General features: G+C 38.3%; 5 protein-coding genes across 5 annotated transcripts in view; 2 read left to right on the top strand and 3 right to left on the bottom strand.

Annotated features, from left to right (window-relative positions):
- The first annotated feature begins 4,604 nt into the window (after positions 1 to 4,604).
- On the top strand, positions 4,605 to 15,909 carry LOC140238059 (cys-loop ligand-gated ion channel-like). The gene is made up of 10 exons (XM_072317983.1): positions 4,605 to 4,739; positions 7,270 to 7,398; positions 7,689 to 7,895; positions 8,629 to 8,728; positions 9,834 to 9,991; positions 11,647 to 11,802; positions 12,132 to 12,308; positions 13,732 to 13,779; positions 14,125 to 14,169; positions 15,749 to 15,909. Exons 1-10 carry the CDS (start codon positions 4,605 to 4,607, stop codon positions 15,806 to 15,808), a joined length of 1,215 nt encoding a protein of 404 aa, XP_072174084.1. The 3' UTR covers positions 15,809 to 15,909.
- An 18,808-nt stretch (positions 15,910 to 34,717) lies between these two features.
- LOC140237519 (guanidinoacetate N-methyltransferase-like) lies at positions 34,718 to 52,557 on the top strand. Its single transcript, XM_072317450.1, has 4 exons — positions 34,718 to 35,432; positions 46,792 to 47,001; positions 47,336 to 47,514; positions 50,393 to 52,557. Exons 1-4 carry the CDS (start codon positions 35,246 to 35,248, stop codon positions 50,531 to 50,533), a joined length of 717 nt encoding a protein of 238 aa, XP_072173551.1. The 5' UTR covers positions 34,718 to 35,245; the 3' UTR covers positions 50,534 to 52,557.
- A 4,406-nt stretch (positions 52,558 to 56,963) lies between these two features.
- LOC140238167 (gamma-aminobutyric acid receptor subunit gamma-2-like) lies at positions 56,964 to 78,408 on the bottom strand. Its single transcript, XM_072318104.1, has 10 exons — positions 78,037 to 78,408; positions 65,528 to 65,656; positions 64,164 to 64,364; positions 63,607 to 63,706; positions 61,226 to 61,383; positions 60,266 to 60,421; positions 58,810 to 59,004; positions 58,214 to 58,261; positions 57,344 to 57,541; positions 56,964 to 57,047 (listed from the first exon to the last, which is right to left on the bottom strand). The coding sequence occupies exons 1-10, from the start codon at positions 78,406 to 78,408 to the stop codon at positions 56,964 to 56,966; spliced, it is 1,641 nt and encodes a 546-aa protein (XP_072174205.1).
- A 4,095-nt stretch (positions 78,409 to 82,503) lies between these two features.
- LOC140238168 (macrophage mannose receptor 1-like) lies at positions 82,504 to 99,248 on the bottom strand. The gene is made up of 14 exons (XM_072318105.1): positions 99,224 to 99,248; positions 98,455 to 98,648; positions 97,545 to 97,612; positions 96,277 to 96,371; positions 95,286 to 95,528; positions 94,308 to 94,456; positions 93,786 to 93,891; positions 92,651 to 92,765; positions 91,810 to 91,936; positions 90,820 to 90,994; positions 86,588 to 86,845; positions 84,856 to 85,038; positions 83,357 to 83,404; positions 82,504 to 82,778 (listed from the first exon to the last, which is right to left on the bottom strand). The coding sequence occupies exons 1-14, from the start codon at positions 99,246 to 99,248 to the stop codon at positions 82,504 to 82,506; spliced, it is 2,061 nt and encodes a 686-aa protein (XP_072174206.1).
- A 3,009-nt stretch (positions 99,249 to 102,257) lies between these two features.
- The window catches only part of LOC140238169 (C-type mannose receptor 2-like), a 50,057-nt gene continuing 8,135 nt past the window's right edge, over positions 102,258 to 144,179 (bottom strand). The window contains exons 11-23 of the mRNA XM_072318106.1: positions 143,566 to 143,604; positions 142,177 to 142,353; positions 141,539 to 141,698; positions 140,789 to 141,030; positions 139,730 to 139,889; positions 138,679 to 138,800; positions 137,797 to 137,943; positions 113,851 to 114,008; positions 113,121 to 113,270; positions 112,591 to 112,727; positions 106,348 to 106,493; positions 105,041 to 105,243; positions 102,258 to 102,575 (exon numbers count right to left, since the gene is read on the bottom strand). Of these exons, the coding sequence (XP_072174207.1) occupies positions 102,258 to 102,575; positions 105,041 to 105,243; positions 106,348 to 106,493; positions 112,591 to 112,727; positions 113,121 to 113,270; positions 113,851 to 114,008; positions 137,797 to 137,943; positions 138,679 to 138,800; positions 139,730 to 139,889; positions 140,789 to 141,030; positions 141,539 to 141,698; positions 142,177 to 142,353; positions 143,566 to 143,604 (2,159 nt within the window). The remainder of the gene's footprint in view (positions 102,576 to 105,040; positions 105,244 to 106,347; positions 106,494 to 112,590; positions 112,728 to 113,120; positions 113,271 to 113,850; positions 114,009 to 137,796; positions 137,944 to 138,678; positions 138,801 to 139,729; positions 139,890 to 140,788; positions 141,031 to 141,538; positions 141,699 to 142,176; positions 142,354 to 143,565; positions 143,605 to 144,179) is intronic.

A 144,179-nucleotide genomic window follows, 5' to 3' on the forward strand; every position in this document is an offset into this window, starting at 1 on the left:
GCGACATGGCTTTTAACATTATGGCTTCCATTGAAAGTACAAGAGAAGTGTCGGAAAATGAAGAATATCAGGGGCGGGTCCAGGAATTCTGTAAAGGGGGGGGGGGGAGGCGTGACTAATATTTCATATTTCTGGTGCCACTTCCGGGTTTCATTTCATTTTTTTTCTTTTTTTCTTTTTTTTTTTGTTTTTAACGAAAAATGAAGGGGGGGGGGGTTGCGCCCCCTCTGGATCCGCCACTGAATATGAATGACCAATTCTTGTAAGTTACGGGACCCAAGGTCTTACTAGAAGTGGAGGGAAAAAGAATACACTGATATGATAGGCAGGATATTGAAAGTACTAGAAACTACTTGTATAATGTATAAGTCTGTTCGCACGACAACCCGTGCAATATAATAATTACGAAGATAGTGCTTATTGATATATCATAATATCATCATAATCAGCACCGTAAGGTCTTTTACTGTCACTGTGGTTACCACTGCACGCGACGTTATCAGTGTTCTTAAAGTGCTAAGGTTTTGATCTTGGAATCAGCGAAAACACTTTATGCATAATCTACGCTGTCTAACAGTTTTATTGAGTGAGCTTTGAAAGTTGTAGGATGAGCATCTTATACTTCATTAGATTCATTGCACATGACATTCCAAAAAAAAAATAAATAAAAAAGAGACAAAATCACCAACACAGCTATTACAAAAGCATATTCATCAAAATGACATACTTGGGGATGGTTACGTGACATTGTTATTTGAAATTACGGCACGTCAGTCATGTATTATTGTTTGCTGTTTTCATGACTGATCTTCTCGCTCTTCTCCCATTCCATTCCGAAACACTCGGAACATGAAGCTAACTTGCGTTGTTCTCTCTGCAATATACTCCTTTTTGCGTGTAGCAGATCTCAAGGCGATTGCGAAATCTCTTTATGTTCTTCGCTAATAGAACAACAACAACCAACAGCATTAATTCATTGAAATGAGTTGCATCCCGAGCAATTACCGCGCGCATCCGAGGTACGCTGTAGGAGGAGTTTGCTCATTTCCCGTAACAGAGATTCGCACGCCCCTGTAGCGCAAGTGAGTGCGCCATACCTTCTACGCAAGATAGTCGACAAACGGTAAGGTTGATTTTTATCACTATTTCTCCATATTAAGGCAATATGATTCCCTTTCTACGGTGTTGCTCTCATATCGATCGAGTGTGATAGCATGTCTACCTGGCGCAAAGAATTACAGTGATTATGGGTTCGTGTGTGTCTGGTAGAGAAGGAAGACTGCGACTATACCCGTAGCGATGCGCTTTCTGCATAATTTCTATTTGCACAGACATCTTATAGCTTTCGTCGCACAGCAGGGACGGAGCGATACCTGAACGTTAAGAATGTTGAATGAAGGAGTGTGGTACATCCCTTAAAGGGGCATTCCGGACGATTTTCATAATTTCACATCATGTAGTACATAAATCAACGGCTTCATGTATAGATTTGTAGAATTTATTGTGGTTCTTGAGCAGAGAAACAGTACTTTCAAAAACCTTAAACAAATTACACTGAACAAAGATGATGACATAGGAGCCTCACATATCTCAGAAATGTAGCAGTGTCATTCCATTACAATACCGCATGCTTGCAAGCTCACCTGTGTGTAATCTATGCATGCCTTCTTCTTTTGTGCTGCTTCCTTGAGCCACATCTCATGCATTCTTATGGTGAGGCTGCCATGTCATCATCCTTGTTCATTGCAATTTGTTATAAACTTCGAAAACATTCTTATTTTTCATCCCAATCATTATAAATCCTGAAACTCTGTACCCAGTATAACTAATTTATATATGTTCAAATGTAAAAATTTGAAAATCATCCGGAGGTCTCCTTTAAGAATGTGTAGTTTCTGTTGTGCAGAAATACGAGTAAACTACAGCCTACAGCCGCACAATTTTACTTGTATTCCCCTTTTCGGCCTAAAGGTTGTAGTGAAAGTGAGAATTATCATTTCGACACTAATTCTTCATATTCACTCTCTGACATGCTGAAGTGATTACGCGACTGATGCAAGCCTTAAAGGAGACCGAAACTAGGCGAGGACAAAGTAACATCAACAAAACCTCTACCGTAACCTATAGCGCTTTTGAGTGTATAGCCTATGCAATAGTGTTATTTACTAATCGCTGAAGGGCAGATATTCATACCTTTTGTTCAAATCGTCAATGGTGAATAGAAACGGCAACCTGTGGTTTGCGATGGAGATAATGTCAACAAGCACGACTGGTTGATGGGGCTGTGTATAGGCTCTATAGTGCCACGTTTACGTCGCAGTGCGATTAGATGTATAACTACAATGCCAGTCATAATGTCGTGACATTGTTTTGTTCTGCCTAATCAACTTGATGTTAATATGAGTGTCCATCCTCAAAGATTGCTATAAAATCTAGATCCTGCCGCTTTTGCGATGCCTTCTGCGTTATTCATGTTGAGGATTTCACAGACGTATAAGAGAAACAGGACGGTGCACGGTCACAGAATCATTATCATGACCTGTGACATTTTGAGCGACACGTTTAAGGGAATCCCGAAGGATGATAAAAATAGCGCTCGATCGATAGCTCATGTGTATTCACTCGGCAATAAGACTTGCAAGCGTCCGTGCTTTGTCATCACGTTGTACTGCCGTTGTACAAGGATAATGAGGCTTCTCATTAGATCGTTAGATAAGAGTAAAGGTACTCATGCATCCCTCCTCATCTTTCAACTCACTCTCTCATGCACTCTTTTTCCCTCTCACTTTCTGTTTCTGTACATAAAGTGTTCATATCATAACGCATCTCATTGCACATGCAGCATATTTTGAAATAATACACTCATGTATCATGTAATATTGATCTATTATATCTATCCATCCGTCTGTTTGCCTGTCTGCTGTCTGTCTATCTGTCTTTGATATCTGTCTCCATATTATATCAATAATGTGTAAATATGACAGGTCGATTACTGTGGATAATCTTGATTATTGTTAACCTGCATCACTTGTAAGACCACCAAAAACTCGCCAGGCAAGGATCTTCAATTAAGAACATATTCTGAAAGGGCAGACTTTTTAAGCTTTAAGATGATGTATAATGTATAACGCGCAGTTCAAATGGACTCTCCTATTAACTACCTCTATAAAACATTAGACAGAATGCACGCACTCTGGAAAAGTGTGTACATTGTATACTGACGAGTAGTCCTACTGACAAAAGAGGCTCTGAAGTATAGGGTCTAGAGTCAAGCGCTTTGATAATCTGATCGCTAGCTGGCGGCGTGCAATGAGTGGGACTAAAAAGAGGATGTTAAATTTTATAGCAACAAAGAAGAGATTATCAGATTAAGTTGAAATTAATCATGCTCTATTAACGCATTCTGTTCAAGTCTAATATCAACTTTCAAAGCAGTAGCATCATTTTTCCAAAAAAGTTATTAGAGTTGAAATCGAAGACAGTGTAAAGTGTTTTCAAAAATCGAAAAGGGGACCCTAATCACACTATCCTACAAACAGTGTTGTAGAAAAACTGCTTAGAACACAATTTCCCGTGTGTTTTATGATTCCCAACCTTAGCATACTGTATCGAGACTTAATTGCTCATTCAGAAACTATGAACAACTCAAAATTGACTGATGGGTTGATCCGTTTCACCTATTTTCAGTTCTCACACAAAATCAATGCGTGCAACATTTTGTTGTGTTTTTATAATGCACGGTAACATTTGGGGGGTGCTGTTCGTTATTCCGAAGGTTTGTTCTTCCGAAGGTTCGTTAATCTGAAACACACAAATTCCCTATACCTAGAGGTTCGTTAATCCGAAAATGAAAAAGGGTTCGTTAATCCGAAGGTTTGTTATTCCGAAGATTTGTTAATCCGAAAATGAAATTCGGAAAAACGAACCTTCGGAATAACGAATCTTCGGACTGAAGAGCCTTCGGAATAACGAACCTTCGGAATAACGAGCTGTAACCACATTTGGGACACCTTTACATTAAGTTAATCGGGAACCTCTAATTACCCCAAGCCTTGGTTTCGACTTCATGTATACACCGTCGCTTTGGTGATTCAACATTGATTGCGGAAGTGAAAGGGGAGGGGAAGGGGGAGAGGAGGAGGAGGGGAAGGGAGGGATAGAGTTGGACGGCATAGAATAGTTAAAGACATACTCGCAGTAATCAGTGGTTCCTTGATTGTCGGACGCTCGTTAGGGAGTACATTATCTCAAAGCACATGCTGTTGTTTTCTTCAACCTAAGAGACAATGCAGAATTTTAAAGGAAGTGAAGATAAAGATTTCATTCAAAACTTTCGACTTCAAATGTTTGTAAACGTTCACAGAAGTATTGGAAGACTGGCACAGAAATCATCAAGAACAAACTGAATGTTATGGAAAACGATTGCAAATCTAGACAACTTTCATGCCTTTGCTGTCATGGAAATCATCCGAATCTTGTCTGGCGCTAGTACGTAACATTAATTTTCCAAGAATTCTCAATATACCTGTCAAGGTGAGGGTAACTCTGTACTCTCAACTGATTCATTAATTGACTTATCATTCCAGTGCGATCTATAAAACAAAATGGCGTCGGCATCCAGTCTGCAGGAAGTGAAGGCAACCATGGCAAACATGGAGAAGCTCCTGCGGAAGATTGAGGAGAATGGGAGAGACCAACCGAATGAGGTGGTTCACAAGAAGAGAAACGACGGCATGAAGGTAACTCTACATTGCTTGTTTTGTCAGACGATTAGAATCGCAAAGGCATCAATGACGCTGATGATATAGTATGAGTATGATTGATTAAAACATATAGTTTCTTTGATTATCCTCTAAATAATGGAAAGGACTATTCTAGCCACATTCCTTAACCATACTACTCACTGTTCTTCATATTTCAATGTTGTGATTGATTATAAGGCGACGAATAAGAATCTAGACTTAAACGTTCAATCAAGTTCATTATGGTATAGTTATGTATAGTGTCATAGTACTAGTCCTTTCATGGACTTTTGTCCTGTTGCCTATTTTTAAACAATAAGGGATTCACGTACTGGTAATTATGTCAATGATTAAATACTACGTTATATATTACGTTGGCTATAGACAATTTCTCGCATTTAAAGCTTTAGAATTTTGGCTTCAGAGTCAAATGTGTTCTTATTTTTCACAAAATGCACAATAATGATCTCATTTTCTAATTGTATATAATAATCTAGAATCTTATTAGAATAGCAATCACTTGTTACATTTATCTTCTCTCAATCGATTTTTCTTTTTATAAGGATGACTAGGGGTAGTGATTCTTCTTTTGTATGTCCACTTTTCATTCACCTCATTGTTGTTGTTTTTTTTTTATTAAGCAGACATTTTAATTTCACTTCAGACGCATAGTGGATTGAATAAATTCATTCACACTTCTTATGTCAACATCTCGCCAATCTGTAACATTCCCATTTACTTGACATGGCCGTCCTTAATACGCTATTGCTATAATCAAAATTATTATGTCACGAATTAGTGATGTCGGAACTGAGTTTTGATGAAACTTGCTTGTTTGCGTTCCTCAGGATTTGTAGAAAATGGGTCGTCTGATTTTAATTCGTGAACAGAGTCAGAAAAGACAATAAGTTATTATCATGTACCCTACATACATGTTCTGTACTATTCCTTCTGATGACTGCGTAAAGGTCTGAAACCCTTCCTGCTCTTTATGAAATTGCACAGAGAAACACCTTGAAACATATCGGAATGTAGATATGGACTTAATCGTATGTCGTAGAAGCATATAGATTGACAGTTTGAAACTGATCGAATAGGACTGGGGAAAACGACACACGGCATTGTTCACTTTCGTATAGGAGGACCTGCTCAATACACCGGGTGATTTTCAAATAACATGTTTCAATGAGCAATAACTATTGTTTGTGAATCTTTTGAATTGCGTGTGGTCTCATTTTACAATCACCCGTCACGGGCAGGTACATTACATTGTAGTTGCGCTTTCGGATTGGGTGTTGGATGGATGTCGGGATTTCCCAACTTTACTTCACTTCGAAATGTCATGTTATTGGCAAAGAGGCACATAATCGTGTGCCAGGCACCCAGCCCTTTCAACACGCCCTGTGACTCATAATCCCATTCATTAAAGGTACCCATGAATTTCCCCGCATAAGAAATAATCAGAGAATAATTGTAGACTTCCCTGTGCTTCCGTACCTTTTCTACAATATTAGATGCATGATATACGTTAATATGAATATTATAGCTTTATAACTGATACCATGATGCCTGCAGTGGTACTCACGTCATACGAATCTGTCAGTAGTAACAAGGAGAAAACGGCTGTAGTAATGATAACCACGTATACAGATATACAGTATTACCTTTTTTCTTCACTTTCAAGAGGTTTTTACACCCGTCTAAGGAGATATAATTGATGAAGTCAAAACAAGTATACGGAGGTGTAAATCATCATGATTTGTTTTTGTATATATGACAGATAATAAATCCTCACTTTGTGTTTTAAAGGGATCGTACAGTACTGGCTGAGGTGAGGATGCATGTTAAGTTGTTGTTTTTTGTGTAAAACAATGAGAAACGGCTTATGAAAAATGAAAGAGTATGTATTTTCAAGAAGGATTCAACGTTTATTTGATGACTGGCCTAGAAATGACTAATATATCCACAAAGTGATCCTAATAAAATGTACAGGCCACGACTTTTATTAGGATCTCTTTGTTTTACTCAGTCATTTCAAAACCGATTTTCAACAAATAAACGTTTGATTCCCCTTAGAATTATATGCTCTTTAACATTTCGCAGAGTGGTTTCTAAATATCTCGCAAAACGTTCAAGCTGAATCCTCACCTCTACCAGTACTGTACCGGCCCCTTTAATGAACCAAATTCTTTTAAACCCAATGCCACTCTTTAACGTGATTTGTTGCTGTAATTTCAAATACTTCAGAAACGTTTTATTCAACCGTTTGCATGATTTGAAGGGATTTAGATTTTAATGCAATCCCTCCCCCCCCCAAAAAAAAAAAACAAAAACAAAAACAAAAACAACCCAAAATTAAGTATATAAAGCAAGTATCCAGACTGTCGCATGCAGTTTACTATGGGAAGTTGAAATCGCATGTGATTGTTCGTTCTATCAAAGTATCGGCATGATTATGGATGGAAGGATTAGTTTTCTAAAGTCTTTTCTGTCTTTTTTGTTCCGTTCTTGTACCTTTGATCTATAGGTTGATGCTCGAGTCCGGGTAAACATCATCACCGTCGGCGACATCGACACGTTGAAGGAGGAATTCAACTGCGAGCTCGCCCTCACCATCAAGTGGAAGGAACCAAGCATCAAGGGGCTCAAGGCTGACGTGAGTATAGAATCCCTTTACTGGCGTGACTGGAAAGAACGCAGTGCCCCAGCGGGTGTTCGCAGTGTGTTCAAAGTGTGTTCATAATAGTCGACTATGTGAAAACACTCGAATCGTCTGTATATAAATGGAAAGACATCAACGCATTTCTTTTTTTTTTCGGCAGAAATATAATTTTGTGCTAAATATCAAGAATAATAATGATTTACAATGATAAGGAATATAATGATTATTATGGGGATGAAACATATCTAACCGATGTGCCTTCTGATTGACTTGTATCCCTGCAGGAGATAGACTGGAGTGAACACTGGGACCCCCGAATCTATTTCTTCAACGCCGTCAGCATTGACAAGTACGAGGTGAAGCACCGCGTGGGACTCAAGTCGCCGTACGATGACGAGACAGACCCGATTCCCGACGCTCAGCTGTCGATCAGGATGAAAGGCACCTTCAAATCTGTCATGAGGCTGACCGACTTCCCTTTCGACTACCAGGTTGGTAGGACAATTGATACAGATACATATCACCTGCACGACTTTCACAGTTGAGTCGCTAACATTTAAGGCTTTGAATTGCTGCATCGAAGGTGACAATGTGACTGGTGTTCTAACTCTATAAACGGCGATGTTAATAATATCATACATTGAATGTTATATATATATATATTTTTAGAATATATGGAATTATATTTCTAACTTTCTCTCTCTGCCTGAATTTTTTCTATGATGGAGTCAATCAATCTGCATGGTAAAAGTTTCGTTAAAACCAGACAAACAAATCAAAGTTATGCATTTTTCTGTTTTCAGATTTTTTTTTTCAGAAAAACATTGGTACGCCAATTAACATCTAAATACAAAAGGTGACCATGATAATAGGGTGACAGGTTTCATTTTTCGCATGCATTCAAAACTGTGATAAATCTTCCTCCTTTATTCGGCTAAATTTAATGAGAAAAAAATTGTATTCTTCTCATTTTCAACCCCAGAGATGCAATGATTTGGCACTTTGTAAGACGATGACAATATATCATCGCCTTTTCCATTATAAATATTCTTTAATCCACATTCTTTGATATTTAAATATTTTTGTGGTTTGATTTACTCCTCTCCGCGTAATGGTGTTTGTCTTTGAAGCCTGGTTTATTCGAAAATAAAAAGAATGTTTGAATATTCAAATTACGAACGCCGCCATTGATTTTGCGACTGTTGTCATGTCAATGAAATGCAGAATCTGACCATCAAAATCATGTCTGACTGGCCAAAGAAAGTGATCGAGTTCAGCAAGGACATGACTCAGAAAGACAGCGTCCGAACAGATACCTTCACAGGTGAGATATGTAAGCCTAAACACCTAACATCTGTTTTACCTGATGATGTTTCATTGTTTGTGACTAATATTGTGTCATAAGTGATGGTTTACATCAATACATCATTCATGTATCAGTAGAGGATCCAGCGGAGGGCGCACCCGGCGCACGCCCCACCCCCTTTTATTTTTCGTTAAAAACAAACGAAATAAAAAGAAAAAAAAATGAAATGAAATCCGAAAGTGGCACCAGAATTCCCGGATCTACCCCTGCGTATGTCATCAATTTATAGATATAAAATCTTTTGATGGATGTTTGTAATATAATGTCCACAAATGGCGCTCTTCAATCAAATGCGAATTTAAATCGTCACTGGGTCTGTAAAGTGGAGGACATAAAAGCAGTGGATTTTCTTGTCAAATGATTTCAATCTATTTCCAACTTGCATTACATTTTCTTGAATTATTTCATTCTAATTGGAAAGCATACGATTTACATGACAACGGATTATGGTCATTGCGTGACGTTTAGTAGGCATGAAATACAAATCATGTTGTTAAAAAAAAATCAAAACTCAAAATCATATTCAACGTTATCGGTTTTGCTTGACAGCTTGCTATAAAGTCTTTAGATCGTGGTGAGGAATCAATCCAAAATTACGTTGAAAATTTCGATGTAATAGAATTTAGAAGGCAATCTTTTCTGTAATCTAAGTTTGGATTGGTCCCTCACCGCGTTTTTAGATTGATTTCCAATAAGACTAAGGAATTTAGAGAGCTACAAATTAGTGTCTTAAAAATTATACTTCACAGAACTAGTAAAAACCTATACGTTCACATGGCTGTTGTTGTTGCTGTTTTGTTCTTTTCTTTTTTCGCTACCAAAATTTCACGACCAGTTCCCCGCACGTAGACAGTAGCCCAAACTGTGTAAGTCCCCTTTTCTTTCAGCATGTTTAATGTTTAAAAATCGTTCCTTTCTTCATGCTAAAAATCTTTATTTTCTTCATTAAATTATTTGCATGCTCCGATCCCCATCCCTCTATCCCTCTATTGTCACTTATTGCCTCTATACACAACACTGTTGTCATGGTGATGATTGTCCTTATCTGCTGATGGTTGAGCAGGAGGACAAGAGTGGAGGCTGATGAAGCATGTTGATGCGGCTCCAGTGGAGGAAGAGAAGATGAGCTCAGGGGCGGTCAACACGTATCCTCTCTACAACATCACCGTGAACGTAAAGAGGATCCCAAACTACTACATGTGGAACGTCGCCTTCATCATGGTAACTTTGAAGTCAATACTAGTAATTACTCACTGCATAATGAGAGAATTAAAAAGGTGTGTGTTGGGGGTGGTTCTCAATCAATGGTGCTACTTCGAATAATGATTTACAAAGATGCTATGTATTGCTAGTCCTCATGTACATGGTTTGCGTGCTTTTGATGTATCGTATCAAAAAAATTCAAATTTATACAACAATAAACCTCATCCCAGTGCGGGACTTTGAATTTCTGCTTTGCCATTACAGACAAGTTTAGTGATACAGCAATAAGCTTTTGAATCTGTGTATTTATTCATGATTTGTCTTCCTCTATGGTTAAGAGATTAGAGCTTCGACTCCAGCAGGTGAAGAGGCTTAGGTTCTATCTGTGATATTGATAATAATTATTTTATCACCATCACCTTCAGCATTTCATCACCATTGCCCTTTTTTTCATAATCATAGCTTACCATATCTTTATTTGCATCTATGAAATAAAATATACAAACGTCTTGTATATGCATTATAATATGCTTAGGTCTTTTCCCCATACTGCCAACCAAAATATGTATAAATATGTATAGGTTTCCTAGGTTGCCACGTGTTTAAGCATCCGCTTATAGTGGCAGTCCTTCTTCTGCATATTTTTAAGGTATATTTGCAAATTTGGTGAAACAATTTGCATTTTTGTTCAAGGAACAAATATATGTATTTTTTTTTTCCAATCCAATTGTTCGTTCGTTCGTATTTTATTTTGCTTCTCAAATCACATCAAATCAAAAATGAATAACATCAATGTGACAAATTTAAACCAAACATAACCAAATAAAAAAGGAGCAATACAAAACAAAAGTGCAGTTTATACTACATGCATAACAAAAATCTTTGTAAAACATTGATAGTTACATATAACACAAATAAGGCAGTACATTTGATTAAATAGTAAGCAGGAGACCGTCAGCATAAGCAAAACTTGACTGGGCTGATGGCCTCAATGGGAAATATAACTCAGGTTTGCCTCTCACAGAAAGTACAGATCTTTTTGTTTGTTCTACATTACAATAGTATGCTTTAGAGGGAAAAAGAAGATGTGAGTGAGCGCTGTGCGAGTGCAATAGGTGAGGTGAATGTTTGTGTTGACGCAATTTATAATATAAAATTCTTCAGTATATCAGTACAATGATACTAATAATTTCAAACCAAAGTATGAACAAAATCATGTCAGTTATTATACTTTATTTTACTAAATATATTGAGTTAAAATATATTTCTTTAATCTAGCTTTAAAAGAAAACAGAGATGTTCGAATATTCAGGGAGTCGGGTAAAGCATTCCATGTATCAGGTCCGTGATTCCTCACTGACCTGTGAGCTATAAGAGATTTTGGATTATGTAGATGAAAATCTGTTGAGTGTCTTGTAGGGTACGAATGAATGTTTGCATTGTAATTGTAATCCGGATATTGATACTTTCTGGGATATTAAGATAATTTTTAGTTATGTATGAAATTATGTCGAAGAAAATCAAACAAACAAACTTTCAACAAATATACCGTGGAAATAGATTACCACACTTCCGACACTTCTAATGTCCCACCCTAGACCGGCTAGATGTGACCTCACATGGGCTTTCGAGGCATAATTCCATGTTTAATAATTCGCTTTGATTCCTACTAGTTTTTCATCACGCCGCTCGCCTTCTCATCCTTCGCCGTGGATTTGTCGGCACCTGAGGACCGGCTGGGAGTTACTCTCACCCTGCTTCTCACAGCTGTGGCTTTCAAATTCGTTGTCGCCCAGAGTCTTCCCAACACATCATACCAGACGCTACTCGTTAGTACTATAATCCATGTATCTCTGTCATTGCAATTGAACCCAAGCTAACATTTGCAAGCTGACATGGAAACAACGAGTTTAAGATAACACCAATGGTAATTTTGCTGATGACTCTGACGACACCGATGATTTTAGTCATGTAATATTGATCATCTAGAAACGGAGGTTAATATATACACACGTTTTACTACAAATTTGCGTGTTTGCATGTTCTCGGTTATTGCAGGTAGAGTTGTTTTTATCAAGGATAATTTCTTGCAAAATCTAAGAATTTAAGAATAAAATTGGTGGCATATTTGCGTGACATCACATTTGTGTCTTTCCAGGACTATTACGTCCTGTGCTGTATGGTTCTTTTGTGTGGGGTCGTCATCCAAAACGCCATCGTGTCGGTCTTCACCAACTCCGTTGACGCCATATTCTTCGACGTGGTGTCAGGCATCTTTCTGGCGGGAGCCCTAATCATATTCAACGTCGTCTTTGTTATCATTGCTTGTGTGAAGGTATGCATGTCTATCAGTTACTAACAAGGACAATGACTATATTCTACAACAACAAGTGGCACTTACTGTCAGTACCATTACTAAACAATTACTGGCAAAAATAATATAGCGGTGGTAATTATGATAGCAGCAACTAAAGTGGAAAATCGCCAGTAAATGACCTCATTTAGTAAGGGAAATTTATAAGATCTACCCTACCAATGACTCTGTCGTCATCTTTATCCTACTATACTGCCAGGTTAAACCATTACCTTGGTCTGGAGGGACACAGCCGGTAAAAATATCTTGACATCTAAGAATTTTCAATGAACTAGTCAAGAGCTTAATACGCGTAACCATTATTATAAGACATCGCAAAGGTGGTGATGTTGGACTTATCGAACAGCACTTTAAAGCATACTTGAGCGTGTTTGTCATGGGCCATCCCGCGATCCCGACACCCATGAGTCATACGGTCCATGAGTCATACAGCCCATGATCGAGCTCGACACTATAGGCAAATAAGATCCATGAGTCCGTCAATAGGCAACCAAAAAAACAAACAAACAAACAAACAAACAAAAACTGCGTACATTGTTTATCCCCATGATGTAATTTCGGTCCCATGGGCTCTTTTTTATTTTTGTTTTGCGCTAGTGTCGGACTCGAGGGTTGTGCTTGCCTATTGTCGGATTCACGGGCCTTTTTTGCCTGTGTCGGACTCGTTGGCTTTGTTCGCCTAGTGTCGGATTCATGTAGGACTTATTGGCCTATATTATTGAGCTCGTGGACTGTATGACTCATGAGCTGTATGATTCGGCGGCTCTGTGACTAGTTGGCTGTTCCATGACTCTTGGATGTCAGACTCGTGACGCACCCATTGGTCAAAACGTCAAGTTGTTGCGGGACGTGTCGGGAAGGTAGTCGTGACGAACAAGATAGAAAACCCCGAGTGAACGTAAAAATACTTCTTTTCCATTCTCTCACATTCTCTGTTGAAATGTAAGCATTGGAAGTTGCAAGACACACACACACACAAAAAAAAACACACACTGATTTGCCCTTCGCAACTTTCCTCGTCAAACACAGTTTCTTAGCATCTTGAATTTGGCTATAGAAGAATTGATCCCATCAAATAACCAACATGATTGGTTTCGGGTTGTTTTTCTCTTCCAGAATTGTAGCTTATTTTCCAAACACAAGGGAGAGATAGGAAAAAAACAAACACACACACGGTGAAACAATCACGTTTAAAATCTTGTGTATGTAGAACGTTGAGAAATTATAGATATATAATCTAACTGCTCTGCGGTTAGCTTTGTAGGTAATTCTTCTGCACAAAATAATTTGCAGCCGAGTCCTTTCTCACATTCTTTTATCTCTGATTGTTATATTATCTTGTTTCTATCAGCCACATTCAACATTTTTGTTGTTTGATTTACAGTCCTGGAGAGTAGGCAGCCACATGAAGAAAACAACAAAGAAATACAACGTAAGTATAAATTCAAAAACATTAAATTGAATCACATGAAATCGAAGTTGTTGTTTTGTCAGTATTTCATGATAATGATTCAGTGCAATACCAATATGCAAGAAACAAAATTCTTCTATGTCAGCCATGTTCCTTGTTAATGTTGCGCCTGAAACGTCCACTTTTGGGGTTCCGATCGTTTTCACTATGCTCCTATACCTATAATATTTATGAACATGATGCATTTTAGTTTTGAAGTGGAAATACTTCCCCTAATGAGCATAAGTAGAATGATGTACACAATTTCATTAGGGGATACCCATGCATTTAAACATTGAAATCTTTTTCATATCTCCATATTTGTAGGATTTGTGCAATGAAATCAAGTCAAGACAGGAAGCCAAGTCCAAGGTAAATTGCTAACCGTAGCCATTTTCCCTTCTTGATACATGTAAAGGGATATTTGGTTGGGAATAATTATGTTAACACAGAGATGGGCATTATATCTTACCAATGTACTACTACCTAGAGTAAATCTTTCATAACACTTGATATAGAATAATTATATGCAATCAATACGCAGAACAATTTGAGACGAATAGGAATCGGATGAATAGGATGCATAGATTCTAATGAACGCATTCGGGTAGTCTGCCAATGGTTTGAAGTGGATCAGTTTCAGGTCAGCCCGTGGCAAGCAAACAAGCAAGAAAAAATGGTAATAATAGTTGATATTTTTAGAGCGCCTTTTCCACAGGATACAAAGCGCCATGAAATGTCATCTCTGGTAGCCAATATGAAAAATACAAATTACCAGGCGGTGACAGTACAAGTCCAGGGCATGTTTGACAGGGATATCAGAATATAAGTAGGTCATAAAAGTCTTGTTTTCATATAAAGTGGACTTTGAGAAAGCGTGAAGCTTTGCTTAGGTTTTTGTTTTCCTTCTATTAAGAGCAGTGACGTATTATTCATAAAGAGTATACAGACAGTAGAAAAGATAATGTAGGAGTTGTCAATTCCGTAACATAACCAAAAAAAAAAAAGGAAAAAAAAAGGGTAAACACTGCTTCTCGTTGAAGAGCATAAAGGAAGGTGATATCTTAAGTCATCCCATTATTAAAGCACAGCTCTTCCTAGAGTTTGCGGCCTCAGCAAATAAAGCAATACCGGCATTTTAGTCTTCTTTTAAAGTGTACTATGACACTTTTCTTCTTTCTTTCTTTTTTCTGAAGGAAAAACAAATTATACTAGATCGTATCTTGTTTTGCATTTGCGGGTAAAGTGTTAGGAAGTGTGGTTTGTTGGTATATCAGTAATATTTCCAGTTTGTGACACTGTTAATGTAAATCTGTTTCTCCACCTTATATTCATTTCTTCTTCCTCTGCTTCCTCATCGTTGTTTGTGTTATACTTGTGATGAAACGTAGCGATGATGTCTCTGTGCTTTGCAGTCGTAATTACACTCGCTCATTATTATTTGACAACTGTATAAACATTAATTTTTGTTTGCTTCACCGTCACAATCTGTTAGTTGTGTTTGGGCAGTGCCCTGTTAACGCTAACAGAAGATGTTGCATGCAATATATCTTTTTCACTTTCGTTCAAACTTTTGAGATATTCTTGGAGTCTTATTGACAAAATAATGAGAAAAGACATATTCCTCGCACTTAAAACATTATCTTCTACTTGTTCATCACGATCGTGCGCTACATGGCAGCGCAGTGGTCAACTATTGGCGTTCACTCAAGGGGAGAATACTGGCTTTGAAAAAAAAAAAGATAAGAAAAAACCAAACAAAAACGAAACGAAATCAAAAGTTGAGTTCATCGCGCCAGAACATCATATGCAACATGAACATTCAAGTAACATATAGATAAAGGACCAGGACGAAAAAAAGCAAAGCAAAAAGGAAAAAAAAATATAGACAAAACAAAACGACACGAAGTTTGTTAGAGTGGTCTTTAAGATATGTTTTGTTCTTCCGCAGCCCAAAGAGGAAACCTCTCCAGTGCAGGAGGGACCCATAGCCACCACAGCAAACCTCTAAAATCCCGATGCACTGAATATGGGGAAACTTTGAAAGAAGCTTCGCATCAGTAATTCCCAAGACAAGTAGTAACCACCTGGATATCTCAGTTGACAATTGCCTTGGAGCCACTGTACCGCCATCTTACCGCACGCACATCGCCCATACACTAGTTTGTTTGTTGTTGTTGTTGTTGTTGTTTTTTTTTTTTTTTTTGGCGTGAATGGGCCAAGATAGAGATCAGTGGAGGCAGATCTGTCTTTTCCTTTTTTCTTTTTTTTTTCAGCGACAAACTATTCCAGTCATGGTGTGTTTTCGTATAAACCAGCATGATCTGTTGTTTTTAGTAGCTCACTAAATATTGTGCCCAAGATATAGCTGCTGGCTACGATTACTCGCAATAACCATGTGTAGCTCCTACGTAAATGCATGACAGATATTGCAATACTAGGGAACCCTTTTTAACCTTCGCGCATTAGATAACCAGTGCACGAGCATGCAACAGACGTGCGAACAAATTTACCATAATAATATGGTATGGAATATCTTTTTTTCTTGTAGCTCTATGGAGAGATACTTTATCTAGATGGTGTAGACGAAATTCTGAGAATGCATTTTTACGAAATGTTCTGCAGTGGTATTGTGATGTATTTGTATTTATTTATTTATTTTTTTTTTTTTTTGCTTGTACCATAATAAAACCCATCGCACTTTCATTAGTCATAATGCCAAAGACTTGAAAATCATGGTGAAACAGAAATGTCCATTATACATTTTTAAAAAAGGTTCACAATTGCTAAGTTTCTTGCCTGTTTTATACCGGTACTTGCCCATATCACCTAAGAACTACATATATTCACCTACAATATAGTGCATGTGTCAAGGAATTTAGACGTTGTACTACATAATGAAATATGCATTATAGTTGTTGTTTTTTTTTTCTTAAGATATTCCGAAGACACGACAAAATGAACCAGCATTGTCACTTGGGTAACAATGATAACTCACACGTAACGCACGCACGCACACACACACACACACACACACACTCACACACACACACATAAAGATCTTAACACAGAGCTCACACGCATAAAGCATATAGAGTGCGATGAAATACAATAGCTTGATATGAGATGAATATTACATGCAGATTACAAGTACCCGTTGCAGAAATTGTTAATATTTTGCAACTCTAAATGATATTAACACAATCTGATCATCAACTATGATATCAATCTGTTTGACGATGAGCCAGTATTCATGCGTCAGCGTACCACTCAGTATAACAACTAAATTGCAGACCAGCATTTTTTTTTTAAATCAACACGTAGCATATTGTAATATTCCTCGAGCACATGAATTCTGAAAGTACACATGACACGAAGCAAGCGAAATAAGAATATACAAAGAGCAACATAAAAAAATAACAAACACCTACTCATACTTGTCTAATACATAGTCCTATACGACCTTTATTAGAAATACAATTTTCTGTTTTCATTTTATTGTTTTGCTATTTGTATGAGTTTTTGCAACTACACATGTATGAACGAAGAATCATGTCTCTTAATCAGCAATTGCTGCGTTGTTTGTCTTTTAAGTCTTTTCTCTGTCTTTCAGTTGAAAGTTGATTCTATTTTGTCATATTTATCTTGTTTATGTCGTAAATTCCCGATTGTCTTTCGTTTGCTTATACCCCTTGTTTATTGATATAATTGTGTATTTTCTCCGTATGGATGTATCATGCCTAGTGTGGAAGGCTCCATTGCAAATAATTCACATGTTTTAAGAGATGAAATGCTTAGAAGATTATCAGAACGCAGAAAACATATCTGTCATTCCATGTGTGACCCAATAAAGTATCCAGCTTGTTTAATCGTCAATTCAGTTAATGAGCAAATTATGAACTTTATACGCTCTCATTTCCTAAAGAGCAATTCCGTACTAGTTAAAGTCTTATCTAAAGAGAAAGAGTACCTTTATTTTTTTTCCACTACACCAGTGAACATTTGATCAAAATTATGAAAAAAATCGAAAACCTTGGGAAACTGTGAAATGTCGCTATTTCATTTTTCACTTTCAATACTGAACAGTTTTCAAACAGTTGATGAGCTGACATGTCATCACCTTACAATTTTGTATTAATCGTGTTCACAGAAAATGACCAATATTTAATTTTTTTGTTATTATTATTATTTGAAGGATAAGATCATCATATTATTCTAAACTGAATAACCTCCAAAAAAATTAGATATGAGACTGGGGCATAATTGCGCTTGAACAAAAAACAAAACTGGAAATTTCCAAGATTTTCTGTACAAACTATCTAATGTGCATGGCAAGTTGTGAGGCGATGAAATTATCGACTAACTCATTCGCATGTTTATATTGACTGATGTTGAAAAAAAAAACTATCTTGTAAAATTAGGGCAACTTTACATTTTAATAAGTTCCCTAATTTGCATCCGATTTTTGATAAAATGTCCACTGTTGTGCTTACACACAATTTTACTCCCCATTTTCAGATTACTATAAAAATGGTTCGGAAATGACCTCTGGTTACACGGCCCGGGTTTTGAATACTGTCGTTAAAACTGTCGAAACATGATGCTAAATTTAGAAATTCATTCAGAATGTATCTTCCATGGTTTGGTGCTATGTAGCCAATACAAAGAGAGAAAAAAAATATATCATGAATGATGAAAACGATTGTGGAAAATTAATTCTGTAGTGATCTCACACCTGATCATTAGTTATTAAAGCACTTACGAATTAAATGTTGCCGTGCATTAGTGATGATTTCCTGGCTTGTTCAAGTGGCTTTTGCATGAGGAGCGATTTGTATTTCAGACTTGTCTTTGTATTTTGTTTTATTGCTTCTTTTTGTGCTAATTCGCTTATTCAGGAGAGAATACATTTTCAGCAAAAAATATATGAATACTATATTATATTCTGATGTCTGTACCGTTTATCAGAAAGGCATTCCTTCTTTCTAGTAGTTTGTAGGTAATCTTGCATGTATCCCTTTTAGTGAGGTATATATTATAGTAATATTAATAGTAATAATAACAATAAAAATAATAATGTATTTAATGACAATAGTAATAATAATAACAATAACAATAATGATAATAACAATAATAATAATAATAATATATATATATATATATATATATATATATATATATATATATATATTCATTTATATAATTATGCGTTAAACATACAAACATATAAGAGAACCAAAGCGACATGTGCGAGTTGTGCCTCAGTTTGTGCAGTGTGTTTGTCCATGTGCTCATTCATCTGGTAAATGCGCCAGACAGGATTTGAAGCACAAAGCGCGGTGCCCCTGGTGTACGCAATGTGTAAGAGTTTAGTATGCCGCCATCTCTTGGTTGGAAGATGCATGTGTATCTGTAACATTACGATCACGGCGGCCAAATTTTAGCTCTAGGCGATAAAGATCCTGAGGCCATGACAATTCAGCCCTGTTATGGAGCTGAATGTGTTATGCTGCTGCTATGCAGTGCTGTGATCATTCTCGCAACAACATTTTTCTTCCATGGAGAACTAAAAGTAATTCCACCCAATTTTTTATAACCAGGTGTCACGTAATATATTATGTGACGTTAATTTTTTTTTTAATCCAATTAACTAGAAATGTCTAACTAGAAATAGTCCCATTTATAATTACCATAAAGATCAGACAATCCCTTCGTATGTCTGGAGAAAAACCAATGACAAAATATATGTCTTGACCACACTTTGCTGGCCCCTACTTGTCGATCAAACCAGGCTGTCATCTATATAACATAGACACAGGGGTCAAACAACTTTAATGAAAACTTTTGCAATTTTATGCGACACAGAGTATAGCTCAATTTCAAATTCAAACTATATTTTCCTTTTTTCCCCAACAGAATGTACAAGAAACAATATGATAAATTTGACATGCAAGTCGTTGAGAATATACATAGCCAGACAGGGACAACAACATGTTCATGTCTACATGAGCAGTACAAAAAGAAACATACACTGTGATATATATACACTCTGCGGAAAAAAAAAAAAAGTGGAGGTACCCACTCAAAAGACTATGCTTGTATCATGTGGGTACCTCTGAGGGAAAGGGGGAAATAAAAGGGGGAGGGGTAAAAGCTTACAAAAGCAAAAGTGTGAGAAAAGGGGAACAGAAAATAGGGAGAAGAGGAAGAGAGAGAGAGAGAGAGAAAGAAAAAAAAAACTTGAGTGATGCAGTGTCGAGCTGCTTTCCAGCGGGACAGACTGTAACCGTGAGGGCACGTATGGAATACTAGTACGCAGTAAAAATGATCGATTCCTCAAGAGAACGCAATCTATAGTGAAAAAAAAAGAGGAGATAATGTCGTGCATACGAAATACATTGCAAAATTGAATTTTTTTCGGTTGCATTATAAACTTCAAAAGAAACACCTTCAATCTCAATTCAATGACGGCGCATTTTTTATGTACATAGGAAGGGACTTCCAGAATCTTGGACCTGCATCAATAAAAGTCTGCTGAGCTAGCACGGTTTTTAATAGAGGTAAATGAAATTCATTTGACTGTCTAGTTACCTCCGCCAAGGGAGGAGGTTATGTTTTCGTTACCGTTGGTTTGTTCGTTAGTTAGTTCGTTAGTTTGTCCGTGTGCAAAATAACTCAAAAAGTAGTCAACGGATTGGGATGAAACTTGCAGGAAAGGTTGAGAATGACACAAGTAACAAACGATTAACTTTTGGTAGTGATCCGAGAATTTGGGGGAATTTATGAAGGACTTTTGATATTTTGGCAGGTAGGGTCAATGCTTGGCGGAGGTCTGCGCTCTGCGAGTGCTTTTCTAGTTTCTATATAATTCATATCGATTAACATTATCATTATTATTATTAGGGAGCTTCTACATGCAAATGAAGATCAATGTTTTATTTAAATATGTTAAACTCTTCATGAAGGCAATGTTGGTTGCAAAGAGTCATTTTGTTTAAGATTTCATACATGTGTCATATGTACAATGCTTGAGTTTTGAATACTGATTGCTTGGTAGGTGGGGGAGAAGGCTGTGGGGTTAAGAAAAGATGTTTTGGATTATTGTTACTGGGGGTTTTAAGAGGTGGGCATTTGGTTCCGGGCAACTTCGTACTTTTTTGATGTTGGGTTTGTTTTTGAGACATATTTCAGATATCTTTAATAATGAGTAATATAGATGAATCTGGAAAAGATTTCTTTAGATTGTAAAATGTATTCACTTAATGTTAAGGGAATTAGAGACAGGGGGAAAAGAGATTTTTTTTGTGTGTGTGTGTGGTGTAAAGATAGAGGTGCAGATATTGTTTTTTTTTTTTACAGGAAACATTTAGTACCAGAGATATAGAGGACAGATGGAGTTCGATGTGGGAAAGTCCCTGTTATTTCAGTCATGGTTCTAATCACAGCACAGTAGAGGGGTGCTTGTGTTAATCTTCCCAAAGGTTAATATTGATGTGTTTCAGGTTTTTCGAGACAATGAAGGTAGATATATATTTATAGATTGTAAGATACAAGGTATCAGATTGGTATTAGGTAATGTTTATTTCTGTACAAGAAATTATGAAAGCGATCAATTGATATTTTGGAAAAAGGTTTGTAAAACTCTTGCTAAAATTAATAAGAAAGGGTATCCGGTGATAGTAGGCGGTGATTTTAATATGATTAGGGATATTGAATTAGATCATTTCGGTTATTCTGTGGATAGGACTCCAAAAAGAATTAATCAAGTAATTGAGGAATTTATGTCAGAAAATAATTATTTGGCTATTTGGAGAACTAGGCATCCTTTGAAAAGGCAATTTACTTATACTCAAAAAAATCCTTTTATGCAAAGTAGATTGGATTATTGGATAATATCTGAAAGTTTGGATGAAGTAAGTATAACATGTGAAATAATTCCATTTATTGCTCCGGATCTTCATGCAATATTTTTGCATTTATATAATAAAACAGGAAATAGACTAGAAAAAAGAAGAGGATCATATTGGAAATTTAATAATAGTCTTTGTGAAAATCAGATATATGTAACAGAGATAAAAAAGGAAATTATTAAATTAAAAAATGAATTAAGTATATATGGAAATACAAGACAAAAGGTTGTTATGGGATTTTATGAAGATGAAGATTCGTAGTTTTACACAAAAATTTTCTAAAAGGTTGGCAAAAGAAAAGAGAATGTTATTATAAAGAAAGCGATTGGAAAAAAGAAGTACGGGATTAAGAACAGACGCTTGTGAATGATATGAGTGAAGAGATTTTGGAAAGATTGGAAAATACGAAAAAGGAATTAAGGGAATCATATGATTATATAAATGAAGGCATATTTTAATCAGTTAATGCAAAGGAATAAAAAGAGAAGTATTATTAAGAAATTGAAGATATCGGAGGGTGTTATTTGTAGTGATGAAAAAATTATAGCTGAAGAAATCGGGAATTTTTTTATAGTAGATTGTATAGTACATTAGATAGAAAGGATATAGAAGACTGGGATGTACGTTGTTTTTTTTTTTCAAGATTTACCAAAATTAAAGGAGGAATCTCGAGAATATTGTGAAGGTTTGATAAGTAATGAAGAGTGTATAGAGATATTAAAAGAATTAAAATTAAATAAATCGCCGGGGAATGATGGTCTGACAATTTGATTTTATAATATATTTTGGCCGGAGATCGGAGGAGTAGTAAGAGAAGCCTTAAATGAGGCTTATAAATTAGGGGAAATGTCATCTTCACAGAAGCAAGCAGTTAAGTTAATTGCTAAGGATGGGAAAGATCCTTTTTTATTGAAGAATTATAGAGCAATATCTCTTCTTAATGTAGATTGTAAGATTTTAACAAAGATTTTAGCTAAACGGATAAAGGAAGTTTTGAATGAAGTTATTTTGGGAGATCAAGTAATAATAATAATAATAATACATACATACAATTTCCATAGCGCCGTTCTCCACTTTGATTAAATGCTCAAGGCGCTTTACAATAGGTACATCAAAGCAAACAGACTGAAAATACAAGTACATCACAGTAATAGAAGAAGATGAAGAAGCAGAAAAAAAAAAGACATGAAAGTCTGTCTTCAAAAGACACTGGTCTTCAAAATGCACTGCTAAACAGATAGGATTTTAAATTACTCCTGAAAGATGTTATAGAGCTTGAGTCTTTCAGCTCACGAGGAAGTGAATTCCACAGTGTTGGTCCAGCATGAGCGAAAGCACGTTCCCCCCAAGATTTCCTAGAAAACGGAATATGTAAGAGACCTGAAGTTGAGGATCGAAGAGTTCGTGAAGGTTGGTATTGACGAAACAAACAAACATTGTAATCAGGAGCTGTTCCCTCAATAACATGATAAACCAAAAGAAGTATCTTAAACCGAATACGCTCCTGTACAGGCAACCAATGAAGACTCTTCAGGATAGGTGTGATATGACTGCGTTTACTTGACAAAGAGACAATACGTGCAGCGGCATTTTGTAGCTTTTGTAATTGGGCAATTTGCGAGTTTGGTAAATTGAAAAACAAACCATTACCAAAATCAAGGCGTGAAGAAATAAGTGCATGAACAAGTTTTTCCGTGGCAGAGCGAGTCAAATACTTGCGAATAAAACCAATATTGCGCAATTATTGATAACGGACTGATTTAGAAATGTTGGTGATTTGATCGGACATAGCCATGTGAGAGTCAAACATAACACCCAGATTGCGACATGACTTTGACAGAGGAATATCATTACCTACAATCGAAATACAATTAATATCCAACTTATTCAAGTGAGATTTAGAACCAAAAAGGATAAATTCACACTTGCTGTGGTTTAGAAACAATGAGTTAGACCTCATCCAAGCATCAATATCAATGATGCAATTTTCTAGACAGCGCAGTGCATGAGATGCTTGGATTTGATGTGGTGGAAAAGATACAAAAACTTGTATGTCGTCTGCATATAGATGATACCGAACAGAATGCCTTTGAAATATTTTCCGCAGACCGATCAAATAGATAGAAAAAAGGGTGGGCCCGCCAACAGAGCCTTGAGGTACACCACAGCCTAATGGCTTTGAAGACGATGTGACACCATTCAAAAGGAACAGACTGTGAATGGTGTGATAGGTATGATTTAAACCATTCGAGAGCTTGTCCCTGGATACCCAAACTTCTAAGTGTATTGACAAGAATTCTGTGATCTACAGTGTCGAAGGCCGAAGACAGATCCAACAAAACCATTGCTGTGACGGATCCGGAATCCATTTCCCTTAAAATATAACTAGAAACATTTATCAAAAGGGTCTCCACACTATGGTGAGGGCGATAAGCCGACTGTAAAGGATCGAATAGACCATGTTCCAGCATATAGTCTGAGAGTCTCGAAAACACAACTCTCTCTAAAATCTTGAACAAAAATGAAAGATTGCATACAGGACGATAACTTGTCAATGATTCCTTATCCAGTGAAGGTTTTTTCAGCAAAGGACGGATCAGACCTTTCTTTAAAGATAAGGGTACGGTAGCTTGCTCGATACTGAGGTTAACAATTTGAGAAATAATAGGGGCAAACGTGGGTGCGCAGTCCTTTAAGAGAATGGTTGGAACCGGATCCAATGGACAGGATTTAGGAGGCAATTTACGAAGAAGGAGAAGTATTTCATCAGTAGTTGTATGTTGGAAGGTTTCCAGTGTGGAAGAGGTAACAGGTTCAGATTCAGATAGTACAACATTACAATTGAAATTATCTCGGATTTTTTCAACTTTCGAATGAAAAAACTGACTAAAAGTTTCAGCCATGGCACAGCCATCGACATGTTTAGGCAATGGAGATGACTGTTTGCGGTTCAAAAGTCGATTGGCGACGTTGAAAAGCTTCTTATGATCATCTCCGCAGTTTTCGATGAGTCTGGTGTGATAGATACGTTTGGCTCTGGACACAAGGTAGTTTACTCGGTCTCTCTGATCACAGAACAACTTTCTGTCTGTCTGCAGCTTTCCATTGATGCGCCATCTCCCCTCAAGTCGCCGCCGCTCTTTCTTTGCTTCAGAGAGTAGGTTATATTGAGGGAAGAAATATTGGGGAAGCCATATTGGGGAAGCCATTCGAATTATAGATGATATGATATTTCATACATCTTATTATAATTTACCAGGGTTTTTATTGGCTATAGATTTTGAAAAGGCTTTTGATTCTATTTCCCATCAATTTCTTCAAAAGGTTTTGCTTTCTTTCGGATTTGGCGTAGGAATTAAGGGGTGGCCCCTCCCTAACGGAACGTTTGCATATTACGATTGACATAGAATTTTGTGGAATCATTCGGAAAATAATTGTCAACCCCCAAAGTGCTCACAGAGTCTAAATCAATAGATAGAACCGACATCAACCGAGCAGGGAAAAGGTAAATTAAGCGAGGATTAGGAAACTTTTACATTCAATAGAATTGAAATCATGGATCTGATGCAAACTTAAATGAAAATTTTTTTGAATCTGTCAATCTAATGTGCCAGGAAAAGAACCGAAGTGTGGTGGGGGAGGGGGATACCCCCTCCCACGCGGGAGAGATTTTGCTATTTTAGAATTGAAATTTAACGATCTGGTGCACACTTTGAGTGAAATATTGAAAAATTACAATCCTCATAAAAGGTTGAAAGTGAGCGGCTTCATGCACATACTTACAGTATACACGCAATTTTTCACCCCCCGCGCCTTCGAATCCCCGGTCCATTTTTGTTTGTTTGTTTGTTTGTTTTTTTTTTTTTTGGGGGGGGGAGGGAGGGCGAGTGCCCCCATCGCACCCCCTCCCCCCACCCCTTGGCTACGCCGGTGCCTATAGTTGTCAAATAATTCACTCTACTTGTCAAGTATTCAGTTGAATAAAGAACTAATGTATAACTCTGAATTAGTATTGTGTATTGCCATAATTTTATTGTGGTTGTTTCAATCATGAAAATCCAAATAAGCAGAAGTCCAGTTTATGTCTAAGCCATCTCTGTTCTGTAAATGCAGTGCTGAATAATGTCTAGTCCCTGCATGCATGTGTAGCCTGAATGATCCAGGAAAGTTGTGAAAGCTCTCTAGAGAACTTTTGATTGAATTGAATTAACCGCTGAGTAAATCATATAGAAACTATTGTCACTTAATGAGATACCAAAAACTGAACCAGAGTCTCACAATAATCTATTTTGGTGGCGTTGCCCGTATTATAGACTCACAATTAGACTCCAATTAAAAAATGATTAATAAGTAAAGAGCAGATGAAATTCTCTGATTGAAATTATATCTTGAGAAATGTCACAGAAAGTAAGTTATAGTCATGATGATAAGCTGTGATATTATTATCTGCCGAAGCTCTGTTTATTTTATTCCCAAACAAAAACATTTTTCTTGTAAAGAAAATGGCAAAAAAAAAAATTAAGTGAACGTGTATTGTGTCTAAGAAACTAATGTAATTAAATTTGACATTTTAACCTACAGGATGTACCAGTAAACACATGTTTTAAACCCTTTTTTGTCAGTTCAATTTTTTTAATTGCTTAAATTTAAAATATAGTAAGCCTTACAAGAATTGTAGCATGATTTTTAATCGAGGTTATAGCATTACTACAAAAATCTAACATTTCAGCGAACATGTGAAGTTGACAAAAATGCTTGTCATTTTACTCTCATATTTTTAGAGAAAATATGATTTAACAGTGGATTATTTGACTAGTTTTCACTCCAGAAATGTATACTTTCATTCACATAAAGAAGTAATAATTTGAAGTAAGAGCGCTGAAAAGACCTATAATATAAAAATTCCTAGGTTGACACAAGCCTGCCAGACGTCTTCAGGGGGGCATTTCATGAAGGAACTTGTCGGATAAAATATCTGACAAGTCAATTATATCTGACAAGTTTTGAGAAATTCTTTCGTCTGATTGGCTGATTTCTCTGAACTTGTCGGATATAATTGACTTGTCGGACATTTTATCCGACAAGTTCCTTCATGAAATGCCCCCCTGACCACTGTACTGAGTAAGTACGCAGATCGATTTCAGTGCTTCGAACCCAGGTTCGATTATCCCCGCTCACCGCTAGAGGGCGGCTGCCACTTGCGTTTCACCAGCGGCGGCCGTGTAAAATCGGGAGAGTTTGGTCATCTTGCTTGTGTAGTGGTATAGTAAGGGTACTAGGTCTCGCGCAGGGACGTAATAATCGCGCATAGCGTAACTGCGTATAGCAAGCAATATTACGCGTAGGACTAAGCGCAAAATTTGCCGATACGCCCATGGAATAAAAATACCTGACAACCGCTAAACATGAGAAGAAAGCAGGTAAGAAATTTTGATTTCAAACAAATTTTGCACCAAATTTCCAATTTTGTGGAACAAATTTTTCACTAAATTTCAAATTTTTTACCTTATAATTTACCTACCTTAGCTTAAAAATTTTTTTTTTAAGGATGTTGTAGCCTAGACGTGTCGTCTCGCTTGTCTCGTTCGTATGATCGTAGCCGATAGAATTCGTAATTTGTTCGATCGATCGTTGATAATATTCTACGAAGGCCGAAGCACGCTACAGCCGCAGAGAGGGGCAGACACTTTCACGCATGAAACTACATAGGGCAGCTGCGCGATCTTTACATACCCCGAGAAGGTGAACGCATAAAAAAAAAGTCCGACATACAAACGGCGACAGCGCACTACTCCGTCATCGTATCATCAGGAGATTCTGGGAGGTGATTTTTCTGCATTTTCGTGATATTCATTGAGAAATTCAGGTACGATTATGGAATAACTTCTATTATAAGAGCATTTCAAATTTTCGTGCGCGATATCTAGACCCCTCAACCATACCACTGATCTCCCCTCTAACTTGATGTACGGAGCGGTCCGTTGATTGCAAGCCGCTGCGTTCTATTGTCCACCATGTTTGTTCCCCCAAGAAGAGCGCGATCTCGTTGCTGACATACTGTACATTGGACATGTTGTGACGGAGCTGCCTGCAAACTCTCGGAAATCTTCATGGAAAATAAAATATAACAACGTTGGAAAACATTCAATCTATCCCTCCCATCTCTTCTCAAATCCATATTTACATAATATTTACTCTACTTTTCTTTCTATTCTCTGTAGATCTTTTCTGTTTTCTCCCCATCATCGCATATCTCTATCTCGTGCGGTGGATTGCTCTTTTTTTCACGTAAATATACTGTTGGGGTATTTTTTTTTTTTAGTCATCTTCTCACTCTCCATCCGTCTCCCTTTCTACAGATTGATATCCCTTTCAATATCTATCTCTCTCTTCTCTCCTTATTCCATATCACTCCCTCTTCTTCCCCAGCCTCATATCTTTCTTCTCTCTCTCTCTCCCCTATCCCTCTCTCATCCACTTCAAACTCTTTCTTCCCCAATCGATCTCTACCTTTCTTCCCTCCCACCCAACCCCCACTCTCTTTCTTTCTCTGCCTCTCTCTCTCCCTAACCCTCCCTTTCCCAAAACAAACTGTTTACAGTTTCGTTTTAGTCACTCTTTTTGTAAAAGCATATTTATACATTCATCTAACTATACAATGAACTGAAGACTGACTTTTTTTTCTTTCTTAATTCAAATTTTGACTGAAACAAAATAATTTTCAAAATAAGATTTTGAAACAGAGTTTCATTTATTTCGCAATTTCCTATGAATTTTCGCCATCTTCCATAAAACAAACAGAATCTATTTCCAATCGCAACAATGATTTTCAATTAAGGACCTCTGAGAAATAAGCTTGTAAGAGCCCAGAGCATTAAAATGTGAATAAGCTCCAAATTGAATTTCTGTGTAATACTGTTCACATTTCCACTGAGGTCTTTACTTGAACAGAAGGTTAAAAATCACTTGAATTGCATGTATGTAAAATCAACATAACCATTACACCCAAAAATGACAAATCCAAGATGATAACATTTCCAACTAACACCTCCCTACCACATGAACTTTCAAAACATGAGTGTAAATCCTTAACTCCTCATTGGTACAGTGAATCTAAAGCACCCATGAATTAAGACAATGAAATGCATAAAGGTATTGTCACATTAATCATGGAACAGAACTTCCAAATTGTTCTATTCATCAATGACTAATATCCCTTATTTTTTGAAGGCACATAGATGTATTATTGCAATTTTACAGGAACCAACCTGCAGGACAATGCATGACAAACATTTTCATGCAAGGCAAGATATATGCAGAGGCAAAAAACAAGTGTTATTGCGTAAAACTGATGTATTGCATATTTATGTAAAGGATTTACATCGGAAACTAGTGGTAATGACTTGCACTGGTCAAAACTTTGCCTTCTATTGCCCTTGTACCCTTACACATATATAATATAGAAATATAGACGGCTATGAGAGTCATGGCTGATTTTATAGGCCCAAGGGGATCTCAGAACCATGCTATAAAAATCAGCCACGACTCGAATATCAAAACAGTCTATATTTCTTTTATATACCAAGCAGCAATGACATTCTACATGCTTTTAATCATAATAATGATAATAAACTAGGACACATTAACGGGATATTTTCAATGACTAATTCAAGAACGCACACATATTTGAACATATGGGACTGAGAACAAAAATGGGGCTTTTTAAAAATGTTTTATCTGTGAAAAGTAACACCTTTTCCTCTGTTCCTACGGTCATCCCGATTGGTACAACCAAATGCAGCGCATGACGGCATTTTCAACTTCTCATTACATGACACGTCCAAAATGGAGTAAAGGAAGTAAAAAATTAATTAGGAATTCACGGTACAGATCGGCGTGATTAGCGTGTACTTTTCTCCGTCTCCGGATTCGCTTTTGGGGGAACAATATGGCGACTGTACAACTTCCGGTGACTTCCGCGCGGAATAGGCCAATCACTGCACGTCCGCACATCCAGTTAGAGGGGAGATCAGCGAGTGGTATGGTAGGTGTCCAACCCACCGACCGGGTCCATAACGACCGACCGCGCATTATAATGGCATTGCGCGTACAGAAAGAAAATGTACGCATGGGACTGCGCGCAACGGTGTTCGATTCTTCACTGGGCTACGCTACCGAGTAAAATGTGGCGAAAACAAGTAAGTATTCCCTCTAAATTACCGAAATTTAGCAAAATCTAATAAGGTTTATCGTGTAACTACATATAACTAGGCGGCTAGGCCTACCTTTGCTGATTCGTTGTTAGATGTAGAGTATCCTTCCGTAATAAATTTGACGATTTTGACCGCAAAATTGTCACCGCCGCTTGTACGATCGTGCATACACGTTACACATACACATGACATAAACATTTTGTCGCCCGCTACGACCGTACGAGTTGATGCAGAAACGAGAAATGAATGTGAAAAAACAACCGACTCATCTAATTTATTTCAATTACGATGAAAAGTTTCCTAATGAAAATCAAGTCAAATTCATCAAACAGTCCTTCAAAAGTAATATCGAAGGATTCAAAATATATTCAAATATTATTGGGGAAAAAAATGACGGCTAGAAAAAAACAGCGGCCTGTCGAAAAAAACGCATTTAAGTGCCCTTTATACGTATTGTCAGGGTGGTCGGTTGAAATGAGCAGGGCAACTGAGTGCGGAAAAATGACACCCCACGCGTTCGAAGCCGCCGTCTAAGAGCGCGTGCCTCAGATCGCATTTTCACGTTTCTATTGATAGAAAAACGTTAGGTGTCCGATATTATGAACACCCAACCATACCATGAAGAGGTTATAGCATTACTACAAAAATCTAACATTTCAGCGAACATGTGAAGTTGACAAAAATGCTTGCCATTTTACCCTCATATTTTTAGAGAAAATATGATTTAATAGTGGATTATTTGACTAGTTTTCACTCCAGAAATGTATACTTTCATTCACATAAAGAAGTCATAATTTGAAGCAAGAGCGCTGAAAAGACCTATTATATAAAAATTCCTAGGTTGACACAAGCCTGCCAGACGTCTTCTGACCACTGTACTGAGTAAGTACGCAGATCGATTTCAGTGCTTCGAACCCAGGTTCGATTATCCCCGCTCACCGCTAGAGGGCAGCTGCCACTTGCGTTTCACCAGCGGCGGCCGTGTAAAATCGGGAGAGTTGGTCATCTTGTGTAGTGGTACCATAGAGCTGTATTATACGATATGTAAACACAGCTCTATGAGTGGTACACGGTTGTGTGGTACGATCCGGGGGTGGTATTCTGTAAGCGCGATCCTTATTTCGATCCTAGGAGCGCGCGTAGGACAGAAAATAGGATACCCTTAGGACAGGCAAAATCGGTATTCTGTAAGCCTGTCCTAAGCCTATCCTAGGACAGTCATTTATGAATAATGAATATTAATGACGAAAGACAGGACACGCCCGCCGCAGTATCTATAAGCCAATCATCTGGCTAATTTTACGCAATGCGCGCCCAAGATCTACGTTGCTCAAACATGCGCTTCACGCAGCTCTACTGTGCAAGGAGTTAAAAATGTATTGTCAGTCTAAGTTTACAGTTAAGAATACAATTTTGATTATCAAAGCTTTAGCACGCACTTAGCCCACCATAGTAAATGTGACCTTACGAGTTCCATTAATTTGCATTTAAAGTTTTTTGCAGAAATTAGCTCAAATTTTGAACTTTTGGAGGATTTGATTTGATTGATTTGATTTTATTGTTCCACATCTCAAAACATCAAACATGATACGATCGATTGAACATGAGATTAAACATAGCGTCGTAATTACAAAGAATACAAGAGAAGACAATTTAACAAACATCATTTATAACTTGCCAAGTAGACTTGATATCATTTTTATGGATTTGAAATTGTGCAGAAAAATAATCTTTTTTTTTTTTTTGCTTTACGTATAGCACAGAAGTTATTTCGGTAAGCTGAGTATTTGCGTTTTGCTTCTTCTGTGCCACTGGACTTATATCTATAAAACAAATTATTTTTAAGATTTATAGATCACAAAATTGATTTGGTGATCCAAGGACTTCTTGGATTTTTTTTTTTTTGTGTAATTCAATTTGATCGAAGAAATTGGGAAATGAGCATCATATGAACGCAAAACAATTTCATTGAATATATCAACAGCTATATCAGCGTCATTCGTATTATAAACAACAGACCAGTCGGTATGATCAAGACTCATTTTAAAACTTTCTTTACGTTGTTGTGACATAACTCGAAATCCCTTTTTATTATAATTTGTTTTACCTTTTTCAAAAATATCATGTAACGTCACAAATATAGGGAAGTGATCTGATATATTATCAGAAACAATGATTCTTTGATCGGCAACGTGAGATAAATTTGTAAATATGTTGTCAGTTAGTTGTATATCAGAAACCCTTGTTAGTTTCGTGATACAAGGTATAAATGAATTATACATCATTGTATCTAAGAATTCCTGACACTAGGGCTTTTCATTATAATGAAATAGATTAATATTAAAGTCTCCCATCAATATGAAATGCTAGTTCATGAGAGAGGGAGAGTCAAGTATAGTTTGCATGCAATACACCAACAAAATCTTTAAAATTACTATTTGGTGGCATGTAAATTTCTCCAACTATAAGGCTTTTCGCATTTGGTATAACAATTTCTATAAAGACACACAAGGATGTTGGGTAAACTGGGATATCATCACTGCATGCCAAACTTCGCCCTTAATTCAAAGTTATTATAAAATATATAAGATTTTCTTAAATAAATATAAAGAATAATAATAAAAATAGATGCACACACAGACACACACACACATGCGCTCACATTATTCTATGATCGATATTCTTGTAATAATAATGTCTTGCTTATAGTTACTGTTTGTCCCACTTAAAACAAACCAATGTTCCACTTATCCCAGGAAAAAAAATGATATCACAAATATACTTATAGGAATATAGCGTAGCAACCCGTTATATCATGGCTAGCATCAAAAGTCTTTTGGTCCGATACATGTGTGCCCCATTCTATCAGAAAGTTATTCGAAAAACACCATCAAATCACAATTTTTGTCCCACTTAATTCACCCCGCTAGCTCTCCCCTATATCTTTATGGTAGTATAGACTAATGATGCAGGGCAATGGTAGCAGAATAAATAAAGGAGATTACTGATAGATTAAACAAAGATATAAACATGGAGCTACTATATAGCTCCATGATATCCTTGTATACGGGTGCTGTTCGTTATTCCGAAAGGCTCGCTATTCCGAAGTTTCGTTATTCCGAAGGTTCGTTAATCTGAAACACACAAATTCTCCATACCTAGAGGTTCGTTAAACCGAAAATGAAAAAAGGTTCGTTAATCCGAAAATGAAAAAGGGTTCGTTAATCCGAAAATGAAAAAAAGGGGTCGTTAATCCGAACATTTGTGGCGTTATTTCGAAGGTTCGTTATTCCGAAGATTTGTTGATTCGAAAATGAAATTCGGAATAACAAACCTTCGGACAGGAAGAGCCTTCGGAATAACGAACCTTCGGAATAACGAGCTGTAACCGTACAAAACACGTAAGTTCGCTACATTTTGAAAAAAAAAAATGTTAACCCATGCACATGGACTGTTAGGTCACCGGGTTGCGTCACACACTATACGTACGTCTTAACAATAATGTGAGCGTATGGATCCTTGCGTTACTAGTACTTTACATGGCCGGCGGAACCGTGGGGGCCGTGGGGGCTCAGACCCCCACACTTTTTGTGCACCATACAAAGAAATACATAAGGTGTCATCACTTTGGGCCCTCACAATTTTTTTTAACCCGGAAGTACGTAAGTGGCATTTAATAGAAATAGATAGAGATCTTGAAGTGTGCGGAGCGCGGTAAGGTTATGTTTTTCCAATGTAGACTTTTTTTTTTTTTTAATTCACTTGTCAGCTGAAGAAACCATGAAATGGAAAGGGTGAGAGAAGCTGAGGACCTTTTTTTTTTTTTTTTTCTTGTTAGCTCATGAAACCAGGAAGTAGGCCCCCATGCTTTTAAAAACGTTCCGCCGGCCCTGCTTTATTCTTCACGCGACCTAGAAGCACACTGCGTACGTTTCTTTTTCTTTGGTTACTAGATCTTCATAGCAACGACTCCGAGGGTCACGCAATGTGGGCGGCGAAGGTAGGCTACTTGCACTGCGTCCGCATGACGTTCGGGCAGACGTTGAGCATAATAATAATGATAACAACAATAATGACAATAATAATAATAATAATAATAATAATAATAATAATAATAATAATAATAATAATAATAATAATAATAGTAATAATAACAACAATAATAATGATAATGATAATAATAATAATAATAATAACAATGATAATATTAATAATGATATTATTATCATGATTACAATATTAATTATAATTATAATAATAGCTTTTGTTGTTATTGTGTACATCATGTACTTTTTATTTATTTTGTGCCGAATAAAATGAAGTGTGAATTGAATTGAAAATGGCGAACAACAAACAAATAAACACATACCAGCTAGATAAAGAATACAAATTTTGTATCGAACATTATAGACTGCAGTTTTAGAATCCTCAGTATGAGAGCTACAGATAACTCTGTTATACGATTCATGTATTTATTTTCTTGTTCATGAATATACAAAATAAGAGACAGTGGGTCGTCAGTATATAGGCCTATCCAGCATTTATTCCCAATAGCCCGGCATAATCGCCAGAGAAAGATTGCCTAGAGGCTATCCTTAATTTTGCTCCTAAAGTTGATCCTACTTGAGCTTACAGAATACCACTTATCTTAAGATCTCATTTACATCTAATTACATCTAATTAACATACCAAGTTACGCCCCTATCCTAAGCTGGGAGAGAAATAAGGATCCCTGACGTCACTATCCTATTTCTCCTCCTACGCGCGGTGTTACAGAATACCAATCGCGTATTTAGGAGCGAGAGCTGTCCTAGGATCCTTACAGAATACCACCCCAGATCTTTGATTCTAGTGATCAGTATCGAGTAGTAGTCTTCGTTATCACTTACCTCTGCCCTGTGATTGTGACCTGTTCCTGATTAGTGATATCGTATGTATGTATAGGTCTACATAGTAGTGATTGTTTGTTTTGATCGTTTTGGATACTGATGAGATGACATCGGCCTTCTAACTTACTAACTAGGCCTACTAGTAGATTAGTAGTATACACGTTTACTAGCGTCAGGTTTTTCTACTCGGTTTATAGACGCAACTGAGCACATCAAGGGCAGCCTACCTGTGTGTGGGTAGGCCTACAGTGGGTACAGTCTGTGATATTCACAAATCGTCGAGTTGAAGTGCATGTGCAAACTCTGTGCGAACTGTGATTTAAGTTATCCTACCGAAGCGAAAACAATTTACAAAGCTAACAGTTACAGGTACTAAAGTCGCACAACCGGAATTCAGCGCTGTTCCCAGTCTGTAAAATTACGGGAGGCAGGAATAATGGCAGACCTCATCAACGAAAAACAAACAATATTTGACTCTGGTGAAAACTGCAAGATGAGCTGGAAAGACGCGATGGCCAACTACAATCGGTCGGACACTCATCTTGAAATCATGGGGAAGCCGGTGATGGAACGATGGGAAACACCCTACATGCACGAATTAGCCAAGGTCGCCTCTTCGAAAGGTATTGTTAGAATCTCTAACGTTAATTGCTATTTATGAAATTAAAAAAAAAAACGGGGAAAAAACTGACGCATTTTTATTTTTAGACTTTAAGTCTCACTAACTGTTAGATTTCAGTCAACATTCGATTCGACAATAATTGACAAAGTTGTATAGCCTATAAAAGGCTAGTCGGACGTAGTAGTAGAACTTCTAAAGCCACAGCGAGTCTAGCCTGTTCTTCTAGACCGTCTCGACCATTTCTAGAAAACCTCTAGTAGTAGTAGTAGGAGCCTTGTTCCTAGATATCTTACAAAGCTGTTAATAGAAAGACGGTCCTACTACTGTGTACCGTACTACTACAACTTTAGGTCCTACTACGGCTATCCCCTACTAACTAGACCTAGGCCTACTAGTTAGGGGCTCTACTAGTAGGACCCGTTGAATGTTAGACTGCTAGAGCTAGGCAGGGTAGGCCCTAGGTATCCTAAGTTAAATAGTCTAACGGTTAGATCTAATCTAACGTTAGTGCTAGTACGGTAAGTAGTATTTTCTGGTAGACGACCCAATATTAATTAGCAGTGCCTAGTGGTAGTGTCACTTTGTCTATTGCTGCTGTACTAGCCCGACCAGACGCTGTGTCGCTACGTTAATCTACGTACAGCGACTGGGCTGTGTATAGTTACTGCTGTACTAGCCTATAGTAAAAGTGTTTAGATGTTGACTGTCTACTTTGAGTTTGAATACGTAGGCCTACACGTTACTCGTGCTAGAGTTACTGCTAGTGTAGGACGTAGGCATGCTACTGTACTGGGTAGGATCTAACACTAACAGACATTAACAACACTTGACTTAGATTCTACCTCTATAGATCCTAGTTAACACTTAAAGGGATGGTACGCTAACACTATACAGTATTGGTGGAGATGAGAATTGGGCTTTTAACTTCTTGCGAGATACCAAGAAAACGCTTATGATATACATAAAGTATGGTACGTAGCCCTACTACATATCGACCACCCTTATTGAAACCGACCGCGTATAATTCGCGCACTGAACACTTACTACGCACTTCTCTGCGCGCAAAGCACATAAAAATGGATTGGCTTTGAATGTAGATGAGGATGGTGTGGGAAAACGCGATAATTCACTGTTCATTAATGGTTTTAATCAAGGACAAAATTTCGAATGAATATTTTCACCGAATCGTAATGACAGCACAATGTAATGTCTATGGAAGTTTCTAAAAGGCTTCTAAAAAGCTTCGTACATTGTACAACACGGTGTTCAATACAACTCGGTTTGCGTGCATTGTCAATGCAAAAACAGCGGTCGATCCTAATAACGCGATTTACCGCGGGGAGCTAAAACGAGGCCACGCAAGTTCGTCGGCGATATTTTTGCACTGAAACTTCGGATCGAAAAGGGAACAACGGCATTTGATAGAGCTGGATTTTCTCAATCACGTAGGTCAAATTTTTTACGTAAATTTCAGTGTTAAATATTCTTATCAAACAAATAAACATTAGGCGGTCGATTAGTAGTAGGTCCAACCATACAGAACATACCATTTTAAGAGGAATTCAAAGTTTATTTGAAGAAAATAGGGTTTGGAATTACTGAAACATCCAAAAACAAAGTAAAACAAAGCAATCGCAGTAAAGTGTGGGTCCCACACTTTACTAGAACCGCTCTTTTTTGGATATCTCAGCCATTTCAAAACCAGTTTTTATCAAATAAAAGTTGAATTCCTCATAGAATTACATGCTCTTTCATACAGGGCTGCCAACTCTCACTCATTGAGAATGAGACTCGCTCATTTTGGTCCTTCCTCACTCTAAAACTTTATTTCATTTGCATGCATTTCTATTGATCTCACTCATTTTGATTCCGAAATTATAGCATTGGCCTATGGGAGTCTCACTCTCAAGTAGTTTCCAATGTTGGCAGCCCTGTTTCATATTTCATAAGAGGTTTCTCATTATCTCACCAAAAAATGTTAGAAACCTGGGGCCCGTTGCATAAAACTTTTTTAGCAACCTTAGAAAACTTAGGTTGGGTTTTGCCCAACCTAAGTTTTCTAAGGTTGCTAACATAACATGGGCGTAAATCCCGGGGGGGATGGGGGGGATATATCCCCCCCTGAAATGGAGGAGGGGGGGATGGCCTGTACAATCATCCCCCCCTGAATTTTGAAGAAAAAAAAAATGGAGGAAGCAGAAATGTGATTGTATCAATTTTGGCATATTGCATGACGTTTGTACGCCGGCCTTCAGACAGGTAACAGAGCTGAACAGTATTCTATCTTGTAGGAAATCGAATGCATAATTTTCTCAAGCGCTCGCTCGCTTCGCTCGCTCGCGGACATGGACATACACTGTAAGGTATGGCTCAGACGTTGACAACGTCAAATAGTGTAGGCCTACATGTACATGTAAACATGCTAAGACGAGAGTAACTTGGGACCATCTGCAAAATATGTACGAAAACAAACAAACAAACAATAACAAAACTATATTGCCATAATAATTATTGAACCCCCTCCATTTCCTGAATCATTCATGAGGAACGACAGTGACTGACAATTCAGTCAAGATACATCTATGGGTATACCCAGGGAAGATCAGGGGCGTCGAAAATATCTCGGGGGGGGGGGGGCAAATCATTTATCCCCCAAGCAATTTCCGAGATGAGGACAAATTTCGAACTTTCTTAATGGAATTATTGTCCAAATACCGCCAGAACTATGCACCAAATCGTTGAATTGCAATCATAAACATGCAAAAGCTCCGCTATACTGGATCCCTTTCGATAAGTACACTGTTGAGATTGACGTATATTTCCCTAATTTGTCAAAGAGTGTGCAGCATATCTTTCACTTAACAAAAGGTCCCTCATATGCAGAGGCGTCGATTGGGGGGGGGGATGGTTCCCCCATAAAAGTGGGACAAACCAAATCGCAAAAATATAGCTAAAAACGGCAGTTTTTTGGGTGTAAAATGTCAAAATTTTAAAGCTCGCTCGCTCCGCTCGCTCGCATTTAAGCGCTAAGCCATTCCCCTGATGTTGCTACCAGTGATTGACAGCAGTTTTGCCCGGTGCGTCCCCTTTAATTTCCAAAGCGAAAAATATAGCTACAAATGGCAGTTTTGGGGACTGTAAGATGTCAAAATTTTCAAGCTCGCTCGCTTCGCACATTCGCATTTAATCATTATGCCATTCTCATGATGTTGCTGCCAGTAATTGCCAGCAGTTTTCGCCCGGTGCTCCCCCCTTAATCTCCACAACGAAAAACATAGCTACAAACGGCAGTTTTGGGACTGTAAGATGTCAAAATTTTGAAGCTCGCTTCACTCACTCGCATTTAATCATTATGCCATTCTCCTGATGTTGCTGCCAGTTACTGCCAGCAGTTTTCGCCCGGTGCTCCCCCCCCCCCCCTAATTTCCAAAGCGAAAAATATAGCTACAAACGGCAGTTTTGGGACTGTAATAAGTCAAAATTTTGAAGCTCGCTCGCTTCGCTCGCTCGCATTTAATCATTATGCCATTCTCCTGATGTTGCTGCCAGTTATTGCCAGCAGTTTTCGCCCGGTGCTCCCCCCCCCCCCTTAATTTCCAAAGCGAAAAATATAGCTACAAACGGCAGTTTTGGGACTGTAATAAGTCAAAGTTTTGAAGCTCGCTCGCTTCGCTCGCTCGCATTTAATCATTATGCCATTCAGTCCTGATGTTGCTGCCAGTAATTGCCAGCAGTTTTCGCCCGGTGCTCCCCCTTAATTTCCAAAGCGACAAAGTACAGCCACAAACGACAGTTTGGGGGACTGTAAAATGTCAAAATTTTCAAGCTCACTCGCTTCGCTCGCTCGCATTAATCGTTATGCCATTCTCCTGATGTTGCTGCCAGTACGAACTGCCAGCAGTTGCGCCCTGTGCGCCCCCTTAATTTCCAAAGCGAAAAAATACAGCCCAAAACGGCAGTTTTTTTTTTTACTGTAAAATGCCAAAATTTTCAAGCTCGCTCGCTTCGCTCGCTCGCATTTTATTGTTATGCCATTCTCTTGATGTTGCTGTCAGTAATTGCCAGCAGTTTCACTCGGTGCCCCCCCCCTTAATTTCCAAAGCTAAAAATAAAGCTACAAACGGCAGTTTTGGGACTGTAATAAGTCAAATATTTTGAAGCTCGCTCGCTCCGCTCACTCGCTCAATCATTATGCCATTCTCCTGATGTTGCTGCCAGTAATTGCCAGCAGTTTTCGCCCGGTGCTCCCCCCTTAATCTCCACAGCGAGAAACATAGCTACAAATGGCAGTTTTGGGACTGTAAGATGTCAAAATTTTGAAGCTCGCTTCACTCACTCGCATTTAATCATTATGCCATTCTCCTGATGTTGCTGCCAGTTATTGCCAGCAGTTTTCGCCCGGTGCTCCCCCCCCCCCTTAATTTCCAAAGCGAAAAATATAGCTACAAACGGCAGTTTTGGGACTGTAATAAGTCAAAATTTTGAAGCTCGCATTTAATCATTATGCCATTCTCCTGATGTTGCTGCCAGTAATTGCCAGCAGTTTTCGCCCGGTGCTCCCCCTTAATTTCCAAAGCGACAAAATACAGCCACAAACGACAGTTTGGGGGACTGTAAAATGTCAAAATTTTCAAGCTCACTCGCTTCGCTCGCTCGCATTTAATCGTTATGCCATTCTCCTGATGTTGCTGCCAGTACGAACTGCCAGCAGTTGCACCCTGTGCGCCCTTTTAATTTCCAAAGCGAAAAAATACAGCCCAAAACGGCAGTTTTTTACTGTAAAATGGCAAAATTGTCAAGCTCGCTCGCTTCGCTCGCTCGCATTTTATTGTTATGCCATTCTCTTGATGTTGCTGTCAGTAATTGCCAGCAGTTTCACCCGGTGCCCCCCCCCCCCTTAATTTCCAAAGCTGAAAATAAAGCTACAAACGGCAGTTTTGGGACTGTAATAAGTCAAAAATTTTGAAGCTCGCTCGCTCCGCTCACTCGCTCAACCATTATGCCATTCTCCTGATGTTGCTGCCAGTAATTGCCAGCAGTTTTCGCCCGGTGTGCCTCCCCTTAATTTCCAAAGCGAAAAAAATGCAGCTACAAACGACATTGTCTGGGATTGCAAAATGTCAAAATTTTAAGGCTCGCTTGCTCCGCTTGCTCCGCTTGCTCGCATTTAATCGCTATGGCATTCTCCTGATATTGCTGCCAGTGATTGACAGCAGTTGTGCCCGGTGCGTCCCCTTTAATTTCCAAAGCGAAAAATATAACTACAAATGGCAGTTTTGGGGACTGTAAGATGTCAAAATTTTCAAGCTCGCTCGCTTCGCACACTCGCATTTAATCATTATGCCATTCTCATGATGTTGCTGCCAGTAATTGCCACCAGTTTTCGCCCGGTGCTCCCCCTTAATTTTCAAAGCTAAAAATAAAGCTACAAACGGCAGTTTTGGGACTGTAAAATGTCAAAATTTTCAATCTCACTCGCTTCGCTCGCTCGCATTTAATCGTTATGCCATTCTCCTGATGTTGCTGCCAGTACGAACTGCCAGAAGTTGCGCCCTGTGCGCCCCCTTAATTTCCAAAGCGAAAAACATACAGCCCAAAACGGCAGTTTTTTTTTTTTACTGTAAAATGTCAAAATTTTCAAGCTCGCTCGCTTCGCTCGCTCCCATTTAATTGTTATGCCATTCTCTTGATGTTGCTGTCAGTAGTAATTGCCAGCAGTTTCACCCGGTGCCCCCCCCCCCTTAATTTCCAAAGCGGACAAAATACAGTCACAAACTGCAGTTTTGGGACTGTAAAATGTCACAATTTTCAAGCTCGCTTGTAACAGTTTGTCAGAAATATATCACTCTCCTCCCACTTTATATTTCATGCAAAAGAGTGAGACATCCGATCCCTGTATAGTGTGTGTGTGTGTGTGTGGGGGGGGGGGGGGGGGTTACCAAGCTTCTCTCACCCCCCGTCCCCCTCAAGGCTGCGCCGGTTCGGTTATGGGCTTGTAATCGTGGTGATGGTGACTATCGCCGATCATCCCCCCCACTCCTCAGTATGGATTTACGCCGTTGCATAAGAATGTAAAATCTGTTGCATAAAAACTCTGGTTGGGAGCTTCCAACCAGAATTTTGTGATTTCAACCGGAAAAAAATCCGGTTGGAGTTTTATGCAACGGGCCCCTGAAATTAGGTCTCGACCAAAACTGTATGATCCCTATTAAGGTTAGAATAGAAACTCTACAGTTAACTACCGAGTTCTAACTGTTAGTTTTGGTAGATCTAGTACCCGGTTGTCCGGTACACACACGAGGGATCTACTACTACTAGGTTTCTAGTAGACGAACACTAACAGTTCTTAGACCCTATATTCTGTTCCAGGTCTCTACTTTGTTCTGGAAGTCTAGACATTTAACTATGTCTAATTTGTTAGTTGGTCGGGGATGACAACATTGTAAGACTTTTCTTTATACCCCCGCCAAACGAAGTTTGAAGGGGGTATATAGGAATCAGCGGACGGTCGGGCGGTCGGTCGGGCGGTCGGTCGGTCCGTTGCAAATCTTGCGTCGCGAACTACTTCCTCAGTTTTCAACCGATTCCCATAAAACTTGGCACAGATGTGTGCCTTGGGTTGTAGATGTGCAAGACGTATTTTTTGACAGTACCCAAAAGTACGTTGCCATGGTAACGGCATATTATGGGCAAAAATGGGTACAAATCTTGCGTCGCGAACTCCTCCCACAGTTTTTGATCAATTTTTATGAAATTAGGTACAGATGTTCATCTGAATATGTTAATGTGCAAGACACATATTTCCGCAGTGGCAAAAAGTGCGTTGCCATGGTAACGGTATGTTATTGGTAAAATATAGGGCAAAATGCTTCATGGCAAAACTGCTTCGTCAGTGTTCTTCCAATTCTCATGGAATTCATATTGAATGTTTATCTTAGGATATACGTCAGCATGACACATTTCTTGACAGTGACAAAAAGTATGTTGCCATGGTAACAGCTCACATATTATGAGCCAAAATGATGGAAAATTTTGTGTTGCAAACTACTTCCTCAGTTTTTGCCCAATTTCCATGAAACTTGGTACAGATGTGTGCCTTTGGTTGTAGATGTGCAAGACGCATTTTTCGACAGTACCCGAAAGTACGTTGCCATGGTAACGGCATATTAATGGCAGAAGATCAAGGAAAGATCTTGCGGATTTAACTACTTCCTCAGTTTTTTGACCAAAGCTTATGAAATGTTGTTTGGCGGGGGTATAACCAGTCGCTGTAGCGACATTTCTAGTTTTAAGTTTCTACCGACAAAGCGACAAAAACGTTAAGTAGGGTAACGATTAAAGTGTCTAACTGCAGTGTTAGTGATTAGGCCTAACGTTAGTGTAGTGACGAGGCCGAGGGCATTCGGGGATACCTTGGTACTGTACCCTAAATGAGTGCCCCGGTAGATCTAATGGAGAAGAGTGTAGACACTAACGCAGTTAGTGGTCTATCAAAATATTCTACAACTTTTTAGACTAACGTTAGATCTAAATGATCACGGCAATTTATCGTGCTCAACATAACAGGCCATCACATTCTGGTGGATCTACTAAAATAAAACGTCTCGTCTGCAAAATGACATGTTTGCCCCCAACATTTTTATGGGGAGGAGGGAAACTGCCCCTTCACTCCCGTAGGATCGTCGCCCCTGATCATCCCTGGGTTTAAGAACCCTGACTGAGTCATCATCGTTTGCCGAATGATTCAGGAATTGGGGATGGGCGGGTTAAAATCTTCGTGGTTTTGTTTTGTTTTGTTTTTTGTTTTTGTAGGTAATTTTAGACGGTCCCGAGTGGTGCTCGGCATAGCAGGTATACTGGTACATGTATGGTATATATTTCAACATCTGAACCATTCATTTCTTAAAGTCGATATTTCTATTTACGAGCGAGCCAGTGGCATGCAGTATACCGAAATTAATACAAGTGCTTATCACATTTCTTCTTCTTTCATTTTTTTTTTTTTTTTTTTTGGGGGGGGTCAATTTCAGGGGGGATGTTTGTACAGGCTATCACCTCTCCCCTCTACTCCAAGAGCGGAGGGGGGGGGGGATGGTACATCTCCCATCTCTCTCTCTCCCCCCCCCCCCCCCCCCCCCAATTTACTGTATGCCCATGCCGGCAGGGTATTTATGCGCCTTGAGCACACTACCGAGTGTATTTGACGCAATAAAGTCGCATACTAGATTATACCATGTGAATTGTTCCCTGTTCTCTGTACTCTTTTGTCCTCTTTTATCATCTCACGGTTCCCATCATGACCCCTGAACTTGCAACCTCATTTATGTGAATTTGGTGATTGCACCACAGTTGAAAACTAGTATTGTACTTCAATGAAAGAATGGCTTGGTGACACACTGTACTGCCCTACCTTGGCAAAAGGAAGCAAGTGACAAATTGACATTTCTCGTAAAAGAGCAAAATGTGTCTGTCATTTACACTCAGTGGACTCAATGGACTATCATGATGTGTTCTCTACCATATCTCGTAATAGGATGAGTGTTTCTGCATGAAATTTGGCCTGGAAGAAGAGATCATTATGTGAATTATGAAAACATCAATAACTCAAATTCGGATGGTATGTCACTTGCTTCCTTTTACCAAAGTAGGGCAGTGTAGTATCGCTTAGCTGCACGCTAGAGTGCTATACGTGTGGAGTGAATTATGTTTACCGTCCCTTGCAATAAGTAGGCCCTACCTTTGCACTCCAGGTATGTAGAACTTTACAAATCCAATCTCTTCATCTGGGGTGAGAAAGAGACCAGTTATTTTCCCAATTTACTTTGTTGGTTTTCGGTTTTGTATGTGATTTCCATTTATGAAAAAAAGAAAAGAATTAGAGACTTACTAGCCCAGTACCTATATATCAAAGTGACTTGGAAAATTATGCCTCTAATTGCTTACTTGGATTTTATACCTATTTTTATTATGATAGAGAATATTGTACGTTTGTGAATGGAATGACGCTGGTTATGCATCTTGGTGAATGTATATTTCGCAACTTAAATTAAGTCTTCTATTGAAGAAGTGTAAAGAGAATGTTCCATAAAACGTGCTGACCAGGAAAATTGTTACAGTATATGAACACATTCATTAGATTATTTTTAGAGGGTATTGTACAGTTCACTTTCTACAGGATAACCACAAGCCATAGGTGCAAAGGAAATAATAAGCATTCTATTATGCTTTGTGATTGTTCATGAATATTCCAAGTCTTGAGATCTCGGAAATTTTACCTCCCAGTCCCAATCAATACGAATGACACGAACCCCCCGACGTTCCACACGATGTATCATTATTGCAAAAAGCTATCGCCGCGATGTTTCATTACCTTTTTTCTTTTGAGTCTCCCGCATCTTTTGACACCAAATTTGCGATGCCCGGGCGCGAGGTTCCGAACTTCAATTATGCATAAACATGTGTGCATGTCAGACCAAAAATTGCTCAAAAGCGTGAATTCGTGTCCAATTTCAATGCAAACTGTGCTTACAGGCAAATTTCATGAAAGCATGATTATTTGGGGGTTTTATTGATTAAAATCAATTAATAACATATTTTCTTGTTCGGAACAATGTCGCAGACAAATATCGAAGAAACAATGAAAAACATAAAGTCGGAAAAAACAAGGAAATACATAAGAAATTCAAAAACAAAATACAATTTTTTCTCTTACATTTGCTAAGGACACTAAAAAGAATATTTACACAAAAATGTTCCTGTTTTGAGCTTTTATTTAGTGATTTAACCCAAATAGTCTGATTTTATGCATCATTATGCATAAACTATAATAATTTAGCATAAATGATACATGTATTTTTTTTGAAAAATCAACTTCATGGTATTTTAGATTACATCATACGCAATGTGTGTGCCAATTTTCGTCGTGATTGCGCTGTCGACGAACGGGATCGGGGGGGGGGGGGGGGCTGAGAGCCCCCTCCCCCGGCTCTATCATCTACCTAAATATGGTTAACATCCACCAATCCACCGTCAGTATTGACTTTCTGTATTGCTAAACTGCAGCTATTTCTAACAAAACGCGAATAATTACCTCCGCCAAGGGGGGAGGTTATGTTTTCGTTACCGTTTCTTTGTTTGTTTGTTAGTTTGTCCGTGTGCAAAATAACTCAAAAAATAGTTAACGGGTTTGAATGAAACTTACAATAAAGGTTGAGAATGACACAAGTAACAGATGATTAAATTTGGTAGTGATCCGAGATTTTTGGGAGGGAATTTATGAAGAATTATTGATATTTTGACAGGTAGGGTCAATGAACTTGGGAGTTCAAGCTGCGCATTTTTGAGGTTTTCATACGCGCACTAAAGTGCGTGCTCCACTTTCTGCCTTCTTTTTTTTTCTTTTCATCAATCGCTTTTCATTCTTATTTTTTTTTGTTATAGTTGTTTTGTACACTTTTCAGAGCTATTTGCAATTATCATTTATTGATATTATAATGTGCTATATGTTTTTCATTGGACTCCGATACCCAGAGTTTGGGTTGTGAGCAAATAAACTTTCAACTTTCAGCTTTCAGCTAGAACCTCTTTGGGCGAGGCGCGCCGCGCAGCTGAGGGTTTATGACGTAACAAAGGCTTCTATGTTGGGAAATCGGACAATTTTCAGCATGTAGTATACCTATGGGTGGAAATCACTGATATCTATAAGAAGAGCTTTTCACAAGGTTTGGAGAGGAGAAAAATCTCTTTGGGAAGAGCAAGATCATCGGTGGAAAGTAGGTGCTTTGGTGCTGAGGTCTGCGCTCTCAGAATGCTTTTCTATTTCTACATGCATATATGAGGTAAAATGAAGTAAAAAAAAGAAAGAAAGAAAGAAAGAAGAAGTGTATCTAGAGAGTACACTCTTCTGCCAAATACTCATACACTCTACCCTAAATGAGTGTATCTTGAGATACTTCCTGCTGCCATTTTTTTTTTAACACTCCTCCCTGGTACTGATATTTGGCAAAAGAGAGTATCTTGAGATAAGCTCTTAGCTCAGTATCAAGACACTCTCATTGTGTATGGATTCATTTGGCACATCAAGGATGTATTTTGAGATTCGCCCTTCTCTCCTTTTTTTTTTTTTTTTGAGAACTCTATTTGTGTATATACTGAATAATTTTGCAACCTGTGTATCGATTCGCTTTTTGTCATATCAGAGGAGGAACTAGAGTTCTAAAAAAGGTAGGATATCGCTCTAAATATCTTGGAAACAATAGGTCGATTAAAATCTTGTCACTATCTTCTTCTTTCATTTTTCAGCAGTCCATCTTATTTTTAATTTTTGGTATTTTGTGTTTTGCAATGTCGCCTTTCAAAAGGGGGTCGTGTGCTGGAAATTGGTTTCGGATTAGCCATTGCGGCCACCAAGATTCAAGAAGCCCCGATTGACGAGCACGTCATCATCGAATGCAACGAGGGTGTGCTGGAGCGGCTGGAGGAATGGCGCAAGACGCAGCCCCGCCCGGTGACACCTCTCAAGGGATTCTGGGAGAATGTAGTGCCAACTCTCTCCGACTGCCAATTCGATGGTAAGTGCATTTTTTTAAAAACTCAGATATTAACGTGCAGTTTTAAGTTCATGCCTTTCTCTTTAATTGTCATGTTAATTGAACAGTGGCAAATTAATGATTGAAGTGATGTGTATAACACCAGAAGCGTCACTGTAGATGAGCCTAACGGTTACATTCTCTGTTTCCGAGATCAAAGCGGAATCGGCATCGACACGTTTCTGTAATACTTGGACAAGAAATACATGTAGCTTGGCTTGCTAGAAAAATTAAGCCCACATCCCCTCCTCTCTTTTCCCAGAATACAAGCAGTCCGTACAGTGACGATCTTTTGTCATTTTTGGTTTGTCACCAGGCATACTCTACGACACGTATCCGCTCTCAGAGGACACTTGGCACACCCATCAGTTTGATTTCATTGAGAACCACGCCCACCGACTCCTGAAGCCTGGAGGGGTACTCGCCTACTGCAATTTGACCTCGTGGGGCGAGCTGATGAAGACCAAGTACACAGACATCGAGGAGATGTTCAAGGTACTACATACTACGTCGAACAATTTGTTTGTTTGCTTGTTTGTTTTGTGTGACTGTTTGCTAGTTTCAATGTTGTGGTCTTGATCCATGGAGGAATACACTCACTGATTCAAAACGGGGCCGCACGAGCAAATGCTCTTATCTGCTTATGAAGATGAAACGTTCCATAGATGGGGAAAGTCTACCGCAGTATTTGGCGGCAATATCATACTGAAAGAACATCAGCTCATTTAAACAACTCATGATAGATATGGGACATGTAGCGCTGATCTTTTGTAGCGTGTAATATTATTTGTGATTGAAGAATAAGTATTCAGTAGATTAAGGATCCCTGTATCTTTCACTTCATTCGGACGTAGAAGAGGGGAGGGGTTGTTTGACGTTATGGAATCAGTGTGCAATAAATTCGATTTCTTGGGAGGAAAAATGTGGGTGTGGTGTGTGGTGGTTGTGATGTGTGTGTGTGTGTGTGTGTGTGTGTGTGCCATTGGGTATGTTTGTGGGAAGGGTGAGCACCCCACCCCCCCCCCCAAACCCGGCTCGCAGCCCCTGAGGGTCATAAAGGTCCCACCCCGGACGAGTCCCTTCCTTGGGCCGGATTCATAAAAGCTAGCAATTGCGTGTGCTAGCCTTTTACTTGAATCCGTATGTATAAAAACGAGCAATTGCTTGCGAGCAAAAGTTTTTGCTAGCAAGCACAAGCAATTCCTTGCTGCCCGCAAGCAGTTGCTTAGATTAGAGACCAGACATTTGCTTAAAAACGTATACATAAAGCAGACCTTTTGCTTATTCTTGCTAGCAATTGCTTACGATTTTCCGAGCTCTGTAAAATGAGCTTTGCCTTTTGCTTAAGTGGGACGTTCCCTTTTAAGTATCATTTTCATATTCATAAAAGAAAGACCAAACTTCTGCAGGAGTGGTACAAATCTACCAGAACTTACTCCTTAAGTGGTGTTAAGAAACTTTTTCGTTTTAACAACGGGAATGTCCAGTGGTTAGCACGCAAAATGTGATGAGAAACAGGTAAGATGTCTGACTTCGGTGGAGAGCAAGGAGACCTCTCTCCACCTGCGACCTGGCAGATCCGAGCTACTATAATAATTATAAGCAGTGATGGGAATCAGCCAGTATGTGTGTGTGCGTCTGTGTGTGCATTTACGAGTGTCATTTCATAACTTCTTTGCTAGGCTATGGTCACAACCCCCAAAATCAGCCTGCTCGGCGACCGGTCGGCGAGTTTTTAGCTAAAACCGGTCGGAGAACGACCGGTGACCGACCAGTGACCGACCAGGCGCCGCTGATTTTTAGGGCATCGGTCGGTCGCCGCTGAAGTTTTAACGCGGAATTAAAATTTCAGCGGCGACCGACCAGTTTTCACTCGCTGCCCAAAATACGCCCGGTGTCCGAGCAGGAACCGCCCAGGTACTGACCTAATCGAGCGGTCGCTGTCGAGCGATTTAGGGAACAAAAATAATAGAGAAAAAAATGACAACAGCACAGAAGAAAACCAAGAGAATAGATCGAGCGGTCGCCGTCGAGCGATTTGGGGACTAAAAATGTTAAGATAAAAATGACAGAGGCACTGAAGGAAATCAGGGCCTAGATGGAGAAGATAATCTAGCGCAATGTGGAAGAAGCAGGGGGAGGGATAAGAGGCAAGGAAACCCCACCAACATATCAGCATCTCAACATCTCGGCAACCAACATGAGGGACATTGAAGTCAGAGGCAACCACTTCGGAGCAAAAGAAAGCTGAAAGTTAGTGTCGATATGTTGACGTAGTAAAATATGGTTTGGTTACCTTATCATTCATTAAATACCTATTGAACGAAGAAGAAATGAATAACAAGAGATGGGGAAAATTAAAATATGAAATCAAATAAGAAAAGAAAATACTGTAAAATATAGAAGCAAAAAAGATATTTTGGAAAATTCTAATCTATTCTAATCTTTGTTCCATCTTGGGTGTTCCTCCCTTTTGTTTTATTTCCTAATTTCTAGTTATCTAAGGTATCACATGGCGGAGTTTTGTTCGTTGATAATTTAACTATTAGATTTTTTACCTCAAGTTTTCTCTTAATTAATTAATTAATTAATTAACACATCACAAATCACATAGGAACATTAATAAACACAGGTAGCTCGTGAGAAATTTCCGGCAGAGACCGGCGGGTGGCCGCCGGTACGCCTACGGGTCACCGGTAGATGACCTATCGATCACCCGTCGGTCGCTGAGCAATTTCGTAAAAATCGGCCGGTGGCCGGTGGGAGATCGTCCAGTTGCCGATGGGGCATCGCTCGGTGACTGCTCGGACTCTGCTCGTTGCAGATCCCCACATTTCGCCAAAATTTTACTAAAATCGATCGGTGACCGACGGGAAATCGACAGGGCGCTGCTCGGTCATCGCTAGGATTTTACAGCCTGCTCAGCATCTCCAAAAACTGCTGAGCGGTGCCAAAATTTCAGCAGCGACCGAGCAGGCTACAAATCGGTCGGTCGCCGCTCCGAGTTGTGACCGTAGCCTAGTCAGGAAAAGCACATACACGCCCTTTCAAATACATGCTGTCAAACCCGCCTTTGTTCTTGTGTTCGCAAAGGCGTGACGTCCCTTTTGTTGAAAACGCAAGCAATTGCTTGTGCGGGATAAGCAAAAGATAAAAGCACAGGCAAACGTTTATGCATATAAGATTTAAGCAATTGCTTGAGCTAGACCTTTTACTAGACGAGCTCGTGCTTTTGCTTGAAGCAATTGCTCACAAGCAATTGCTAGTTTTATGCACTCAGCCCAGTGGCTTTGAGTGAGCGCTCATTGACTGTTTGGTTGCTCTCTGCTTGCTTTGATATGGATCTGTTTTTATTGTTGTTGCTTTTTCACAGGAAACCCAAGTTCATCATCTGGTGAAAGCTGGCTTTGCTGAGGAAAATATATCCACGGCGCTCCTGCCGATAAGCCCTCCAGCTGAATGCCGCTACTACTCCCACAATTTCATGATTACGCCCACCATCGTCAAAGCATAAAACTCTCCAGGACGAGTTTTGATTGTTTCCATTATCAGGCTTCTACATATGAGGCTGATTTAGAATGTTACAAAGGTTCAGCAGTCAACTGCCTTGTGTAGTGAAGGAATGTTTCGAATTTGTGACGACTGTAATTTTGCAGAATGTACATACGAGTAAGCATTGATATTGGCCCCCGAAAAATGTATCATCGTAATCATAACCGTCATTATTATTTTATCAAAGTAGGCTGACTATTTTTGCGATAATCAGCTGATCAGTGTAACCAGTAATGTCATCGCTGATGCTTCAAAGTGTACTTTAGGCCGCTCAACAAATACGCAGCTTGGAGGGGTTCAGTTCGTTGCATTTGTTTCTTTCGTATTTTTCTTGCAACGCCAGTCATTCATAGAACTATATTTTGTATTGATTCTATGTTGAACAGCTGAAAGTAGCATACTAATTTGGAAGTTAATGAATACTGGTAGATCACCTCGCTCACTAGAGTGCACGGCTCACAGGTCCATATTGACATAACATGGAAACCACAACTACATATGTTCGTGACATCAAATGTCACACTGACATGTAAGGTAGAGCAGCTTTCTGTTACTGAGCTTCTAATAATTAGCTGATCTTGTCATGAATGTTTAGGGACAGTGTAGCTGACAAAAATTGCTCGTATGGCTGTTATGTCAAACATAATGTTTGGGCTGATAGAATTTCGAAATTTAGCAACCAGGTTTATTCACTCCAAAATTATCAAGCTGAAAGCGGTGCTCTTGACGAATAGTCTTGTAGATGAAGTGTAAGTATGGTCTCTGAAGATAGAACAAGAAAATACTTTATGATGTTATTTTTATGCCTCCGCAACGAAGTGGCCGGAGGCATTATGTTTTCGGGTCGTCCGTCCGTCCGTCCGTCCGTACGTCCGTCCGTCCCGTTTTGTTTTTGTCGATATCTCAAGAACCGTGTGGTGGTTTTGCATCAAACTTGGTACGAGGGTATATCCTTGAGGGATAATACTTTGTGTGGATTTTAGGGTCACAGGGTCAAAGGTCAAAGGGCACAGGTTATTTTGTGAAAAAATTGAAATTTCATGTTTTTCTCCATATCTCGCAAATGGTTCAAGATATCTTCATGGAACTTAGTATATATGCTTGTACCGATGGGCAGTGATTATCTAGGGAAGTTGGGGTCATGGGTCAAAGGTCAGGGGGGTCAAAGGTCAAGGTCAACTCCTCAAAATATCACTACTTTCCTTAAAATGCAATATGCCTGAAGGTTTTTGTTTTTGTTTTAACTTGATGTATGCATGTATTACCCAATATATATTCTGTGGGAAGTTTCTTGCCAAAAGGTCAAAGGTCAAAAGGTCAAAAGTCAAGTGAAAGTGCTGAATTGCAATTTTTCCTCCATATCTCAAAAGTAACTCAAGGTATCATCATGAAACTTACATATTTATGCATGTTCAACCTAACAGTGATTCTCTTTGGAACTGTGAGGTCAAAGGTCAAAGGCCAGGTTTAGATAATGCTATTTTCCCATTTGATACTGAAATCATACTTTTTCTCAATACCTTGAAAATTACTCAATGCATAAACTTATAAAAGGGTCAAAAGTCAAGTAAAAATCATCAGTTCCCCAAATACCTGCACTCTGACATTTTAATCATTCATCCAATTGAACCTAGTTCTAGGAAAGTGAACATTCAGCACATTTGTGGCAAACCTGTCATTTTAATATTTTGCCAATTGTGTGAAACTGTCATCACACATTGTCAAGACATTGTACTATAGACCTATTAGGAGAACCATGCATTATGGCGGAGGCATATCAGTCGCCGTAGCGATATATCTAGTTTACCCTGATTTAGAACATTTCAGTATATATATCGCATTGCATTCATTGATATTCGATTATTTGAGATCCATGTTTTGGTACGATTCGATGCATTTAGGCTTGTTTGCCTGTTCTCGTGTTGAGTGTATTTCATTTCTCGCTTTCTGTACTGGAAATAAAAACACAACAACGTTACAGCTCAACATAGTACAACGTTGGTTGAGAGATGAGACAAAAAAAAACAAACAAATATTATGTTTATCAATACAATGCGTTACGATAGTTTTTGATATTTCATTATTATTACCATTATCTTAATGTAACTACGTCTCATAATTCCATTATATAGTTGCTGACATTAAGGAAGAGAAATTTCGAAGAGGAAGTTAACTCAGATAATTGTTATACATGCTGGGATGACAGGATTTGTATTTTACCCAACTCATGCCAAAATATCGGAATTCTGTGAATGTTTGAAAAAAAAAAAACATTTATGTTTGAATGAGGCTTGTTATTAATTACTTTTAGATTTGACTATCGAGATTTTGATTTCAAACCCATGCCCAGTACTATTTCTGTGGTATTCGATGCTATTTGGAAGGTCAAAGAATTGATGTTTGGCGTGATATGTCACTCTATCATTATCATTAGCGTTGTTATCTAAGATATCATTTCATTTGATTTTTTTTTCATTTCATTTTATTTATTAGGCAAAATATAAAACAATATACAATTCATTACAAAGAAACAAATACAGGACTCCTAATGAGCAATAATGTGCTTGCAGGTGGAGCCCTCAAACAAAAAAGGTGAAATAAGTTCAACCAACTCTTGTGACATGGACCAATGCACACACAAGATCAGTCCAAATTGAATGTACATAATTCATCAGTTAACTAAAAGTTTGGTAGACACACACACACACACACACACACACACACATATTCACATGTCCATCCTAAGTGCACAGAGGATGAGAGATGAGAGAAAGAAAGGGAGAGGAAGAAAGGAAGTCTAAGTCAGTCGTGGATACTATCTGTCTAAATACACTCTGTTTATATAGAAATTTAAACCTGGAAAACGTATTACAGTGCTGCACTAGATTTAAGGTCACCATCAATAGAAAGGTTAACGAAAATGCAGTCAGCATTTCCGAGTGGGATATGAGTGGAATGATGAATTCATCTGGAACATGTTGTTGAATACTTCACGCACATATTTTGATATTTAAACATACACAACAAAACATTCAGTTTGACTAGATAAAAAAAAAGTTTCTGTGAATCTATGTATTTGTATGTAGGCCTACACTATAAATATATATATATATATATATTCCTAGATGGGTCATTTGGAAGACATTTCCATTTGTTTTATATGCAAATTTATTAATACATGTTCAATGGCAGTTTACGCAATGGAGACACGAAAATTGTCTCCTTAATGACCAGTTGTCTCCCTAATGAAGACACTTCCCCCCAATATGTCTCCCTAAGGTGCCAACTAGGGATATATATATATATATATATATATATATATATATATATATATACATATACATATATATACATACATATATAAAAACATATACATATACATACATACATACATACAGTACATCAGGGGCGGATCCAGGAATTCCGTAAAGGGGGGGGGGCGCAAAGAATATTTCTGGTGCTACTTCCGGGTTTCATCTCTTTTTTTTTCTTTTTATTTCTTTTGTTTTAGGAACAAATAAAGAGGGGGTTCGTGCCCGGTGAGCCCCCTCTGGATCCGCCACTGTACATACATGCATACATATATACAAGTGTGTGCGTGTGTGTGCATGTTGAAAGAGGGAGATTGTTGGAAGTTAAAAATAACAATACCAGCAAGTGCACTCATTCTATAGGCACTGGGAGAGAAGGAAAGCAAAAGATATGGGGTTGCGGAGGGAAAGAGAGAGAGAGAGAGAGAGGGGGGGGGGTAGTGCAATACAACGACATAAACATGAGACGATTCAGGCCTGTAGTATTTTCAGTGAATTTTTATCATATGGAACTACAACCACATGGCATACACAATAGTGTATCTATTACACTTTTCCGAAAATTCAAATAGCATTGATTCAAGTATATTTCATTTTAGTGACTGAATCCTTGTTACTGTGACAGTCACATTACCCGCAGTGTACCATCTTGGTTAAACACTTTCCAAGATATTCTTTCAAATGTGGGGGTACAGTTCAAGTTAAACATTCACCTTTCTTTGACAGTGGTTATCAAATTACAACTTTAAAGTTTAGATATCATAATCTGTACCACATAATGCAAGACAGCGTTTGCCCTTAAGAACCATTACACATGGTTCTAGAGAAGTTCTGATACTAATCATGTAGAAATATAGTATACTAACCTCATAAAATAAAGAAAAAACTGTGCAAGCTGGATTTCCCATTGTTGCTAAACAGCAGAGCCTTCAGATTTGATACAGTAACATTATAGGGAAGACTTGTGGCTAAAACAAAGTTGTCGAGCTGTCCCTTTCTCTACAAAATAGCATTAAATATCAACAAAACAATCATTGACAATGATCAAGCTAGGATTGTTGTCTGCGTTCAGTTGACTCGACCAAAGAAAGACGTTGAAAGAATCGGTGCAATTCTATTATAATTTTATTGCACTTTGGACCTTCGAATCAGCAATATCACTGTAAACACGGCAGCACTATTCAGAGTACCGTCATTTACCTCCAGACAAAAGAATAGATTCACAAAGAATATTTCGATTTCTTTTCCTTTCCAAAGCCGCATATCATTGGATTATGACATTTTATTACATTGTGCTGAAACGTGTTTTCATCTTTACAACAAATATGAATACCATGCACGTGTATAAAATGACGAGGCAGTCGAGTTTCAGTTCACCTGAAGGCGTCCAAAGGCTTTGTTTGTTTTCGATCTTGGATTAGAAGCGTTCTCATAAAACGTATGACAGTGAGTGTCAATTGAACGGATCAATTATCTAAAAAGCTTCGGGAGACCTTTGTACGATCTCAACGTAGTCTTGATGAAAGGTAATGAATACATCGTATTTGAGATCGCATTATTGCGTTCTCAACCGATTACTAAGTCATTACAAACCGGAAACGATTGCCCTGTATTCCAAAAGTCATTCACTCTATATTCGAAAGCCTACAAAATTAATGCTTAGCAAAATAATGGATGCTACTTTGTGGGCAGCTATAAACATTTCGGAGTCCTTTCGCATCATGACATACCTTAAGGAAACTGTACAATAATAAAGCAATCAAAATACAGTGTAACTTTGTTGCCGTTTTGAGGTTGGCTATAATCACGTTATCAGAGACGAACCTCATAACCCTTGTCTATAATACATAAAGAAGATTGCTGTCCGGTCTAGTCAAAGACATCGAGACATTGTCCGGACGGTACTACATTTTTTTTTTCCTTCTCTTCTTTTTCCTACTGGTACATTGCAATCTCCAAGCATCTATATGCAAGACAGTATTTCCAGTATCGAATAATTATTATACACAACTGCATCCTCGGCGGCAGATTCTACCGGTGCGTCGTTCAAAATAATACAGATGACGGTGAATACATGAACTGGATTGGATTGATAGCCAAGCATACAAACAGAAAACACACTGGAAAACCTGCAAGCATTTATACACATCACTCACAAACGACTATGTGCATGATATCAAACTCTTGAAAATAACTTAGCGCCGTGTGGTTGACGAATTCATTAAAAAGAAAATGTGAATAGAAATTAGCGACGAAAAAAACAAACACAAAACTGAACAATGAAAAACGTTAGACGTTTGAAATTGCACTCATTCAAATTACGTCATCAATGTTTGATTTCAGTTAATCAAAATGATCATATCCAAACTATTGTCATTCTGTCTCTGTGATGGCGCCTCCACGTTTGTTTTTGATAGTTATAGCTTGTGATTTGTGGTATAGACCTTATACCAACAATATTATATTCAGCTTTTTGACAAATTTTCTTTCACAGCCCCGGTCCATGTGACAAAAAGAAGGAGATAGAGAAGAAGGAAGAAGAGGGAGGAGGAGGAGGATAAGGAGGAAGAAGAATAAAAAACAAACAAACAAACAAAGAACGAACATGGACTGCGTCTCCATTTTATTGCACTTCGTATTATTGATGATACGCCATCTTTAACTCACACTAGGTGAAACTCAACCGAACGTTTCGACGTTAGCTTTAATGAATTTGAGTGAAAGAAAGGAAATCGATAAATTACTGTTCACTCATACTGATTTGTGTTGTTACTGTTGGAACAACTAGCACCAGAATTCATTTTCTGTTCTTTTCTTTGTTATGTGAAATCGCATTGGGACATGAATGATTAGGTTTGACAAACAATAGATCGCAAGAGCGAGGGAATACAAAAACAACTTTTACAAGTTGGACTAACATTGGCGTTTTGTACACACATTCATTGACGAAGGCAAGGTAACCTCTTGATTGCTATGTATCTCTATTATGCTTAACACAATAATTTGTCTCGGCATCCCTGCACACAATAGAGTGATGTCAACCCGCCATGAAGGAAATACTATAATATGGCGCTCTCCGTACTAGACTGCAAACGTTGCCGTGGTTTGCTTTGAACTGCTTACGGACTGTTGAGAACTTGGTTCGGCCTTCTGACCACCATCGGTCTACCAACAGGAAAATGGAGAAAAGTTGTTATTAAATTAATTAAATATAACTTTATTGCATGATAAGCTAAAGAATAAATGGATCGTCAAAAATGAAGAGTAACAATCATAGTATCTGAGAAGCATGTAACGGTGCATTTATTCCTTAGTATTTCTTAGGTTCATCATTTGTGTTACAATCTGGGAGAAAAGAGGGGATATTGTGCAAATAGTGCGAATTGTTGATTTCAATATTGAAGTAGGTGCCTATATGCTTGATAGTGCAACATTGCCTTGGAAATGTCTTATTACGATACCTTGACTCCCTGGAGCTCCACGCCATTCTTTCCGTTGGGATCCTTGCTGGACCGCTTCCAGCTCAGTCCCTTGGCCGAGGCGCCGGCCTGCACAGCTTTCTCCGTGGGAGGAATGTTTTGCTCATTACGCTTCTTCTTCTTTGCCTCGGTGCTGCGCTGGCGAGCTAGCCAGTTCTGGTTGATCTCCTCACACTTAGCCTGAAATAAAGAGAAACAGTAGCGAGAGAGCATGGGGGGGGGGGGGGGGCGAGAGGAAGGAGAGAAATAGGGTGGGTTCAATGTCAGAGGAGATGGGTTTGATTTCCCGGAATATTTCGATGGGTGGTTGACACGAGAAGACATCGTGATTATGGTATAAACCGCTTAAATTGTTGATGATAACTTAAGCATTATAGGCACTAAATTTCCGTGCTAAAGTTTGAATGTCATTATGATATCAAGCACTGGGCTACCACGTGTTTGAACAAATACTTGTAGTGGTGATCCTTCTTCTGCACAATTTCTTAGTTAACTCTTTACGTACCACGTTCTCATACCCGACTAAGACCATAGGCTTGCTAATTTGTTTTATGACATAAATTTTAAAAGTGTAATTAATCACATTTATTTTCTTTCTTTGTATCATGCACATTGTAATCCTAATCATTCTGACGTTTCATGTTATGTTACTGAAAAGAAATTTGATTAAGTATGAACATATGGTGAAGAGAAATAAAATCGAACAAACAAACCAGAGAAAAATATTGTTGCATAACATCAATTTATGAGAAACTGGCAAACTGTCAGTACAATCTTGAATACTAAAGAAGATAATCAATAATGGAGACTCATGTTTGCATGAAAAAAGGAATAAAATGTACTTGTGCTTACGTCATATTCTGCTGTTGCTTTCTTCATCCTTTTCGTAGCATTATTTTGCTGAAAATTGAAATGAGTGAATATCAACGACATTAATGGTTACAAGTTTAAGGACGAAAATGAAAAAAGAGGGGGATTACAAAGTAAGATTTGATTTGGATCATAATGTCCGTTGACTGGCAAAATAACTCCTCATTGAAGTACAATATTCGATGGAGTAACTTCATAAGTCAGTGTCCCTTTAACCATTTGAGACATAAAACATAGATTAATAAAAATGCGTTTTTATTTCATTTTGTAAGACCGTGATTACAGATGTGTGGCCTTTTTACAGCGGAAAATGATTCTGCAGCCCTGAAAATTCATCAATATCACTGTTCCACTACTTCATATAATTTTAGTGCTAGTATAACTTGCAGAACCATCGAAAGTTCACAATAGGGTTAAGATAACTTCAAATTTTCTTCATTATCATTATCATTACTATCAATATTATAAATACTAATAACATTAATTATGTATTTACTCATGCAATTTAGGGTACGTATTTCTTTCCAGATGTTTGGATTACTTGTGAAAATAATTTGGTAAGGGTGAAGAGATTATACCTTGACGAAGCTCGTGAGAATGAACCCGACTGTGATGTTGAACACCATACCAGCCAGGATGATGATTGAGATAAAGTCGAACCACTTGGCCCAGTCCTTGTCAGCATCGGGGTCGTTGAGCTCGACGACGGAGGAGAGGGCGTTCTGGCCGACGACCAGACAATGGAAGATCAGACACGAGAGTACGAACTTGTCCTGTATTGAAATTTGAATTTGAATAATGATACTGAACAATGAAAATGATTTTTTTTTCAAGTTTCTTGCATACAGGCAATGTATGGCTACTACATGCATCCTGGGACTGTTTGCAATGAGACTCTCGCATATAATTATTCAGGTAGACTGTGTGCAATGCTCGTGAATTAGTTTACATCCCAGTTATATTGGTTTGGATTCAAAGTTTTTACTTAGCATTTGAAAGTCCTATATTTATAGAAGACTTAAAAGAATGCAAATGTCAACAACAGCTTCGGAGTCCCTAGCATGCCTAGCATGCCTAGTAAAGAGCAGGCAGGACATAATTTCTCTCCGATGTGAGTCCTTGCCGAATGGATTTGTAATTCATTATCGCTTGTACGTCTTTTTTTCTTAATGAATCAAAAGTGAAGTTTTGTACGGGCTAGTTGGCAACAAAGAAAAGAATAAGACACAACAATATGGAGGTGAATTTTTCGGTTACAGTCCGTTATTCCGAAGGTTCGTTATTCCGAAGGTTCGTTATCCCGAAGGTTCGTTATTCCGAAGGTTCATTGTTCCGAAGATTCGTTATTCCGAAGGTTCGTTGTTCCGAAATGTGATAAGGTTTGTTATTCCGTAGGTTCATGCATCCGAAAATGAAATAAGGTTCGTTATTCCGAAGGTTCGTTAATCCGAAAATGAAACAAGTTAGCTCGATATTCCGAAAGTTCGTTACGGACCCTCTTTCACTGTCGGATCAACGAACCTTCGGAATAACGAACCCTATTTCATTTTCGGATTAACGAACCTTCGGAATAACGAACCCTATTTTATTTTCGGATAAAAAAGCCTTCGGAATAGCGAACCTTATTTCATTTTCGGATAAACGAACCTTCGGAATAACGAACCTTCGGAATAACGCCACAAATGTTCGTATTAACGAACCTTTTTTCATTTCGGATTAACGAACCTCTAGGTATAGGGAATTTGTGTGTTTCGGATTAACGAACCTTCGGAATAACGAACAGCACCCAATTTTTCACCCTGTGTTCAATTGGTCATTAATTCATCAGTCCCATGCAGGATTCCAGTAAAAGTCAATCAAAAATACCAGGTGTACGTCACGGAGGGGGGGGGGGGGGGAAGAGAAAGATGTATCCGGGATGAGCGGACAGGGGTATTATTGTGACATTTAGCTACCTGAATAAATATATGCGAAAAGAGACAATAGAATGGATCCTTGTTCACTTACGGAGGATAAAACCAAAGTCATACTTACTAGCAGCGTAAGATATGAGATGAGCGGAAGCGACTGGCTGACGACATACTTGAATGCCACAGCTGTCAGGAGCAGGGTGACCGTGACGCTGAGTCGATCAGCCGGGAGGGTGCGGTCCACGACGAAGGACGAAAACGTCAGGAGGACTATGAGCAGCTACAGAAGAGAGAGAGCGAGAGAGAGAAAAAAAACAAACAAACAAACAGGTGTACAATGCAGTGCACTCCGTTATAACGAACACGGTTATAACAATTTTCCGGTCACAACGAAATAAAAATTCAGGCTAGTACATTATCGGCTGTATGTATTTTCATTGTTTATTTGTTTGGTTCCAACGAAATTTCGATATAACGAAAAAAATAAATGCCGCTCCCGAGGACTTCGTCATAACGGGAGTCACCCACTGCACATGAGAAATGAATACAATCATGTCAGAAATAGACGCATTTTCAGGTCTTGACTATACGAGCTAGCTCAGCCATTCTGCTAAAACCATGGTCGGAAGAGGATCCCATTAGATAAATAGCTGCAACTTTAAGCAAATTACCCAAATCAATAAGTTGCAAGAGTTCAGCGTTTGATACGTACCGCAGATCGAATACGCCATATAGGCAAAATCATATCCACGATATCCACGGTATCCACATTAAAAATATTAATTTTCTTGATAAGGATGATGGCTGACTCTGAGAGATTATATAATTTCACCTTAATATTCTACCAATATTCACATCCTGCTGAATACTGTAAAACTTATTCGTCTCTCCAGTTACAAAAAAAGACAATAATATTTACCTGCTGTGTAAGACGTAAAAAAGTTACCATTTTGATTCATCAATGTTAATTAAAAGCAGTTCAGGATTATGAAAGATTCATGTGAGCGTGATCTAATCATTCGATTTGTGGGATACCGACACGTAGGAAACAACTCTCAACAGAACAACATTAACAACAACTCACCATTATGAGGGCAATGTTCCAGATGTAGAATCCAGGTTTTCGCTGGACGTGCGTCGTGATGTGGTAGATGGGATAGCTTCGGTGAGCGCCAACCAGCGACTTGTCTTCTTCGATAGGCTGGGCGATCACGTGTTTCCACAGCTTCCATTGTTGGTTTCCTGACAAGTTTTAGTCGGTTTAGATTAATCTATAATCTGACATGATATCCACTATAGTTCTCACCGTCACAATCCCTCTATAGTGAATCTAAACACATGCATCAAAAGGTTGCGAAGTCTGTTCTATTTGAAAATCTCATGGGGGGAGGGGGGCAATCGGATGAAATCGGAGGAGGAAATCGGGCAAACAGAAATGATACAGGTTTCACCATACACGGATTATAATTCTAGACTTTTGGTACTTTCCTACTTGACACTCTCATGAGAAGGGGGACGCAAATATCAGACAATATGATCATGTATGATAAGTCATATTATACGTTTCATACTATCAGCTTATGGGTCTGAAAAGGTTCGTGTTTTCTCTTGTATTTTTGTATTTGTTTATTTGTTAGAACTGCACAGTATGAAAATAATGTAAACTATTATATGCTATCGATCCATAATGAGAACACTCATACTCAATAATACTCATGGATCTTTATTATTTTTCTTTCACAGGTAGCTGTGCTGCTGTATACAGCTTAGTGCAGTTCAGAAGGCGAAAACAAAATAAAAGTCAAATAATGTTAAAAAAAAAACAAAGAAAATTTCCCCTAAAGATGCATACACAGATTAAATAATATCTAAACAATTACTTTGATAAGGTTCTGGAACGTACAAACCAACCGTAAACTGACGAGTTATCTTATATACTTTTTATAAGATATCTCTTGTAAATGTGAGTTTTCATAGTGAATTTATAATATGACCCAAGGTAGACAGTGCAAAGATATGTTTTCAGTATATATTCCAACAGACTGGTGCATTAATTAAAAAAAAAAATGATATCGTAGAATCACATCTATGAATAACTTCTTTTGAAAAGGTAGAAAACAGACCAGTGATCTCTCCTGCGTGAGTGGGGAAAACACTTTTCCTCCTGGGGAAAAAAAAACACACACACACAAAAAAAACACAACAACCAATCCTGCTTTTGGCTTTAGACCGTACTCCTTGCACATTGACGTCATCAGACGAAAGGCCGGAAGTAGAAGGAGATATCACTTTCAGCGAACCCTCAGTCTCTTTTTCCTCCTCAGAATTAAAGCTCAATTTCAAAATGAATGATGCGTTAAAATTCCTGGCTCGCACAAGGTCGGTCCATTTACATCAATGCGCAGTATTTTGTTTAAAGGCCATTTTAAAAAGCCTTCACAGCCAGAGGTCCGTTTCATGTAGTCATCACATAAAAGTCTTTACATAAATTTCAGAATGTCCAAAGTCGCTCATAGCTCAGAGAGACTTTCAAGGAGAAATAAAAACCATTTCATGAAGTCTATAAAGACTTTCATGAAACGGACCCCAAGATTTATCGAGATTACAGTGTACATTCAATCGAGGAGTATTTGAGAGCTTCATACTTTTGTTATAATTGATGCTATGTAGTAGCCATAAAACGTCCCCGTTCCATTGTACTATGTATAAGAACAGGCGATACAAAACCACTCCAAGTGTAGTTTTAAGAGCAAAATCATATATCACCATTGACAGTACGTCACAGCTGATGAGTCAAAGTGAAGGAGAAAACGGTAATCAATTTGAGCCTGGATATTTGCTGTGCGGATGATGACCACGAGCAGACGAGGATTATCGTTTGTCAACATGGATTTTTTTTTTTTCACGCAATACCCTTTTATATATCCTAGAAGAAAACCGAGCATGCTATCTCGATTCAATCTTATGAAAAAAGGGATAAATGCTGAGATGAATGAGTGAATCAGAGCTCTTCCTTCATGTCCTTTATTTTTTTTTTCACAATTTTATCAGACATTAAATGTCTTATGATTTGATATTTGTATTTGATAATCTTAAATTTTCTTCGCATTTTTTTTTTACTTGATCCAACCAGGTACAACGTATGTCAAGCAGATGCAAACAAGCTGTTGCATCCCACAGCATGAAACTAGTGAGAACAAATTGTAATCTCCACAAACATGGAAAATGAAAACATAACTTGGTACAAACTTGATTATTGTCACAAAGTGAATTTTGCTTGATAAAGCTCACTCAATTTTCCGAATTGTGTTAACAGATTTTTACGGGTTCAGTCAGATATTTTCATCATTGTATCGTTCGAAGAAACACTTAAAGTAAGCCCACAGTTTCAGTGACGGTCTTTATTATCATAAGCTTTTCGGTGTATAAAATGTGTTGACAATGCAATGATTGCAGTCTGCTCACCTGTAAATGTGTCAAGTCGGATGCTGTCCTTGATGTTCATATCCTTAACAAATTCGACATCTTCAACTGGCCAGTCAGACATCAGTTTGATCGTCAATTCCTTTGAAAAATAAATTCATGAATGCCAATTTGATTTGAAATCCTAAGTATATATTATAATGAAATTGTGCGTGTGTGTGTGTGCGTGTGTGTGTGTGTGTGTGTGTGTGTGTAAAACACATATATCTTTTTCAGCTAATGATGTGACGATTGCGTATGTAGAGACATATCTCACCAAAGTAAAGCTCTGCTTGTTGATAGTGGCCCCCTCTTTATTCATTTCCAGATTGACATGATTTTTAGAATTCTTGGTCTTCTTTTTATCTATTATTCTAGCATTTCTAGTAAACAAACAATGTTACGAAATGGATTCTGTTCACGTTATGAATACCACTATGAATATTCAAGTAAAATCAAATTGGATAAAAGTGAATCAAATGAAATCATATCAGACGAAATGAAATCAAGGCCAAGCATTCCTCACCCCACCATCCGCTTTTCATAATAAAAGTCTTTACCTGGTAGTCAAAGGGGAAATCCTTGAGCTCCATGCTACACTTGAAGGTGCCCTTCATCCGGATCGAAAGTCGGACGTCTGGGATGCCGCCAGCTTCGTCATCATTGTTTGGGACAATGTAATGGTTGGTCTGCATCTTGTCGATGCTGACTGCGTTGAAGAAGTAGAATCGAGGGTCCCACATTTCCTCCCATTTTACTTCCTGGAAAAGGGTGGAGCAAGAAAAATCGGGGATTTTGAGGGGAATTAAACGTTTTGTTTTGTTTTGTTTTGTTTTGCATTTTAAGAAGATAAACATTACATGTTTTTTTAGAAGATAAAAAGCAAGAAATGGATGAAAGTTGGAAACAAGAATGAGAGAAAGAGGTGATGAGTGTATTTAGAATGTTTATGATTAACCGTGCAAAGAAGTGGGAGAGGCTGAGGGCAGACCTGAAGCGACCTACACATTGTACGTGATACCTTATTTGTTTTTGTTCAGAATTACAGTTTCTCAGAGCCTTCAGCTCGCTAACTGATACATATTTCGTCGACCAAGATACTGTCTGTCTCACATCTAATACTACATTACATTCCATGGCTATCCACAGATATACATGTAAATCAACCAGTAACTTAAAGGGATTGTACAGTATTGCTGGAGAGTAGGATTGGGCTTTTAACTTTTTGTGAGATACCAAGAACCCACTTATGATAATATCATAAGTGGGTTCTTGGTATCTAAACATCCAAAAACAAAGTAAAACAAAGCGATTGTAATAAATTGTGGTTCCCATGCAAACTTTATTAGAATTGCTCTTTTTTTAGATATCTCAGCCATTTCAAAACCAATTTTCATCATATAAACGTTGAATTCCTCATAGAATTACATGCTCTTTCATATTTCATAAAAGATTTCTCATTATCTCACACACAAAAAAAAAATGTTCGAAACCTAAAATTAGGTCTCAACCATGTCAACCAAAACTGTACGATCCCTTTAAGTACTAAGGGTAATGCCATTCATATTTTTCTCGATGGCAAAGCATTATAGAGCGAACTCGTCAACAACGTAAATCCACGGCTTAGGCACTATTCAAAGCTCGAAAAACCACATCGCCGCAAGTAGTCGGTGCACTGTTCCAAGATTCTCGATACGCCTTTTAACCATTGTGATTCTGCAGATATTTTTGTTCTTTTACTGTTGCCATTACAACTCATGTTTGGCATCAACTACTAGTAATTAGATCCACATCCGAGCCAAAGGACGATTCAGCGTAGGAAGCACCTTGGATTGCCTATACTATACTGTATGACCGTCGTCGCTTAATGTCATTATACAAGGATGTCGATCGGGATGTTGAAAGCTATTGATAAATTACATACCTCTCTTTTGAGACCTTTGACCTTTGGCTCCTTCCACGTGACACTGAGGTAGATCTCGGCAGTGAACTGTTGAGTCACGGTGTCGATGTCACCGACCGTGATTATGTTGCACCTTATCCGCGCGAAAACCTGTCAAGTCGAAGTGTTACGGGGGAGGGAAAGAGAGACCCATCCCATCATTGCATGAAGTAAACAGCGTATGCACAACAGTCATGATTTGTGATCGATTCAGTTAATCCTATAGGACATTTTTATTGAATTACACGATTGGTTATTTGATGTTTTTTTAATGAATAAAATGAATAAAAGTGAAATGTATACAGGCTTAATATACGCACTAGTTTAGTAGCCGATTGTATGAAAGCCAACTAATAATAAATGAACACAATTACACTTGTGTAGTATATGGACTTGTATTCTTACTGATGCAGTGCTCAGAATCAAGCATTTTAATCGGTATGATCATAGCCGTGCTCTCTTCATTTTCATATCCATATGTACTCCTGAAATAATCATTGCAATATACCAAGTGATTACTCTCGCAACTACCCACTCCACCAGATAATACCCTGCCACATAATGCACTCTGTGCCGTTATGCATGCACCATTCATCGCATCTTTCGTATGTCATGTATTAATAGAGCCGTTAAGGATGTCACGAACTTTCATGAGGTCAGGTTTTCTTCAAGGAAATAAGTAGGCGAGGAATCAGACTTTCTTTCTCCCTCTCGGCTGAGACAAAAAAAAAAAGAAATAAGAAAAAGAAAAAGAGAGAATAAAATGACACTCAAGCAGCTTTATGGGCAGGATGTTAACGCATGCTACTGTGACGAGTATGGACATGAACGGGTGTATATTTTGCTAAATTCGAGGATTCTAATTATCGAAGAGAGACTTCCCACCGCAAGGAAAGGATAAAATCGTCTTTCGCTGATAGGACATTTAAGATTATGCAATCATGATAATCTGTTCGTAATTGGTAACCAAACATGTTTATTGACCTGAATATCGAGAGTAAACAAGGCCTATAAAAAAAAATGTATTGATAATGGTCCCTCAATTTAATAGCTCATAGTTCGATCGCTATACTACCTTTCGAAGTACATGTAGGCCTAGGCATATCTCGATTCACCATTACACACTTTGAAATGTCCTGCAAGGTAAATTACCTATTATCTGGACACTCGTTCAACTGTCTAACGTATGGCCATGAACATTTATCCCTTCTTTGGTAAACTTAGGGTGCGTTCGAGCGCTCTCCTAAAGCGAACTGTACCGTACCCACTCCAGGGGAGCGCTCGAACGCTCCTAAAGTGTACCGTGCCGTACTGTACCGAGCCATAAGTGGACCACTTCCCGATGTGCTCCAAAAGAGTACCAAAGCGTACCAAAAGTTCGCTGTAAAGCATGCGCGTATCGTGCGTATTCGTCACAATGCAAAAACATCATTCTCTATGTTCGGGACAGCTGTAAGTAGTTCAAGCGCCAGGTGGATGACATTCTTCCTAAAAAATGCGTGACCTTTTCTAAAAATATCTCGTGTGGTACGCTTTCTCGACAGAGCGCTCGAACGCTTCAAATCTGGCACAGTTCGGTACGGTACGCTTTGGTTCAGTTCGCGTTGGTTCGCTTTTGAGCGCTCGAACGCACCCTTAGGTCAAGCAAGACTTCCTTGATGGACATATTAAACACGCACGCATACACACACACACACGCCCTATAGAAAATGACGCGAGGGCACACGTATAATTATAATTCGTCTATCTATCTATCTATCTATCCATCTATCTATCTATCTATCTACCTATCTTTCTATCTATCTATCTATCTATCTATCTATTTATCTATCTATGTCTACCTATCTATTTATCTATATCTATCTATCTACCCATCTTCATACACACATGAACACATCATTATATACGATACACAAATAGAGGCCTACATAATCAACCCTCACATAACACTGCGTGTATTGAAGAATGAATCAATGAATCTGATTGAATGCATAACATTTGACTTTCAGAAAACACAGTTTGAGGCCTTTCAACGGGTCTAGGGCAATTACCCCCCGGGCAATTACCCCGGACCCTTCTCCTCGCCCTAATCCTAATCCTAATCGTGAACCTAATCTTAACCCTAACCCAAAATCCTAACCCTAAACCTAACCCTAACCCTAATCTTTACTCTAACTTTACCACTAACCATGTTAGCCACGGGGTAATTGCCTTCTTGGAGTAATTTCCCGGCTACGCTTTCAACAATTGCTGACATGAAATGTGTTATTGTTATGCATTGTCACCCCATGCACAGCCCCGCCATAAGTTACGAATTAATTCAAATCAATCATGTAAGTCGTGCAATCTTGTGGTAATAGTAATTTTACAGTCGATTGCAAATGCATCTGATATAAGTTGCAGTGTATATCAATCTCAACCCGTACCCTGATTTCATCACAAATCTGTCAAAACTGGTTGCGTTTGTTTCCAAATCAAACACAAATTGTTATTTCTATGGAATTTTCAATTAATGGTCTCAATCAGTCATTACTTACATCAAAATTATTGCTTTTGCGCGATAATCTGAATTCTAGACTAACGATTAATCTAAGTGTATTATAAGTACTTATAATCTAACATAATCTAACCTTTGATTTAGATTTTAAATCAGTGCATTATAGAGTGCATACTGCTCAATTAAAAAAATAGAACCTGGTAACGTACTTGCAAATATTACATTTTTTTTTTTTTCATTTGAGAAATCGGTATAATCTCGGCTTCGGGATCAATCGACCGACGGGGAATGTTCTGAAATTTGAAATTTAAGAAATAAAATACCTGCATTTTCAGGCTACTTAGAGGTCCAGTATTCGTTATCATCAATTTTTGATGTGACCGCTCCATGGACAATTTACAAGTGTCTTTCATTTGGCTTACAAACGCAGGGCACCTGCTCTTTATTCAGTCGTTTGGTTTGGTGACGGAATAGCAAAAACGTAACAATGCAAAGCGAAACTGGTAGATTTTCTCTTTAACCCGTTAAGGACGGACTGATTTTGCTACAACATGCATTTACCATAGACACCTGCCCGAGTTAAAAATGGGTACACAAGTGTAGTCCCTCACAAGCTGTAAGCTATGAGTACTCCTAAAAGAGTTGGCAAGTATTTGGTCAAGGATCCATACGTTATAAACTTTGATCGAATAAAGGCAGATACTGTATTGGTATCATATTGATGCAACCGGAAATGACGAAAATGAGATACATTAGGAAAACACGATATCGCTTGACAGCGAGTTTAAAATTGAATAAGAGAGGAAATTTGTTCCCCAACTTTTCATTTTAAACTCAGAGTAAATAAAGATAATATCACAAGTTATCACCATAAGGATCACGTATATCAAAATGATCGACTGGAATCAAATAAGCACACATACCATTTTTTTTTTTATTATTATTAACCATTAACGTCAGAAAAAGAAAACAGCATGGATTGTTGCTAAAAAAAAAGTCCTTCAAATTTCCCTTGTCACATTTAGGGTCTAACCCAGATGGAAATCGTCCAAGGCAAAATTAGCGGTCACATCCTTTCTAACATTGCAAATCTCTCTCTCTCTCTCTCTCTCTCTGGGTGTTTGCCAGAATAGATAGATTGCGTTCGCTCAAAAGATGAGAATGATACGTGAGAGAGATTTTTGAGAAGAAGGAGTCATTTTTGCGTCTAATTCCTAACCAGGTTAGACGCCAGTAACAAGCAAATACCAGAACGAAAATACTGGCCGATTCTTGTTCATCATTTGTCCGTGGGCCAGTAATGCATTTTCGTTTAGTATGTGAGAATACTGGACTAATTCTGACAAGCCAGATAGAATAGTGTATTGAAGTATCGAAACATGTATCATTATTTTATTTTGACATGATAAAGAAAGGAACAGAAATCAAAACTAACAATGAAATGAGATGTCGATAAACAAATACAAAGCTGACTCGAAGTGACACTAGATGGAAATGGTGACAATAATTTGCTCGTACATGAAGAGTGCCTGATTCTCAGCTATATGATAGGCACCAAAATATTCCAAAATGAAGACTACTGGATGATGGCTTGAAGTGGAAAGGTAGTTTTAGGACCCACATGCATGTATTACACAATGGGAAAATATAGGTTATACACAGGTACACGAGGACAAAAATGCACATGGAACGTGGTGAGTGCTCATCTTTCCAAAACTTACACACACAAAGGTGACGGAATGTCGTTATCATACAACGCAAATGGGATTCATTGAGGGCAACCCATGCACATCCAAGTCAAGCACCTGATAAGTTTACTGAGCTGTAAGTTGTCCCATGCCAAATGCATGTGTGTCAGGCAAGACAATTCTTGATTATTACAACTTGTGTCCTATAGGCATGATTTTCACCCCACATACTTTTCCGTATTCAGCATTTTTCATCAACAACAAATGCCGCGGCAGCTTTCACAATAGCGAGCACCATGTCTACACACACGTCACCACTTACACGTCGCCAGCCTGACAGGTTTGTGGCCACGCGCATAGTCTTCATGCATCCGACTGTGTTAGCACTGGAGAAATGTGTGCGGAAATCAGGGGTATGAGAAGTGGGATCGTTTATCACCAAGAGGGTGGAATGAGGAGTAAATCCAAGGAACTGAATCACTAGAGCCAAAAGGAGCCAACGCCTCGTCATTTCTTTAAATAATCGTTTATCATATGAATGGATTTCACTGTTGCGATCGTGTTTGTCGTGTTATGACGTGTTAGAGCAACTGTTTACGAAGGTTATGATGTGTTGATTGCATTTCTAATTTTCCCGACAAATATGGATGTACTCCTCAAGCTGCTACTGTCATGACACGTCCATTTTTTTTTTCTTTTCTTTCCTTTTCTTTTGCTGTACCATTGCTCTACTGACGATGAACTTTATATTAATGATTACTAGCGCCATTCTTTTTGTGCTATAACTGATACTTGAAAAGTAAAAAAAAAAGAAGAAATGTTAGATATAGATAGATAGATTCAGACATCATACTATAGGTGAATCGATTTATTTCTTATCTAAATCTTGATCTTAATGGTTACAGTTATCAAAAGGCCATTACCATAGACTTTTTAGGTAAGAAAGTGTCCAAAGTCACTGGTCTAATTTACTCATACACAAGCATGATTATAACAGCCTTGCCCCTATACTTGTCCAATCTTACACAATTCCTCATGGCATCGTGTCAATGAACTGGGGCAGCTTCAAACAGTCTTTGATAAACTATTAGTAAACTAGTAAAACAAGAGCACTACCCAGCCGTACAGGTAGTCCTTCTATTTCTGTACCATCATTTGAAAACTAACATTTGGAAGATTCATGGTTTATAGCTATCCCGGAGAGCCAAACGAAAGTCAAATAACTATGTCACAAAGTAAAGCATATCATTCAAATTTAGTTTTCATCATCCACGGGTATCATTGTCATTGTTTGGTAGTACTGTTGCTTCATAACTATTTTCATTTTTTGTTACTTTTAATGCATAATGTGTTTCTTCTTCGAATGAAATAATAAACGCACACTCACACACGCAAGCAAACATACGAACCGTGGTTGTTTTATCAATAATATTCCAACATTTTAGTTTGGTAAAGAGCGTTCCATATAAGATTTGTATACTCCTTGCATCTCCCGAACAAAATTACAGGAAATTACGTTTGACGTTTCGTAAACCATGAGAATCTTTGGCTGTCTTTCTGGAGTATGAAGCAACATCTTCCGTTCTCCATCTACTTCCTGTGTTGACAGGTTACCACGCAAACATAACTACATTGTACTAACAGTGACTAAAGGGAATTATTTGCGTCAAGCCGAAACTCACACGGGAAACTCACATACACTGACGTTATGATACGTGGGGAGTGGCATGTACAGAATGGAGACATGAATAGAATACAAATTTTGATATTAACAGCGTTATAGGGTGATGGATGTAAAGCAGGCATGGCACAAAAGCGAGCTACAATACCAAAAAGATATTTGCAAGCTGCATATTTTGTGGCACTTTGCAATTCATACTGTGTCAACAATTTTTTTTATTCTGTTTGTTTGTTTGCCTGTTTGTTTATTTCATTTCAATACTGTTGAAGGAAAAACCAACTGCACTATCACCCTATATAGAAAATGGTAACAATAACAGCGGTTTCTCGTAACCAGGATAAATGCTTTGGCGTTACACCTCTGCATTTACCATTGCCTTCCAATACCAGTTCAAAAAGGCAAAGTTGTTGGATCAAAACGAATGGATAAATAGGTAAAGAAAACATTTTGTGCAAGAACAGGAATCGAACCAATGATGATCCACCATTCCCGGGTGAAGATTGTTGTATTATGCATATGGATTTCAAAACCATCTATATTATAGCCAAAATGCATTGAGAGTGTTTCAGGAATAATCCCACTGTTTATATGAAATTATCATTATAAAATAAGTGAGAATTATCAATCCTAGAATCATTGTATACATATTTTACTATGAGCGATTTAGATGTATGTTGGCGTGCTTCAGTTTGAGATGTCTGGATATATTGCAACCACGGCATTAGATAGTCAGGGTATGTTATGTTTGGTTACCTGAATCAAAGATGTTCTTACACGCAAGCAATGCACCGGTAACCGATATACTTTAGAATAATTGAGGGACAAACGGAAATTCTTCAAAGCTCCCTTTTTGATTACGTATATGAGTCTATGTAGTTTTTTTGTCAATTGTTTTTTTTTTTTTGTTTTTTTTTTTGCAAAAGAGAAACACAATGACAGCATCATACTCAATAGAATATAGATGCTAGTTTCTGAAGTATATGTTTTCTTCTTAGGAGAGCAGTCAAGTAAAGATATTATCATATTATATTGAAATTTCCATAATGTTACAAAAATCTGATGCATTGTTAAAATTCCCTTAACCATGATATATATTTCCATAGCTGTAACACCATAAAGGCTTTCGATATAAATGTGAACTCTTCTAAAATATTGAGTTGTCTCATGATTGGAGTCAACAAAGATCAAACGCTCGACTTCATTCTTGGTAAGATCTTATCTCAGTAGAATTCCATCTTGTAAGATCATAACAATATTTACAATAACGTCACAGGGAAATGAAAGTCTTACAAGATTTTCCATCGCAGTATTTATTTACATCAAAGCAACTAAAACACGGAGCTTATTCACTCTGTTTAACTGGATCATAGAACCATAGAACGACAGATACACCATCTTGATTACAATACAAGTGTTATATTATGTTATGGCACTATGAAATGTATATACTCTATCCAATTAATTGTTTAAGTGGAGCCTGAATTATAAACAGTTATGGCAAAATACCACTGATACCAATTTTACTTTGCAAAGATATATTGTGTTATGTCGTTATGATGGTAGGAGAGAATAATTATTTATACCTGGTGACATGTTACCTGAATAGATCTGATCAGCCGACAAACGTAAGTTTCTATAATAGCATCATGCCATTTTGTTATGAAAGACGGTACTCCCGAAAACAACAAATAAGAGACAATAAAGAACAATATTATCAGCAAGATAGTAATGATTTCTAAATCTCATCTTGCTATTTTCAAATGCTCTTGGATCACATGAGATTGCTGGATGAGACTGCTATTCGTAAGCGCGCTGCTGTCAGGACCACTCAGTTGAGACGCAGAATGTCGATCCATCAGCGCTTCCGTTTGAAAAACATCCTCTCCCTCCCACGCGACTGGCTAGCGCAAATGTGATTGGCTGGCTGGAATTCAATTATCACCATTTCGTTGAGGGAAGAGGAGACGCTGGCATCCGTGCCTGTTTGCTTGCCACTTCTATCTATTTCACTACGTTCAAAACAATAAGCAAAACAACAGCAAACAGAACACAACTACACCTCAACAACAAAAAAGACCATTGATCATAGGTAACTATAATACACTGCAAAAGTTATATGTCACCAGTTCGTTGCGGTTATCGAATCTTTGTTGCATTATTTTCGGATTGATCGCACACAAAAAAAAAAAAAGAAGAGAAAAAGATATGTAATCGCGAGAGACAAAACTCGTTTGTGCCCTCGTGCATATAGATCAATGTTATTCTTCGGTCGTCCGGTCATTGCGTGACCCTAATTAAAAGGCCTATAAGAGTCGACAACCCTCTAAATACATGAAGTGTTTATCATTATCTGTAGTTAATGTGTCGTATCAGCACGGTAATTAACATAATTAACCAATCCAACCCGCTGCGAGCATAAATTAAACGTCTCTGTCCATGTACGATTGGGCTACGATGGCACGAAACTTCCCGACTACCCATTGCGATGTCTCTGTATGCGCTGACCCAAACCTATCCATCTCGTTATATGCCGTCAGAAGTAATTTTAGGTCACGGGTTTGAAGCGACACTTGGGTGTAGCAGTTTCATTTCTCAATTAACTTTATACAGTAAGTTTGATTTCCCGAGCACTAATTGTTTAACATTCACTCTCAGTGCAAGTCCCTTATTTCTATATTTCAAACTAATTTCCAGTATACTCCGAGATGTTTTACATTGTGTCTCTTTGCAACTTTAAATGCTGCTGTGCAAATTTTTGTCGTTTTGTCTTTACACACCTCTTCAACATTTTCGGGGCTTTTTTTTTTTTAACCAGGTTTGGCCATAACTGGGTGCTTCTGGAATAGATGCAAAATAGGTTCAGTAATACTATGATATCCCATGAAATCAATTGGTTGCAAATACCAACATTAAATTGAACGATTGGATCATAAATGAATCTGTATAGTATCAACGGATGGTGTGATAAGTATTGTGGTGGGATTTCAAGGTATCATCTTTTTCCGAGATCGTATTTCCACTTTTGATCAAAAGAAGGGTCTTGGATTAAGGTCACCTTGATATCCAATCGTATAGTAATAGAGTCTAGAGGAGGCCGTGTTATTGTTGTAGCCATTGTTACTGATGCTTGAGGCCCGCGTTTACTTTTGTATACCAAGGTTCATTATCTAGAGTCAAATTAGCCACAATTATGATATTTTGAATTTAATTCTCTCATTGATAATGATCTAGTTAGTGAAAGAAGAGAAGCCTCGATAAAAGCCACAGAAAACATTAAAAAAAAAAATCAAACAGATGTTTGACATAAATAATCCTTTCCTTGGCATGTTACTGCCAGGAAATACTTGGCACCTCTTCACGCTTATGCAAAAATAAAACACAGGCTAAAGAGAAGCAAACCTGGAAAGGTCACCTAGGAATTTGCTTTATTTAGGAAATCAATATCATAAAGATGGTTATCAAGATTTCCTGAAAAGAAAATTCGGATATCCATAGACTACATTTCGCTATAAATATAGATAGCACTTGGCAACTGCTTGGATATGTAAAGTCAATACTAAGATAGCGCTGTACATTCTGGATCATTCCCAACTAATTCCCTTTGTGAAATATTGTCGGAAATCTTGTACTTCAGACTGGAAAAATAGCGCTAGCTACTTTAAGAGCTATCAATAATATGGTGCCTGTTGATATGGTCCATTAATGTCTCTCGTAACTCCAATAACTTTAGATAAGAAACAACAATGATGTGGAATGCAGAGTATCTGTTTGCGTCATCTAAAGTTGTTTATACTGAGGTAATTCAATTACATACATACTCTTGTTATTGTGTAACATCGTATAGCACACGAATATGTATAGGCCTACTTGCATAAATACACTACATTCTGGGGATGCCTCTATTAATACCGATTTTCCGTGTTGACCAGCCATTGAGTTTCATTCATTGTTTCAAGAACGTGTATGTGCGTAGGCTTTTTGAATATTCATCCACAGGAATGCAAAGTAGATCTCATAATACTCCAGCCTTATATACTTTTTTGTGGTAAATTCAAAAGTATAGTAAGATTCTAATATCAAAAATATTCATGGTCATGGTTAATCATAGTTCAAGTGTGTGTGGGAGTTTGAGGTATTACCATGATCATCTTGGGATACCTTAGGATTGCATTGGGATATAAGGTGTGTGTAAGAAACGAAAATCGTTGAAAAAAAAAATCAGGATGTGATTGATAATTCTCTATCGGTCCTCTTGTAATGTTTTACTGCTGTGCATATGTTATTGCTGTGGTGTTGATGACATGATTTTTGTTTTTCGGTTTTGTTTATTTAGTTGTGTTCACTCCTAAACGCCATTATTTTTCTAAAGCTGGACCCACCTACGGCCGTGTAGAGGCCGAACTGTTCATTGCACCCCTTCATTTGTCCATAGCTAATAATAGTTTTGATAGTACAGTATCATTATTCTGTGATTTTACAATACATAAACAGGCAAGCACAGCTCATCCCATTTGCATATAGTAATCTTGAAACTTTAAGAATGCCCCATATTATGTGCTTTATTTTTGTTGGATTTCTATGAAACTTGAAATATTCCGTTTGTTTGAACTCATTCCACACAACACATTCACTTGCTTATACAAGAAGATCTACAGGTGATGCTGTCGAAATAAAGTTTTGTAATAGAAGCACCTTACCCAATGGTTACGTCATGACAAACAAGTTGAAGAAATGACATCAGCCAAAGGAACGAGCAGCCGTTCTATACGCCTACCCTCCGCTTTTGCATTTTACTCGACTATAAATACTAGCAATCACGAAAGCATCGCATCTGAAGAACTATCAGCACATCGTTGATGAAGAAAGAACTAGCTTCTCTACACTTTTACTCTTAAAATTTTCGATAGATGCTCTTTCGCAAGCATCCGCCTTACTATTGGCAGAATGCTTTGATAATATTATTCCAATCATTAAAAAGTCATTATCATTATCATTTTTACCATCTTGAATGACTTGATAATGGGGATTTGAGAATAGATTTTACTTGACAATGGGATTTTTTACAAATAAATTGTTCGTCTATGGAACCAATAGGGATCAGCGACATTGCTGCCTGTTCATTCTTCAGTCAATTAATTTTGTAATTCTCATTAATGAAGATTCACCAAAACAACAATTCGGCCCACGAGACAATATGATTTTCTGATGCATAGATGCAAATTGACAACGTGGTCACTGACGCAGTTACTATGTTACAACCTTATTCCTCAAAATCAAAATATAATACAGCATGATACTTTTAACCGTGTGCATGAAATACAAAATGGACAAAATGGTTAATAATTCAGAAATGTCAGGGTCTAATGATATGGTGGGGCCTTAAAAGCAAGTTTATTTCCTTGCAGTTTCCATTAAATCCACGGTGTTTTGAGGTATACGAAATGGAAGAGAAATGACACCAAAGTACTAATAAAATCAAAATAACTAATGAAGTTGAAGAACAGGCATGAAAAGTACGCTGTCCGAAGTAGTATATAGTAGTCTCATTTCGAATTTAATGTATTATTACATTTTAAAGTATATAAACGTATCATACCTCCTTGTTTTTAACCCTGGTGGTGTCTCGCAAAAAACCCAAACAAAAAACAACTTACCTACGTAAATAACCTTGCAGAAATTAAAAGATTCTAAAAAGATTGTAAATGTGGCTCGCACTGCTGACACTCATGATCTAGCAGCTGAGTGGCTGTAAACAGTGAGTCAACGCGGATCATCACAAATCTAACTGATTCAAAACATAGGGTGTTGCTCACCCGGGATACGCAAGGAATTAACCAACGCATTTTAAGGATATTATTCTCATATCGCGCGATATCCTGTGTTTGCACCCTGCGGTGTGTTGCATAATTATCATGAGGCAGTGCTGAAGCCATTGGTTAGTTACGAGATATGGTTTATTCATATGCTGCATGAGTACGAGTTCTTTATGTCTTTGAAATGTACAACCGCGGCGAACATTATCATCCAATCTTCGAACAACTAGTGGACAGAATGCAACAACACTGACGTTACAATAACAATGATGACACGCTTACTGGTACACGCACCATAACTATGTTGATACCGTTATTTCTATTTCAAGCACTGCTGCTTGGTTATACAGGTATATACTCCTCCTGCTATTGCTACTTCTACTGCTGTCGCCGTCAGAGCGGCTGCAGTAAACTGTTCTTTCGGCTCGGGACACTACTGCTACTGCCTTTGTAATACTTCCCTACTTCTAAGTTTTATGTCTAATATTTATAGTGACAATATCGGAATAATTGACTGCAAACCTTGAAAACTAAAAACCAACAGGTAAGAAAAGATTATTTTTTTTTTTTGCTATCAATATTCCTCATAATCGCATTTCCCATGAAGGGTTGCATAAATACAAGCCCATACAGAAACAAAATAACACTAACAAAAAAAAAAATCAGCAACAACAAGAGTTATGGTATCATCTCTAGCGCTTTTTACGTCCGGTAGTACGCTATCGAGTTATAGTAAGCATGAAGAACCTACTATTGTGCAATCACTTGCACGAAGTTGAAGCCGAATGATTTCAAAAGAACAATACTGATACCTTCTGTTTGTCATCCCTTGGCACGTGAAAGTCCTCGGTCTCTCCCGTTCGTCCGTTGATCTCGATTTGTTTTAGTGTGTCCTCCACTCGCGACAAACTCTGAACCATGGCATCCAACTTCTCAACACTCTTCTCCCCCGCCATTTTCCCCGTCGTATACCGCCACACCCGCAACAACTCTCCGGAAAACTTAGTCGGAACAACGTCGGAAGCCGAAGCGAGACCCGAACCTGTTAGTTGATTCGAGGGACGTAGACGAGGTTGACGACGAAAGTTAGCCCTATAAACATACGACGGCGGGATGCGGGGTTGATACTGCGAAGCCAGCGAGCTCTGCTGCCTGCGTGGTGATGAAATAGAGTAGAAGTCCATGTAGACAGAGAACGCTAGCCCAGCTAGGGACCTGGAACAAATTTCCCTAAATTCCTCTCTTCCCGCTCACGCGCGCGCTCCTAATTCGACTCCACATTGAAAACATGGAGAGAAAGGGAGAGGGATAACCTCACTACCTACAGAGTAGATTTGTTGTGAAGAAACTATTCGCGTCACTCTTTTTATTTTCCTTGTTTTATCTACTCTTCCTTCAGCTCGTTGCGTTGACGAAGATCAGTTAATTGGCAGAATCCGGCAAAAGAAAGTCAAAGACTTTGCGAATCGGGAAGGGGTGCGGAACGAGGGTACGGGATGTGATGTCATAGCGTCCTGGCAGAGAGGCGCAACACACATAGTAGACGTGCGAAGGAGCTCTGTTGCAAAGGTTGTTTTGCCTATATACAAATCAAATACCCTACACTTCTTTCATGTTTCTGAGTCTCATTCTTAAACGGTTTGTTGTTGTTTTCTTGTTGCTGTTGTTTTTGCTTTTGCTTCTTTCTGTCCCCTTCGTCTTTGCCAAAAGGAAGAATCCGGGAAAAAAAATAAAGTCCAAGCTTCGATCCACTCGTTTGAAAATTCATGAGAACAAAAAGTTTTGCACTATGATATTCTTCTTCTTATCGTATGACATATGCGCAGTTATATAGTATGATAGAGTAGTTATGATATCAAAACACTGAACTCGATTTTGGTCATTCACAGATTATTCTAAGCAAAATAATCCTAAGTGAAACAGTTTGCATCTGTTACGTTTTCTCGAAGTTATTTTCATGGTAACTCACTCAACTGTCCGAAAGAATATGATAATTATCATGGATTATTTTGAAAATCAACTCAAAATCTGCCTGTAATTTGCTTGTAAAATATATTTGCAAACATAAATCTTCATTTTATTTTAAACAAAATGAAGTTTTAAGTTATTTCAATTGATCTCTACTATTTTGGTAACTGTTGTCTAATGATCTCAGTTGCAGAAATGCAGAGAGATACCATGCAAAAAACAAAAAACAAAAAAACGAATTGTTTGTGATCTCCATGCTTTTAATAATTAGATGTGATATTAGTTCGACAGTGATTAGAGCACTGATGTGTTTATTTGTGTTCGTTCTCATTTGTCGTGGTAATTTGTTTGTTTGGTTTCTTTTACTGAATTTTCAGGACACTGACTATTAAAGTCAATGTCAAACCATCCATGGCACTATATCAAGTCATATGACGTCATCTATAGTCACGTGACTCAAGTTGGCCTACATTTCTACAACCATGAGCTGGGCTGAGCTGTTGGATGGAACTTATCTCATTACAACGATTGGGTGAACAACAGTGAACAAAGAACTCATGAAAAGAAGCAAAGACGTTGACAAGCAATAGGCAGAGCGGCTGCATACGCAAAGGCCTATCTTGTCACACAGCAGCTTTGTGTTTTCTTCTATAAAGATCCAAGTTTTTTGTCCCTATGCTTATCTTCATGCATTCGTCTTCGTTTATTAAATGTGTTTTCTGGTTGTTGCTTTTTGGCAAAACTTGCCGAACTCAGAAGGAAGACTCGTTAGCTTGAAATGTGTCTCCACGGGGTCAGTGACCTTTAAGTTACTGTAATAGCATTATTCGTAAACATGGTTACCCAAGTGATTAGGCTAGTGACTACGTGATAACTTCTACGTGGCCTCCGGTGACAAAGACGGGATGCTGAAATGCTCGAAATTTTCCTCCATCAGTGTGTACAGATTAGTTTTATATATCATGTTGGAGAGTGGACGGCACGCGTGAATACCGGACTGTGTAAATCATACTTGGTAAGGGTTCCCAATACGATTTCTCCATTAAATATGAATGATGAATGATTTTTTTTTTTTTTTTTTTTTGGGGGGGGGGGGTTGGGTTTTTTTTTGGTTTTTTTTTTGGTTTTTTTTTTTTACAACAAAACATTTCAGTCACGGGAGATATGATATTTAAATTATTTACATTGTATCTTACATATCATGTGCGTATTTGTATTTTGTTCATCTAAACATTAAGGTGAAAATAATTATATTCAGGTGTATTCCGTGACAGCAGATACTTTTCGTATATTTATTTTGCACATAATCATCGTTCAAGTGGAATGTCGATCAATAATTGAAATCGAAATAGATAAGATTATAGGAAAGGGTACACGTAACGGATAGAGCAGAGGAAAAAGACACAGAGGATCCTCCTCTCCCTAAAAAGAGTGAATTGAAATTGTTAAGAATACAGCGATACTTGTCACAATCCACAATTCTTAATGGGAAATTACATGAGATAATGACGTCGTAGTCTCACAAGTCTCAAACTGCCCTGCGTACAATAACATCTTCATCAAATTTCCATTTTCATGATTACTTAAAGACTCTTCACATGATTTATAATATTGTATAAGCTTCCGCGCTTCATGCCCGATTGAAATGAATACTGTACTGCGTGTTTGTTTGATCTCAGTCTGCTCATTTCAGTCAAATTTACCAACGAGTGAAGGTTAACTGACTACATTTGCATTGAAGGCGGTGTATAAAGGCAATACACAAAGAATCAATCTATTCTTTTTGGTCAGTATATCAATAAGGCTGTAATAGTACTGATGTCATTTTATTTTCGGTAACCTTGCACACTTTGTGAAATCAATCAACGGTGATGAACATAATGAGTGATTCATGACGTTTGCACACTTTCAATCTTCAGTTATTCCGACTAAGTTTGTGGTATGTAGAACTATATGAATAACTTGTTTTATAGAAATAATGCAACAATGATGACAACGTTCACACATCTCGGCAATGCACGGTAGTATAATCATTGTCCTTATGAATACACACCTAACGATTCATTAGCGCTATCTCGAGTTAATTAATGGATGAGGTGCATTTCGAATAAGAAACGGAGGAAGAGTGAACAACAAAGATTGAATGATTAAAGAATATTTTTTTAAGTTACTTATACAAACAATGGTCACTGGGCTATTTCGTTGTTACCACGGAAGGTCTTATCTAATACATGTCTAGAGTTGTTTGGGGACTTTGTAAAACTGGCCGAGAGGTACAATTCCAACCGTCGTGGTTATTATAAATCCTGCAAATCATGCATAATAATACACACATGCAAGCTTTCCATCATAGGGTAAGAGATAAAACACGGGTGCACTTTTATGTCTCTCACGCCTGGACAGACAAGGGCTTCCATAATAATAATAAAAAAAATGGCGTCAACTGAATATAAACTTAAAATATTGTAAAAAAAAAAATGCCCCTGTCTTAACATAATTATGTAGCAAAGAATAAATGCGTGAAATAATATTCCTCGTTGGTTGAATGAGAGTAGTACACGAAGTAGTTGACAAATTCAAGAATACAAAGAACAGACGTGACGAAAGTATCAGAGTGAGTGATGTTGTACAGTGATTCGTCCTTGTATTAGACGCACCGATAACTTTGATGGCTTGTCTACTTGTGCCTTAAAGAAAATGATTATTCTGAAGTCAATTACAATTTTCTTGTAATTTCCATCATGTTCGAGTTTTACAAATACAGATTATAAGGACGGCAAACGCACATGTACATGTATATTAACATAATGAAAGTACTGACAAGAGCAGGATTACCTTCGCTACACCGCTAATCTTAATCGTTATTGCAGCGTATAGAAATACACATGAAAATTAATCTGTAGAAGGAAGTCAGCAAAATGTACATGTTTATGAACAATGGCACATTATCCCCAAGCTTAACGCAGTCGACTTACGTTGCATAATGTTTCACGTCAAATGCAATATCAAATGGTACTTCATTAAATTTATCAATCTATATTATAAAATTTGTATTTGTCTTGACATGAATCGCATACGATGTACGATGAAGTCATCAAACGCGTGCAAGACGGACTCTGGATCAGCACTTACTTTATACGTAGTATGACACACTCATCCAATGAGAGCACTATTATTCAACGTGCTGACATACCACAGCAAAGTAATGAATGACATGCATTAAAGACGCGTAGTACACAGGCACCTGACGCACTGTGACAGCGTAGATCCGCTGTAGTCTCGCATTCCCCTATTCGATTCTAATTTTCAGATTAATTAATCGACAACATGGCGTCGTCAAACGATCTCTGACTATCGTTGCGCCCGAAGTTCTCGCGGGCGGACTCGTCGCCGTCGATATCGCCTCGTCGTCCTTCGTCTTCGTTGAAGAGTTCCTCTGGCGCGACCTCGAGGCCGGCCACGGAGCGAAAGTACGCCACCATTCGCTTCTGCCGCTTCAGCAAGGCGAGGAGGATAACCAGAACCACGAGGAACACAATTCCGCCCAAGGTGGCACCCACAACCAAACCAATGTTGATATCAGTGCCTGTACAAAGTCATTTACAAAGAATATATTCTTTATCTATATTTTTTATGATAATACTGACACTTCAAAAGATGATGGTTTCATAGAAACAGAGGAATTTACGGGACAATGCAGTCGTACAACTCGGAATGTTTAAGGGCTCAGTGTAGAAATTGTGCCCTTTGGCATGTTTGGCGTGGAGTTTACCAATTAACGGTTGTTAATGGTACGCAAAATGCTCTTGGACACATTACTGCTAAACCGATGTTTTTATTTCTGTTGTGAAGTTTGCTGTTCAGAATAGTTCAGAAAAACATGTAGACGATGAACGAAAAGCTCATGTGATTTATATGATCTGTCTGAAAGCTTTTCCAAAGGTCAACTTGAGATTGATAACAGAAAAATACTGAATGAAATGAACCAATGAAGATGCTTAAGAATGTGAGTGAATTACAATATAATTACAACGATTGTTTTAAGTAAATTGCATTCTTTCTATTTTTAGGTAGGCTATTTTCGGACGACTGCATGTGAATTACCACACTCCTTAATCGTGTATCTCACTGTCACATACAAAATGAAAATAAAATTGAACTAACCTGGGTTATCCCCTCCATCGGGAGTAGTTCCAGGGCGAAGACCATAGACTGTGGAAAAAGTAGAAATTGATGACCATGACTAAGATAAATCCAGAGAAAAAGACGTCACTCTTTGTGGACTGCACCTGTACAGCCTACCATCTACACACATGAACGTTTCTTCGACGGTGTGTGGCAATGTTGCAGTGGACACTCTGGATGGACTGACTGTCGATTGCATTTCAAAGGCAGGGAAGTTGGCTCTGCTGCCTCCAACGTTGGTTGTGATGATCTAGATGTCATCTTGTCATGTAATAGATCGGTTCTAATAATGTATTCTGATTGTATGCCTGCTTTGTTGACAAAAGTTGCCATTACCGACTACAGAGCTTCCCCGACCTAGCAACCACGTTAATAGTGAGATCCTGCCTACGGAACTTAAAGGGAGGGGGCAGGTGAATGGAATATTTCGTTACTAGGCAGTAGGAAAAGAAGCAGCCATGTATTTTACCCGAGATTACAGAAATGGTATATCTCTAGTTCATGTTACCATTATCATCAACTCTTGAAACATTTAATAATTCTGACTTGAGGGTGATGCCATCTGATCTCGCATAACATGATTAATGTAGTCAACAATGCATAAACAGTCATCAACCTTGCTGTTCTATCTTCCCGTAGTCAGACGGACATCACTTTAAATATGGTGACCTTAATGCGTCATAACTTTACCAGTCAGTTGAACAGAATCAATAGTTGAGTGCTGTAGTGCGAATAATGATTTCACATGACATAATAAACGCATGTTACAAGCTATTCTGATCATGTTGATATTTTCACTTTTGTTGATAAAGCTTATATTTCACCTGATGATAAAAAAATATAAAAACAACCAATCAATCCCATCGAGAAATAATTATTATACGTGCTAAAGGGTAAACCAGAGCTGTATTTTGGGAATATATTTGGAAAAGTGTTTGAAGCTGTATCCTCCTTGACAGCCAATTTTATCACCTTTTCGATTAAGACGTACTTTCGAGCAATGACACTGATATGGTATAATCTTCAATTATAGTTCTTTTAAGATTGGTGTCTCGGATTAGTGCCCTGACATGTTCATTCGAATAATTTGAATTCTTTGTTTTATAAATATTCTCGCGATCTCTTTTCGCGTGTCCTACAACTTCCCGTCGGCGAGTCTTTGCTATCATGTACCGCTCACCTTTTATGGATAGGGAGGGCGAAAAGTAATTACCATCATTAATACTTCATACATTCATTAGAGAAAGGCTCGTTGTTTAAAATGAGACATGGATCAATTGTCTTCCAATCTGTGTGGCAGATCCAGTTTGTCACATATTTTCGAATAGTTCTGTGTTGCGGCATCGTTGGTATATAATCTATGTTCAAAGGGAATTAGACTGCTAATCGTTCATCCGCTTAATATCGTTTTTGTAAATTGAACAGTAATGCGTGATCAAGGTGGACAATCACTGAAAAAAAAAGGAAGAGAAAAATACCTGTGTACTTGCAAACATAGGGAAGTTTCTCGTAGCAGTTGAGATCATTCCACTGGCCTGCACTGTTCCCTCTGGTGTACATCTGGGTACATTCCTCCTCCTGGCTGTCACCGCCCGTACCGCTGGGCTCACCGGGGGCCCACATGATGTACTCAAACGGGCTGTTGTCCTCCCATTCAAATGCTGTAATTTTGTTTGTTTGTTTTGTTGTTGTTTGTTTTTGGTGGGAGGGAAGATTTGACACTGATGAATCATGTTGTACTTAAAGTGCAATTATTCACTATACTCCAACTGCCTTGAATATTATTATGGAGTAATCTGATTATCTCCTTTTATAGAGGCCGAACTGAACATGGTGTGAGGTTGCAGTAACGTTAAAGAATAGCAACAAAATGAAATCGATCGCCCATGGGTCAAACCAAATGGGCGTTTACATGGTACAGGCGTTTACATAGTAGGCCTATACCGTATGCTCTCCAGAAACTTTCCTTATGAAAAATGAAATATGAAATCTCCATTACACTATGCAAGATATTACTTGTTTCCGCATTGGTATCAAGATAAAAACACATTTCATACTGATATGCATGTACAATAATAATTTATGATTATATGAATATTGTAACACAATATTAACAGAAATTACCCAGCTAATACAAGGACGTTTTCTGAACGCTCTTGAAACGTTCCAAGTTCGTTATTTGGACGTTTTGTCAAAACGTTTTCAGAACGTCTTTTTGTGGAAGGTTTTCGACGTATTTAAAACGTTTAAAATGGACGTTATAAAAACGTTTTTTAAACGTTTAGAAAACCAATAAAAAACCTTTCGGAATTTTTAAGGACCCGCAGAAAACCTTTTGAACGTTATAGACAGCAGTAACACCTTTTAAGAATATTCAAAACGTTCTGCGGACGTTCTGCGGACGTCCAGAAAACCTTTGAAAACCGTCTAGAATGTTCAAAAAACGTTTTGAGAACGTCTAAAAAGTCTTATGACCCTTTCCGGAGCGTTTAGAGAACTTTCATGTCCGTCTAAAACGTCCAGAAAACCTTTTAAGAATGTCTGTTTATTTTCATAGGGTACTTAAAAAAAATATACATGTAGTTATGAGATTATATAGACACAATCTGAGATTAATGTATCCTAATCCTAATCCTATGTAATTCTATCCTAACCTGTTTCTAATGTCCTACCACCTATACTACACCCTATTCCCAATTGATGAATCTGCATCACATTCTTTTATATACCACCAAAATGTTGTAATGCATGAAGACATGGTTACTACAATTAGATCACACACACCTTAATTTGAATATTCATAATTAGGTATGAATATTCATGATAAAGTAACCAATGACGAACACGCAGCTGACCAAATAAAAACGTTTTTTAAACGTTCATTAAAGACGAAGTCAACGTAGCAGACCTAATAAAAATGTTTTGTGGACGTTTACAAAGGACGAATACGTTGCAGGCATAATCAAAACGTTTTGACATTTTTAAAACGTTCTCCAAAATCCTGTGCTTTGCGGTAAATGCTAAGTCCCCACTTTGACGTTGTATGTACGTTTTAAATACGTCCATTTACGTACGGAACCTAAAAAAAAAAAAAAAAAAAAAAAAACGTTTAGGAAACGTTCTGAAAACGTTCTGTGTTTGTTGGGTAGGCTTCTGCAGAGAACAAATAAACGGAGTATATGACAATGTTTCTTCGGCAATTCCCCTCACCGAGGTCTTCGATGCGGTTGAGGCCGATCCAGATGCTGTAGGTGTCATCTGGGATCAGAGAGAGGACGAAATTGACTTCCTCGTCGCTATGGAGACTGACCATGTGTGAGTCGTAGGTGGGGCAGGCATATTCGGCCCCCGCCCAGCGAACCCATTGGTCGTCGTTGAAGAAACCCCGGTAGCACGCGCCTCCGAACGGCACCCATTCTTCGCTGGGACAGTCCTCCGGAGATACAGTTGGCTGCACTGGTCTGGTGTCTATTTGGCAAATGAATCGTGATATTGTTTGCCATCATTATGTACAGATTAATAAAACAATGAAATAGGAGTCCACTACAGAATTCAGAATATGGCTTCCTGCATGTTCCTCAGACTTTGTAGGTTTTGTAGATAACATGCAGAGATAGATTTGACTTTGTTTGTGTGTGTGTGCCTGTGTGTGTTTGGTTGTTTGTTTTTGTTTTGTTTTGTTTTGTTTTTTGGGGGTGGGGTGCTCCACAGATACCGATAAAATAACGTTAAATTCAAGAACAGCAATGAAAAATTTCACGTCGGAAGACAATTTATATCCCGTTGTTATCTGTACACCTGCACAGATCCCACTAGTAGATAAGGTGAACAGAGCACCCGAGTGGGTAGGCAAATGGATGATAACATAAGTATTATAATGAATTGCTTTGAAAATTGAGTTCATATGAAAAGCTTCAAGAGATTTCTCGGAAGAAAATGGGTTAGCCAGTAAAACAAACAAACTAACAAAACAAAACAAAAACTATAGAAAAAAAAAACCAAAATATGGACAAACCAATACATGCCAACTGCAAACTGTTACATTATCCTTAACACCGAGGAAAAATTTGTCTAGATTGAAATGAAAAGATCTGAAGTACTTGGAATACTCAGTACATGAATGGAAGCTATTGTCACTGCCAAATCTCACAGGCAGTTTGCTTTCAAATTTGACATTATGACTGCTATTTTGAGAGGAAATTACGATATATGGATGATATCCTAATAGAACACGGACATCGTGTGAAACCAAGGAGGTTCAAGAGAACTAAACGGTATTTTGAGCTTATGCCAAGTTACTTTATTTGTTCAAAATCTGTGGCAGGCTTCGATTATTTGTAGCCTATTTTCATTCAAAACAAAACTTTAGCTCTTGTTTTTCAGTCATCAACAAAAATCAATTGTTTACTGACTGCCTCAACCTCTCCCGGAATTCGCCCACCACCTGAACATGTCACGTCTCTTGTAAAGATTTCAAGCAGGTGCGCATTCCGAAGTCATTGTTTATAACGGCCATCTGTTTGAGACGAACTTGTTATGGAAAAACAGGTGTAACCGATATAAATTAGCCAATCAGCTGGCTGTGATTAGTCAAACAGCCGTTGGTTTGCTATTGACCAGTTCGTAGTTCCACTTTGCGCATGAACAGAAAGAGGTCATTTATGACACCAGGCATCTTGGTTTGTTAATTCACTGAGATAAGCATATGCGATGTGATGATCATTCATGTATCCTTATATTGATATAGACTAGATGGTGCTGCCAGCACATCCACCTGACAGCAAGCCTGCATGGTATTTGGCAATATTAAAAAAAAAAAAAAAATAAAATATTGTTCATACATTCAATACAAAACAATGAAATGGATGCCTCCTGAAATGTCAGTTGACCATTCGGGTCACCTGGTCTAAACGCAAGTTCATTCTTTGTTTGAATATGAATTCCATAAATTGCTATGTCGGGCAAGCTTATGCATTATGTCACTTTAGGCGTTTTCACATCAGCCCGATGTCTACAAATAGCGCGCTATTTTCTGACTTGGGAAATTTTCCCGATAGCGAAATAGCGCGCTATTTGATAATGTGAACACAAATTACCGCGCTAATCGTATCGCTCTGATTGAGAAAATTTCTCGACTCCAATTCGGGAAATTTCTGAAATAGCGGGATAGTAGCGCGCTATTTGATAATGTGAAAACGGCTCGAGAAATTAGCGCGATGCATCCGAATTATGCCTAACGTGTGTGACCCGATCGATCGAGGCCGCAAACTGCACACAAATCATGAGGAATTTTTGAGTGGGCACACACATTACTTATGCTGTTTGCACATATTCAGCTGTCGAATTAGCTCGAAAAAATTCGGGCTAAGTCTCTTCGGGCTGATGTGAATAAGAAATGAAATAACGCGCTAGTTCGCAATCGCGAAAATATTTCGAGCTTGGATTTTTATCGGGCTGAAAACGCCTATGGTGTACATGAGCTAATTACGAACTGGCTTATTAGGCGTTTTCACATCAGCCCGATAAAAATCCAAGCTCGAAATATTTCCGCGATTGCAAATTAGAGCGCTATTTCACTTCTTATTCACATCAGCCCGAAGAGGGGGTAACCCGAATAGTTAAAAATTTTAAAATAGCTAATTCGACAGGTGAGTATGTGCAAACAGCGTCAGTAATGTGTGTGCCCTCTCAAAAATTCCTCATGATTTGTGTGCAGTTTGCCTCGGTCAATCGGGTCACACACGCTAGGCATGATGAGATTCATCGCGCTAATTTCTCGAGTCGTTTTCACATTATCAAATAGCGCGCTACTATCCCGCTATTTCAGAAATTTCCCGAGTTGGACTCGAGAAATTTTCTCGATCAGAGCGATACAACTAGTTAATTAATTAATACAATTAGTTAATAGGCTTACTTTGTTACTCATCCGCAATATCGGCATTCCCGTTCTCTTTATTGTTCTAGCTGTTGCTCAAGCCCTGATTATAAGATTTTCTTTAACCTATACTTCGCAGTTGAAGGGTTTGTTCTATATTCTTTTTTCTTCTTCTCTTTCTTCCTCAAACCTCCGAGGATCGTTGTCTGTGTTGCATATTCCTTTCTATTCTGTTACCTCTTTATCACGCTATAGTCTTGTTTCCTCTTGTGTCGTCAAGTCTGTTTGTTTCTTGTTTTTCCTCCTACAAGTAGTCTTGTTGCTGTCCCAGTCCTGTTGCATGTTCATAACTCTGTTTGTTGTTGTTTTATGTATAACTGTTTGTTCGTCTGTCTCTTAGTGGGCTCCCAAACTTTTTTTGTGACGAACTTTTCGTGCGGATTTTTTTTTTTTGCTGTTTTCAATTCAATTTTTACATCGGGCTTCTAATACAAGAGGGGCCCACACTCTACAAGCTCTGTCTTTTTAGTGGGTCCCTCCGTTTTTTTCATACAATGCATATGTTGAAAACCATTTCACTTTCGTTATCTTAGCACCTATTGCAATGTATCGCTACTGTTAGTTTTTTTTTTCTCCTATTATTGTTGCCTTCTCTGTACAATTGTATGCATTGTTTTTGTCACTTAAGAAAGTGAGATTTACGTTTGCATATTGTGGAAAAAACGAATAAATATGAACTTGAACTAGCGCGTTAATTCGTGTTCACATTATCAAATAGCGCGCTATTTCGCTATCGGGAAAATTTCCCAAGTCAGAAAATAGCGCGCTATTTCGAAACATCGGGCTGATGTGAAAACGCCTATTGATGCACAAAGAAATTCCACAGGTGCATTTGTGCCTGTAATGTTCGCTGTTTAGCCGTCATCTGTCCGAGCAATCTGAAGAATCTTTTTGAACTCATAACATCGGGAATATGGATGGAATAAAATTTTCCGTAATGATAAAAAGTTATGGAACAAAAGCTACTCCTGTCCAGAAAGAGCGGCAAGAGTGTAAATCAGAACTTTATGTTGTAAAAGTGTTTGAAACTGAACCCTCCAGTAAAAACCCATTTTATCCCTTTCCACTTAGTGAGTAGGTCAGGTTAGTGCCCGGGCATTCACAGTCGAGTAATTTTGACCTTTATTTCATCAATATCTGCGCAATTTCTACTAACACATCCCCGTGTCTTTGCAATTATATAGGCCTATTGCTCATCTTTAATAAGTAGTGATGTCGAAAAGTATCATAAAGAAATAATTATTTTCCTTAGAGGGTGGCTTGTCATTATGCAATGAGACATAAATCATTATCTATACTTGCATGACAGGTACGTGAGGCAGCTCCAGTTTGATACATACTTCAAATATTTTTATCCATTTATTTATTTTTGTTTATCATTTTTTTTTTTTTTTTTAGTTGTGGCATCGAACATGGGTTCAAAGGGAATAAAACAGCTGTGACACAAAACTCTTGAACTTATTTGGTTTTTATTTTTGCAACTCGCGGTTGCAAAACGAATCTTTACCGAACGTGAACTTGCAGACGGCACCGTGGGTTTCGTTGCACATGATATCGCTCCAACGGTCGGTGGCAGGGTTCAGAATGGTGCAGGTCTCGAGCGGGCCCAGGCTTGGCTCGCCGTGGCCCCAGTTAGTATAGGACACTGGCCAGCCGTCATCCCAGCTGAATCTATGATCAGCCTGCATTCAGTGTGCGATGAAGGAAGTATGGATCCGTATTCAAGGGATAGTATAGTTTTTGCTTGAGGTGGGGTATTTACATTGGTATATTCATGAAGAGTATCAGCACAAAAAACAAACAACCAAGAACCTAAAAACTAGATGGCAAACTTTAATTAGTGTCATTTACAATGAAACTAATAAAATTTCAGTTCTAAACATTATCTTCAGTTAGTATAACCAGGGAAAAAAACAAACATATATGTCATTAATCATTCCTGGTGCAAGGTCCAAACAATATACTCGTTAAATACTTCCTTCAATCGACTTTGTGTTACATTTTTCTGTTAAAAAAAGCGCAGAAAATAAAATCGATCAACCGTACTCGACAGTATGGAATATAATTGACAGGAGGACTTTCATTTTATTAAGTGGGTCTATGTGTGTACGTCTGTTGAAGGGCGAGGGATCTAAAGTGGAACCCTGGAAGCTAATGGGTGTTTCATTATTATTGTACAAGCTGCAATATTTCAATATAATAATAATTCACTTGCAGATATGTGTTTTGTGCCTCTCATGCTTTAAAGTATGTATCACATTGAGTTACTTTTTAACTTTAAATTGGAAATATACATATAAATGTATATATATATATATATATATATATATATATATATATATATATATTTCTCATTTTCAACGTATAAAAGTGTTTGTGTGTTTGTGTGTGTTTGTGTGTTGTGTGTTCAAAGCGGGGTGGGTATTTCCCATCCCCACTCTTTTCAGCGACAAAGAAGCAGAGGAATACGAATTTATAGGAATGATTTCATACTTACGAAGGTGAGCCCAATGTACATGGGGGAGGTGATACCTTCAGTAGCCATCATAAGGAGAATCTTTTCGTGCTCATAGACGGAGTTTATTGAAGCAAGTGTGCTGCCAAGCCCATCCGATACGCATAATCTATCAAAATGGGTAAGAATTGCAACAGATTATCTAATTCTTGGTAACACTTTTCCAGAAGTTTAGAGATATTTCTACTCTGTCAAGCTGGTCGGTTTTTTTTTCTTTCTTATTCTATGCAGATTTAATAGATTTGACCATTTATCATCTAGTTTTTTCCAGCATACTACACGGAGTAAAATGCGGTTGCCGATTCGATGACTGCCTTGGGGTAATGTCTGCAGGAAAACGACCACAAACTTGACTGGTAAAAGTGCAGTTGACATTTTGTGCATCGGCCTTCTAGAGCAGAGTTATATTTAAACCTATCAGAAACAGAGTACGAAACTCGAGAGTTTTGCAATATCTTTTTTTTTTTTTTTAAAACAAACAAACTGAGACAGTTGACCGGGAGAAACAAACCTTCTGGTTAACTCTCAATAAAAGAGTTAAAGTTTGTTATGCAAAACGCTACAACATATAAAGCTAAGTCTTGAAATATAATTTCACTCAGAGGAGTAGCATAATTTGAAAGAAATTTTAAAATTTAGAAATCTAGAAATTAAAAAAAGACATAGCAGAAACTTCTTCATGACACATACATCAAATATAGGGAAAACAACATTTGAATGATAAAGAATGGAGGAAAGAGATGGAGAGAGAGCGTAAGAGAAACCCGGAGGGGGGATGGAGAGGAAAAAGAAGTAGGAGGTAGGATGAAGGAAAGTGACTCACGCCTCCGCTTCATCCCGTGTGTACGATCCATTGTAGAGTTTAAAGCACGAGTTGCCGTAGTGGTAGTAACTCTGGCACAGTGACAACGTTGGTGCCACGGGAGTGCCATCAGGATCTGAGTAGTATAATCAGCGGGGGGGGGGGGGGGGGGGGGGGGTACGAAATATCAAAACTACGTTGATATTCAAGGATATACATGATATTTAAGGCGACATATCTAACCTTGTTAAGAAAGAAAGAAAAAAGAATAAGTCAAGAATAGTAAGAATAATATTGAATTATACCATAGTGTATCATCCATCACGTGCGTTAGTGCTCCCCGATTACCATCGATATACCAAATATGTGTTGCGGCGTCAACATAGTACGTACATTGTCATGTTGTATACCATGCTGTGAAGACGTAAAGCGTGAAAAGAAAATATGAGAGAGCGAGATCTAATTATACATCTGAGTATATGGTAAAGACCTAAAAGAAAACCTGAGTTGGAAAAACTGAATGTGGAAAAAAAAATCTTTATATGGAAAAGGGGAAAATGGCAATAAAGTATAATGAAGCATGTGAGCATACAAGTTGCTCCATTGTGACGCTTGATTTTTTTTTCATCGCCTGATGCATTTACGAGTGAGATTTCTTTACGGACAGTATACTTCATATTCACTGAACATTATCTGAATATAAGTCTGTCCGTTTCGTCGTATTGTATTGTCTTTAACTTCTGCAGTTTAATCCGTGACTTCCTAACATATACTCTTCCCGTTTTCGTTCAGAATAATCTATTTAACTTATTCCTTCAATTACTTGTGATCCCTAAAATAATACGTTTTTCTTTCACCTAGGGTAGTCGATTCTTCAGTGTAATCACTGCTCTACCAACTATCCCCGCATTTATTACTATGGCGTTCCCAGGTACCCATTTATATGTCGAGAGGGACATGGTGGGTAAAAACATCTTGTCCAAGGATGTAGGCACTAGACGCGATTCGAACTCGGTCCTCAGATTGGAAGTTAATAGTCTTATCCACTACACCAGCCTGTAAAGTGTTAATAACTTCCCATAAGCGTTGTTTGAATGATTGTGACGTACAATGCCGATGGTATAAAGCAGTCTAGCATTTACGTTCAAATGCTTACCTCGAGGACGTTGACACAAAGAATAGTACTGCTGGGTACACTCAGCGTCGTTCCACGTGCCTGGTAAGGCACCATCAGATCCGTACATGTGGACACAATTCTCTTGCTGTAGGGTGCGACAATATAGATAATAATATCAGTTACACATTTGACACGTTGAACCATAGACCTAATTATTGCTACGGTGTACATAGTATTTATAACACACAAACACACACACATACAAATGCATGAGCAAGAGTATGAACAAGGAGCTTCAAAGAGAGTAACTATTAAATGACCGGTATCATCACTGGTGCGAAGAGACCGAGGGAGGGGGGAACTATGTGCATACACACATGAAATACAAACGCATTACTGCATATTCCTAAAATCCACATAGTGAAAGGAAGTATTCTTATAACAAGGCTCGACATTAGCGTTGGCCTGGTGGCCACCAAGTTTCAAAAGGTTATCTTTTGGTGGCTCGATTAATGGGCGCTTATGAATTATTTTTGAACGTATGAATGAAGGTATACTCACGCCACCCCAGTTGTTAGGCTCGTTAGTGGCCCAGTTGGTGTGGAAGACCGGAGAGCCGTCAGCCCACGTGAACAAGCCCTCGTGGTCACGGTCATTCAGCCCGAGCCAGACGGGTCCCGCGACATTTTCGAGGAGGGATACGGCCAGAGCTATACGACATCAACCAAAAGGGCGGCGAAGGTGCATTGGAGAAACCAGAATAAATACAAATATTTGTAAATATAAGTCTTTTTCTCCTTGTAGTTAGATTTATTTCGATAGAAAATGTCAGTAATGGGTGTGATTATTTTTCCTCGTTATCGTTTTTTTTTTTTTTTTTTTTTTTTTTTTTTGTGCAGTAGGCCTAGACTACATATCTTTCAATCGCTTCTCCATCGACAGAACGAAATATCGAAGAACTTTGTCACTAGCTGCTTTCATTTGCAGCATTCCAGATGCTGGAGTAATACCTAACCGCATCCCCCCCCCCCCATCCGCCCCCCCCCCCCCCCCACTCTATACCATTTTGTCAAAAGATATATAGATTTGAAAAACGGAATGTTTTCGCAAAGCAAACCTACGTTGCGGTCCAGAATAATGTGGCATACAGGGGATTTACACGGTGGCGCATAAAGTAAATAAAGTGTTAAGAAACCAAACAAAAATTACATTATGCCTACATGTACTTTTTGTACAAAAATTACATTATGCCTACAGGTACTTTTTGTTTAATCATTCGATGCGTTTCCAGGTATTGTGGACTTTTTTTTTATTCTTTGGAGTCCAAAGAGGAAGACAGAACAAAATCTCTGCTTTTTAAAGAAATACCCATAAAGAAAGACAGGGCGTCCTTCTTTAAATTCGTGAGGTTGGATTTACGAACCTCCCACCGGAGATTTAGTGAACACGCACGAGGTCTCGTCTTTCCATACCGAGTGATCTCGTTCCAAACATGACCAAGTTGTCTATATTCATTCTTTGGGAACGTATATGCTATACCTTCTTCTTTGTCATCGCGCACGGAGGCCAGGTCTCCCCCGAGGACCATGCAGTGGTTCCTAGCCGAAGTCCAGGAGTCCAAGTGGTCCTGGACCTGTAGGCACTTGTTGCCCCACGTCACCCACCCCTTCGGGCAGTATCCGGCGGCGCGCTCGGTCGGAGCAGGAGTCACGGACCCTCCTCCAAGGTTCTTTTTACACATGAACGACATTGTCTCTCCGCAGTCTTTTAACTTCCAGCCACCTGTAACAAAGAACGGAAACAGTATAGAGCAAGATGTTTAGAAATGCACATGTGGAGAATAGATGTACTTGCTGCGGGCCACAAGTATGAATTATCATTAGCGGCTCCGTCCTCTTGGATGGGAGTGGAGGGATTTAGTATCGAGGAGAAATTGGAAATTGGAAGTAAGTTAATGTACTTAATAACTCAACTAGTAACTTGACTTGGTATTAACGAAATTTAAACCAATTTACTTACGCCTTTATGTGCCCGTAGATAGCAGGCACTGTACTTGCTAAATCTTTTTAGTCAGCATTGAGTAATTCCTCCATACCTGATCTAGTTTAACGTTAAAAAGCCCACTCATGTGTAGTAATATGAGCTGAAGTTCAACAAGAAATGGCCATAATGATAAGGGGTTAGAGGAATTGGGTAATCTCTAATCATTATTCAACCAATTAGTTTTAGATATTATTGTGCATGCTAGGGGGTATGGTTAGGGTTGGGCTATTAGAAGCTATTTTGCAACTTACTTTTCATGCTTTATCAGAATTCGGTTGTATAATAATCTTGTGAATGGATATCTGAATGCAAGTTTGATAAAAGAATAAGATGATGGTGATGATAAAATAACAATAATAATAATAATAATAATAATAATAATAATAATAATAATAATAATAATAATAATAATAACAACTGCAATTATATGGCGTCTCATACTGGTGTTTCTAAGCGCAAATAAGTTATTTTATGCTTTCCTGCTCACCCGTCTCGGAGTCTATAGAAACGCAAGACGTCACACTGTTACCAGGTTCGTTGGCGTCCCATTTGAAATAGTTGGCAGGCGATTCGTCTGTCCACCTTAAGTATACGGTATTGTCAAAAAGAAAAGAAGAAAAGATGAATAGCTTAAAAATGGTAAAATTAAATGAAAACTCCACATTTCAAGTGAATGTAAAACTAAATATATAATTATAACTAAAATTGATGAACAGAGTCCCTTTTTATGTATACCACACATAAAGCATAGAAAATTATATAGAACACAAACACACATTTATGACATGATAATTTGTTGTTTATGATAAGGCGCATAATATAAATGTTATTGATATCTTTGTTCATTCTAACATCTACTCTCAGATATATCCTCATTTCTACAGTCAACCTTTCTGACGGCGCTGGAAATTATGATCCCGGAAAGTGTCCTTTTCATTACATTCCATGTTTAATCATCTCTTTTGAGTTTGTCTCTTCTCAGTAATTAGTTATTTGTTATTCGTCATCACGAAAGCCAATGCCCGAAAAAAAGAATATGTATATATATATATATATATATATATATATATATATGGGGGTGGGGTTGGCAAATATGAATTTGTTAGATGCTACGCTTCAAATTAAAGGTATTGATAAAATTATACTACTTAATTACAATGAAATATTTAAAAAAGAATTAGAAGTAAGAAAATCGTAAAGAATATACTTGTAGCGCCAAAGTTCAAGTTCAAGTTCATATTTATTCGTTTGTTCCACAATATACAAACATAAATCTCACTTTCTTAAGTGACAAAAACAATGCATACAATTGTACAGAGAAGGCAACAATAATAGGAAAAAAACTACCAGTAGCGATACATTGCAATAGGTGCTAAGATAACGAAAGTGAAATGGTTTTCAATATATGCATTGTGTGAAAAAAAAAAACGGAGGGACCCACTAAAAAGACAGAGCTTGTAGTCGGCTTTGCGCTCTTTTTTCTTCCTTTTATGATTTCCGTCTTTAGACGAATGATGACGCGCCACATATTTGCTAACTCCGTCAAGAACCATCACTTATATGGAATTACAATGAAATGCCGAGTCACGTAACCCAAAACTTGCGGATCAGATTGTGCGTTTTAAGTATTATACAAGGAGCACACTTAAAGTTATGGAATAACGAGTGAACATTTCAAGCCATGTGACTTGGCTGAAGGTAAGCTGAACAGGGTAACCGCTGAAAATTTAAACGTCGGAGTTAGAAGTAACTTACTGAAATCCCCCGTGTGTCTCTTGATCGTACATTCCAAGCCACATCACAGTGACCCCATTCTTAATTACCTGAGTGAAAGATGGATAGGAAAGGAATTTTAAGAGTTAATATGCAATATTAGGCGAGGCGAACAGTTTGTGTGTCTGCCAGTCTTCATCTCTATGGTAACTCTGTTATGCTTGAATTTGTTACCTGAGGCTTGAAAAGTTATCTAAACTGCCGCAGCTCCGAAGTATGACAAAAAAAAAAAAAAGAGTTAGACATAGTGTGCCTCTCAACTTTTGAAATGGGAGCTGTTTTTCGATGCCTAGAAGGAGCTAAATCTCAAGGTCATTCTGCTACTGAAAACGATATTGATACCATAGGCCTATAAGTAGTAATACATGTACATGGATATTATTAGGGGTTATTACGAAAAATCTTTCTACCACTTTGTGGAACACTATTTGGAAATATATCTCTACCTCGGCCAAAACGTTCGAACTCCATATTTCACTCCATTTCGCAAAAAGGAATTCTTGCCAGGCTGCCCAATCCAACCGCTATTACTACTACTACTACTAGTGATAATAATAATGATAATGATAATGATAATAATAATAATAATAATAATAATGATAATAATAATGATAATGATAATGATAATAATAATAATAATAATAATAATAATAATAATAATAATAATAATAATAATAATAATAATAATAATAATAATGATAATAATAATTATAATAATAAGAATAACAATAATAATACAATACATTTATCAGGCACTTCATACGGATGTTTCGCAGAGTTTACCGGAAAATAATATTTAATCAACCACTATTATGTCAACTTCCAATTATTTCTAGGTATTTCTCTCGTTAGTTTGTTCATGTTAACATGTGTTTTACAAATCTAGACTCACCAGTTCCTGGACGAAGTAATTTTCGTCCTTGCTGTGCACAGACACCATGTCCGATTGTTCTGCGGAGCAGCGAGAGAGGGCGTCGAACCACGTAACGCGGTTGGCCGAGTCACTACCCATGAATAGGTAGCACGTGTCGAGATCCGCATTGTAGTCCCAGCGTTGCCAATCTCCGCCCTCCTCGCACCGCTCGGCTTAAAAAAAGAAGAAGAAACAAACAAAAGAGAAAAGAAAAAAATAGCGCAAATGCAAATGAAAAATAAAATGAAAACGTAATTTAAATAGTGAACTAATGCAAGTTGGACAAAAATAACGAAATTTTGACTCTCGGACAAACCTAACAATAGTACGTTGAATACGAGATCAGTGTTTTTTTGTTGTTTTTTTTTTTTTTGGGGGGGGGGGGTAGGGGTTTAGTTATTTTGTTTGTTTATTTTGCCCCTCTAGTAGGAGGATTTGATACAATTATTTCATTATAATTTGCTTTTTTCCTCGGGGATTTTACAGCACTCGTGTGTTAGAGTATAATACGGGCGTAAATATGTAAAGTCATCAGTATTATCACAGTTGCACATGCCAAAACAATGTTCTACGTTGAGGGAAAGTATTCAACAGAATGTTCAATGTATCATTTCATCACATCATTGTCTACCATCTACTAAACACTAACGGTTGCTATCAAAAATTATTCAGTTCAATGACTCTGCCACTATGTGAAGGGGATAAAAAATGATAACTTTGTAAAAATAGCAGTTCATACAACATTTACTCGACTGAGTGCTGCCGAACTCCATTCTATAGACTCACATTTTCCTGGCGAAACAGGGGGCACCGTTGTATACATCTCTGAACCTGTACAAATAAAACAAAATACATGTATATACATTGAGAATAATTGTAGTCATCATCACCATTAATCTAGCAGCAGCATACTTATGTATTTCTTCATCCACCCTGTCGGTGTATTCTGCCTTTTTTCAAGATAAAGTAAAAAAATCTTTCCGAAAGTCGTCACTGCTAACTGCTATTACAACGCGACCGTTTGGGATCACAAAACTAATGGCAAATTGTGTGTGTGTGTGTGTGTGTGTGTGTTTTATCTGATTAGGTATGTCTTAGAGGTCCTTTACCATTTCTTAAAAAGCCTTTACAAAAATTGATTTCCGCTTAAGTTTTGATATTCCCTTCACTGTGGTTGCTCAGAGTTTAACATCTAGTTTCGTCCCATTCATTGCACAGAGCGCAGCTTCGTCAGTTTAAGCACTTGAATACATTCTAAACATCAAACGTCTCTTCTCACTACACACTTTTCCAGAGTGTTTACTTTCTTTCCATGATTTAGATAGGTTAGAAAAGTCTATTTGTATTGAGTTTTACATCATTTTAAAGTTTCGAGTCTGTTGTTGTTGTTTTGGGTTTTTGTTTTTATCTTCCTTAAGTGATAACTAAAAATTCATGTCTGGTGACTCTATGGTGAATTATACATGTATATATTTTCTTATTCATTCGGCAGAAATTGTCCTTATGTTATAATGAAATTGGCAACGACTAATTCTGATGATCATTCTATCGTGGAAAAAATACTAGAAATTGAGTACATAATGTGAAGTTAAAAATGGGGAAAAATATCAGAATGACATCTAAGCATCAGTTTTCTAAAAACGATTTAGTCATGTTAAGAACCAGCCTTAGATTAACTAAATAAAAGGCTTTTGAAAATTTTGCGACCACCAAAGTTAAACGTGAACAACTAAAACTTAAAATAGTTTGTTTTCCTTTATTAACTCAACCTTATAATACAATTTCAAATAACATAAAAAAGAATAGAAATCCTGATAAACTATATACAGCAACAAACCACAGGTCTAGGACCTGTGTGGTTTCTGGAAGAAAGTAGGGGGATAGCAGAGGCCGTCACCTTTTGGTGCTTTACATATCCAGCTCCTCTTGGATTCCATCGATATGAATTGCCAACCATTGTCTATATTTGCGGGGTACATCACAGCCGCTAGATACTGTCCGTCCTCTAAATCGTCCGGTACACCAGGTCCCCAGTTCACATAGTTCAGCTCACCGCCACTGTACCAGTTGAAATCTGCAATGGGCAAAACAGACAACACAGGTTTCACAGAAAACCACAAGAGTGCTGGCAAGTGGAAGAAGGCAATTTCGAGATTTTTGTATCGTTCGCCTGCTTACGAGACATATAAACAGCACGACATGATACTGACCATTTATTTAAGTGTATTTCTGGCCAGGGCCCTGTTTTATGAAGAGTTAAAATTGATTATAAAGTTGATTTCAATTTTAAGTCTATGGCAACCTGTGTGGTCAGGAAATTTAAAATCGATTTTATCTTTTGACAAAACGGGGTCCAGGTGACCACTTTGTTTTGATCTTATTAATGAATAATTATTTGCCGTTATTAAGGCCATGGGAAATTGATAGTATTATTTTGCGACGGACGACGAAAATGCAGACAAATTAATGTTTCTTTAATTTCCTTCATTTTCCTTCATTTTTTTTTTTGTTTCACTCACTCATACAATTCACTTTGCTTGATGTGCAGTTTGTTGAGCTTTAAACTCTACAAACTGGTTGTTAACTGTAAAGAAAGCCTACGGTCTGCAGTTCTCACGAATAAACTGCTTGTTTAGACGTTTCAAAATCATTTTAATATCGTCTCCTTAATGTTATGTACTTAAAGCTAATCTATTCGTGATGTAAATAGTCTGACGAAAGACTGCACGATAACTTCCATCATGATCGCGTGGTGATTCATAATTTCGTCACTAAATCTAATGATAAATTAAATTTAGACGCCAAATAGCACATACACCCTCCACCATATTCTGTGAGACCAAGCCAGAATTCTTCTTCCTCGTTAACCCTGAAAGAAACCAAAAAGAAACAAAAAGAGATAAAAAGGTAGTTATCTCATACTTAAAACAAACACACAGAAAGACAAATCATTTTCATACATATTTTTAATCCCAAAAAGCAATATGGATTTGCGGCATACTAGTAGCGTCAAACTATGCATAACATGTCTTTCGAATTGACTTAAGAGAGGAATGAATACTAAGTATTGTGATAATGATGGTCGTACAATATTATTTAAAAAAAAAATACATAATGCGCCAACTCCAGGCAAGACGCTCATGGTGCATGTACGATTAATACTCCTTCATATAATCCTCATCAACGCAAACTCTTCCCTTTATCATTTTTTTTTTTATGTTTACGATAAGACTAATACAACTAAAGACAAACTAAAAAGCTGGCATAAGAACAATCAATAGAATTAAGGAAGTCATACTTTACTTTAATTCAAAGCAATCGTAAGACTTAAAGGCAAAACATAGTTCCCGAATACAAGCAGAACTGTCGATTATTATTTTCAAATGTAAGCGTACACATAAGAAATGTGTGAAATAACGCTGTAATACATGTGCACTATTTCAGTTGGGTTACAACACCCAAAATGCGAAATAAATTATTGAAAAAAAAAAGTGCGCCGGAAGTCAACAATCTCAGAGGTTACTCATAGTGATTGCTACTTCTTTTTTTTTTTCATAATCGATTATTTTAGTAATTGACAAATAGGGCCACAACGATATTCATTGATCTTCCGCGCTATATTGATTATGCAGCTTGTTGGAAAATACGACTGTAAGGGCATACGATCGATCACCACGTTAACGTTCCAGGCCGAACGGGAGGTTTACGGGGAGGGCTCTTCTGTAGTAAAAGTCGTGTCCTACGATCGAAATTATTCTACATTTTTATAAATCTTGAAACACTTAACAAATTATCATCGTGGCAGATCGCGTTAGCCAGGTAAGTTTCCTGGCAGACCCCTTCGATGTACTGGAAGGAAATTTCAAACGATGAATTTTGAGCCCTTCCGAGAAATATGTTTCGACTTTAAGTATTCTGACAAAATAATGGGCTGAGCAGTACTCTGGTGTCAGTGCTTGGACTTGCTCCTGTATAAACAGCTCTTCCCTGTGGCTGTGAAGACTGACCAAGTATGAGGACGAGTCAGAGGTGCGATAATAGCAGTCATAGAGGGCGCTGAAGAAAGAAAGACGATTGGTCTCATTTTGCTCCCGCTGAATCTGGTGATAGGTTTGAAGCAGAGATTTAAAATAGGTTTAGTACTGAAACTTTTGAGTATACCCTTCGTGATATAAATAAATAAATAAATATATATATATATATATATATATATATATATATATATATATAATCAAGAACACGGTATTTCCTATGTTTCATGTAATCATTCATTTTTGCTCTATTGACTGCCCAAATTGTTAAAGTGTATCTCTGGTCAAAAATATTTTTGTCCCCGCCGAACGAGTTCGAGCAGGGGACTATGAAACGGGCTCCGTACGTGTGTGTGTCCGTGTGTCCGTGTGTCCGTGTGTCCGTCCGTGCGTCCGTGCGTCCGTGTGTCCGTCCGTGCGTCCGTGCGTCCGTCCGTGCGTCCGTGTGTGATCAAAATGTTCAAAATGCTACTCCTTCGCCATTTCTAACCCGATTTTGATTCTGTTTGCTTTATATGATAGCACTACATGGGAGCTTTGAAACTTCTATAAAGAATTTCAGTTGTGACCTTTGACCTTGACCTTTGACCTATATTGTACATTTTGCTTCAAAATGCTACTCCTTCGCCATTTCTAACCCGATTTTGATTCCGTTTGCTTTATATGATTGCACTAGGTGAGGGCTTCAAAACTTCTACACAGAATTTTGACCTTTGACTTCTTTGACCTTTGACCTTGATGTTTTGCCTATATTGTACATTGGCTACAAAATGCTACTCCTTCGCCATTTCTAACCCGATTTCGATTCCGTTTGCTTTATATGATGGCACTAGGTGAGGGCTTCAAAACTTCTACCCAGAATTTTGACCTTTGACTTCTTTGACCTTTGACCTTGATTTTTGACCTAAATTGTACATTTTGCTACAAAATGCTACTCCTTCGCCATTTGTAACCCGATTTCAATTCCGTTTGCTTTAAGTGATGGCACTTGGTGAGGGCTTCAAAACTTCTACACAGAATTTTGACCTTTGACTTCTTTGACCTCTGACCTTGATTTTTGACCTGTATTGTACATTTTGCTATTAAATGCTACTCCTTCGCCATTTCTAACCCGATTTCGATTCCGTTTGCTTTATGTGATGGCACTAGGTGAGGGCTTCAAAACTTCTACACAGAATTTTGTCCTTTGACTTCTTTGACCTTTGACCTTGATTTTTTACCTATATTGTACATTGGCTACAAAATGCTACTCCTTCGCCATTTCTAACCCGATTTCGATTCCGTTTGCTTTATGTGATGGCACTAGGTGAGGGCTTCAAAACTTCTACATAGAATTTTGACCTTTGACTTCTTTGACCTTTGACCTTGATCTTTTTACCTATATTGTACATTTTGCTACTAAATGCTACTTCCGGCGGGGACATATATTACGCACCGCGTAATTTCTACTTTTCCTTGTTTTGATATGTGAAAGAGATGTATTTTAGTAATCTGTTGCACCAACAATCAGAAAAAAAAATGTTACATATAAATGAAGAAAAAGTATATTTTGATACAGAAAATAAGAACTAAATCAGTGAGTCTAAAAGGAAAGACTATCAACTTTCTTTTGTTCTCAGGAACCAGCAAGAGATTAAACAGCCTGCGGAACAATAGCAAAGTTATAGTCAGTCTTCTTTTCAGACCCATTGGCTTTAGTGGTATGGTTATAACTTTAAATGTATCTTTCTTTGCTAATATTGAACATTTTCTTTCTGATTCTTGGTGTAATAGGTTACTGAAATGTCGCTCTTACACATATCAAAAATATTTTTTGGCCAAAGATACACTTTAAGTTTATTTATTCATCAGCTGACATACACCTGACACATTTGTGCTTAATACGGTAAAATTGGTCATGCACCATTTTGAAACATTTTAAAGTAAGTCCATTATTAGATAGTGTAAATTAAAACATTTCTAGTCCTTCTTTTGGTAAAATAACATGTATTATTCCTGGAGTCGTAATCAAACATTTTCCACGTAATAGGACCATTATTACTTTCTTTCTTCAGCAGGTTTAATCTGGAATATCTCAATTTAACAAGAATGTAAATAACTTTTTTTCTCTCTCATTTTATCATTTCTTCCCTGCTGGAAAGAACACAGTGCCTCACAGAATGGAACAGTGTGAAACACAGTGTGAATACAATGTGAACACATTGTGAACACAGTGCAGTCTGAAATGTTTTTCATGTTATTAAATTCGACATTGTGAACACATTGTGAATCATCATTCAGTGTGAAATCATCTTCACACTGTTAAATTCGAGTGTTTATTCATATCGTCTACTATAATCATATAGTGACGTTTGGTACCTAAATGTTTGTATGTGAAAATTGTGTGTCTGTGTGTGTGAAGAAAAGGAATGAAAATAAATTAAGCAATCAAACTGTCCACTTCTTTTCGTGTCACTATCAGTGTATTTTCTTTTCTTCTGAACTTCACACTTTCTGTAGTGTGTAACGTATTCTGGCTGATACATGTATCTTACCAGGTAGCAATAGGACCCGTAGTCCACCCAGCCAGGTGCGCACGACCCGCTTGGTGAGGGTGTGGGTGGGTACTCTGGGACGTAGTCGTCGCGTCGTGGTTTCTGACAAATGGCGGAATACCTGCTGTCACACGATTGGTCGTCCCACCGACCATTCCTGTCCTCCCCTGCACTCACAGCTACACACGGATGCTGGTCATAGCCTATCATGTGAAGACAGAGGGAGAGAAAGGAAGTTTCATGTCTCCTTATTCTTGGTAAATATTCCTCTTACGCAACGTTTCTAAATTGTTAGTGATGGGCGCCATTTACTACTTCCATGGACCTATGGACTGTTCACTGCAGTCTTTCTTTGATGTAATGATCGTCGCCGACACCTGATTACGTGCATCTTAATGAATACATTCAGGTGTCTGGGCAATAACTATTGTGTGATCATGTATCGTCACTATTAACAAAGGAATCTTTTCCCTCATTTCAGTCTTGTTTCGCTGATGTGTTTTTTTCAGACGTAAATGTCTTTGCATAAATACAGATGATGAGGAGCAGCAAACCTGAGATCATTACAAATTTTGTGTCCAAAGATGGATAATTGCTGATTCGCACATTTTCGAATACGCATAAACCTTGCCTAATGGAAAGATATACCAGGGGGGTGTTTCATCAACGTTTGTCGGCGCTGACAAATTGAATCACCATAGTAACAGTCAGTGACCAGAGCATCTCAGCCAATCAAAACCAAGGATTTTGCTGAAATTGGTCAGCGCCGACAGTGGTCGGCGCTGACAAGCGTTGATGAAACACCCCCCTGATCTCTACCATTTCTGTCCCTTTTTGCTCTGGAATAAGCTGGAGAAAAGTGAAATATTGAGATCACAAATGACAATCAATCTGCCAAAATGTTAGCTTTCTTTTAAAACACTGCCTGCTTCTCCAAAGCGAAATTGTTTGAGGTATGATATCCTAACATATACACCACAACTGCACTTTTACTTTTACTTGATTTTTGTGAGTTATTTTCTTCTGCGCATATAGTTATAGATTTCTCGAATCTCCGTCTTGTTCTTCTCCCGGCTTGCTGGCGGTGACGTTCATGGGATCAAAGCAGTACGCTTCATTCCATATACAAAATGCATTAAGTAACAGAAATCATAATCATTTTGTACAACTACATAGGCCAACATACAATACATGCATACATTTTTTGGACATCACGTTGGCTTTGTGTGTGTTTGTGTGTTTGTTTGTTTGTTTGTTTGTGTGTGTGTGTGTGTGTGTGTGTGTGTGTTGGAAGAAGATCCCTATACCTGGCTGTCTGGTGTCCCAGTAAGTGTAAGTCACGGGTTGTCCACCTTCCCAATGGTAAGTTCCTTCCCGATTCGGATCGTGAAGTCCAATCCAGTAGAGGCCGGTCTTACCAAACAGAGCGTCCATGATTGTAAATTGCTCTTCACTTCCATTTGCAAAAAGATAGCCAGAAAAGATTCCATTGCAGCTTCTACTCTCAAAATACCAAACACTATTACTGCATTGATAATCATTACAGTGAATAATGAAGGTATGCAGTTGATGTCGTAATGATGTCATTGTTGAGAACAATATTAAAGAGGCAATGATAAAAACGATAAAGAATTTAAAAAAAATAACTATGAAAAAATGAATTCAATAATGTAAGTATGTTTGCCCACAGTTTCGACTTAATGCCCCAGTCACACAGACATCCCGGATCACCCCGGACTACCCCGGATCTGATCCGGGGAGAGATCCGTGTTGACGCCGGGTGGCCAACACGGCAACTTTTGGAGGTCTAAAACATCCGGCGTCATCCGGGGATTGCCGTGTTGGCAGAGCAATCCGGGGTGGTCCGTGTAGCTGCCGTGTAGATGCCGTGTTGATCCGTGTAGATGCCGTGTTTGTCCGTATAGACGCCGCGCTTTTCCGGCCTTATCCGTGTAGCTGCCGTGTTGATACCGTGTGTACAGTCATACCAGAATCCCGGATCTCCCCGGATCTCCCCGGACGTCCCCGGATTTCCCCGGATCACCGTGTAGATCCTTGAGCATCCGTGTCTATATGTGACTGGGGCATTAAGCCTTACATTAAAACGTGGCGATTGGTTTGTGCGGCACGGAGACGAACGCAACACTCTGCCTCCCCATTCTGTTGTAGTGACCCCGAATGAGAATAGCGCTGGCTCAATGGGTCAGCGAACAACTGCACTATAGGGCTCACACCCGTAAATACAAGGGAATGCCCCAGGCCCCTTCACAAATTCGTACCAAAGATACCAAAATAAATGAAGAAAAAAATTAATTAAAAATCAATGATGTAGTTTGGCAAAAAACTGAATAGCTGTAGATATTGAGTATGAATTCCTCTACAAATTGCATTTTGGTTAGAAGATGAAAGCTTTTCTGGTGGAATTTGAGGGGACTATATTTCATTGGGTACGTGTACGGAAAATGGGTGACTTTTGAGTGACAAGAACTCGTAGTCTGGCTTTTCGGACCCCTGAACAGAATTTGAACTGAACTATCCAACCTGAGAATTTGATGGATGAAAGGGTACATCTAACTTATCCAGGTTAGTGAAGCTGAAACACCTCATTTCTCCCAGCTATTTTACAGAATTTTTTGAAATTTGATTTTTAACACACGTCCCTATGGGGAAATATTTATGGGTGTGAGCCCTATAGAGGATGCATGCAATGCACACAAGTCTATGGGAAGTATTCATCCCATACAAAATCTGCTGGTTTATGTTGATGTATTGTGTCAGATCTCTTCCTCCCTCCCCCTTCCCCTTCCTACCCCCCCCCCCTCTCTCTCTCTCCTCTACCCCCCCCCCCCCCAACTCTGTTTGGCTATAATTTGTTTTCTTATTATGTTGTTGTGTTGTTGTGGTATAGATAGATCTTTGTACATAGCAGTCATCAGTATCACACAACTTTGAATGACTGTGCTATTTTAATGTATTTCTTTGTTTGACTACCACTGGAACAGGTCAAAATTCATAAAGTTAGTCTGTTTGACAAAACAAAGTCTTTTCAAGTATTTTGTAGGCAATAATGTGATGATGACACCCCCATAATCAAAGATTACTGCCTGCATCTAGGTATTCATCTTATGAAGAACTGATCAACACTACATTTTTATTTTTTAAAAAAACCTCAAAGGGTGTGAGTTTCAAAAGTGTCCCTTTGAGAAGCTTTATAACCCTAGAATGTGTAATTTCCCATATGATGTAGGTGCAAATATCATCAAAAACACATTTATAATGTTTAAAAGTCAAATGAGAAATATGACCTTCACTATAGGGCTCACACCCGTAAATACAAGGGAATGCCCCAGGCCCCTTCACAAATTCGTACCAAAGATACCAAAATAAATGAAGAAAAAAATTAATTAAAAATCAATGATGTAGTTTGGCAAAAAACTGAATAGCTGTAGATATTGAGTATGAATTCCTCTACAAATTGCATTTTGGTTAGAAGATGAAAGCTTTTCTGGTGGAATTTGAGGGGACTATATTTCATTGGGTACGTGTACGGAAAATGGGTGACTTTTGAGTGACAAGAACTCGTAGTCTGGCTTTTCGGACCCCTGAACAGAATTTGAACTGAACTATCCAACCTGAGAATTTGATGGATGAAAGGGTACATCTAACTTATCCAGGTTAGTGAAGCTGAAACACCTCATTTCTCCCAGCTATTTTACAGAATTTTTTGAAATTTGATTTTTAACACACGTCCCTATGGGGAAATATTTATGGGTGTGAGCCCTATAGAGGATGCATGCAATGCACACAAGTCTATGGGAAGTATTCATCCCATACAAAATCTGCTGGTTTATGTTGATGTATTGTGTCAGATCTCTTCCTCCCTCCCCCTTCCCCTTCCTACCCCCCCCCCCCCCTCTCTCTCTCTCCTCTACCCCCCCCCCCCAACTCTGTTTGGCTATAATTTGTTTTCTTATTATGTTGTTGTGTTGTTGTGGTATAGATAGATCTTTGTACATAGCAGTCATCAGTATCACACAACTTTGAATGACTGTGCTATTTTAATGTATTTCTTTGTTTGACTACCACTGGAACAGGTCAAAATTCATAAAGTTAGTCTGTTTGACAAAACAAAGTCTTTTCAAGTATTTTGTAGGCAATAATGTGATGATGACACCCCCATAATCAAAGATTACTGCCTGCATCTAGGTATTCATCTTATGAAGAACTGATCAACACTACATTTTTATTTTTTAAAAAAACCTCAAAGGGTGTGAGTTTCAAAAGTGTCCCTTTGAGAAGCTTTATAACCCTAGAATGTGTAATTTCCCATATGATGTAGGTGCAAATATCATCAAAAACACATTTATAATGTTTAAAAGTCAAATGAGAAATATGACCTTCACTATAGGGCTCACACCCGTAAATACAAGGGAATGCCCCAGGCCCCTTCACAAATTCGTACCAAAGATACCAAAATAAATGAAGAAAAAAATTAATTAAAAATCAATGATGTAGTTTGGCAAAAAACTGAATAGCTGTAGATATTGAGTATGAATTCCTCTACAAATTGCATTTTGGTTAGAAGATGAAAGCTTTTCTGGTGGAATTTGAGGGGACTATATTTCATTGGGTACGTGTACGGAAAATGGGTGACTTTTGAGTGACAAGAACTCGTAGTCTGGCTTTTCGGACCCCTGAACAGAATTTGAACTGAACTATCCAACCTGAGAATTTGATGGATGAAAGGGTACATCTAACTTATCCAGGTTAGTGAAGCTGAAACACCTCATTTCTCCCAGCTATTTTACAGAATTTTTTGAAATTTGATTTTTAACACACGTCCCTATGGGGAAATATTTATGGGTGTGAGCCCTATAGAGGATGCATGCAATGCACACAAGTCTATGGGAAGTATTCATCCCATACAAAATCTGCTGGTTTATGTTGATGTATTGTGTCAGATCTCTTCCTCCCTCCCCCTTCCCCTTCCTACCCCCCCCCCTCTCTCTCTCCTCTACCCCCCCCCCCCCCCCAACTCTGTTTGGCTATAATTTGTTTTCTTATTATGTTGTTGTGTTGTTGTGGTATAGATAGATCTTTGTACATAGCAGTCATCAGTATCACACAACTTTGAATGACTGTGCTATTTTAATGTATTTCTTTGTTTGACTACCACTGGAACAGGTCAAAATTCATAAAGTTAGTCTGTTTGACAAAACAAAGTCTTTTCAAGTATTTTGTAGGCAATAATGTGATGATGACACCCCCATAATCAAAGATTACTGCCTGCATCTAGGTATTCATCTTATGAAGAACTGATCAACACTACATTTTTATTTTTTAAAAAAACCTCAAAGGGTGTGAGTTTCAAAAGTGTCCCTTTGAGAAGCTTTATAACCCTAGAATGTGTAATTTCCCATATGATGTAGGTGCAAATATCATCAAAAACACATTTATAATGTTTAAAAGTCAAATGAGAAATATGACCTTCACTATAGGGCTCACACCCGTAAATACAAGGGAATGCCCCAGGCCCCTTCACAAATTCGTACCAAAGATACCAAAATAAATGAAGAAAAAAATTAATTAAAAATCAATGATGTAGTTTGGCAAAAAACTGAATAGCTGTAGATATTGAGTATGAATTCCTCTACAAATTGCATTTTGGTTAGAAGATGAAAGCTTTTCTGGTGGAATTTGAGGGGACTATATTTCATTGGGTACGTGTACGGAAAATGGGTGACTTTTGAGTGACAAGAACTCGTAGTCTGGCTTTTCGGACCCCTGAACAGAATTTGAACTGAACTATCCAACCTGAGAATTTGATGGATGAAAGGGTACATCTAACTTATCCAGGTTTATGAAGCTGAAACACCTCATTTCTCCCAGCTATTTTACAGAATTTTTTTGAAATTTGATTTTTAACACACGTCCCTATGGGGAAATATTTATGGGTGTGAGCCCTATAGAGGATGCATGCAATGCACACAAGTCTATGGGAAGTATTCATCCCATACAAAATCTGCTGGTTTATGTTGATGTATTGTGTCAGATCTCTTCCTCCCTCCCCCTTCCCCTTCCTACCCCCCCCCCCCTCTCTCTCTCTCTCCTCTACCCCCCCCCCAACTCTGTTTGGCTATAATTTGTTTTCTTATTATGTTGTTGTGTTGTTGTGGTATAGATAGATCTTTGTACATAGCAGTCATCAGTATCACACAACTTTGAATGACTGTGCTATTTTAATGTATTTCTTTGTTTGACTACCACTGGAACAGGTCAAAATTCATAAAGTTAGTCTGTTTGACAAAACAAAGTCTTTTCAAGTATTTTGTAGGCAATAATGTGATGATGACACCCCCATAATCAAAGATTACTGCCTGCATCTAGGTATTCATCTTATGAAGAACTGATCAACACTACATTTTTATTTTTTAAAAAAAACCTCAAAGGGTGTGAGTTTCAAAAGTGTCCCTTTGAGAAGCTTTATAACCCTAGAATGTGTAATTTCCCATATGATGTAGGTGCAAATATCATCAAAAACACATTTATAATGTTTAAAAGTCAAATGAGAAATATGACCTTCACTATAGGGCTCACACCCGTAAATACAAGGGAATGCCCCAGGCCCCTTCACAAATTCGTACCAAAGATACCAAAATAAATGAAGAAAAAAATTAATTAAAAATCAATGATGTAGTTTGGCAAAAAACTGAATAGCTGTAGATATTGAGTATGAATTCCTCTACAAATTGCATTTTGGTTAGAAGATGAAAGCTTTTCTGGTGGAATTTGAGGGGACTATATTTCATTGGGTACGTGTACGGAAAATGGGTGACTTTTGAGTGACAAGAACTCGTAGTCTGGCTTTTCGGACCCCTGAACAGAATTTGAACTGAACTATCCAACCTGAGAATTTGATGGATGAAAGGGTACATCTAACTTATCCAGGTTAGTGAAGCTGAAACACCTCATTTCTCCCAGCTATTTTACAGAATTTTTTGAAATTTGATTTTTAACACACGTCCCTATGGGGAAATATTTATGGGTGTGAGCCCTCTAGACTACAAATCTCCTGACCCAAAATGGCTGTCCGAGCGAGCCACGAGAGCTTCCGATGGACGCACACTCTCAGTGCGCATGCGCATGAAGAGAGGCCAAAAGAGCCACGCGTCTTCTGGCCTCTCTCCTCCAATCACCGCAGCTCGCGGTCACAATGTTTGTATGATACGTACACACACACGCACACACACACACACACACATTGCCCCACACGTATATGGATACAGCACCGATGAGTCTGGCATTGCGCAATTGTATGCACAAATTTCGGTCGTTCGGGAGTTTACGTACCATTAGGGATGACGATCGTCCGAAAAAAAAAGAAAAGAAAAAAACAAACAAACAACAACAACAACAACAACAACAACAAAAACAACAACCAGATCGAGCCAGTCATTTATGTTAAATGAAGTTAGGTAAAAGGTTTTCTAGTCGAATGTAAGCATATGTCCCAATTTCTCCAACAAGCAACAATGTTGAACTCGATTTACCTGTTGGGTATGTAGGCTATGGTGGTGTTGGTAGATTTGCCGTGGTCCGTGTAGGACTTGCATTCTGCCACGGCATCTTCCCAGCTCAGCTGTGTCTCTAGGAGCAGGTAACAGAACGTGTCGCTGCCAAACCAACCCTGTAGGACGAGAGAAGTTTACACCTTTTATAAGGTATGGAACATGAGTGCGTAATCACCCATACGTTCTATCTTCATTATGTGATAAAATAACGGGTTGAACAACCTGGTTTAATATGCACTGCTGTGCGTCCGTTCAGGCCTACATGATGTGAGCCAATTGCTCGCTTAGAGTTTGATCCACGTTGTTTTAATGGTAATAGACTAAATACAATTCTAACTTTTAGATTGCTCGCTATCTTAGAGTTCGAATCACGTTGTTTCGATCCAAATAGACTGAACTTATTTTCGGTCTTTGCACAGACCGGTAGACCTTATCAACATTTCAGACTTTTCAGGCTGTTCTTTACGTCTGGGTAAAGATTGCTGTGTGTTCTTTATTCCATGAATTACCATTGGACAGTCAAATTCTGGTGGTGGAATCTCGGATGGACCAAAGGCAGATGCCGTTTTCTTGCACACGTAGCCGAAATCTTCGTCATCGCACTGGTAGTCTGCCCACTTACCGGCGTAGTACTTCCGTCCTGTGCTTTCTTTGCCATTCTGAGGGGGCAAAGAAACGGAAAGAAAATGTCATCACTTGCATGGATAAGAGTATCAAAACGGTGGACGAAAGCTATTCTGCGAAGGCTGACAAAAAAACTAAAGTTTGCTTCCTTGAATCAGTTGTACGAAAATATGACCAAATATTCTTGCACTGCTTTGTTTTCCATGGTTGCACCGATACTTCTTTTATTTCATCCATCAATCCCTGCTCATTGCCGATCAATTCAATTCAATTCAAATTTTATTTTATTTTGCGAAAAGAATAGAGACATTTCACTTTCTTTGGTAACAGATATTAAAGCAAAACAAAGTAAACTGAGAGCACATGAAAATGAATGGTAGATTGGCTGGTTTTATATTACTACCCGATCTGCAAACATGAATCTAATGATTTCAGACTTGCACTTGCGACCTTTTTGGGGCGTGGCACTATGACTTAGTACATTTATTTTGAAGCACTGATAATATCCCTCAGCATCTGGCTCCTCATTAAAGGCCTGGTGGAAAAAGGGCCGCTCACACTGTTATTCAAACCCAAGAGTGGAGAAATAGTGAAGAATCCCGAACTACAGCGTACCTGAGAGTACGTGAAGATGCAGTCCTGAGCCTCGGCGAAATCGTCCGGTTCGCCCGAGTTCCAGTTGGTGTATGTGACTTCTGAACCATCAACCCATTCATACGTCATCTGGTGCATGCGATCGTTCAACCCAAGCCAGGCTCCTTTGCTGGTCAAAACTACGATTACAGAAAGAAAAAAGAAAAGAGAAAGGAAGACAATTGATCTAACGGGTAAACAATTACTCGTCCGCGTATTGTTTTCCTTCCTTTGTCCATACATCTTTAGGTTCAACTAAAACACATGCACACACACGCAGATGGCATTAACAACTATAGATATGTCATTACTTGGCAAATAAAAAAAAATAAAAATATATATATACATATATATATATATATATATATATATATATATATATATATATTACATTCATTGGTCACTTCATTGTGACATGCCGTCAATCTCTCGTTTGAGGCGAGTCCCCATACTGGTGTTACCCAAAGTGGGGTGCGTATATTTGTCGTTTGGGAGTTGGGAGTCAAAGTACTTGTCCATTGCAAATAAACTTTCTGCTCAGGCGTGACAAACCTGGAGGCCAAGCCAGGGTTTGATGACTCCAGCAGCTGTCGTATTACGTAAGAGCATGATAAGGATATCTGCCTGTAGCAGACCATTCAAAGTGAACTCAATTTTCTCTATCCTTTTTAAAGTTTTCAATTTTATATTCTATTGAGAAATTCTATGGTCATCCATTTTACATTTCGAATGAAAAAAATTGACCCGTAAATAACGAAAATACAGGAATAAGAAGGAGAGCATTGCCAGTTTGCCGGTGCTATTTGGCAGTGAGTTACAACGGGGAGGTGAGACTACTCCCTGGTTCTGACTGGATCGTTGAGAAAGCAACTGTCGTATTACGTAAGAGCATGATAAGGATATCTGCCTGTGGCAGACCATTCAAAGTGAACTCAATTTTCTCTATCCTTTCTAAAGTTTTCAATTTTATATTTTATTGAAAAATTCTATGGTCATCCATTTTACATGTCGAACGAAAAAAATTGACCCGTAAATAACGAAAATACAGGAATAAGAAGGAGAGCATTGCCAGTTTGCCGGTGCTGGCAATGTGCTATTTGGCAGTGAGTTACAACGGGGAGGTGAGACTACCTCCCTGGTTACAATCAGCCTGCTGACTGGATCGTTGAGAAAGCAGCTGTCGTATTACGTAAGAGCTTGATAAGGATATCTGCCTGTGGCAGACCATTCAAAGTGAACTCAATTTTCTCTATCCTTTCTAAAGTTTTCAATTTTATATGCTATTGAGAAATTCTATGGTCATCCATTTTACATGTCGAACGAAAAAAATTGACCCGTAAATAACGAAAATACAGGAATAAGAAGGAGAGCATTGCCAGTTTGCCGGTGCTGACAATGTGCTATTTGGCAGTGAGTTACAACGGGGAGGTGAGACTACCTAACCTCCCTGGTTACAATCAGCCTGCTGACTGGATCATTGAGAAAGAGAGAGAGAGGGAGAGAGAGAGAGAGAGAGAGAGAGAGAGGGAGAGCGAGGGGGAGAGAGGGAGGGAGAGGGGGGAGAGATAGTTTGCAGGCACAAACCCTTGTTGGTCGTATAGGAGTCTGCATGCGCCAAGACTAATACACGCACCACTAAACTAAGAAGCTACAACACAGGGCCTATGGGACAGTGCCGAAGTGGTGCATATAGTAGTCTTGACGCAGACTCCTTTACGACCAACAAGGGTTTGTGCCTGCAAACTAGGGGAGAGATGGGGGAGGGAGAAGGGGAGAGCACAATAGTTCCGGTCACTACAGTACAGGCATGCTCTGTCTGCATACGCTGAATATCTACACTCACACACACACACGTACACACACACACACACGCACCATGGAGCTACATGGCCCATGCCAAAACCAAAACAATCTCCTCCTCTCGCGGTGCCCCCCCCCCCCACCCTCCTGTGGCGCTGTGGTGATGACTGACGCTTAGATTAGGCCAGGGTCAAGAAACAGGTGTTTTATATCTTTGACTTTAAGTCATTGATTGCCAAGATATGCACTGGCATTATTTACTGGGGTGTAGCCTCTTCAAACGAGAGATTTGCGTCATGACGTCATAGTCAAGTTCCAAAGGCGGTCATGTCGAGATGTCTATTGGATATCAACTAAAATCATCTTAAATCACCACAGTACCTATATAATGCAGCCCTGGTGACCTCGATCGCCCAGGTTAACTGGATGGGGAAAGTGTATTTGTTTTTGTTTTTATTTTTTCTGTCTTGTCTTGGCTTGTTCTGTTTGTTTATTTGTTTGTTTGTTCGTTCGTTTGTTCGTTCGTTTGTTTTGCCTTTAAGACAGCTTTTAATAATTGGAAGAAGAAACTAGACTTGGAATTTGTCAACACTGACAAATTAGGTGATCCGATCTCTTCGGAAATCAATGATTTTAGTCCCGATCCCAATAGGCATGACGAAACAGGTTTCATCTGTGTGAATAGGGACATTGGCCGTGTGATGTTTGGATTCTCATTTAGAAACGGGAGTCAGACCTGCTATCGATGGTACACAACACTAAGATACAGAATGAAGTATATTTGATCTTTGACCCCACTTTGCACAGACAAGACAGCATCTGAGCAAAAAGTGGTTATTTTGTGAAATGATCCCTGTAATATGGTCTTTACGTGTGCAAAATATGGGAAAGAAAGGACATGTATTCACCAAGATACAGGATGAACCATTTATGACCTTTGACCCTAATTTACATACCCAAGATGGCGTCTGATCAAGTAGTTGTTATTTTATGAAATAATGTACGTGACATGAACTAAACATGTGCAAAATATGGGGGTGATTGGGCCTGTTTTTCTTGAGTTATGGCAAAGAAAGTTGCAGAAAGAAAGCAATATCTCAATACATGGAAGATAAGCTTTAATTTCAACCAAGTATTTTGACGTGATCCCAATACCGTATGAAAAAACAAAGGGCACATTACGATAGCGCAAAGTCTCAGCTACAACATATTAAAATCTGGGAAAAATTCACCGAAGGGTAAGTGAGCTAGTGCTCGATAAAGATAGTTATATCAATTTTCATTTCCAGAAAAACTGCACTCCCATAGAGATAACACGTAAACTGGAAAAATTTGACAAGGTTACATTCAATTCATTTTTACGAGATGATGCCGGCATCTAATCAAAATTGTGTAAATATATTAATTAAAGAGCATTTAATAAGCTACATCATAGTGAAATTTTGGTCAAAATTGGCAAAGGATAAGTGAGATACGCTCGAATGACCTTGAAATTTGATGACGTCATTTTGAAAATTTACTCTTTTTATTTCATCAAGTAATTTCACATCTTTTAATCATTTTTTTCAGCATCGCCATCCCATGAAATAACATGTACAACTCATCAGCTTTCAGAATATGTAAAGAAAATGGGGGGTCACCGTCCATCCTGACGAGTAAAATCGGATTTGAAATTGGCGGTTTTTTGGTATTGACCGATTCGGGTTCGTTGAGGGCAGCAGACATTTTATGGCACCGGGCGCAGCCATGAGCTCAAATTGCGGTGTCTCAGCCGACCCCCCCTGCTCTCCCCCACCCCAAGGGCAACATGTTTATCGCGCACTTGTAACAAAGGTTCGCGCACTAAGCAAGCATTCGCGCACTCAATACGAGACGCCCATTGGCTAAAACAACCATGCATCAGTTTTTCATTCCGTGCGCGTGAGAGGGGTGGGGAGAGAGAAGGGGGGGTCGGCTGAGACACCGCAGTAATGGCGCTGCCCATGCCAAAAATACACATAGCGCGTCACAGAATCGGTCAATAGTTGCACTGTATATCGCCATTGACGCGCGCGCGGAATTGCAACTTTGACGGGCCCGTATGACGTCATATTGAGTTGGATTTACTTGAAAATTGGTAGAAATATTCCTTGACATTTCAGACATCCGATCTGTGTGAAAAAACGGAAAATTTCTATTGCATATGAGCTGTGCGTGCGTATATGTACGCGCGCGTACGCGTCCGTCCGATTTTTTCAATTTTTCAAAAAATGCTCTAAATGGTCTAAAACGTGTGCAAAAAAAAATTTGAGCTCGATTGAAGCATACAAATATTTCAACGCGCGCGTACGCGCACCTTTTAAGAGTACAGATGAATTTTGAGAACATGAGTAGAATCAACTTGATTCGAACTGTATGTGAGGTAAAGTTCAAAGAAAAATTCCATTCCATTAATGAGATATGAATGAGAATGTGTTTTCATAAAATGACGTCATAGTGACGTCACGGTCGACTGATCACTTTGATTTTATTAGATCTGTCGCCTTTGGGACATGATACATATATAGTATAATTTTGACATTGATAGGATGAGGACTTTCTGAGCTAACCTCTACACAACATTTGAGGAGAAAGAACTTTTTGTGACAACGGGAAGTTTAACACTAGAGATTGTAATTTGTCATTACTGACAAATTAAGGTGATCCGATTTTTTTTTTTAATCAATGATTCGAATCATGATCGCAATAGGCATGACCATACAGGTTTCATCTGTATTTAGAGACATTGGCCGTGTCATGTTTGGATTCTCATTTAGAAAAGGGAGTCATGTCTGCCATCTTTGGTACTAATTCTGTATACACTAGATAACGAAGATACAGCAACAAATACATATGACCTTTGACCCACCTTTACACTCCCAAGATGACATCTGAGGAAAAAGTGGTTATTTTGTGAAATGATTCTTATAACATGGTTTTTGCGTGTGCAAAATATTGGAGAGATAGGACACGTATTCACCAAGATACAGGATGAAACATTTATGACCTTTGACCCTAATTTACATACCCAAGATGGTGTCCGATCAAGTAATTGTTATCTTATGAAATAATGTACGTGACATGAACAAAACATGTGCAAAATATGGGATTAATAGCCATTGTTGTTGTTCATCTATTGCACAGAAAGTAGTAGAAAGAAAGAAAAATAAAGAAAAAACGAGACATGAAACTCGTCACTTTAAAGACGAGTTAGGTGATACGCTTGGGGTCATCAGATATCGGTTATCCGTGATCGACAAAGAAAAGAATGCAATATAGCAGCTGGAAGTTATAATGAGATACTTAGTTGAACTTTTTTGGGCATACATTATTCAGATCACATTTGTTTTTCTGTCACACAAACTAGGTGGAAATTCTGTGCGTGTGTGACTAAGTTGATTTACGGACTTTTTGAGTACGTACCGTGCATAAACTTAGACCACGTTAACGGTGCGGGGCTGGGCGGAGCCGCGGCCAAGCCGCGGCAAAGGCCAACCTCAATTGCGAAGCCGAGCCCCGCAATTTAGTCCGTTTACACTGCCGGACTCGGCCACGCTTTTGATTCAAACCTTTCAATATTTTGTCGTAGTGGCGCTCTACTTGTAAACAAACGCAATTTCGTATTGTCTGGTTTTCAGATCCTTTGCCAACTGAATTCCGTGGCGACGAAGTCGCCGTTCGGGCAAAGGCCTTTGCCGAAGGAGAAAATCCTTTGCAGGACAAAACCACCTTAAACTATACTAGTTTTCGACGTTGAAGTGGTTAATATCCTGAATAGCGAAATAGTACCGGCGAGGGTTTGGAAGCCAGTCTAGAATTGGCCGCGCATTTAGCCCAGTTTGCGTTTACACTGAGAAAAAGGCCGGGCTCTGCCGCGGCCGAGACCACCTCCAGAGCGTGGCCTAATGCGAGGCCAAATTTGGCCCCGCATTTGGCCTTTTGCGCGTTTACACCGAAATGAAGGTGGGCTCGGCGCGGCCGAGCCGCGGCCGAGACTCACACTGTAAACGGGGTCCAAGGGATCCTCGGCACGTACAAATGAAACATGACAATTAAGTGTTTATAATCATCCTGGCTTTAACAGTGGCCTTTTAAAACATGACCTTTGACCATTATTTACATAACCAATATGACTCCCTCTAATCTTGCTATCATAATGATCAGTTCAGAGAGCTCTTACAGCTATATACAAGCCTGTGAGATTTACCAGCAGTAAAACCAATGAAGCCTCCGATACAAAACAAGGGATATAGAGCAAGTGAGTCTGTTTACATGAGAATGTGATTTATCCTGGACGAAAGTGATGCCTCAATTAAAGAGAAAAGGGCAAAAGAAAAACGGGCCAAACGTACGGCTCCAGCGAAAGAGACATCGCCTTTAACCATGTAACTATAGGTCTCCTCCAACTAAGAGTACACTTTGAACGTAAGCTTATACGTGAATGATAATTTATGACGATCTCACGTGATCGACACACATTCAAAGGGAACAGTTAGAAGTGGAAGGAGTGCTTAATCGTGTCATTAATTCCTAATCAATGACACCCCTACTATAGGCATATCATAATTTCTCATCTAAAATCAATGGCCTAAAGGACTCATGCACCATTACTTGTATCGTGCATAAACTTTGTTTTTTTAAGCTTTGAGTGAAACGTGTCGTAACATAACTCTGTAATTCCATCAGCAGTGATTGACATGCTAAAGAAGAGAGATATATCACCGTATTGAACGCTTAGAACCTAAGGGGGGGGGGGGGTATTATAGCATGATACTCGGTTCTTTACTGCCCAGATGCCAACAACACCCATCACCCACGGCCACGCATAGAGAAACAACCATGGCGAAAATAAAACTTTGCTTTCTCATAGGCAGAATGACACAGAACCCCGTCAAACACACTTCACTTTTATTGGCAGTGATGGACATGAAAAAATTCATTACTAATACTAAACAGCGTAGCCTATGCATTCCATTCATGTGGCGCGAGATACCTCTATAGCAACATAAAGCCTGTCTTCAACTCCGTTGGTCGAACAATGACAACTTGAAATTTCAAAGAGATGAGTGAGACGCTATATTCACCTGGCCTAGAGTTAATTTATTCAGTTCTCATTCCTACTTCAAGTTGGGTTATGTTAGTGTAATCATTCCCATCTGCAGTATAACAAAACCAAAGTGAGGGAAAAGGGGAGAGAAAAACGAGAGGTGGCAGAAGTAAAACTGCATGCACAACTGCAATCCATATCATTGCGTGTGACAAGTGAAGCAAAGGTATTAGTTGTTATAGCAGTGTTTTATGAGCATAAACAGGCAAAGAGACAGACAATGTCAAATATAAAAACCATCAATTTAATGTCAGAGAAGATGGTAAACAAGATGCATTGAAACTGTAACTAAATCGCTGCTCTTCGACTCGGTCAAGGAACGTCCAACTTTATATTTAAAAAAAAAAATGTTAGGGGAAAGAAACAAATTTAGATATAACATTCGTAAATTAAAAACAAGAAAAAGAAAATGTCCACGTCAGGATTAAAAAAAAACGCCGCACGAACATGCATTATATTCTAGATGGGAATACGGTCTTGATGCAAAGGTCCAATGATTGTCTCATTACTTTAAAAGCAAAATATGGTTCCCTTACCATCACCAGTACCACACCACAATAACGTCTCTAAAATCAATGGTAGCACATTTATCATTGCATCGTGCATTAACTCCCTTTTCCTAAACTACCAGTGGAACGTGTCATATTATATTGTGTATTACGATCAGTAGTGATTGACTTTAAAGAAGAAAGATAATGCAAAAAATTGAACGCTTACCACATTGCTTATAGGGCTATTCTAGTTTGGTACTGATCTGTTCTATTCTCCCAGATGCCAACAACATATCACCTTTGGCTAAACTAGTGAAACAGCCATGACGAAAAGTAAACGACAGAGAACCCCGTCATAATCACTACACTTGGAAAGGTGTTGCCCGAAATTCCTCATTATGAAGCAATATCAAGTCACTTCCTTCCCTGCCTGTCTTTAACTCCGTTATTTGGTCAAACAATAACAACCTGGAATTCCAAAGAGATAAGCGAGACGCATGCACGTGGACTAGAGTTAATTAATTCAGTTCCCATTCCTGTTAGTTATGTAAACGTACACGTTCCTAAATATCCTGCTACAGTATAACAAGAACAAATGAAGAGAAAATGAAAGAGAAAACGAATGGTGGCAAGCGGGGTACTGTGTCAAGGGGCAATTTACAACATTACGTGTGACAAAATTAAAGAAGCAAACCCAACCTCCAAACTCCAATACAAAACAAGGGAAATAGAGTAGCTGTGTTCATGACATCAGAGTGAAGCTGAACTGCAGAGAAAAATAAAATAAAAGGAAAAAGTCCTGCGGGACACGATTAACTTCCCTCCTTCCGGTCGGGCATTATAAACACGCAGCGTGCTAAGCGATTCTGCCACACGGAAGATCCGAAGATCTTCTGCGAAACTTAAATCTATCTATGTATGCTATACACAACACAAATTTACATTGATATTCAGTTTTTTGGCGATATACGTCAAGTGACTGATAGCGCTATTCAACTTCCCACGAGTGGCCGCGTGGATTCGATCAATATACAGTTACAAAGATAAATCGGGAATCGTTTCGACCAGATTCCATTCTCATTTTCAGTGATCGACAACGAAAATAATGTTAAGTAGCGACTTGAAGTAATATTGAGAAATATTCGTGAAGTCCAATTCTTTATACAGTCCTACATAATTCAGATTAAATTGTTTCTGTCATGCAACCAATTGAAAATTTCGTGTGGTGCTGGCGTGTCCAAGTAATTTGATTGGAAAGGATATGTGAATGAATATTTACCAATAGGTCTTTATATTGTAAAAGAAAATCAAACATGGCCATGCGGTCTTTTAAGAGTAATCTTCACTTTAACATTTGTAATTTCAAGTCCAAGTTGCCAGTCAAAGCAATGTGGTCTCCAACACAAAACAAAGGGATATTGTGTGTGTCTGTCTGTGTGTGTGTGCCTGTGTGTGTGTGTACGTTTACATGAAAACGTGATTTCTACATGGACGAAGGTGAATACTTCATAAAAGAAAAAAACAAAGCAAAAGATGTAAGTATTTTGCTTCGTCCTCTTATGGGGTTCGAACCCGTACTCGTGCAACCTCACGTCTCTTGTGACGTCGCCTTTATCCTCTCGGCCATGTACGTCTTGACGAGAAAATATGAGGAACGTAAGCTTATATGTGAAAGATGATTCAGGAATCGTTTGGTCCACATTCCTTTCTCATTTTCAGTTTTTAGCTGCAAAATCATCAACCTGATGAGGAGATTTGAAAAAATAAAATGCATGGTTACTGCAGCTTATTGTCTGAGCTACCACATACTTAAGTTTCAGAGGAAATGAAGCAAAATCAGCTGAAATAAAGGTGCTTAAAAGTTGTCAAGTCAATGCATGGTTTAAAAAAAAAATCACCTTCCATAGACATAACACGTCAACTTGTCTGATTTTGAGTCTTTACCTTTAATCACAATTTAAAGTATGATGGTAAGTCTTCTCGAACTAAGAGTGTGGAACGGAAGCTTCTACGTGAAAGATGAATCATGACGATCACCCGTGACCGACACATCTTCAAAGGGATCAGTTATTACAGGTGGAAGCCCTCGTGCCAAGAGATTGTCTCAGCAATTCCAAAGCAATGATACCCTTACATTTAGGTATACCATAATTTCCCTCTGAAATCACTGGTATTATTCATGTACAATTGCTTGCCTTGTCCATAAACTTTGCTTTACAAACTTTCAGTGAAAGGTGTCATAACATAATTCTGTAACTCCATTAGCAGTGATTGACTACATAAATAAAGATATATCAAATTGAACGCTTAGCGCGTATAACTAAGGGGGATTTTAGCCTGATGCTGTGTTATTCACTGCTCAGAGACCAACAACACTCATAACCTACGGTTACGTATAGAGAAATAGCCATGACGAAAATAAGGTTCTCCTTTTCTTTGGCAGATAGACACACAACCCCTTTGAACACACTATAATTGACATGGAGGGACATGAAAAAGTTCATTACTACTACTAAACAGTGATGCCTTCTACTCATGTGGCACAAGATACCTCTATAGCAACATAAAACCTGTCTACAATTCCGTTATTGGGTCAAACAATAACAACCTGGAATTTCAAAGAGACGAGCGAGACGCCGTACACCTGGCCTAGAGTTAATTTATTCAGTTGCCATTCCTGCTCCAGTTGAGTTATGTAAATTATTTTCCGACCTGTCTTGTGCAGTGTAACAGGAACAAACGTAGAGAAAAGGAAAGAGAAAACGAAAGGTGGCAAGCGGGGCACTGTATACCAAGGGCAATTTACAACATTGCGTATGATAAATGAAGCAAATCCAACCTCCAGCCTCCGACAAATAAAAAAGGGAACTTGAGTTACTGTGTGTCGTGGGGTAATGACATCGGAATGAAGCTGAACTACCAAAAGAAGAACAAAGAAAGAGATAGAGAAAAAAAAATAATAGCGTCCTGCGGGTCCAGAACATCTCGTCCTAAGGTAGTGCATAATGACCATGCAGCGCGCTTAGCGACTATAAAGCCACACGGCTGTCCCGAAGATTGGATGTGAAATTCATATCTTTATATCATTTACAACATGAAAAAGTTCATCACTACTACTAAACAGTGATGCCTTCCATTCATATGACACAAGATACCTCTATAGCAACATAAAACCTGTCTACAACTCCGTTATTGGGTCAAACAATAACAACCTGGAATTTCAAAGAGATGAGCGAGACGCCGTACACCTAGAGTTAATTCATTCAGTTGCCATTCCTGCTCCAGTTGAGTTATGTAAATTATTTTCCGACCTGTCTTGTGCAGTGTAACAGGAACAAACGTAGAGAAAAGGAAAGACAAACGAAAGGTGGCAAGCGGGGCACTGTATACCAAGGGCAATTTACAACATTACGTATGATAAATGAAGCAAATACAACCTCCAGCCTCCGACAAAAAAAAATGGAACTTGAGTGATTGTGTCTCGTGGGGTAGTATACTTGATAAGATAATACGATAAATGACATCGGAATAAAGCAGAACTGCCAAAAGAAAAACAAAGAAAGAGAGAGAGAAAACAAATAATAGCGTCCTGCGGGTCTCGAACATCTCGTCCTAAGGTAGTGCATAATGACAATGCAGCGGGCTAAGCGACTATAAAGCCACACGGCTGTCCCGAAGATTGGATGTGAAATTCATAACTTAATATCATTTACAACATGAAAAAGTTCATTACTACTACTACTAAACAGTGATGCCTTCCACTCATGTGGCACAAGATACCTCTATAGAAACATAAAACCTGTCTACAAATCCGTTATTGGGTCAAACAATAACAACCTGGAATTTCAAAGAGATGAGCGAGGCGCCATACACCTGGACTAGAGTTAATCAATTCAGATCCCATTCCTGCCAGTTATCTAAACGTACATGTTCCTACCTATCCTGTTACAATATAACAAGAACCAATGAAGAGAAAAGGAAAGAGCAAACGAAAGGTGGCAAGCGGGACACTGTAACAAGGGGCAATTTACAACATTAAGTGTGACAAAATTAATGAAGCAAACCCAATCTCCAAACTCCGATACAAAACAATTAAGGGAAATAGAGCAGCCGTGTTCACGGCTTACGTATACTTGATAAAATAATACGACTAATGACATCGAGTATAGCTGAACAGCCGAAAAAAAAAGAAAGAAAAAAAGGTAAAAGTCCTGCAGCGGGAGTCGAACTTCTCGCCTTCCTGTATGGCGTTATGAACACCCAGCGCGCTAAGCGATTACGCCACACGGCTGCCCCGAAGATCGTTTGCGAAACTTGAATTTTTAATTATACAATCGTGACTGTTGACGGAGATGGCGCTATTCAACTTCCCACAAGTGGCCGCGTGGATTCGACCAATATACAGTTGCAAACAACAATCGCCAATCGTTCCGTACAAATTGCATTCTCATTTTCAGTTTTTAACTACATAATTGTCGACCTCATGAGGAGATTTTAAAATATAAAATGCATGATGACTGCAGTTTATTGTCTCAGCTACAACATACTCAAGTTTCAGAGGAAATGGAGTAAAATCAGCTGAGATAAAGGTGCTTAAACGTTGTCAAGTCAATGCATGGTCTAAATAAAAATCACCTCCCATAGACAATACACGTAAACTTGTCCGATTTTGCGTCTTTACCTTTAATCACAATTTAAGGTATGATGATGTCATTAAATTTCAAAACCATGACATGGACTTGAAAGGCAAATGTTCAAAGTAAAACATATCTGAATTTGGGATAATATTGAGCTTAAACAAGAGAGATACGAGCAAATGAATGTCAGAAACAGTACCTCAAAAAAATTAATTCCACTTTTTTGATTTCAGATAATGATATGATGACGTCATAATGTATTTCGGGAAATGTTGATGCTTGAAATGTTATTTCCAATTCATATGCTTTTGTAATATGCAATAAAAACATAGGGTCACCCCGCGTTTTAAAGAGCTATGGCGAAATAAACAAAGACATGTTTTTCGCTATATTTCCACATATACGCGCACACGAAATTTCAACTTTGACCCCAGCGCATTCCTTTGTTTTAAGTCAAAATTGATCGGAAATCATTGGATATTGTTACTTAATGTATCAGGAATCCAAATCTGTCAAAACAATTGCATTCTCGTGTTGCTTACGCGCACTGCGCGCGAAAATGCGCGGACGGACGCCTACGCGCGAAACGCTTAAAATTGTCTGAAACTTCGAGATTTCCCATTGGAAAGTTGTTTTGAGCCTTTTAAAAGTTTGACGCGCGCGTACGCGCGCGTAATGATGTCCTAGGTAATTAGCATTGAAATATAAGATAGAGCGTGATCTGAACTTAATGTCCACCGAAAATGATACAGAAATGACCTTTAGTTATGAAGTTATGATCGATCATGTAACATGGTCCGAAAATCACAAAATGGCGCCTAGATGACGTCATAGATATGTTACTGTCATGAAAACCTTATTGTGGCTAGATTTTGTCATGAGACATGTTCCCTGAAAATGTCATGTTATTCCGTAATGTCATTCTTGAGATATTGATGACACAAAATTGTCCAGAAAGAAAGAAGAATAAAAAGAAATAAAGAGAGATTTTGACAATCACAATAGGTGATACGCTGATAGCGTATCACCTAATTATGTTAATTTTATAGAAATTTGAAGGAGAAGCATGAAAAAATCAGAAAAAGATAAAGTTAGGAAAGGAGATTAAGACTGACTAAAGAAAAAGAAGAAAAAAAAAGTGTTTAAAAAAATTTCAAAAAAAATATTGGCAGGGGTGAGCCTCGAACCAGGGACCTTAGGATTACGAGTCGGATGCGCTATGCAATGACCTATTTCATGCTCCATAGGCCCTGTGTATTAAGCAAAATGACGTTACATCGAAGCCACGTGCCATTTTTCAACCAAGTTTTTCGACGTGATGCCGACGTCGTATGAAAAAATAGAGGGCACACTTACGATAGCCCAAAGTCTCAGCTACAACATATTAAAATCTGGGAAAAATTCACCGAAGCATAAGTGAGCTAGTGCTCGAAAAAGATAGTCATGTCAATTTTCACTGCCAGAAAAACTGCTCTCCCATAGAGATAACACGTAAACTGGTCAAATTTTACAAGGATACTTTCAATCCATTTTTACGAGGTGATGACGTTATCCCATCAAAATGTTGTTTTTACAGTAATGAAAGAACATTTCATAAGCTACAACATACTGAAATCTGGGTGAAAATTGGTGAAATTCAAGTGAGATACGCTCGAGTGAATTTGAAATTTGATGACGTCATTTTGAAAATTTACTTTTTTTACTTTATTAAGAAATTTGATATCTTTTAATCATTTTGTCAGCATAGCCAGCCCATGAAATAACATGTACAACTCATCAGCTTTCAAAATATGTAAAGAAAATGGGGGGTCACCGTTCATCCTGACGAGTAAAATCAGATTTAAAATCATCGGTTTTTTGGCATAGTTGCACTGTATGTCGCCATTGACGCGCGCGCGGAATTTCAACTTTGACGGGCCCGTATGACGTCATATTGAGTCGGATCGACTTGAAACTTGGTAGAAATATACCTTGGCATTTCAGACATCCGATCCGTGTGAAAAATCGGGAAATTTCTATTGCATATGAGCTGTGTGTGCGTATACGCGCGCGCGCGTACGCGTCCGTCCGATTTTTTCAATTTTTCAAAAAATGCTCCAAATGGTCTGAAACGTGTGCAAAAAAATTTTGAGCTCGATTTGAGCATACAAATATTTCAACGCGCGCGTACGCGCACGTTTTAAGGTATAGATGAATTTTCAGAATATGCGTAGAATGCGTTTGACTTGAAATTTATGTGACGTAAATTTCATTGAAAAACTCCACTCCATTAATGAGATATGATTGAGAATGTGTTTTCATATAATGACGTCATAGTGACGTCACGGTCGACTGATCACTTTGATTTTTAGTTCGATTGCCGTCTTTGGGACACGATACATACATGGTGTAAGTTTGAACTTGATAGGCATAGCACTTTCTGAGCTAACCTCTGCACAACTTTTGGGGAGAAATAAAGAAAGAAGAAGAAGAACTAGAGATTGTAATTTGTCATCACTGACAAATTAAGGTGATCCGATTTTTTTTTATCAATGATTCGAGTCCTGATCGCAATAGGCATGACCATACAAGTTTCATCTGTGTTTAGAGACATTGGCCGTGTGATGTTTGCATTCTCATTTAGCAAAGGGAGTCGTATCTGCCATCATTGGTACCAAATTCTGTATACACTGAATAACGAAGATACAGCAACGAATACATAAGACCTTTGACCCACCTTTACACTCCCAAGATGGCATCTGAGGAAAAAGTGGTTATTTTGTGAAATGATTCTTGCGACATCGTCTATATACGTGTGCAAAATATGGCAAAAATAGGACAGTTATTCACCAAGATACAAAATGCAACATTTATGACCTTTGACCCTTATTTACATACCCAAGATGTTGTCCAATCAAGTAATTGTTATTTCATGAAATAATGTACGTGACATGAACTAAACATGTGCAAAATATGGGGGTGATAGGGCGTGTTTTTCTTGAGTTATTACAAAGAAAGTTGCAGAAAGAAAGAAATATCTAAATACATCGAAGATAAGCTTTAATTTCAACCAAGATTTTTAATGTGATTCTGACATCGTATGAATAAACGAAGGGCATATAACGATAGTGCAAAGTCTCAGCTACAACATATTAAAATCTGGGAGAAATTCACCGAAGGGTAAGTGAGCTAGTGCTAGATAAATACGATCATGTCAATTTTCACATAAAAAAAAATCCGTCCCATAGAGATAACACGTCATAACGAAGATACAGAAAGAAGTACATATGACATTTGACCCCAATTTGCACAGACAAGATGGCATCTGAGCAAAGAGTGGTTATTTTGTGATATGATCCTTGTAACATCGTTTTTACGTGTGCAAAATATGGGAAAGATAGGACATGTATTCACCAAGATACAGGATGAAACATGTATGACCTTTGACCCTAATTTACATACCCAAGATGGTGTCTGATCAAGTAGTTGTTATTTTATGAAATAATGTACGTGACATGAACTAAACATGTGCAAAATATGGGATCAATAGCCAATGTTGTTGTTCATCTATCGCACAGAAAGTAGTAGAAAGAAAGAAAAATAAAGAAAAAAATATGTTATTTTATAGAAATTTGAAGGAGAAGCATGAATAAATCAGAAAAAGATAAAGTTATGAAGGAAGATTAAGACTAACTAAAGAAAAAGAAGAAAAAAGTGTTTAAAAAAAATTTTAAAAAAATATTGGCAGGGGTGAGGCTCGAACCAGGGACCTTAGGATTACGAGTCGGATGCGCTATGCAATGACCTACTTCATGCTCCATAGGCCCTGTGTATTAAGCAAAATGACGCTGCATCGAAGCCACGTGCCATTTTTCAACCAAGTTTATCGACGTGATGCCGACGTCGTATGAAAAAATGGAGGGCACACTTACGATAGCCCAAAGTCTCAGCTACAACATAACAAAATCTGGGAAAAATTCACCGAAGCATAAGTGAGCTAGTGCTCGATAAAGATAGTCATGTCAATTTTCATTTCCAGAAAAACTGCACTCTCATAGAGATAACACGTAAACTGGTCAAATTTGAAAATATTACATTCAATCCATTTTTACGAGGTGATGCCGTCCTCCAATCAAAATGTTGTAATTATATTAATGAAAGATCATTTAATAAGCTACAACATACTGAAATTTGGGTGTAAATTGGCAAAGGATAAGTGAGATACGCTCGAGTGAACTTGAAATTTGATGACGTCATTTTGAAAATTTACTTTTTTTACTTTATTAAGAAATTTGATATCTTTTAATCATTTTGCCAGCATCGCCAACCCATGAAATAACATATCCAACTCATCAGCTTTCAGAATATGTGAAGAAAATGGGAGGTTACCGTCCATCCTGACGAGTAAATTCTGATTTAAAATTGGCGTTTTTTTGGCATCGTTGCACTGTATTTCGCCATTGACGCGCGCGCGGAATTTCAACTTTGACGGGCCCTTATGACATCATATTGAGTCGGATTGACTTGAAACTTGGTAGAAATATTCCTTGACATTTTAGGCATCCGATAAATGTAAAAAAACGGGAAATTTCCATTGCAAATGAGCTGTGTGTGCGAATATGTGCGCGCGCGTACGCGTCCGTCCAATTTTTTCAATTTTTCAAAAAATGCTCCAAATGCTCTGAAACGTGTGCAAAAAAAATTTGAGCTCGATTTGAGCATACAAATATTTCAACGCGCGCGTACGCGCACGTTTGAAGAGAAAATATGAATTTTGATAATATGAGTAAAATGCGCATAACTTGAAATGTATGTGACGTAAATTTCATTGCAAAATTCTATTCCATTAATGAGATATGAATGAAAATGTGTTTTCATATAATGACGTCATAGTGACGTCACGGTCAACTGATCACTATGATTTTACTTGATCTGCCGTCTTTGGGACATGATACATATATGGTATAAGTTTGACATTGAAAGGCAATGCACTTTCTGAGCTAACCGCTGCACAAATTTTGGTTAGAAATAAAGAAGAACTAGACTCGGAATTTGTCAAGACTGACAAATTAGGTGATCCGATTTTTTTTTTTTAATCAATGATTCGAGCTTTCACCTGAGATTAGGGACATTGGTCGTGTGATGTTTGGATTCTCATTTTGAAAAGGGAGTCAGACCTGCCATCTTGGGTACCGAATTCCGTATACACTATCAAAGAAGCAGAATGGACTATATTTGACCTTTGACCCCACTTTGTACCCCCAAGATGGCATCTGAGCAAAAAGTGGTTATTTTGTGAAATTATTCTTGTAACATGGTCTTTGCGTGTGCAACATATGGGAAAGATAAGACATGTATTCACCAAGATACAGGATGAAACATTTATGACCTTTGACCCTAATTTACATACCCAAGATGGTGTCTGATCAAGTAGTTGTTATTTTATGAAATAATGTACGTGACATTAACTAAACATGTGCAAAATATGGGGATGATAGGGGCTGTTTTTCTTGAGTTATTGCAAAGAAAGTTGGAAAAAGAAAGAAATATGAAAATACATCGAAGATAATCTTTAATTTCAACCACTTTTTTTGGACGTGATCCCGACACCATATGAAAAACAAAGGGGACACGTACGATAGCGGAAAGTCTCAGCTACAACATATTAAAATCTGGGAGAAATTCACCGAAGGGTAAGTGAGCTAGTGCTCGATAAAGACAATCATGTCAGTTTTCACATCTAGAAAAATTCCCTCCCATAGAGATAACACGTCATAACGAAGATAAAGAAAGAAGTACATATGACCTTTGACCCCGATCTGCACAGACAAGATGGCATCTGAGCAAAAAGTGGTTATTTTGTGAAATGATCCTTGTAACACGGTCTTTACGTGTGCAAAATATGGGGAAGATAGAACATGTATTCACCAAGATACAGGATGAAACATTTATGACCTTTGACCCTAATTTACATACCCAAGATGGCGTCTGATCAAGTAGTTGTTATTTTATGAAATAATGTACGTGACATGAACTAAACATGTGCAAAATATGGTGGTGATAGAGTATGCTTTTCTTGAGTTATTGCAAAGAAAGTTGGAAAAAGAAAGAAATATGAAAATACATCGAAGATAGGCTTTGATTTCAACCAAGTTTTTGGACGTGATCCCGATACCGTATGAAAAAATGAAGGGCACACTTAAGATAGCCCGAAGTCTCAGCTACAACATATTAAAATCTTAGAGAAATTCACCGAAGCATAGGTGAGCTAGTGCTCGAAAAAGATAGTCATGTCAATTTTCATTTCCAGAAAAACTGCACTCCCATAGAGATAACACGTAAACTGGTCAAATTTGACAAGATTACTTTTAATCCATTTTTACGAGGTGATGCCGTCATCCAATCAAAATGTTGTTATTATATTAATGAACGATCATTTAATAAGCTACAACATACTGAAATCTGGGTGTAATTTGGCAAAGGATAGATGAGATACGCTCGAGTGAACTTGTAATTTGATGACGTCATTTTGAAAATTTACTCTTTTTATTTTATTAAGAAATTTGATATCTTTTAATCATTTTTCCAGCATCACCAACCCATGAAATGACATGTACAACTCATCAGCTTTCAGAATATGTAAAGAAAATGGGGGGTCACCGTCCATCCTGACGAGAAAAATCGGATTTAAAATTGGCAGTTTTTTGGCATTGTTGCACTGTATATCGCCATTGACGCGCGCGCGGAATTTCAACTTTGACGGGCCCGTATGACGTCATATTGAGTGGGATTGACTTGAAACTTGGTAGAAATATTCCTTGACATTTCAGGCATCCGATAAACGTAAAAAAACGGGAAATTTCAGTTGCATATGAGCTGTGCATGCGTAAATGTGCGCGCGCGTACGCGTCCGTCCGATTTTTTCAATTTTTCAAAAAATGCTCCAAATGGTCTGAAACGTGTGCAAAAAAAATTTGAGCTCGATTTGAGCATACAAATATTTCAACGCGCGCGTACGGGCGCGTTTTAAGAGAAAATATGAATTTTGAGAATATGAGTAGAATGCGCATATCTTGAAATATATGTGACGTAAATTTCATTGAAAAATTCCATTCCATTAATGAGATATGATTGAGAATGTGTTTTCATATAATGACGTCATAGTGACGTCACGGTTGACTGATCACTTTGATTTTAGTTCGATTGCCGTCTTTGGGAGACGATACGTATATGGTATAAGTTTGAAATTGATAGGAAGAGGACTTTCTGAGCTAATCGATGCACAACTTTTGGGGAGAAATAAAAAGAAGAAAGAATCCGTACAGAAACAGAAGGTGATCCGAGAGGATGCTCGGATCACCTAATTATGTTATTTTATAGAAATTTGAAGGAGAAGCATAAAAAAATCAGAAAAAGATAAAGTAAGGAAAGGGAGATTAAGATTAACTAAAGAAAAAGAAGAAAAAAGTGTTTAAAAAAATTGAAAAAAAAAAATGTTGGCAGGGGTGAGCCTCGAACCAGGGACCTTAGGATTACGAGTCGGATGCGCTACGCAATGACCTATTTCATTCTCCATAGGCCCTGTGTATTAAGCAAAATGACGCTGCATCGAAGCCTCGTGTCATTTTCAACCAAGTTTATCGACGTGATACCGACGTCGTATGAAAAAATGGAGGGCACACTTAAGATAGCCCAAAGTCTCAGCTACAACATACTAAAATCTGGGAGAAATTCACCGAAGCATAAGTGAGCTAGTGCTCGAAAATGATAGTCATGTCAATTTTCATTTCCAGAAAAACTGCACTCCCATAGAGATAACACGTATACTGGTCAAATTTGACAAGATTACATTCAATCCATTTTTACGAGGTGATGCCGTGATTTAATCAAAATGCTGTTATTACATTAATGAAAGAGCATTTAGTAAGCTACAACATACTGAAATTTGGGTACAAATTGGCAAAGAATAAGTGAGATACGCTCGAGTGAACTTGAAATTTGATGACGTAATTTTGAAAATTTACTTCTTTTATTTTATTAAGAAATTTGATATCTTTTAATCACTTTTCCAGCATCGCCAACCCATGAAATGATATTTACAACTCATCAGCTTTCAGAATATGTAACGAAAATGGGGGGGTCACCGTCCATTCTGACGAGTAAAATCGGATTTAAAATTGGCGGTTTTTTGGCATAGTTGCACTGTATATCGCCATTGACGCGCGCGCGGAATTTCAACTTTGACGGGCCCGTATGACGTCATATTGAGTCGGATTGACTTGAAACTTGGTAGAAATATTCCTTGACATTTCAGGCATCCGATAATTGTGAAAAAATGGGAAATTTCTATTGCATAAGAGCTGTGCGTGCGTATATGTGCGCGCGCGTACGCGTCCGTCCGATTTTTTAAATTTTTCAAAAAATGCTCCAAATTGTCTGAAACGTATGCAAAAAAATTTTGAGCTCGATTTGAGCATACAAATATTTCAACGCGCGCGTACGCGCACGCTTTAAGGATAAATATGAATTTTGAGAATATGAGTAGAATGCGCTTGACTTGAAATATATGTGACGTAAATTTCATTGAATAATTCCATTCCATTAATGAGATATGAATGAGAATGTGTTTTCATATAATGACGTCATAGTGACGTCACGGTCGACTGATCACAATGATTTTACTTGCGCTGTCGTCTTTAGGACATGATACATACATGGTATAATTTTGACATTGATAGGAAGAGGACTTTCTGAGCTAACCTCTGCACAACTTTTGAGGAGAAAAAAGAAAAAGAAGAAGAAAAACAAAGAATCAGTACAGATACAGAAGGTGATCCGAGAGGATACTCGGATCACCTAATAAAAAGAAGAACAAAGAATCAGTACAGATACAGAAGGTGATCCGAGAGGATACTCGGATCACCTAAAGAATCCGTACAGATACAGAAGGTGATCCGAGAGGATACTCGGATCACCTAACTAGACTTGGAATTTGTCAACACTGACAAATTAGGTGATCCGATCTATTTGGAAATCAACGATTCAAATCCTGATCCCAATAGGCATGGCCATAAATGTTTCATCTGCGTTTAGGGGATATTTACCGTGTGATGTTTGGATTCTCATTTAGAAAAGGGAGTCAGACCTGCCATCTTTGGTACCGAATTCCGTATACACTAACGAAGATACAGAATGAAGTATATTTGACCTTTGACCCCACTTTCCACAGCCAAGATGGTATCTGACGAAAATGTGGTGATTTTGTGAAATGATCCTTGTAACATGGTCTTTGCGTGTGCAAAATATGGGAAAGATAGGACATGTATTCACCAAGATACAGGATGAAACATTTATGACCTTTGACCCTAATTTACATACCCAAGACGGTGTCCGATCAAGTAGTTGTTATTTTATGAAATAATGTACGTGACATGAACTAAACATGTGCAAAATATGGGGGTGATAGGGGCTGTTTTTCTTGAGTTATTGCAAAGAAAGTTGCAGAAAGAAAGAAAATCTCAATACATCGAAGATAAGCTTTAATTTCAACCAAGTTTTTTAACGTGATCAAGTAGTTGTTATTTTATGAAATAATGTACGTGACATGAACTAAACATGTGCAAAATATGGGGATGATAGGGGCTGTTTTTCTTGAGTTATTGCAAAGAAAGTTGCAGAGAGAAAGAAATATCTCAATGCATCGCAGATAAGTTTGATTTCAACCAAGTTTTTTGACGTGATGTCGGCGTCGTATGAAAAAACGGAGAAATTTTGACGATAGCCCAAAGTCTCAGCTACAACATATTAAAATCTGGGAGAAATTTACAGAAGAGTAAGTGAGCTAGTGCTAGATAAAGACCGTCATGTCAATTTTCATTTCCAGAAAAATTCCCTCCCATAGATATAACACGTAAACTGGTTAAATTTGACAAGGTTACATTATATCTATTTTCACGAGGTGAAGACATCATCCGATTAAAACTTTGATTGAACAAAACTTAAAGAGTATTACATTGGCTACAACATACTAAAATCTGGAAGAAATTCACCGAAGGGTAATTGAGCTAGTCGTCGATAAAGACAATCATGTCAATTTTCACATCTAGAAAAATTCCCTCCCATAGAGATAACACGTCATAATGAAGATAAAGAAAGAAGTACATATGACCTTTGACCCTACTTTGCACAGACAAGATGGCGTCTGAGCAAAAAGTGGTTATTTTGTGAAATTATCCTTGTAACATGGTCTTTACGTATGCAAAATATGGGAAAGATAAGACATGTATTCACCAAGATACAGGATGAAACATTTTTGACCTTTGACCCTAATTTACATACCCAAGAAGGTGCCCGATCAAGTAGTTGTTATTTTATGAAATAATGTACGTGACATAAACTAAACATGTGCAAAATATTGGGCTGATAGAGCTTGTTTTTCTTGAGTTATTGCAAAGAAAGTTGCAGAAAGAAAGGAATATGAAAATACATCGAAGATAAGCTTTAATTTCAACCAAGTTTTTGGGCATGATGCCGACTCCGTATGAAAAAACGAAGGGCACACTTACGATAGCCCAAAGTCTCAGCTACAATATACTAAAATATGGGAGAAATTCACCGAAGCATAAGTGAGCTAGTGCTCGATAAAGATAGTCATGTCAGTTTTCATTTCCAGAAAAACTGCACTCCCATAGAGATAACACGTAAACTGGTCAAATTTAACAATGTTACTTTTAATCCCTTTTTACGAGGTGATGCCGTCATCCAATCAAATTGTTGTTATTATATATCTGAAAGACCATTTAATAGGCTACAACATATTGAAATTTGGACGAAAATCAACAAAAGAATAAGTGAGATATGCTTGAATGAACTTGAAATTTGATGACGTCATTTTGAAAATTTACTTTTTTAACTTTATTAAGAAATTTGATATATTTTAATCATTTTTTCAGCATCGCCAACTCATGAAATGACATGTACAACTCATCAGCTTTCAGAATATGTAAAGAAAATGGGGGGTCACCGTCCATCCTGACGAGTAAAATCGGATTTAAAATTGGCACTTTTTTGGCATTGTTGCACTGTATATCGCCATTGACGCGCGCGCGGAATTTCAACTTTGACGGGCCCGTATGACGTCATATTGAGTCAGATCAACTTGAAACTTGGTAGAAATATTCCTTGACATTTTACGCATCCGATAAGTGTAAAAAAACGGGGAATTTCTATTGCGTATGAGCTGTACGTGCGTATATGTGCGCGCGCGTACGCGTCCGTCCAATTTTTTCAATTTTTCAAAAAATGCTCTAAATGGTCTGAAACGTGTGCAAAAAAAATTTGAGCTCGATTTGAGCATACAAATATTTTAACGCGCGCGTACGCGCACGTTTTAAGAGAAAATATGAATTTTGAGAATATGAGTAAAATGCGCATAACTTGAAATGTATGTGACGTAAATTTCATTGAAAAATTCCATTCCATTAATGAGATATGAATGAAAATGTGTTTTCATATAATGACGTCATAGTGACGTCACGGTCGACTGATCACAGTGATACATAAAATTTGTCGTCTTTGGGACATGATACATATATGGTATGAGTTTGAAATTGATACTCTGAGAACTTTTTGAGTAAGTAGATACACAACTTTTGTCCAGAAATAAGAACCAACAAAGAATCCGTACAAATACAGAAGGTGATCCGAGAGGATACTCGGATCACCTAAAAAATAAACAAACCAGAAACAAATCTCTAACTTTTATGACCAGTTAATAGCTTAAGCTGCTCACGAAAAGAGTGGCAAAGCCATCACAAGTTACTATCAATAACAGTTCTACATGAGCCACAGTATACAGTGTCGTGTTCGTCTTCTTTTCTTTCTTTCGTTTTCTTACGCTTCTCCTTATTGTCGTATAACATGTAGTTGATGGTTCTCTGGTCATAAGATGAGAGCACTTGAGCGAGGCGACCCTGTCTCTTCTGGCAGTCAGCGTTAGCCTCTGCCCAAGTCAGCGCCTCGTTGACAACAGTAAAGGTTCGATCTGAAACAAGATGACAATATCAATTTGGATCATGAGTTGTTTTACGTTGTCCCCTCCCAAGGACTGAACGATGGGGATATGATTTATGTATAACGTTCATTGCCTATGGGCACAACTACAATGTGCGAGACCGTCGGCTCTATACTTGATAATCTTTGGTCTTGTTACTGAGCCACAACAGCTCCTCAAACATGTACTCTGATGTGTTGTGATGTCACTATAGTGATGATAATAATATGAAGAGCTGTCGACTTCAACAGAAAGGTGACGTCTTCACTAGACTTTGAGATGTTACTCATCACACTTTGATCCTAGAAATCTAACATGGTAGCGTTAAGAAAGCAGCCTGGAAAATAAAGACTTTCTTTAAAAACAAATCGACTTTATCGAATAAGGTATATGTTAGTGAAATCAATGTATTTCCAAGGAAAACGATCGATTCTATCGACTCTCCTAACATTCTTCTTAAGGTCAAAAAGGCTTTGAATTCGTAAAAATTCTAGGACTTATCCATCTTTAAATAACTTTAATCATTGACCTTTGGACAATTATCACCATTATTTGTCAACCGCAACACAAGACTTGGAGTTATATGTTCTGCGTGTTGTCATTTTGTCCTTTAATGTGTCTGTAACCTAAGCATGATATAGCGCAGTAACAGAATAATGCAGAATAATGCTTTAAAGTGCAAAAAGGGGATTTTACGTTGATTTCATGGCAATGACTTGTGCGTACCATTATCTCCAATATAACGGCTCTCCGGGTCAATATTCTCGCAGATGTAGCGTTCTGCATTCCCGCAACCCCAGTCATACCACTCGAATTGCTCACTGTTCGAATCAGTATCATCCTGTGGACTTTAGACAACGAGTCAAGGGATATAGATGAATTCAGGTATGAAAGGTACACACCTGCAATACCGGTCTATAACATCTAGTGGTGACCTCAAAATGTCCACTAGCAACTACGAATTCTCCAGAATCACATAGCCTGAGAAATATTGATAGAACCATACAAGGAGCATATGAATCCCTTGAGCGCTAATGAAGCACAGAGCATCGTTTGGCAATAATGATCATGCTTACAACGATTTTTGCAGAATAACTTGGGAAAGAAGTGGCAAAAACTTGCTTTATTAGCTTAAGTTGGGTTACAGGTTACTGTTTCGCATTTCCCACAAAAGTAAACACTTGATGTTGCTGTCTTCCTGGAGAAACATTACATGGTCTACACGCAGTCTGGCTGTGAAAACTTTTCAGTTTGACACCATCTTTTCAAACAAAACAAAAAAATCTTGAATGGAAATGCGCAACATGGAAATATCTACTAATAGATGTCTAGCTAACTCTTTCGATCCCTTGTTGAGTGAACATTATACTGTAATAATAAATGCATTTAGATTCAACGTCAGATTATTGTTTTGCGGGAACCTACAAGCGAGCACATGTTAACGATGGTGTATTGGTTTGAAATACTGTTACAAAATGCAGTTTTATGATAATATGATTGACGTGGATGAAGGGAAAAGAGTCTGCCCGGCCCTTAATGATATTGTTGGGATAATAGACTTTACTAGCATATAGATAGATGTTGTATTATGCCGGTCAAACTATGGCAGTAGAATAGAAATACTACGTATAGCCTACTTGTATTACATAATATATTTCTCCTTAATGATTATGCTATGATATAAAACCCCACTTTGAAGGAAAAAAAAAAACTATGAAAAGAAAAAAAAAATCAGACACGAGTACATTGCAACTGGCTTTATGGATGGAAATCTTACGCCATCATGCCGCAGCGTTCACCATCTGTTTTATAGTTGTTCGGCTCCCCAGCGTGCCAGTCCGTGTATGTCTGTGGCGTCTTACTATCCGGGTCACCTCCCGTCACCCACGAATTCTCGGATTTGATGTCATTCACACCAAGCCAGAAGATGTCAGGATCTTAAATGAAAAGATACAGGAAAGAGAACGAGGAAGGGAGAGACAGAGACAGGCATACAGACAGAGAGTAGATAAATAATCATTATGAACATGACGATATTTATGTTCTGTCTCCGTACTTTATGGTCAGTGCATTGATTTTCTCCTAATATACCAAAATAACATTTTACTAGGAGACTTGCAGGAAATTGGCCTATACGACCAAAAAGAAAAGATTATGGTATTTTGATACATTCAATTACTTTTAAGATTATCTTTTTTAAACAAATGTTTGATACGCACGTCGACGCAGTGAAGTGTCATTCAATATCATTTTGAACAGTTGAAGCTGTGCATGTGCTTAGTAAAGTACTATGACTCAGATGCCAGCAACCTGATGAAAGTTCGCGCTCGCTCCGATGTTATTTAGCCGGCTTAACAACCATCACGCCGATTTCAACAGAAACCTGTCGAGCATGCGTCAAGTATACCAGAGTCGACGTGCTCACTGACACGGTCTTCTGGACGAGAATCACGTCTTTGTCTAATCAATCTTTCCAAGCTTCTTGCTCGGACTCTCACATATGTTTATCCTTAAGCAACTGATGATGTCAAGTCCAAATAGACTGAATAATGATACATCTAATACCATACATCCCCGTTAGATATGACAACGCTTTCTACTGACAACCGGTAACCTAGTCCAAATGTTGCCCGACAGAGCTGTGTGATACAAGTGATGCATGCAGTAATTCATTAAGTGTCTTGAAGATCAGTTTCCTTAAAAAGAAAGAACAGATCGATCAGTAAGACCTACATGGAGAACCATGAGCGAGAAAAAAAAGAGAAAACGTTTAGTCCATCAGATGTAAGGCCAATTTAACAAAATGTTGTTTAACAAGATCTCTGTCTCGACTTACAGAAAGGGTCGTAGAAAGCATTCAGCAATTCTTTCATCGTGTCGCGGTCGTCGTCATTCAGCATGGTGGCCATCGTACCGTCGTACTTCTTACAGTGGTCCTGAGCTTCTGCGAAGGTCATGGACTCTCGGTGAGCCGTGTAGCGGCCGAGCTGCATGTCGCCAGAGTTGTTCTCGTCCTCGCAGACCACCTGGTACCGTGACTCGCAGTCGGCATCGTTCCACTGCCAGTTCCACGAGTACCTTTCGGGGAAGACGGGCAGACAATAGTGAGAAACCATGTGAATAAGGGGAGGTTATGTTGTGATGTCTCCCCTCCATCACTCTCTTTTTTGTCTTTGTCTCTCTCCATCTCCATCTCTCTTGAGATCACCCAGTGAGAACGCTAACATTAAAAAACAATTGTCTTTTAGAAAACAAAAATAAGTCAACTCACCTTTTTCATTGTGTGAACTGATTAATAGCCTTAGATTCAGCGTGGGTCATGACACTATTAGAAATCGTATGACGTCAAATTGGTCTTAGTACTATCGTTACCCTTCCCTTTCTTGTCACGAATCCATCTCGTACAAACACAACAATGACGCACCCTTGTACGAACATTCGCCTCTAGTGTTTCAGACTAACGCACACGCATATGCTCTAACTCAAAACTCCTCGATCATCACAGGCCAGAAAATTCCAGCGTGCATGATGAAATAATCAATAATTAATAATTACTCTTTAAACGCGCGTACGGTCAATAACTTACAACATGGCAACACAATCTTCGCCGTCAGCTCCGAAATTGTCGGGCTGTCCGTCCGCCCAGTTGGTGTAGCTGACTGGTGTTTCTCCCGTCCCGTTTCCAAAGACCCACTGATCTTGGTTAGTGATGCTGTTCGCTCCAAAGAAATAATATTCTCGGCCGGCTGTAACGTCCAAAAACAAACACACAAAAACGATAACAACACAAAAAGACGATACATGTTAACAGAATATAAAAAAGATTATTTATTATATCTTATTAAAAAGCACTAAGGGCCTTCAATCTTGATGGTTCTGGACCAACTCCGCCGCTTGTTCATAGCTTTGTGAAGGCTAACCTGACAAAGACTTCGAAGAGGACTATCAGTTGCTGCTTTCCTCTGGTTTTCATCTCATGAGCACGCAACTGCGTCCGTACTGACCACGTTTGATTACAACCTATGGTCTACTTATATCCCGAGGAATATTATCTTTGCTAGCACGGCAATATTTTACCAAACGCACCCTGCATTTCAATGTGACGCCTGTTGTATACGTCTTTCCATTTCTCCTCAGCTCGTCATTGACAAGATACTTACAAAGTTTGAGAGTGACCTTACAAACGTCTTCAGTTTTAAGGACATTAAACGATTTTCTCCTAACCTTCTTCAAGCTTGCTAACAATGTGTTTCATCTCGTCGTCACTATGCACTGAGGCCAGCGAGGAGTCCAGGTCTTCACACGCTCTGGAAGCGGTGTACCAATCCGTCTGGTCCTGCTGAACCAGGTAGCAGTGCGAGCCGTAGCGAGACCAGTCCGTTGGGCAACGAATACCAGGGGCTAGCAGTGTAGGAAACAATGACAACAGCAGCAAGCAATGTGCATGATAACCGAAGATAGAAGCATTATACCTTTTCTTGCAGATCCATAGTAAACTTCCCAACCTTGACACTATTGTTTGACTGCACAATGTTTCTTCCCCAATCATAAGAATATGTCGCCGCTCTCCCTTATGGGCCGATGATAGGTAATGAACAATATTTGTAAACTGTCAAACAATGGTGGGAGCGCAACATTATAGAGCCAATTAAAATGACACATTGAATGTTTCTATTCATGAATAACTTATCCTGAGTTTCAGCTTATTCTGATACATGTAGTTTGAACTGAACACGTTTGACATGCTTGAGAATGAGAAATGACAAGAAACAGACACCAAATTTTAGTGAAAGCTTGTCACGAACAAATATAATCCCTGGTCATAGATTTCTAATCTACGCGTAGAAGAAAGTGTATCTAATAAATTCGAATTTTAACTTTCAAGCAAAACCGACAGAGAATGAGAGAGAGAGAAAAAAAAAAGATGTATTAGAATTAACCTCCAGTGAAACGGAATTTCGACAAGCTAAATGAAGGTCATTAAATTTAGGGGGTGACGGAAAAACATAACAAATATTATTGTTCGTATAATAAAGACCAGGAAAGTACAAACCCATCCAAAGAGATGAATGGAATTAATCGGATGATTTGTCAACTACACAGAAAAGACGTTACTTATCGCTTTACCCCATCAGTGTCAATGGTTAAATACAACTGTCGAACGGATACAGTAGTGCCAAATTAAAGGGATGGTATAGCATTGGTTGAGGTGAGGATTCAGCGTTTAACGTTTGCGAGATATTTAGAAACCACTCTATGAAATCTTAAAGGGCATACAATTGTAAGGGGAATTGAAAGTTTATTTGATGAAAATCGGTTTTGAAATGACTGACATAAAGAAAAGACTATAGTTTTCATCAAATGTGAATTCCCCTAAGAATTACAAGTTCTTTCATATTTCATAAGAGGTTTCTCATTATCACACAAACACACACACACACACACACACACACACACACACACAAGTTGGAAACCTGTAGCTCCATCTAAACGAAAACTGTACTATCCCTTTAAACACAGTATCCTAGTGTTTTCTGTTCTGATTCAGTATGCCTTCTGAGTTTTGCCTCATGTACAGTCCTTTTTGCCTCATGCATAGTCCTTTTTATTTACCTAGAGTTGTTGGTTCCATGGTTGTGAACGGTTTCTCGCCTGGATATGGGAAGAAAATAGGAGAAGAACATTAACAGCATCTCTTGCCATTCCCGAACACCAAGTAGTTCAGTTGCATAGAATAACACTTTGATTCTGAATGTGAGAGTTAACTTAGTATGATGATAACAGTTAGTGTTAACGTTGGGAGCTGTCAGTCTTAGCTGCTGCAAGAACCCATATCATCCAGTGGAGCCACACAGCAAGAGCATGCAAGTTCATCTGGCCTTATAATGTTATCACCTGGTATGCATTATCGGCAAAAGATGTTAGTGTGTACTATTTGAGACGCGACAAATGGCAATATTCTAAGGTGAGTATCACTTGTCGGCAAGATGATTGCAGCATTTTGAGGTGAGCATATCACTTCATGGCAAGATGAATTGATGGACAGATTGATGGCCAAAAATAAGATTAAAAGGAAAGGTAGATATAAGCGGGTCAGATGGGTACATTTGATATCCTGTCACATGGGCATAAAGGTAAAGATGAGTCAACTCGCTCAAACGGTGAACTAAAGCTAAAAAGTAGATAGCTGGGTTGCTTTCTAATTGCGATTCTTGGGTTCAAAGCCC

This window comes from Diadema setosum, chromosome 14 (genome assembly GCF_964275005.1).
Source record: "Diadema setosum chromosome 14, eeDiaSeto1, whole genome shotgun sequence".
Taxonomy (NCBI): domain Eukaryota; kingdom Metazoa; phylum Echinodermata; class Echinoidea; order Diadematoida; family Diadematidae; genus Diadema; species Diadema setosum.

Excerpts from the sequence above, each read along its gene's own strand:
- LOC140238059 (XM_072317983.1), top strand. The coding sequence starts at position 4,605 with ATGGCGTCGGCATCCAGTCTGCAGGAAGTGAAGGCAACCATGGCAAAC. Across the intron at positions 4,740-7,269 it reads AGAGAAACGACGGCATGAAG|GTTGATGCTCGAGTCCGGGT; the intron begins GTAACTCTACAT and ends TTTGATCTATAG. Across the intron at positions 8,729-9,833 it reads CCGAACAGATACCTTCACAG|GAGGACAAGAGTGGAGGCTG; the intron begins GTGAGATATGTA and ends ATGGTTGAGCAG.
- LOC140237519 (XM_072317450.1), top strand. The coding sequence starts at position 35,246 with ATGGCAGACCTCATCAACGAAAAACAAACAATATTTGACTCTGGTGAA. Across the intron at positions 35,433-46,791 it reads CAAGGTCGCCTCTTCGAAAG|GGGGTCGTGTGCTGGAAATT; the intron begins GTATTGTTAGAA and ends GCCTTTCAAAAG. Across the intron at positions 47,002-47,335 it reads CTCCGACTGCCAATTCGATG|GCATACTCTACGACACGTAT; the intron begins GTAAGTGCATTT and ends GTTTGTCACCAG.
- LOC140238167 (XM_072318104.1), bottom strand. The coding sequence starts at position 78,408 with ATGGACTTCTACTCTATTTCATCACCACGCAGGCAGCAGAGCTCGCTG. Across the intron at positions 65,657-78,036 it reads CAAGGGATGACAAACAGAAG|GTTTTCGCGCGGATAAGGTG; the intron begins GTATCAGTATTG and ends TCGACTTGACAG. Across the intron at positions 64,365-65,527 it reads TCAAAGGTCTCAAAAGAGAG|GAAGTAAAATGGGAGGAAAT; the intron begins GTATGTAATTTA and ends ACCCTTTTCCAG.
- LOC140238168 (XM_072318105.1), bottom strand. The coding sequence starts at position 99,248 with ATGGAGTTCGGCAGCACTCAGTCGA. Across the intron at positions 95,529-96,276 it reads TTCTATAGACTCCGAGACGG|GTGGCTGGAAGTTAAAAGAC; the intron begins GTGAGCAGGAAA and ends TCTTTGTTACAG. Across the intron at positions 82,779-83,356 it reads CGATGGAGGGGATAACCCAG|GCACTGATATCAACATTGGT; the intron begins GTTAGTTCAATT and ends GACTTTGTACAG.